General features: G+C 42.1%; 29 protein-coding genes and 1 non-coding gene across 33 annotated transcripts; 16 read left to right on the top strand and 14 right to left on the bottom strand.

The window, feature by feature from the left end:
• Window positions 1-3,312: 3,312 nt before the first annotated feature.
• Window positions 3,313-6,525, top strand: BDBG_03425 (DUF221 domain-containing protein; the record flags this gene model as incomplete). The annotated part of the gene is made up of 6 exons (XM_002626215.2): window positions 3,313-3,327; window positions 3,403-3,635; window positions 3,703-3,995; window positions 4,054-4,989; window positions 5,052-5,450; window positions 5,534-6,525. 6 exons carry the CDS (start codon window positions 3,313-3,315, stop codon window positions 6,469-6,471), a joined length of 2,814 nt encoding a protein of 937 aa, XP_002626261.2. The 3' UTR covers window positions 6,472-6,525.
• A 119-nt stretch (window positions 6,526-6,644) lies between these two features.
• Window positions 6,645-7,736, top strand: BDBG_16819 (uncharacterized protein; the record flags this gene model as incomplete). The annotated part of the gene is made up of 4 exons (XM_031724694.1): window positions 6,645-6,765; window positions 6,803-7,052; window positions 7,180-7,334; window positions 7,416-7,736. The coding sequence occupies exons 1-4, from the start codon at window positions 6,742-6,744 to the stop codon at window positions 7,734-7,736; spliced, it is 750 nt and encodes a 249-aa protein (XP_031577731.1). The 5' UTR covers window positions 6,645-6,741.
• Window positions 7,737-8,274: 538 nt separating this feature from the next.
• BDBG_03424 (C2H2 finger domain-containing protein) lies at window positions 8,275-10,891 on the top strand (the record flags this gene model as incomplete). The annotated part of the gene is made up of 3 exons (XM_002626214.2): window positions 8,275-8,814; window positions 8,907-9,145; window positions 9,220-10,891. The coding sequence occupies 3 exons, from the start codon at window positions 8,275-8,277 to the stop codon at window positions 10,889-10,891; spliced, it is 2,451 nt and encodes an 816-aa protein (XP_002626260.1).
• Window positions 10,892-11,279: 388 nt separating this feature from the next.
• Window positions 11,280-14,949, bottom strand: BDBG_03423 (DNA mismatch repair protein MSH4). Its single transcript, XM_031721245.1, has 7 exons — window positions 14,297-14,949; window positions 13,895-14,213; window positions 13,802-13,842; window positions 13,596-13,745; window positions 13,423-13,542; window positions 13,285-13,372; window positions 11,280-13,230 (listed from the first exon to the last, which is right to left on the bottom strand). Exons 1-7 carry the CDS (start codon window positions 14,816-14,818, stop codon window positions 11,792-11,794), a joined length of 2,679 nt encoding a protein of 892 aa, XP_031577730.1. The 5' UTR covers window positions 14,819-14,949; the 3' UTR covers window positions 11,280-11,791.
• BDBG_03422 (WD repeat protein) lies at window positions 14,184-18,246 on the top strand. The gene is made up of 4 exons (XM_002626212.2): window positions 14,184-14,205; window positions 14,450-15,390; window positions 15,467-16,545; window positions 16,648-18,246. Exons 2-4 carry the CDS (start codon window positions 15,166-15,168, stop codon window positions 16,889-16,891), a joined length of 1,548 nt encoding a protein of 515 aa, XP_002626258.1. The 5' UTR covers window positions 14,184-14,205; window positions 14,450-15,165; the 3' UTR covers window positions 16,892-18,246.
• Window positions 17,138-17,994, bottom strand: BDBG_03421 (extracellular SCP domain-containing protein Pry1; the record flags this gene model as incomplete). Its single annotated transcript, XM_002626211.1, has 2 exons — window positions 17,138-17,536; window positions 17,686-17,994. 2 exons carry the CDS (start codon window positions 17,992-17,994, stop codon window positions 17,138-17,140), a joined length of 708 nt encoding a protein of 235 aa, XP_002626257.1.
• A 656-nt stretch (window positions 18,247-18,902) lies between the features above and the next one.
• BDBG_03420 (F-box domain-containing protein) lies at window positions 18,903-21,778 on the bottom strand (the record flags this gene model as incomplete). Its single annotated transcript, XM_031721244.1, has 3 exons — window positions 18,903-19,173; window positions 19,264-21,574; window positions 21,670-21,778. 3 exons carry the CDS (start codon window positions 21,776-21,778, stop codon window positions 18,903-18,905), a joined length of 2,691 nt encoding a protein of 896 aa, XP_031577729.1.
• Window positions 21,779-22,255: 477 nt separating this feature from the next.
• BDBG_03419 (pachytene checkpoint component Pch2) lies at window positions 22,256-24,907 on the top strand. The gene is made up of 8 exons (XM_031721243.1): window positions 22,256-22,844; window positions 22,935-23,010; window positions 23,107-23,365; window positions 23,459-23,514; window positions 23,577-23,673; window positions 23,745-24,096; window positions 24,178-24,474; window positions 24,545-24,907. The coding sequence occupies exons 1-8, from the start codon at window positions 22,743-22,745 to the stop codon at window positions 24,731-24,733; spliced, it is 1,428 nt and encodes a 475-aa protein (XP_031577728.1). The 5' UTR covers window positions 22,256-22,742; the 3' UTR covers window positions 24,734-24,907.
• Window positions 24,908-24,963: 56 nt separating this feature from the next.
• BDBG_03418 (cytochrome c1, heme protein, mitochondrial) lies at window positions 24,964-27,449 on the top strand. The gene is made up of 5 exons (XM_002626208.2): window positions 24,964-25,206; window positions 25,332-25,486; window positions 25,615-25,677; window positions 25,791-26,188; window positions 26,253-27,449. The coding sequence occupies exons 1-5, from the start codon at window positions 25,120-25,122 to the stop codon at window positions 26,531-26,533; spliced, it is 984 nt and encodes a 327-aa protein (XP_002626254.1). The 5' UTR covers window positions 24,964-25,119; the 3' UTR covers window positions 26,534-27,449.
• A 2,486-nt stretch (window positions 27,450-29,935) lies between these two features.
• Window positions 29,936-34,380, top strand: BDBG_03417 (uncharacterized protein; the record flags this gene model as incomplete). The annotated part of the gene is made up of 4 exons (XM_031721242.1): window positions 29,936-30,038; window positions 30,102-30,341; window positions 30,409-33,994; window positions 34,063-34,380. Exons 1-4 carry the CDS (start codon window positions 29,980-29,982, stop codon window positions 34,378-34,380), a joined length of 4,203 nt encoding a protein of 1,400 aa, XP_031577727.1. The 5' UTR covers window positions 29,936-29,979.
• A 43-nt stretch (window positions 34,381-34,423) lies between these two features.
• Window positions 34,424-37,229, top strand: BDBG_03416 (phospho-2-dehydro-3-deoxyheptonate aldolase, phenylalanine-inhibited). Its single transcript, XM_002626206.2, has 4 exons — window positions 34,424-35,002; window positions 35,063-35,117; window positions 35,235-36,137; window positions 36,261-37,229. Exons 1-4 carry the CDS (start codon window positions 34,991-34,993, stop codon window positions 36,410-36,412), a joined length of 1,122 nt encoding a protein of 373 aa, XP_002626252.1. The 5' UTR covers window positions 34,424-34,990; the 3' UTR covers window positions 36,413-37,229.
• Window positions 36,440-40,604, bottom strand: BDBG_03415 (DUF221 domain-containing protein). Its single transcript, XM_031721241.1, has 4 exons — window positions 40,029-40,604; window positions 39,794-39,958; window positions 38,544-39,714; window positions 36,440-38,480 (listed from the first exon to the last, which is right to left on the bottom strand). The coding sequence occupies exons 1-4, from the start codon at window positions 40,227-40,229 to the stop codon at window positions 37,399-37,401; spliced, it is 2,619 nt and encodes an 872-aa protein (XP_031577726.1). The 5' UTR covers window positions 40,230-40,604; the 3' UTR covers window positions 36,440-37,398.
• A 338-nt stretch (window positions 40,605-40,942) lies between these two features.
• Window positions 40,943-45,885, bottom strand: BDBG_03414 (alpha amylase; the record flags this gene model as incomplete). Its single annotated transcript, XM_031721240.1, has 3 exons — window positions 40,943-41,038; window positions 41,143-45,562; window positions 45,665-45,885. The coding sequence occupies 3 exons, from the start codon at window positions 45,883-45,885 to the stop codon at window positions 40,943-40,945; spliced, it is 4,737 nt and encodes a 1,578-aa protein (XP_031577725.1).
• A 693-nt stretch (window positions 45,886-46,578) lies between these two features.
• BDBG_03413 (glycerol-3-phosphate dehydrogenase [NAD+]) lies at window positions 46,579-48,031 on the bottom strand (the record flags this gene model as incomplete). Its single annotated transcript, XM_002626203.2, has 3 exons — window positions 46,579-46,634; window positions 46,730-47,889; window positions 47,970-48,031. 3 exons carry the CDS (start codon window positions 48,029-48,031, stop codon window positions 46,579-46,581), a joined length of 1,278 nt encoding a protein of 425 aa, XP_002626249.1.
• A 544-nt stretch (window positions 48,032-48,575) lies between these two features.
• Window positions 48,576-50,607, top strand: BDBG_03412 (uncharacterized protein). The gene is made up of 2 exons (XM_031721239.1): window positions 48,576-49,394; window positions 49,451-50,607. The coding sequence occupies exons 1-2, from the start codon at window positions 49,392-49,394 to the stop codon at window positions 50,081-50,083; spliced, it is 636 nt and encodes a 211-aa protein (XP_031577724.1). The 5' UTR covers window positions 48,576-49,391; the 3' UTR covers window positions 50,084-50,607.
• An 18-nt stretch (window positions 50,608-50,625) lies between these two features.
• Window positions 50,626-52,950, top strand: BDBG_03411 (molybdenum cofactor biosynthetic protein). The gene is made up of 3 exons (XM_002626201.2): window positions 50,626-50,986; window positions 51,072-51,285; window positions 51,351-52,950. Exons 1-3 carry the CDS (start codon window positions 50,722-50,724, stop codon window positions 52,504-52,506), a joined length of 1,635 nt encoding a protein of 544 aa, XP_002626247.1. The 5' UTR covers window positions 50,626-50,721; the 3' UTR covers window positions 52,507-52,950.
• On the bottom strand, window positions 50,975-54,929 carry BDBG_03410 (riboflavin aldehyde-forming enzyme). Its single transcript, XM_002626200.2, has 2 exons — window positions 53,279-54,929; window positions 50,975-53,189 (listed from the first exon to the last, which is right to left on the bottom strand). The coding sequence occupies exons 1-2, from the start codon at window positions 54,153-54,155 to the stop codon at window positions 53,056-53,058; spliced, it is 1,011 nt and encodes a 336-aa protein (XP_002626246.1). The 5' UTR covers window positions 54,156-54,929; the 3' UTR covers window positions 50,975-53,055.
• Window positions 54,930-54,972: 43 nt separating this feature from the next.
• BDBG_03409 (succinate dehydrogenase [ubiquinone] iron-sulfur subunit, mitochondrial) lies at window positions 54,973-58,051 on the top strand. Its single transcript, XM_002626199.2, has 3 exons — window positions 54,973-55,658; window positions 55,728-55,879; window positions 55,956-58,051. Exons 1-3 carry the CDS (start codon window positions 55,286-55,288, stop codon window positions 56,277-56,279), a joined length of 849 nt encoding a protein of 282 aa, XP_002626245.1. The 5' UTR covers window positions 54,973-55,285; the 3' UTR covers window positions 56,280-58,051.
• On the bottom strand, window positions 56,588-57,996 carry BDBG_03408 (fructose-bisphosphate aldolase). Its single transcript, XM_002626198.2, has one exon. It carries the CDS (start codon window positions 57,640-57,642, stop codon window positions 56,773-56,775), a length of 870 nt encoding a protein of 289 aa, XP_002626244.1. The 5' UTR covers window positions 57,643-57,996; the 3' UTR covers window positions 56,588-56,772.
• A 245-nt stretch (window positions 58,052-58,296) lies between the features above and the next one.
• On the bottom strand, window positions 58,297-59,652 carry BDBG_03407 (uncharacterized protein). Its single transcript, XM_031721238.1, has 3 exons — window positions 59,264-59,652; window positions 58,961-59,197; window positions 58,297-58,866 (listed from the first exon to the last, which is right to left on the bottom strand). Exon 3 carries the CDS (start codon window positions 58,686-58,688, stop codon window positions 58,428-58,430), a length of 261 nt encoding a protein of 86 aa, XP_031577723.1. The 5' UTR covers window positions 58,689-58,866; window positions 58,961-59,197; window positions 59,264-59,652; the 3' UTR covers window positions 58,297-58,427.
• A 1,157-nt stretch (window positions 59,653-60,809) lies between these two features.
• Window positions 60,810-62,083, top strand: BDBG_03406 (uncharacterized protein). The gene is made up of 3 exons (XM_031721237.1): window positions 60,810-61,486; window positions 61,552-61,617; window positions 61,701-62,083. Exons 1-3 carry the CDS (start codon window positions 61,424-61,426, stop codon window positions 61,752-61,754), a joined length of 183 nt encoding a protein of 60 aa, XP_031577722.1. The 5' UTR covers window positions 60,810-61,423; the 3' UTR covers window positions 61,755-62,083.
• On the bottom strand, window positions 61,708-64,908 carry BDBG_03405. 2 transcript variants are annotated; one of them, XM_002626195.2, is made up of 5 exons: window positions 64,539-64,908; window positions 64,155-64,230; window positions 63,879-64,050; window positions 63,668-63,817; window positions 61,708-63,609 (listed from the first exon to the last, which is right to left on the bottom strand). In XM_002626195.2, exons 2-5 carry the CDS (start codon window positions 64,187-64,189, stop codon window positions 62,935-62,937), a joined length of 1,032 nt encoding a protein of 343 aa, XP_002626241.1. In that variant the 5' UTR covers window positions 64,190-64,230; window positions 64,539-64,908; the 3' UTR covers window positions 61,708-62,934. The 2 variants fall into 2 exon arrangements, with proteins under 2 accessions (XP_002626241.1, XP_031577721.1); XM_031721236.1 differs by having other exon boundaries at window positions 61,722-63,609; window positions 64,155-64,908.
• Window positions 64,909-65,048: 140 nt separating this feature from the next.
• On the bottom strand, window positions 65,049-68,405 carry BDBG_03404 (GABA permease). The gene is made up of 8 exons (XM_002626194.2): window positions 67,606-68,405; window positions 67,384-67,529; window positions 67,260-67,307; window positions 67,047-67,194; window positions 66,459-66,991; window positions 66,312-66,398; window positions 65,861-66,245; window positions 65,049-65,765 (listed from the first exon to the last, which is right to left on the bottom strand). Exons 1-8 carry the CDS (start codon window positions 67,730-67,732, stop codon window positions 65,650-65,652), a joined length of 1,590 nt encoding a protein of 529 aa, XP_002626240.1. The 5' UTR covers window positions 67,733-68,405; the 3' UTR covers window positions 65,049-65,649.
• Window positions 68,406-70,450: 2,045 nt separating this feature from the next.
• BDBG_03403 (ATPase) lies at window positions 70,451-76,775 on the bottom strand. Its single transcript, XM_002626193.2, has 5 exons — window positions 76,391-76,775; window positions 76,060-76,283; window positions 75,494-75,983; window positions 72,737-75,417; window positions 70,451-72,679 (listed from the first exon to the last, which is right to left on the bottom strand). The coding sequence occupies exons 2-5, from the start codon at window positions 76,179-76,181 to the stop codon at window positions 71,146-71,148; spliced, it is 4,827 nt and encodes a 1,608-aa protein (XP_002626239.1). The 5' UTR covers window positions 76,182-76,283; window positions 76,391-76,775; the 3' UTR covers window positions 70,451-71,145.
• BDBG_03402 lies at window positions 76,662-77,949 on the top strand. Of its 2 annotated transcripts, XM_031721234.1 has the most exons (3): window positions 76,662-76,999; window positions 77,067-77,362; window positions 77,460-77,949. In XM_031721234.1, exons 2-3 carry the CDS (start codon window positions 77,109-77,111, stop codon window positions 77,467-77,469), a joined length of 264 nt encoding a protein of 87 aa, XP_031577719.1. In that variant the 5' UTR covers window positions 76,662-76,999; window positions 77,067-77,108; the 3' UTR covers window positions 77,470-77,949. The 2 variants fall into 2 exon arrangements, with proteins under 2 accessions (XP_031577719.1, XP_031577720.1); XM_031721235.1 differs by having other exon boundaries at window positions 76,759-76,999; window positions 77,067-77,949.
• Window positions 77,950-79,470: 1,521 nt separating this feature from the next.
• Window positions 79,471-80,692, bottom strand: BDBG_03401 (CMGC/CDK/CDC2 protein kinase; the record flags this gene model as incomplete). The annotated part of the gene is made up of 4 exons (XM_002626191.1): window positions 79,471-79,732; window positions 79,833-80,018; window positions 80,047-80,557; window positions 80,656-80,692. The coding sequence occupies 4 exons, from the start codon at window positions 80,690-80,692 to the stop codon at window positions 79,471-79,473; spliced, it is 996 nt and encodes a 331-aa protein (XP_002626237.1).
• Window positions 80,693-81,222: 530 nt separating this feature from the next.
• On the top strand, window positions 81,223-82,354 carry BDBG_03400 (oxidoreductase; the record flags this gene model as incomplete). The annotated part of the gene is made up of 2 exons (XM_002626190.1): window positions 81,223-81,502; window positions 81,573-82,354. The coding sequence occupies 2 exons, from the start codon at window positions 81,223-81,225 to the stop codon at window positions 82,352-82,354; spliced, it is 1,062 nt and encodes a 353-aa protein (XP_002626236.1).
• Window positions 82,355-85,195: 2,841 nt separating this feature from the next.
• BDBG_03399 (general amidase) lies at window positions 85,196-87,218 on the top strand (the record flags this gene model as incomplete). Its single annotated transcript, XM_031721233.1, has 5 exons — window positions 85,196-85,474; window positions 85,569-86,402; window positions 86,473-86,520; window positions 86,593-87,016; window positions 87,100-87,218. 5 exons carry the CDS (start codon window positions 85,196-85,198, stop codon window positions 87,216-87,218), a joined length of 1,704 nt encoding a protein of 567 aa, XP_031577718.1.
• A 668-nt stretch (window positions 87,219-87,886) lies between these two features.
• BDBG_03398 lies at window positions 87,887-91,911 on the top strand. Of its 2 annotated transcripts, XM_031721232.1 has the most exons (3): window positions 87,887-88,267; window positions 88,474-89,111; window positions 89,218-91,911. In XM_031721232.1, exons 2-3 carry the CDS (start codon window positions 88,534-88,536, stop codon window positions 90,731-90,733), a joined length of 2,094 nt encoding a protein of 697 aa, XP_031577717.1. In that variant the 5' UTR covers window positions 87,887-88,267; window positions 88,474-88,533; the 3' UTR covers window positions 90,734-91,911. The 2 variants fall into 2 exon arrangements, with proteins under 2 accessions (XP_031577717.1, XP_031577716.1); XM_031721231.1 differs by having other exon boundaries at window positions 87,887-89,111.
• Window positions 91,912-125,033: 33,122 nt separating this feature from the next.
• Window positions 125,034-125,114, bottom strand: BDBG_16818. The gene has a single exon. It is a non-coding gene; the product is annotated as a tRNA-Leu (tRNA).
• Window positions 125,115-134,897: the final 9,783 nt, after the last annotated feature.

The raw sequence follows: 134,897 nt of genomic DNA, 5'->3' as shown, positions 1-134,897 counted from the left end.
AGAGTTCAACTTGCTGGCTCAGATGATGGATTCTCCATGCCTCTGTCGGATACTTCAGGTGCTTTAGGATATTCTCGATGTTTGGATATCCCACCACAGCAAGCATCGACGAAACGGACCGAAAAGCGCCCCCCAGACAGGCGCCCGAACTAGCCGTTGAAGAGGAGCAAAGGGAGTGCAAACTATGTATGTGCTCTGAGTACTGGACATTACCAACGCAGGCCGCAAGACCGGCTCCCGACGGAATGGGTGGTTTATGGATGGAGTACTCCGTAGAATGAAAGAAATCGAGGGCTGTACGATTTTCCTCTCGCCAATGATTGTCCAGAAGAGACAGTCACCGTTGCGCCAGATCGGAAACCCATGCACAGACTAATGCGAGGCCACATTCGGCACAATGGCACCCCGCAATGAGCGAAGAGTGCGAGCAGGATTGCTGGCACTCCGGCATTGGAACTGGACATCTGAATATCGAAAGTCTAAAAGGTAAGATGGCCGACCGAAAAGGAATGCATGCCTTCCGAAAATAATGTTATACTTTCTCATGATCTAGAATATGTAAAAGCTCTCTATCTGAAACATTCATTTAGACACAACTTGATGACTTAAATGTATAAGGAATTCAGTCACTTAGAAAGCTCTGAACTCATGAGTATACTTGAATCAAGAGTGTACTGATCAAGCATGACTGAGAACATGCAGATATATACTTACAGATGCCTGAATTGTCAGGTTATAAAGAAATCTAAGAGAGAATTAGAACATGAGAAAGCATAATATTAGATAAAATGTATGATACAACTGTTTAAATAATATAAGAATGAATCTCATAGACATACTACTACAAATATCAAATGAAAATTATTGAATAATCACTGCTATTAACTACACTACTGACTGATCAGTTGTGAAAGCAGTTTCAGAGATAATAGAGAAGATAGTGATAAAGTTTCTACACAATGAGATTTATATCAACTATGAAATATTACATGAGATTCTAACTGATAACAGTGCAAATCTCATAGAAGAAGTGATGAGATATTTCATAAGTCAGTTACAGATAAGATATTGTAGAACAATATCATACTATTTATGAATAAATAGAAAGATGAAATGCTTGAATAGAATTCTGAGCAACATGCTGATGAAATATCTAATGAGTAAGTCTATGAGATTATGAGATGAATATCTCAGTCAGGTGTTATTAGTCATGCGAATTTAACAGCATACAGTCTTCAAGCCTTCATCATTCTATCTGTTGTATGAATTGTATTCACGCATTCTGAAGAATGCTTCAGGAAAGATGAGAAAGAAAACAGCAGTTACAGATGCAGCAGTTGCAGATATAAAATCAAGATTGAAAGAAATCAGTCACACATGTGTAAAAGCTAATGAGTTACTTCTGAACTGAGCAATTCAATTAAAAAGAATACAAGACTCACTAGTTAAGAAATCAAGTTTCAAGATAAGAACATGAGTTCTCATACACAATGAGAGTTCTGAGAAGTTTCAACCTAGATGATTTGAGCTCTATAAAATACTCAAATCACATTCTCTGAGAATATACACATTAAAGAAATCAATTTTCGGGACCGGAATTTTTTCTTGAGTCGGTGTGACGCTGCACGATAAGCTTGCTCAAAACTTTGTGTCAAGTATACACACTTATCTCGCAGTTACATATATAGTTTCTCACCAGGTTGAGACCGTCCTGAAGAGGGTAGAATGAGCAAGGAATCAACCCCGGAAGCTCTCACGATTTGATGATTTATGACGGCACAGAAGGATACATAGTTGGAGCCTCCGAGCTGGAAGTTTAGAGAGCCCTTCCGACATTCATGATATGCGTTCTCGGTGGTCTTGATTGAGACATTTGTGGCTGATGGAATTGCCGATCATGGAGCATCTCCTCGAGTCCTGTTGATGCTGACAGTTGGAGAAGCTAGTCAAAGCCCTGTCAGCCCCAAGAAAAACCAGCTCTTGAGATGGAGCGAAGGGGGACTTTCAGCCAGCCCTCGCCGAGCTCCTGGGACGAACAGCCCCTATCCCGATGCAAGATCTCAATCGCTGACTGGTCAATGGCCCTGATATTCAAAATTATCGGCGCGCCAGATTGGAGCTAGCAGAAGCGCTGTTATTTTTCTCCATTCAAAACATCGACGGATGTTTTACGCAAATGTTAACGTTATTTTCATCTTCGACTTTTAAGTTGACAGAGAAACGGTTACGAACTGGGCTGGCGTTTCTTACTGCGTAATGGAAATAATGTTAGCAATGAGACGTCATCTATCTTCATGCAGCTAAGTTCTCCTGTCCCTTTGCGCCTTTTGCGGGGATCGGCAAAGCCGTGACTCGTGAGAACAAGCACAGACGTTTCCCAAACGTTTTCGACCAGAACCAGGAAGTATTTACGCAGTAGGTAGGTACATGATGCAAGGCCGTAATTCTTCGCATCCTTTCGCATCATGATGATGACTTTCCTCATCGGAGCAAAGTACGCAGTACACTATGGAAACAACTACCCCCCAGCTGATATTTTTGGTATGTCCTCAATTACAGACCGCGAGAATTCTCCGAACCCGATATGATATGTTACCCTCGCTAGCTCTCGGTGGGTAGCCAGAGATTTCCAATAGTCGCATATCGAGCTCAAAACTAATTGTGGAACTCCGAATCACGTCAACTTGTCTCGTCTTGCCAGCCCGTGCCAGATGACACCAGCTGCAGACAGCAAGTCGTGGGCCCGTCGCCTGTGGATAATATTCCACGCTGATTTGTAGATGGATCTCTTTTTCGCACCTTACAGTCGCGCCGACTAAAGTCTATCCGGCAGAGAACCTTGCGCCACTTGGGAATTAAGCTGGTGTGCCCCGCGCGCTGTCCGCTGGGAGAACGCGCCAATCAACCCCAAAGACGCTGGCAACAGCTCAAATTTTTGGAAATATGACGGCTCACATTCCTATTTGTCTCCCCCAGCTTCTATCACCCTTGCTGCCTTGCAGCAGCGGAGGGCGAGCAGTGTCCACTCCACACCCGGGCTACCGAGGGAGAACGAACGAGCCGGTTTTTCCTAAGCCCTGTCAGGGGAATATTCTTATTTTCCAAGAGCTCCGCTCTATTTTTCTCCAGTGGCAGAAAACTTTTTAACCATCATTGAATTCGAGGGGCTCTACGGAGTACGGAGTAACCAGCCCATTTTTGTGGGGCGAATGTTGTTATTTCTGCACGATTTCACTATCCATCGCCATCCTTGGATTTTAGCCAGACACTTGCCTCTTCCAAACCGAGGCTTGCTCCCAATGCGTAGGAACAATGTCAGAATTGCTGGTCAGTCTTATCTTTCGTTTAGAAAGACCTGTTGAGGGCGTTAGACCTTTCATAAAAGCTGATGAGTTCCTCTAGGATCCAAACAATGATCCAAATATCGGGTCGTCTCGCGGGGAAAACCAGTCAACTATAGACGTGACACTTGGCTCACTCGGCGTGGATACCTCTACCTCTGCCGCAGCTCTGCTGACGACTTTTGTTCCTGCGTTTGTGCTTTTTACCCTTTGGACTGCGGTTTTTATTATCTGTCGACGGAGTCAACAGCGCTTCTATGCCCCCAGATCATACTTGGGCAATATCCATGAACAGTAAGCATTTTCTTCCTTCCCGGGCTACTACTGCCTTTTTATGACCAACCTCATAACCTGTCCCCAGTGAACGGAGCCCGGAACTACCTTCAGGTTGGGTCAATTGGATCGGTGCCTTCTTCAACCTGTCAGACACCTATGTGCTTCAGCATTCATCTTTGGATGGATACTTTTTCCTACGGTTCCTCCGGCTTATGTCAGTGACATGTTTCGTGGGATGCCTTGTCGTTTGGCCCATTTTGTTTCCTATCCATGCCACCGGGGGAGCGGGAAATACTCAACTTGATGCATTGAGTTTCAGTAATGTGAAAGATCCTAATCGATATTATGCGCATGTTTTTGTCGCTTGGATGTTCTTCAGTGTGTCCCATCCTGTGCCTGGAAAGAAAATTTGATGTAGTGGACTAAGTTGTCACAGGTTTCATATTCTACATGGTAACCCGAGAAAGCATGTTCTATGCTACGCTTCGACAAGCATATTTTCTCTCGCCTCTATATGCTAGCCGTATCTCGTCGAGGACTGTCTTATTCATGGCAGTCCCCCAAACCCTTCTCACCAAGTCTAAGATGGCAAAGGTTTTTGGAAAGTCTATCAGGCGTATCTGGATTACGACAGACTGCAAAAAGCTAGATGAACGAGTCAAAGAGAGGGACGAGTTGGCTTTGAAGCTGGAGAGTCTGGAAACGGACTTGATCAAATCTGCGAATTCCGCAAGATCTAAAGCGATGAAAAAACAGAAAAGGGATGAAGAATGCGTAGTTGATACTGGACCTAACCCTGACGGCATGGCTTGCGATCTTGATTCTATCCCATGGGCGAAGAGAGTAAAACGACCGACTCATCGCCTACGTTATTTCACTGGCGAAAAAGTTGATACCATAGAATGGCTACGGTCCGAGCTTGAAAAGGTGCTTCCTAAAGTCGAGAAGCTGCAAAAGAAACATCGAGATGGAGACGCGAAGTCAATTCCAGCTGTGTTTATCGAATTCGATTCCCAAGCGGCCGCCCAAACCGCCTATCAAATGCTCTCACACCATCAACCGTTTCAAATGACACCCCGCTATATCGGAATTACGCCGCAGGAAATTATCTGGCCTGCCTTGCAATACAGCTGGTGGCAAAGAATTGTGCGGAAATTCTTGATCCAGGCGGCTATTACTGCCCTGATTATATTCTGGTCGATTCCTTCTGCCTTCGTCGGAATGATATCGAATGTGGCGTATCTGAGCAATCTCCTGCCATTCCTTGGGTTTATTAACGAACTTCCCGAAGTAATTAAGGGCGTTATCAGTGGTTTACTCCCCGCTGTAGGTCTTGCGTTGCTGATGGCATTGGTGCCGATTTTGTTGAGATGTACGTTTATTGTTCACCCCCTTTCCCGACATAAGACGCACCTAACTCTGATTTAACTGTAGTTCTCGCGCGGCAAACTGGACTTCCAACTACTGTTCATGTAGAATTGTTTACGCAGAACGCCCACTTCTGTTTCCAGGTGGTGCAGGTATTTCTTGTTACCACGTTGACCTCCGCAGCTTCAGCCGCAACAAGCCAAATTATCAAGGATCCCATGTCAGCCAAAGATTTACTCGCAAAGAATCTCCCGAAAGCTTCAAATTTCTATATTTCATACTTCCTTCTTCAGGGTCTAGTCCTGAGTGCTGGTGCGGTAGTGCAGGTGCTGGGATTCGTCATTTTCAAGATCTTCGTTGCGTTCTTTGACACCACTCCGCGCAAACTCTACGAACGATGGACATCAATGAATGGGTTGCGCTGGGCTACCGTCTTTCCGGTGTTCACAAACATGGTCGTGATCGGTAAGTGTATTCGAGCGACCTGCGAACCAAACCCCCTATGCATGACCACTATAAGTTTCGCCCATATATCTAATCAATTGTAGCCATTACCTACTCCTGCATCGCACCTCTTATTCTCGGATTCTCCTCGTTCGGCTTATACCTAGTCTACCAAGCCTACCGTTACAACTTGCTTTTCGTGTACGACTCTGATGTCGATACCAAGGGCCTGATCTACCCGCGTGCCCTGCAGCAAGTATTGACAGGTGTATATCTCTCCTCTGTGTGTATGATTGGCCTGTTCGCCATTAAGGGCGCTATAGGGCCAGTGATTATGATGGTCCTCTTCATCATTCTCACGATTCTAGCGCACATATCCCTGAATGATGCATTGCGCCCCCTACTCTCCGCACTTCCCCGGACCCTCGAGCAAGCTGAAATGCTAGGCGACAACGACGCCCATGACGATGACGATGGGAGTTTTGGTGAGCAGGATGACAGTTCAAGCAACTCCCACGACGGCACAACAGGTGAGAAACCACCTGTTAGCCCAGAAAGCGCCAGCAACGAAATCCCCAGCCCAATCTCCGCCTACAAACTAAAGAGCTCAACACAAACAACCATAACCCTCGCCGAGATCACCCGAGCAGGGACTTCGGCTGAAACGCCTGTTTTCCCACATCACAGGCCCAACGCCCTCCACGCCATCCTGCGGAAATTCTCCTACTTCATCCACTCAATCGTAGAGCCCCATATCTACATCGACTACGCGACGCTACGCAAGCGGATCCGGCAGGGTACGCCCGTTGAGTACACGGACGAAGTAGCGGACAATGCATATTACCCGCCGTCGGTGTGGAGTCCGACGCCGCTACTGTGGGTGCCGCGCGATGCGGGCGGGATTAGCCAGCGTGAAGTGGAGTTGACGAGTCGTGTGATACCGATGACGGATGAGGAGGCTCATTTGGATGAGAGGAATAAGGTGAAGTGGGATCAGGTGAAGAGCCAGCCGCCGATATGGCAGGAGAAGATATTTTACTAAGCTATGAGCAAGGGATATTTACTCGCGGGATAGGAGAATGTGATGACTTTTGAGTTTTTTGCTCTTTTTTGTCCATATATATATTATATACCACGGGATTATGTGATTCGGGGTTCTTGGTTTCTGTTTTAACTGAGCTTATTGGCTCGCTACCCGGGAATTCTTTCTTATTTTTATGTACATAAATAGATATATGCTATTTGTAGTCACTAATGATTTATACTTTATATAGGTCTAAGCTGACGCTGTGCATTCGGCAAGATAACGAAGATGAGTAGGGAAATGCCGTCAAGCGTTAGTCCAAAGCTATCTCCACTGACTACTTGGAAAGTACCCGGTCGACCTGAACCCGCGTCGTTCTGGTCATTCTGGGAGTCTGTTGATCCTCAATAAGTTCTCGGAATTAATAATCTGGACTTTGACAAAGCCCGAATCCAAGGCTGCTTACATCCGAAACCCCAGAGTATTAGTTCCCGGCACCTGCGAGATGAAATTACTAATAAAAGATGCGCGAAGCATAATCTACATGTCAAATCTCAGGCAGGCGGAACCCGATGCTGACCTTGATATCGCTTCGGAAAGTTCTGCGATGTATCAGGTTTAAAGATTACCCCGCCTTCACGGGCATCATATAAAGGTCTATTCGAAAGAAGCTGTTCTCTATCACGAACTTCTCTCCCTTAGAACATTAACCTCATCAATACATAGTTACTTATTGCACCTCATCCCATGTGCCCTACCTGATTACTACTCTATCCCGCGCATCATCATCATCGGCAGCAGCCACCATCGCCCCGCCATCCAAGCGTCTAGAAGCTGCTCAAAATTTCATTGCCAACTTCAACACACTTTCGGGCAGAAAGGTATGAAGTCATCCTGGCAGAAAACTTCGTCCACCAATTCGCGCCAGCGTCACTGAACCCACCTGGCCCTTCGACAAAAAGGGCATACTGGAACACGTTGCCCAACTCCATGCCGTCATGAGCAGCTTCCCATTGACGGTGAAGGAGTACATTGAGAGCGACAGCAGTAACCAAGTCACAGTGTGGGCGAGGAGCCGTGCGATGTTCCGCGACGAGGGGAAGGACGACGGGGTATCTGAGGCGGAGTGGGCATATGGGGGGGAGTATGTGTTTCTGCTGTGGATGGATGAGACGGGGGAAAAGCTTATCAAGTCTGTGGAGTTTCTGGATAGCCAGAGGACGGTGAAGTTGCTGGATTTGATGCAGAGGGCGGCGGCAAACAAGGCGAAGAAGGATGCGTGAGAGTGAGTGGCACTTGTTATTGTTCGTGACTCCAATTGTATGACGAAGGGCTGCCTGATGTACACGCCACCTCAATGACTCAGATGATTTAATGCCTTAAGATCACCGTCTCTTCTTTTGCATTTCCAAGGGTTGATATTGCTGAAGTGACTGTGTTGGAGCCTGAGTAATAATAATTCGGAGTTGTGGTATCGCAATACGGTAAATTATACTCTCATAGCCAGCGCCTCGGCTGTATATACGGAATAATGTATTATTACATAATCAGAATTGAGCCTCCATCCAGATATTTTTTACATAACTACTACAACCACCGACTGCACATAGTCCACTACATTCTGCTCTTTTATTGCTCTATTATATTCTTTTTCCTCTTCCGGTAACTCTTATTCGGGTTATACAGCAGGCATTCCTTTCTTCATAATTTAGCACATAGGCATAATCACCAGAAATCGGGTCCCCGCAGCGAAGTGTCTGCGTGCGGAAATTCTTCCCTTACTCCCAAGTGAATTGAACAACAATCACAGTCACAGTCAATATGGCTAATATATCCGCTAATACTCCACCTACCTCTGCTCCACAACGGGACCAAAATCCAACCCGAGGCAACCGAAGACGAGGTCGTGGCGGCGCGCTTCCGAACCCGCATACAGATGGCCAACAGCGCCGTGGAAGGGGCGGCGGCAGAGGCGGAGGAGGGAGAGGTGCACGGGGCGCACGAGGTGTTGTACCGGACGGAAGAGGGCAGACAAGACCACAAGTAGCAGGACATTCTACGATCCGACCAGGCCAACCCACCGATGGTGACTATGGAGGCGAACCACCCGACTCAGATCCTCGGAGCGGAGGCACCTCCGGTGATCGCCTGACCGGAGATGCCAAACGTGCTGAGGGCGAGGGAGCGGCTGTGACTGCAGCTGCCACGACGGGCGAGGACGCGGATACCGGCGAAGTGTGCTTTATCTGTGCGTCGAACATCGCTCATACTGCCGTCGCCCCTTGTAACCATCGAACATGTCATATTTGTGCTTTGCGATTGAGGGCCTTGTATAAAACTAAGGCGTGCGCACACTGTCGGGTATGTGTTTGAGAGGCCTCTTGTTCTCGGATTTTACAATCAAGTGAGAAACCCTAGGGTTGTCAAGTGTTAACGTGCTGCCTTTTGAGTAGACCGAGTGGCCCTCCGTAATTTTTACCGATGATCCAGTGAAAAAATTCGAGGATTTCAGAGACAGTGATTTCATACGTACAGATGATAACTTGGGAATTAAGTATGAGACGAACGATATTTTCGAAGATACGGTTTTGCTCCTGCGGTATAACTGCCCCGATAGCGAATGTGATGTCGCATGTCTGGGATGGCCGGATCTTCATCGCCATGTAAAGAGTCAGCATCAGAAGGTTATGTGGTACGTACAGACTTTATCCCGCTAAAAATTTTAAATATTCAATTTTCTTCGACCCCTCCGCTAACAGGAAATAGTGATTTATGTACTCGAAATAAGAAGGTGTTTACTCATGAGCACGAGCTCTTCTCAATGACCCAACTTCGGAAACATGAGAGATATGGAGATGATAACCCTGGCGCTGTTGATCAAAGCGGCTTCAAAGGCCACCCAGAATGCGGTTTTTGCCGACAGAGATTCTACGGGGACGATGAACTCTACACGCACTGTCGGGATAAGCACGAGCGATGCCATATATGTGACCGGCGTAATGGAAACCGGCAGCAACAGTATTTCATCAACTATAATTCCCTAGAGGAGCATTTCAACAAGGACCACTTCCTTTGCCTTGACAAGGAGTGCTTGGAGAAGAAGTTTGTAGTCTTCGAGTCACAAATGGATTTAAAAGCTCACCAGCTGGAGTGCCACCCAGCCGGCCTCTCCAAGGATGCAAGAAGAGATGCGAGAACAGTCGATTTATCTAGTTTCGATTACAGAACTCCCTACCAGCCACAGAGAGGCGGGAGAGAGGGGCGAGGTGCAGGAAGAGGGCGTGATCCTAACGCAGAACCTCTCCCTGCATCCAGCGCTCAACCTTTGAGACGAGACGAGTTGGCTTATCAAAGACAAATGGCCATCCAGAGCGCTCAGTCCGTCACGAGCAGGACATTTGGCGGTCAGCTCACGCCGAGCGGTGCCCAGACAGTTCGCGTACCGACTCAATCAACCGCTCCTCCTCCTCCTCCTCCTCCTCCCCCCACTCAAGCAGGTCTTCGTCCTGCTATGGAAAGCCTAAATCTTGGCCGCCCAAGTGCGCCCCCCTCAACTCCTCGAGAACACGCCCTCCAAATTGCACATGGCGCTGTAATGGACCGCGCCGTCTCCCTCCTACGCAACGACCCCGTAAAAGTCTCCGATTTCCGCGATAAAGTATCTTCCTACCGCACCGGTGCCATCAGCGCCGCATACCTAATAGAATCGTTCTTTTCACTCTTCGACACCTCATCCGGCGAGCTAGGCAAGCTCATAAAGGAGCTCGCCGAGCTCTACGATGATGAGTCAAAGCGCAGCGCCCTCCTCAAAGCCTGGAACGACTGGCGCGCCATCAATGAAGACTACCCCGCTCTACCCGGGCCCAACGGAGTACTATCAAGTACCGGTGCAAGTGCCAGCGGCGGTGGAAAGCGCGTGCTACGCCTAAAATCATCGACGGCACAATCTTCGCGCTCAGCGGTTGGACGCAGCGGAGGTCTCGGAGGAATATCAAACGGTAGCAGCAGCAACCCATTCCCGCCCCTTGGTGGACCTCCTGGCGGCAGGAAAGCACGCCCATCAGCGTCACCCTGGTCAACAGTGACACCCCCGTCACGTTCGGGAGGGAGTTCGCCAGCCCCTTCCCGCCCTTCTCCATCAGCGGGTCCCAAAACCGCAGCGATTGCAGCTCCCATCGCACGAGGCGCTAATGCGGACGCCTTTCCGGCGCTACCTGCTGCACCGAAGCCCAACACGCTCATGGCCGGTCTGACGCGCGGCACGGTGCGGTGGGGAGCACCATCGGCCGCTACGGGCCCATCGCCGTGGGGGAGGGGAGGGGTTAATCCTACACCCGCAGAGGCTGGGAACGAAGGAGAAGCAGGGGATGGCGGCGAAGGAGGGGGCAAGAAGGGGAAAGGGAAAAAAGGGAAGCAGGTGTTGTATCATTTTGGGTAGGAGAATGGGCAAGGTTGACGTGTAGCTGTGTGAGACGCCTGGGTCAATCAAATATTTTCACCGTTGACCACTTGCAAATTATTTTTCTGTTGCTACGAAATCCATTTGGGACGTGAGAGTGTATTTAACTCTAGTCGTCTGTCAGATTTATGCTATTTCACAATTTTCGAGGAAATCCTTGCTCGATGCCGTCCTTTGGCGGAGGAAATGCCAATGCCCATCCCTTGGTACTGTCCCTGTGGACCTGTGGTACTAGCTCCATGGGAAGTCTTGACTCTGCTACACCTGAATCCCTTGATTTTTACATACATCGCTATACTTGTGAGCTATATACAAGTTAAATATGTCTAGAGCACTACTCACCAGGCCATATAACTCATCAAGGTCGAAATTATTTGAGCTCGGTATTGAAAGCTTCGGCTAAATTCCAAGTGTACACTCAAGTGTCGAACAGCCGCCTCTACACCTCCATACTGCGGTGCGGTTCGAAGTTCACCCCTACTCGAGGAAGCTCAGGAGATTTTCATTTGGTCATTTCAGGCTATTTTTCCGGGAAGCTGCTGCGTAGTTACATACATGCAATCTAAAATATTTGTCGCCATACATGCTATATGATGATTATCAGAGAAATGCACAGATAAGTGAACATAAATTGGTAAGATGTAAGTATAGTGCATACTCTTTGTGAATTCAAATTAACAACCGATAATTGGGGGAAAGGTTCGTCAATACCTGATTACTGCACAATATATCTATCGAGGCTAATACGTGAAAATAGCATCCTATAAAGATACGCGCGTGGCCACATCATTAAAACTCGAGGGGAGTTCCATCCTCTTCAAACAGAAATTTTTGCGGATTTTTCAAAGCCGATGCTTCTGATTTCTCGGAGGCAACAGTCTAACATCCCACTACGGATGATGACCACGGAATTGATGGGGACTTCTCGGACTTCTCCAACTGCGAGGAAGGAGCGGAGAGGTGGGCGGATGGTGCTGTAAGATTTGTCATGGGCTCGGATTCTGTAGTAGGAACCGGCCCGGGATCAAGGTCAAGAGATACTGACGGCTGGATATCCCGACTTTCATCCACATCCATCTCGTCGTCGTCTGCTGTGTCGACTTCTGCATCAAGTGCCACCATTCGCAAAGTGAACTCTTGCTGCAATTTCTTCAGCCAGGTTCGGAGAGCCTCACCTTCCAACACGCCTTCTCGAGCTTGCAATAGCTGCTCTTTAAGGTCCAGAATGAGCTTTCTCCGCTTCGCAATAGCGAGAGTTTTCGAGCGTTTCCGTTGATTCTCGATCTTCAAACTCAGTGCTTCCGAAACTTCTTGAGCCTTACGCAGCATGGGTTGCGGGAACGGGAGAAGTCTGGCGAGGAAGAGACCATAGTGTTTGTCCTTGACGAATCCGTCCGCAATTTTATAGAGCATTGTCATTTTCGAAGTAGAGGGTGACATGTCGACGGCAAGGTGTAGATTGACAACGCCGTTCCTCTCTGCCATAATCTTGGCCAGGTCATGGAAATGGGTCGTGAACCAGACCAGTGCGTGACTTTCGATAAGCGCTTCAGCGATTGCGATAGCAATGGCGAGACCGTCAGTGGTGCTGGTACCGCGACCGAGCTCGTCGATAATTACCATGCTCTTTGGTTCTATATTGCGAAGAATAAAAGACATTTCACGCATCTCGGCAGAAAAGGTAGAAACGTTGGCCTCGACATTGTCGTCTGTCGACACTCGTGCGAATAACTGATGGACTATTGGGAACGACGCATATTGCGCAGGAACAAAGCAGCCGATCTGCGCCATTACAGTCATCAAGGCGAGGGATCTGATGTACGTGCTTTTGCCGCTCATGTTGCATCCCGTGACAATTTGAAACCGCGATTGCTGAGTGGCGTATGCATCATTCGGCACGTACTTGTCCGTATGAATCTTTTCTCGAATCGGGTGCCTGCCAGCTTTGATTGCTAAGGTATCCGTGAGTTCTGGCCGCACATAGTTTTGCATGGTTACAAGATGTGCGAAGTCTGCAAGCATGTCCAACAAGGCGATGCTTTCGCTTACACGGAAGAGCCCAGCTATGTGCGACCGAATATCTTCTATCAATTCTTGAATGCTTCGATCGCTCATATTAATCACCTCGTTATGAGCATCAGTGATTTTTCTATTTAACTTAACAAGATCCAGGGTTTGGAACTCGATATATGTTTTCTTCTTGAATATATTGATGAAAATGTCGGGTAGTGGGGTGTTGTCCAGAGCCGATACTAATAATCGGAAATAATAGTGTCGACCGGTTTCGAACCTCAGGTCAAAAGCCAGGTCGTATTCATCTAAAATTGAATTAGGGCTCGGTCACAAGAATTTGGGTATTTGGGGGAGCATACCTCCTAGCTGCGCCGCCAACGCAACTACGTCGTCATTTGCCTCCTTGTATGTCTGTCTTGCAACGTCGAGAAGGCTGTTAATTCCAGCCTGCAGAATTAGTATATGCTCTTTGAACTGGTTTAAAGGAGACTACTCACTTTCACTGCATATGTGCGCTGGTTTCGTAGGTCTAACGGCCGCGATTGATAAGTAACATCTTCGTTCAGCGTGGCGTTGATCATGTCTACGATCGTGTCGTACTCTTGGGGTGCACACAGCTAATTCAGGTCAACTGAGGCAATTCAAACAGCATTGACACAATGGAACGGACATTGCGGATTGCTAACAAAAGCGTGCTTTGTGCACCTGATAAAGCTTGGTATATAGGCTTAATCGCGTTAACATAGGTTTTGAGCATGATGACGTTATTGATTGATTGTTCGGCATGCTGAAAGGTCACTTTTGTCGGTACAACAATGAGCTAACATCCAGTTAGTTTCGAGAGGGAAAAAAAGAAGTATAACAGCAGTAACTAACAGAGGTGAGGACTTTGTCTGAATCAACAAATGACTTGAGAGCTAAAAGCGAGATATTAGCATTGTCCACCTTCGAGAACACTAGAGCACAAACCCTGCCGAACAGAGTAAAACATTTCCTCCTTTGTGCTCAGTTCCTCGACAGCTTCATATCTAGCTGAAAGCTTGGCCTGTTCTGTCGATGGTTGCAGAACGTTACTGCGGAGGAGCCTAGAGCCCATTGGGGTCAGAGTCTCATTGAGCACTCCGAAAAGGCAATCCCGAGACTTGGAATTCTGAAGATTTTGGATCAATTCTAGGGAAATGATTGTAGATAGATCAATTAACATGGATCCTTCAGACGGCTCATATTTGATACGGAGAGAATGGTGAGAAAATGTCTTGGAGAGCTCCGTCTCAATATAGGTGAGCGCCTAGAAAGTGTCATGTCAGAGCAGGTCAGGGCAGACAGCAGTGAGTCAGATTAATCATTCACTGTTGAGCACGTCAAACATACCGCAGCAAGGCAGCATGTCGCGAAATAGTTGCCTTCGAGAGACATCTTGATAGACTCAAGATCTTCTCTAAAGGCAAGCTGCTCGACATACTCATGGCCAGTTCTTTCAGCCCACATTCGTCTATCAACGGAACTAACGGTTAAATGAGGTAGGTTCTCCTCCACAATGGAGTAAAGCTTTGACCGCGGTTCTTTAGCAGTTTTCATGAAGAGGACTTCCGTTGGATCAAACACGGCCAGTTTATGAATGGTCCGGGCATAGGTTTGGCTGTCACATATTTGGCAAAAGACGGCCTCTGCAGTGGAGACGTTCACAAATGCCAGGCCAACACTCGGGGATATTCCACGGGATTCACTAATGGCACAGATAATCTCCTGAGACGCAACACTGGTTCCTGATGTTGTTGGTCTCACTGTCCGGGGGTATCCAGAGCTTGATTGGGCTGTTGTAGGCCGTCGAGTGGTGGCATTGCTGTAACTGGGGAAATATGAAGGATTGGTAGAGAACCGTGCTGAAGGCATCTTCAACAAATTAACACCCAGAGAGGGTTTAATGGCTGAACGCAGTTTACAAGCTCATAACATAAAAAGCTCAAGCCTCGCCAGTAGCCATTGCGATTCTATCGCAATTTGTACTACTATGCGTATACACGATGAAATCATCTTATGTTGTAAAGCAGAGGAGTGTCGGAGTTGATATAAGGGGGAAAGTTATACGCTATGCCGCTTTCATATTAGTTCACTTGGTTATCAGTGCTTACTCATCTATCAAAATTATCTCAAAAGGCCCGGCCCAGCTCTCAAAATAATTTCTTCGGGGTGTTCAAGTTCCACAGCGAGGATATCAGCAATACCTAACATCCTGTACTATGGCGACAGTACTCCCTCCTCCTAGCAAGCGGCAAAAGCGGGAAATTGCGGAAAAAGCACAGCAACAGCAGGAAATCCAAACAATCCCGACAGACCTAGGCAGTATACGAGTGCAATTTTTCGACCAGACTACAGGGAAAGCTACCGGCCCTCCAGTGTCTATTCCTATTGCAGATGGATCGGTTAAAAACCTTGAAACACTCGTAAACGCGCTACAAGGCAATGTAGGTACGCTCATGCCCCAAGAGATGCGAATTACAAAAGAAATGAGACTTGAACTAAACGTATCTTATCAAACAGGATGACAATGAAAAAGTCCCTTACCGATTTGCATATAAGCCAGAAGACGAAAATGGAGAAGCCGTCGACATACTCTCAGATCTGTATCATTCACTCCTCAAACCGGGGCTGAAAACATCTGAAGATACCGTTCACCTCTACTATACCCCGCAGGCTGTTTTCCGAGTAAAAGCCGTATCGAGGTGTTCCGCGGCGATATCAGGGCACGGAGAGGCAATCCTAGCGACTGCATTCTCCCCAGCTTCGTCATCACTCATGGTCACTGGAAGCGGAGACTCAACAGCTCGGATATGGGATTGCGATACAGGAACTCCATTGCACACCTTGAAGGGCCACAAGAGCTGGGTTCTTGCCGTGAGTTGGTCGCCGAACGAGCAGATGATAGCGACGGGGAGCATGGATAACACCGTTCGACTATGGAATCCAAAAACAGGCGAAGCTCTTGGTGGACCGCTGAAGGGGCATACGAAATGGATCATGAGTCTGGCGTGGGAGCCGTACCATTTGCAAAAGCCAGGGCTTCCAAGATTAGCATCCGCGTCGAAAGACAGCACCGTGAGGATATGGGACGTGGTGTCAAAGCGTATTGACACAGTACTCACAGGGCACAAGGGGTCCGTTACTTGTGTCCGATGGGGCGGGACGGGGCGCGTATACACCTCGTCCCACGACAAAACTATCAAAATCTGGAATCCGGTAGATGGCAGCTTGCTCCAAACTCTCTCCTCGCATTCCCATCGCGTGAACCATCTAGCATTATCGACCGACTTTGTCCTCCGAACTTCCTTTTTCGAGCACAACGAAAATGTCCCCGAGACGGAAGAGGGTAAAGTTGAAACCGCAAAGCGCCGGTTCGAAAAAGCAGCAACAATCAATAATAAAATCATTGAACGACTCGTCTCTGCCAGTGATGATTTTACAATGTTCCTGTGGGACCCTGCCTCGTCGAATAAGCCCGTTGCGCGCCTGTTGGGACACCAGAAAGAAGTAAACCATGTCACATTTTCTCCAGATGGAGCTTATATTGCCTCTGCAAGCTTCGATAACCATGTTAAGCTATGGAATGCTCGAGATGGAAAGTAGGTTCAGCAATCTTGTTCATTTTAAACCTCTCCCACACAAACCAACGCTAGCACTATAGTGTTTATTTAATATTTTATCTAACCAACCAACAACGACAGATTCATATCCTCACTTCGCGGACACGTAGGAGCTGTATATCAGTGCTGCTTCTCAGCTGATTCGCGCCTCCTTGTTTCGTCTTCCAAAGATACTACGCTGAAGGTCTGGGATGTGCGGACCGGGAAGCTGTTCATGGATCTACCAGGTCATTTAGATGAAGTTTATGCTGTTGATTGGAGCCCTGATGGAGAGAAGGTGGGCAGTGGTGGGAGGGATAAGGCTGTTCGTATCTGGAGGCATTGAATTATATATCTCCTGGTACATATGTCGAAGTTTATAGACCCTTGTTAGGGTCATTGAAGGGCGAAGCAGTTGGTGTTGCGCATTTGAATTTTGATGGAGGAATTAAAAAAAAAGGGATACCTGGGGTACATACATAGAAATGAATGTGAGTCGAGGGCTTCAACTCGACGATATAATGCATATTTTGACAGGAACAGAGCGGAGCTGCCAGAGCAAATTAACCCAATGCAAATAACCAGCATCCCTCTAGCCCACCCCAAAGGCCGCAACAAGGGCCGCAAGTAACATCACCCCCAACGCCCACACCTCATACACTTGAGACTCCGTTTTCCCAGCAACACCACTCACCTTAGCCTGAACATTCTCCTCAAAAAACTTTCCCCCTATAATATTCCCCACCGGAAAATACTGGCACACAACATACCAACCATACGCATCATCATCCTTCCCACGATCCGCATAATCCCCACAATAGAACCTCGCACACCCAACCGTCCTGGTTCCCTTCCAGACAAGCTGCGAAAAATGGCCCGTCTCATGCGTGAAGCTGGGTCTATTGAAGTTGAAAAGAGCTCGTTCATCACCCCACGCCTGGACGGCGGTGGTGACGTTTGCATAGCCCATGGCGAGGTTTTCACCACTGGTCTGCGTGTCGGGGTTTGTTAGTGAGGTTCACAATACTTGTAGCTGTATATTTATGCAGAGTATATTTGGATATATACATAAATGCCAAAATTTAATATATGGCAAGGGCTGTGTATCTTATTATATTTATCTCAAAAATATATACATACAGAATGGGCCCAGCGGCATTGACGTGCCCAACGCCGCGAGCTAGATTCGAGAGTCAAGTTCCATGTGAGAGCTGTGGCGTTATGATCCCATCTGTATTTATTTGTGACGGCGAGGATAGTGTTTTGGAATACTCTGTCGGGAGCATATGAGGGCGGGATGGTGGGTGATGTTTTGGGTGGTGTGGGTAATAGGCCTGGGCCAGGGACAGTTACCGTAACCGTTAATATGACCAGGCCAGGGATTGCATAGGTATATGAAAAAGGTAGGAGAAAGAGGACGATGCTGGCGACGTGGGATGGCTTTGGCATATTGGGGGGAGGAAGGGGTCGAGGAGGATATGATTAGAGTGATGGAGGCATAGTTTTGCATAAATCATGAAGGAAGACGAGAAGATGAAACGAGAGGTTTAGGGCATGCCAGGGAAAGTAATATGGACGATAATAAATGCTATATACGAATGGATATATATTATGTAGAGACGCTCAAGTGAAACAAAATAAAAAATATCAGATAAGCATGAAAGTATATAGTTGGACAGGCCAAGAAAGAACACACTTTTCTTGCCCGGCTTTCTCACTGGTTGGAGAAAAAAAAAAAAAAAGCACTGTATATAATGATAGAAGGAGATATATAAAAGGTATTCATACAAACCTTCATATTTCGGATTCAACAGCACTATCACTGTTCAAGGAGCTCTGAGCTCATGGGAGGCCACAGATGCGACTGACAACACAAACTTCCGACTAGCGGGAACTACCATGATCCAAGAGATTCAAACACTTGGAGGGAACATGAAGCGTGCCCCATCGGCAGTTAGTACCAGGGCCTGGGTCATGTCATTTTTTGACTGGCCATCAAGTTTGGCGTGAAACAGTATCAAGTCTGCTAGCGCTTGCAGGAAACATCGACTAGCGTGCCAAGCTTTCCTACCCTTTGTTCGCTTAATTATATAAGCGGCAAGGTGAAGACTTGGCATCTGTTGGTTTGACCCGGGAGGGAAGAGAGCAATATTGCGAGCAGCGGAAGAAGATGTAGAGGATTAGATGACAGAGTATGAACAGTAAGGCCATATTCCGCTGTGCGCCGTATCCAACTAGACATTCGTGTATCAAAAGGCGGGATCGCTTCACCTCAGCTGGAGCGTAGTAGATTGGAGACATTGTGTCGTGACTGAAATCAAACACCACACCAGAGTTCGTAGAAGAAAACGCCCCATTCACATCACAGAGCATCCAATGCCGAACATGGCTCTTTCCACGCTCTTCTTAACCTGATACCAATCCGCGCGCCTAGTGGCAAATTCATAGACCTCTTCGGCGCGAAAAATGCCGTGAAACCGATCGCCATCGGCGATGATCGTAGCCATCTCCTTAGAATCAGACGGGTCAATAAGGTAAACCTGCGACAATTCCCTGAGAGCAATAAAGTATTGGAGTAGCTGGTCATTTTTCATCGTTTTTATGAGGTTGAAGTAATGGTTCATATCGCTATTTTGCAGGTTATGGAGTAAGCAATCAATATCGTAATGGATGTAAAAAATCGCACGAACCGTTTCACGTTTGAGACAGAAACCATACCTGATAAGTTTAATCGACCCTTCGACCGTAACACGCTGCATTTTCAGGTGCTTGCACAGCGACGCAAAAAGCCGCAAGCCAATCTCCTGATTAAAGACCTCAAGGGTACTCTTATCAGTGCTCCCTATGAGCATTCGAGTATGTGCCGAAATGACATCCACAACCGCTTTCGCCGCTTCACTTGGCCCAACATCAGCCGCATTCCGCCGTGAAAGATCCGCCTCTGGGTTAAAATCAGTCGCAGGCTGCTTCGTCGCCAGCAGGTAATCGACCTCATCCATAAGCACGTCTATGCCCTTGTTAAGACCCGCCGCAACCCGTTCATCCAGCATCTGCTCGAATTTCTTCTTCTCCTTCGCCGCCGGGTCGAGGAAGTCGCTCCGGTCCGTCAGTTTCGCTGCAATTAGCTCTTGTTCGTAGAAGACGTCCATCATCTGGAGAATCAGGTCGCCCACATTGACCAGCTCAAGGAACGTAACCAACGGCTCCACGCCCTTGCCGTCGTGCTTCTCTTCGTATCGGGGTTGATACTGGGAAAGGTGACCGACGGCTTTATCGAAGCCGGCAATGACATGTCGATGGCCAAGGATGTGCAAGAGAGAGACAAAAATGGCCTCGCACTGTAATTTTGCATCTTTCGCGGATTTACCACCCAGTTTCAAGAATTGGGCGGCTCGCTCTAGACTAGCTTTGGCAGCGTGAACCAAGTCGAGGGCTACCTCGATACTGAACAAGGAGCGAATACCTTCGAGTCTCGAGTTCATGATTGCAACTTTGGCAGCAAGTTCTGTTGTGGGAAGGTCATTTGGCGGCGTTGACGGGGTGGAAGGAATCGACACGGGCGTTGCAAACTTAGGGTTCGGAATATAGGTTGGGTCTTGAATTTGAGCATCTTTCTCAGTGTCCTCCGCCTTTGCACCATTTGACATCATAGAAGAGAAATTAGGTAGAATGTTCACAGGCGCCATAAGCACCTTTTTAAAGGAGGTGAGGAAATCTTTCTTATCAGCCTGCCGGTTGACATTGGACATGTAGAAGGATTCCGTGGATGCTGCTTGCTCAGAGAGCTGCCTATCCCATTCTGACACGACGATGTCACAGTGCTTACGGAAATGGTTGAGTTCGTCTGTGAGGTATTGGTCGAGATATGGTTCAAATATGCTTTCCGCAATCCTATCTGCTGCCTCGGCAAAGTCATCGCCAGAACTATTTATGGGCTTCCGTAAATCCCGAGTAAAATGCAAAGTCTGCGCAAACGTTCCCGAAACAGCCCTAAGGTACGATTCAACGTTCCGGGAGCGTAGGTCGGTGAAAAGGGCGGTGAAATAAGGAGACAATACCTCTGTCTCGATCTTGTCTAGAAATAACGTCGATACCTTCGTAGGCGTATGGAAGCAGAGATCTATGATATCCACTTCCTCGTTATATGCCACGCTCAGGCGGGTAAGAAATGCCTGAGAGTGGCTTAACCTCACTGCATTAGTGTCACTATCGACACAATCCGACGGGCTTCCAAAATCGCGCTTCCGCGCGAATAGGTGGTTATGGTCAATGAAATGAGCAATAGCAGCACTGCCGCCATTAAGTGTGGTCAATACACCGGTATATTTCCGCATTTGACCTTCGATATCTCCATGCTCATACCCACTTCTAAACTCCTGCAGCGCGGCCATTTCAAAAAGAGATACGGCACGAAGAACTTTTTCCCTCCTCGACTTCCCTCCAAGGACATTATCGCATTTTGCGAACGCTTGGAGTTGTGACAGCATCTGAGCTTGGTCTTCGGGCGTATGGTACACTTTAAATACTATACTGTCCATCGACCCACCCGTTCTGTCAATATCTCTATAGAATGGGTAGATCGCCGCATGGACCTTGCCGTATTCCTCCCTTGCCCTTCCACGTATAGAGCGAACACGGGAGAGGACAGATAAAGCGGCCTTAGCATTCAAAGCAATAGATTTGTTCGACCCTATTCCCGTAGAGAACTCAACGACTTCAAAGGCGTTCGATTTACCCGTCGTACCATTGGCGATTGCAGTTCCCCCCACGATGTTTCCACCGGGAGGCTTATCAGGTGGGTGGGTTTGAACGTGTATAGTTGGCACAGGCACACTCATCTGTCTATGGAGAACTGGGTTGGACTGTTCCGCCACTTTTCTTGCCTCGACATCATCCCAACAGCCAATCCGTTTCAGTCTTTGTACCCATCTTGAATCCTCGTAGACCATCTCTCTCATTAACCTCGAAGCCCCCGCGACTCTAATCAAGTCGGCCGGTGGAAGGTAATCTAGGATGGAGGATAATATTTCTAAAGCCGGTAAACATCAGCAAAACAGCATTCCCCCCCGGACGTCTAATATATATGAATGGGTGAGTATATAATCTGCCACTCTCCGTACTCACCAGCAGGCAGGGCTGGCTTGGAAATCTCCAGCTGTGCCAGTTTCAACGAGGCGAGGATATCCTTGCCCGGCCTCCCGCCGGAGACCTGGGCCTTTGCAAAACCCGACATCTTGACTCTAGGAGTGCTCTGAGCCCTTGACTCAAAGAACCCCCGGAATCAATGGAGCGGGTTGTTAAGGTAGCGGGGTCAGCGGAGGATTCATTCCTAGCGGACGGTATCTGTATCGCTCAGTGTGGGGAAAGCGGGAAGTTGGGACGCTGAATAGTCGCAAGTATTTATTATTGGATCTTTGCAGATCGGGTTGGATGGCGATACAGCGGCGGAAACCCCATAGTAAAATATTTATCTGCCCCAGGAAGGGATCACCCGTTGAACTCGAAGATATGTGAGGTTGTCAGTGTGAGGGCAAGTTGGCTGAGAGAACAGTTGCATGATTTGTTTTTGCTGTCACCCACCCCACAGCTGACGTCGAGCTAAATATTTAAATAAAGTTAACTATTTTATTATTAAAGTTAACTAACTATTATTTTAATATTTAAGTTAACTATCTTTCCCAAGTCAACATACGATAGGAATCCACTTATGCTCGAATATTTATTTACTTGGAGCTCTAACTACCTCTGCACCCCGTTCTAAGAACTTGCATGATGAGACAAGGCTAGTTCCTACGTTGTATACTGTAACTATATAACTGCGGGATGTCTTGTCCTAAATATAGCGAGTTTCTCTAACTCATTTTCTCTCTTTTTTTTTTTTTTCTCTCTCTGCTAGTACCTCTCTGTATTTCTTCTATGCTAGACTGGAATCCGAAGTCTCCTCTGTTTAGCAAATCAATGCATGGCTGTGTTGGAGCCCGAGTTCTTTCTTTCCGCGCTGGGATGAAGGGGAAGACAATCCAGTCGTTCTCTTCTCCCGCTGAATCCCTTATCCCCTTAACCTCACTCTATCAACCTCCCAGCTACACTATCAACACGGTCGCCGGGGAGACTCATTTCCACACGTATTGTGTTTTCTAGAACTTATACCTATCGTGGTCCATTCTGCCACTTATCTATCTGCATCAAAAATCACAATGGGATCCCCGGTCAACGGAACAGAGACCATCACTAGGCCTACCTTGCACATCGAGGCCCGCGTCAGGAACGAGGGAAACATCATCGTCCGGACAGATCTCGTGGGTTTCCAATTCTTATTGATCACATCGCTCTCATTTCCTTCGTTTATTAGTTAGTCTAAAACTTGGGAAACTCCTCTTTACGAATAGGTCCGCGATGAAGTTACAAAATGGCTCTTAGAAACCTTCGCCGTTCTAACTCTAGGACAAGAGATAACCTCCTTCTGTGAGACAACGGACTCGACCTGCAAACATCATTATAACTCAAATTGAAACTCCCACAACAGTCGAGACTGACCTGATACTAAAAAACCAAATACAGCTGACCTAACCGATACCCAATGCCAATTCCTGGACGTGGTCAAAGTGATGGAATGCGCAGGCCCGCAGCAAGAGAGCGGCGCATATCGCCTAGAGGATGTCGAGCTGGACGTGCAGGCATACCAGCTACGTGGATGTGAGAGTATGGACGACTCGTCCCAGCAAGCCTATGCTACTGCCAACGGGAAGAGCGATGAGGACGGCCCGCAGGCGCGCATGATAAGTTTGCCAAGTAAAGAGTTGGATGGTGTGTGGGAATCGTAGGTTATCAGTATTACTTGCTATGGTTATTCTGGTTATTGTAACGGATTGATGGCAGTGAGATTAATCAGGAACCACCGCTTTGAACACAGGCTTCTATTTGATGTGTCGATACCCTCCACGCTGCTTCGGGCAGTGAGCAGGATGCGTATGCTGTTCTATTATTGGTATCAGATTGCATGGTGTCCGTCCGTTGGCTAATACGAATAGTTATGTTTGCCACGAGGAAACTCAACATCTGGACAATCAATTGGAACAGGCTTATCCTGCTCTACGGTCCACCGGGAACAGGGAAGACGAGTCTTTGGTAAACATATTCCCAATTCGTGTTATACCTCTATCCCTCTCAGTAAGAAGATTATTAACGCATAGACTCAGCCGTGGATTAGCACAAAAACTATCAATACGCTTGGGAAAACAATTCCCCCAGAGCAAGTTGGTGGAAATCAACGCACACTTGCTAGGGAGTAAATTTTTCGGCGAGAGCGGCAAGCTTGTGGCAAGGATGTTCGATAACATCGAGAACATGCTTGAGGAAGAACCGGATACTTTTGTGTGCGTGTTCATCGATGAGGTGGAGACATTAACGGCCAAACGGGAACAGAGCGTGCATGGGAACGAGCCTTTCGATGCGATGCGGGCTGTGAATGCGCTCCTGACGGCGCTGGATCGACTCAGACACAGGCCTAATGTGGTGGTGCTCTGCACAAGTAACCTGATCACAGCGCTGGTATGGCATTTTTGCTCCTCATTACAACGCAGAGAATGCATTATCGTTTTAACGTACTCCCCTGCCTATGCAAAATGACAGGATTCCGCATTCCTTGACCGAGTCGACATCAAGCAGTACATGCCTAACCCGTCCAGCCGAATAATCTACGAGATATACCGAAGCTGCCTGGAGAACCTCAGTCAATGTGGATTGATACACGGTGCAACCTTCGACGTAATCCGTGTTGAGCAGGACAATCCCGCCACGGAGTTGAAATACGTATCATCGCCGGCAGAAACACTTGTTCTTCCCAGTCATACGGAGATGGTCCTCTGGTACCAGCTGTTTCCTGAATCCATACCGAAACGGCTGGCAGACGTAGCTGATGCGAGTGTTGTAGGTGATCTTTGTGATCTTGACAGGAATTGATGTTGCATTATTTGTTAACAGACATGTTTATCATTAGGGATTGAGTGGCCGTAGCCTACGCAGGCTGCCTGCCCTCTCGTTGGTGCTGCACCTGGACTCTGCAAAGTGTACCATCGAGCAAGCGGTGGGGGCTTTGATACAGGGAGTGGAAGAAGAGAAACGGGCGGTAATTGAGGCAGCAGCAGGAGCGGGAGGGAGATGTGCTGGTAGTGTATCAGTCAACTAGGCAATACTTCCCATATCAAGGATCAACCTACGTTCATAGTAGAAGCAGCAAGCACCAGATAGAGAGAGATAACTGCAGTATTATTATGACCATTTCTCGCGGCTTTCGCCGAGATCCCGTGACCAACCATTTTCCCAGCCAATCAGACCATTTCCGTTGTCACCAGCGCCAAGCCCCATACAGAGCAGAGCTGCGCTAACCCGATGCAGCCAAACAAACCTCGCTCTTTGCAACTTTGCTGAGCTGCAACCCGATCCCGACCTCAACTTCCACTCAATAATCACATATCAGACTCACAACGACGAGCGCTCCCTCTCCTCTTCCCGCCTCAGTACCCCCTCCCTCCCCCCCCACTGGCGGGATTCCACTCTCTGAATTGTAGAAAAATGTTCACCAGATCTGTCGCGCGCAATGTGCCCACCAAGGCCATCTTCGCTCGACAGACTTTCCGCCAAACAACCGCAACAACAACGGTATGCCTATCCACCCGCACAATCAAACATATCCCCCGCTCCAATTGAGCCGTCTAGATCACCGTCATCCTACCAATGGCGCTTTCACGTTGTTGATTGTACCACTGACATCCCGTCTCCCCTAGCGAGCCTCTTCCACATCTTCCGGCGCCCGCCCTGAATCGCCCTTCTACCTGACCCTCGCCGCCTCGGCTGCCACCGCAACCGCCGTCGGTGCCGTGGCATGGTACTATCACTTCTATGGCCAGGAGGCCTTTGCTATGACACCAGCTGAAGAAGGGTAAGACTTCTCTCCGAGGGATAATTGGGGAGGAATCAAACGACTTACATATACATATCCACATATAATGATGGCCATATATTCTTGATATTATTTTCATCAAATATTGACGTATGTCTTCCCAACAGGTTACATCCGACACCATACCCATGGGAACACACTAAATGGACAAAAACATTCGACCACCAAGCGTAAGTCCACCCATTGACTCCTCTACGGTCCTTCAATTGCGTCCCAGTTAAATTCCCCCACAAAAGGCAAAACAAAGAAAAAAAAATTAATCATGTCAAACGACGGTATACAGACTCCGCCGTGGCTTCCAGGTTTACCGAGAGGTATGCATGGCCTGCCACTCCCTCAGCCGTGTACCATGGCGCGCATTCGTCGGCACCATACACACCGTCGACGAGATGAAAGCCATGGCCGAGGAATACGAGTACGATACCGAACCCAATGATCAGGGCGAAATCGAGAAGCGACCTGGTAAACTGTCTGACTACATCCCCGCACCCTACAAGAACGATGAGGCCGCTCGTGCCGCTAACAATAGCGCTCTACCACCGGATTTGAGTTTGATCGTCAAGGCCCGCCATGGTGGCTGTGATTATATCTTCAACTTGCTCACTGGGTATCCCGATGAGCCACCTGCGGGTGCATCCGTGCAGGAGGGTTTGAGCTTTAACCCTTACTTCCCCGGAACAGGTAAGAGATGTTGATACTGAACCATGCGTTAATGTACATCCTAACCGAAGAAAATTAATATTAGGCATCGCAATGGCCCGCGTCCTCTTCGACGGCTTGGTCGAATATGAAGACGGCACACCCGCCACCACCTCGCAAATGGCCAAGGACGTAACCGAATTCCTAAATTGGGCGGCAGAACCTGAGATGGACGAGCGAAAAAAGATGGGTCTCAAGACCCTCGCCATCACCGCTATGCTTACAGCCATCAGCATCTGGATTAAGAGATACAAATGGGCCCCTATCAAGTCGCGGAAGATCGTGTATAACCCTCCTGTGGGGAGACCGCCTATTGGCAAGCGCTAGTTGCTTGTCTGGGATTTTCGTTCGTTAGTTTCTGGATTTCTGCTCTTTTCCTTTTGTTGTACTTCTTTACTCTGTACTTTGTATAGAAGGTGGTAGTGGTAGATGTTGTCGAGTGAGGCAGGGGGGATATGAGGGTGTATGGATGGGGATACCTACTTGTACCAAAACGCTAAACCAGCTCCCGCCCCTTTTTTATTCGTTACAAGAAAAAAAAAAAAAAAAAATATCAGGAATGCACATAGAAAGAAAAGAGAGAAATGAAGAGGGAAGGGATACAACCGCATCACCCATCATACAACAAAACACACGAACCAAAACACAAAATATCATTGGAACAGATGGCTTTTCATCTTATATTCATCTTATTATTTATACATACTCATGTTTCTCTTTCTTGTTTCTCTTTTTCACTTTCACTTTCCTCCTACTTCTCCTCTTGTGCTGAACAGGTCCGTTAAAACTATACGCAGACCCCAGTCTTTGCCTTCCTCCCCCCACTCTCTCCCCCCCCCCCTTGGCTATCCCCTCATTTCTAGAATGAGAATCTCCATTTCTTTCTTCATCGCCATTTGCCAATCCGCGTTTATCCGTCTACATACCTCGTCTCCCTTACTTTTATATCTGTCTGTAACATTAGCTCTGTTTATCTATTTCACTCCGTTAGGTAACAAAAATATGTCCACTCAGCCAGTCGCCCCCTCCAGCGCACTCTTGCATTTTTTGGCTCATATTTCCTGTGAATGTTTGTATTAATTAATTCTTCGCTGCGGTATTTATCTCCCACGAGGGCCTAGGGGGACGAATGCGATGTGGCACGTTAGGCAAAAGGTGGGCAGATGCAGGTAAGTATATATTATATATATATATATATATATATATCCTTGGCTATCAATGGCCGATCTGATATTTAAATGTAAGGAACTTTGTGAAACTGAATTGATCCAACAGCTCATCTTACCTCAGCGTGCGAAACGCGAGCTCTAGAGATCCTCCGCTTCTTCTTCTTCTCCAACTTTTCTCGAAGAATAATTTCCTTATTCTATATGCTTCCCCAGCCAAACCACCCTTATATATACATAACTTGATTATATATGAAGGGACCTTAATGAGTGCCTATACCAGACAAAGCTGAACCCAAGAATCGGAGGGTCACCAGATCTTCCCAAAAAACCTCTTTTTTCTATTTTTTCTATTTTTTTTTGTTTTTTCCCCCCTCTTCTTACTCTGGTAGAAGGCCAGACTGTATCCTTTCCTACAACCTCCCACCAATCCTGAACGTCGTTGGAAGTTGATCACTAGATCTCTATCTAACGTTAGACATTCCATGTTTTACAATAACTTCACGATCCTAGGTCCATACCCATCGGGCTATCCGGAGTAAGATAAGCAGTAGATTATTAGGCATGCATGTAATGTACACACAAGGAACCGAGAGTGAACCGGGAAGCTGGCACCTGAGATATTAACATTTAAAGTTGATTGTAATTGATTTACAAAGGTGAGCGTTGGGTGGTTGATTACGTTAGTTACATGTAATGTACAAGTAAAATTTAAGCGGTTCGGTATCAATGAGGATAGGTAGGAGTTCCATTTTATTTTATTTTACTTTATTAAATAAGAGCGTTGATTTGTAGGGCCCGAAGTTGAGACCGGCCAAGGAACATGCCCTTGTCCACGAAATAAATAACACCGTTGTATTAAATAAGGACATGGCGGATTTTGCGAGGACTCTCCGGGCTGAGGGACTGGACTTTGGGAATGGACTTCATAGACGATAGAGATGGCCCTTTCTTAGAGTGCACACCGGGAAATTGGCATTGATTATTCGTAGTTATTTACCCATGAGAAGAAAGTGATGTGGAGAGCGGATGCCTTTACGTTCGTTCACGTTCGCGCTCAAGTCCAATCAATCGGAGCCACCTCGGACTAATATTCATAGCAACTTGCATGGTTCCGGCCATGTGTCATAATTCGGGCGATTAATATCCCAGCCGCACAATCGGGGTGTGGGTTTGATTCAAGCAGAAAGATTGCCCCTTTTTCCCGTCCAGGCAACCAAGCTACTTAATCTGGCATGGTTGATATCGGATTAAAATGGGGGTGCTCTGGGAGGATCAAACATTTTCCTAAATGGAAGATGGAACTTTAGCAAATCTACTCTTGAGGGAGCGGAAGAAGTGACTAGCCGTGAAGCTAGCCATTTGCATGTTACCAGTCTGGAGAACAGAGGGATCCAGCGTGTGTTGCCTGTTGTTCAGGACGAAGGTTTTGGCTTGCCAATGTATTTATCACCACAAGTATAACTGTGAGAATGTTTGGGATGCTTATCACAAGTAACTAGTAGTTAGTGCTAAGACAACTAGTTACAGCTCAGCTTGTAGCTTCAATATTTCTTCTGTTTCATTGCCCCGGGAGATTGGTGGGATGTTGTTGTCTGCTCTTGTCTTGATGCGCGTTGTCGTTGTTCTGTCCCGCGAAGGTCGTCTCCTTCCACCCAGACAGACATCACCTCTTCTTCTTCGATCTTCGCTTCTCTCATAACTCGCTCTGCACTTCATTTGAAGGGTTTGTCTCTTCTGCTACTCTGTGCTTTCGTTACTATATCTTTCTGAACTGGCTATGTAACGCTATATAATTCGCAGTACGATACATATACTTGCGCAATGCTATTCATTTGATATACCCTCTGCTGTTTCGTTCTATCTTTTCCCGTTTCGAAGCCTGTCTCAAAAATGGCCGTCCCCAATGAGACAGCTGATGCCACTGGACGCAAATCCTCTCTGGGCAGCTTGGTAGTATATCTACAGGGAGCTATCGGCAAGCTCAAAGGCAACGATCTGCTAATGTCAGTCCACTCAACTCCCAGGGTTGTAGCTCGTGCAAAAAGCATGACCGTGGTCACTAACACTGCAATTCCCTATACAGCATCCCCCTAGACACGGTTAATGGGTTTCTAGCATCATTCGATCGTCTTGACGAAGCTGGTTTTCCAGATCTGATCGCCTTATTCGATGGAGAAAATAGAGGGAATTGCTCAAGACTCGATCTCGTGTCTTTCCATTGCGTTCTCCATATTCTCCTGCGAGCCCCTCCATGTCGGGCTCGAGACAGGGGTTTCTATCTTTTCCTGGTTTGCATCCTCCTGAAACATCTACTTGATATATATACTGAGTTATTATGTGGGTATCTAACCATTCTGTGAAAGAAATCTCTGAGATGTCTCACGGACAGTATCCAGAACTCTCAGCAGTATACTATGGTTGTCGCTTCTCGTCAGCGCAAATCACTCATGGGTCAAAAGGCCTTCAAGCACCTATTACACACATTTGTCAGTGGTGACGTCGACGCACCAAGACAATGGGTATGTTGCTGGCGTTTTCTCCACGCTACTGGCTCGCGGAATGCTAACTCGTGCGTGCGGGTAGACTGGTCAACTTATACTGGAGATGATCCGGAAATCAAAGGACAACGGGGGAATGTTAGCATTGGGCGGCGAAGAGAATATGTGAGGGCTTCATGTTTACACACCCAGTACCTACTCTGTGGGCTAACATTAACATGCCCTTAGGCGAAAACTTGGTGCGACCGTTCTGAGCGAACCGGACTACGTTTTGCGATTGCTGGCCAGTGTAATTATCCAGACTATCGTTGCTTCACATGTCGATCCCGGGATCTTTTGGCCTCCGAGCACGCCGCAGCCAGTCCTGGGCATGTTTTCCTCAGGAGACCCGATCGCCTCCCACTGGATAGAGAAATTCAATGTCTTTGTATCTAGTCAAGACACGCAGCAAAAGGCAGAGCCTCAAAGGTGCGCTTAATAATAATGAGATTGTCTATTATCCTTAGTCTATTACGACACTAATTACGACATTTAGGATGCATACCCTCCAAACTATCAATATTGGAGCATTAGATATCGGCCACAGTAACTGCTTAATCGGAGTATTGGTATCTAGTCTCCTCAGGGTTATGATAACTGAAGACAACCGTTTTCAGTTTATGGAAATTCGTGTAGGCCACATTGACAAGCTTGTACTGCACGAGAGAACGGCAACGCTAGATGTGTACCTCTGCGGCAATGGTTTTTATATGACGAATGGTCTGATGGAAAAGGCAGACAAGGTTTCCATGGTATTTGAAAATCAGAACCAAGGGATCGAGGTTCGGGACGCCCTTGAACAACAGTGTCGGCTCGCCGAAGGAGCCAATGGGGGATTCAGGGCTAGCAACGGGTTCTCCAACCCTGCGAGATCCCGCTCGCACGAAAAACAAGGCAGCTCACTTGAATCATTTTTGTGCAAGACGGGGGTTGTAAAGGATTTAACCACTCTACCCCTCGATTTTGGTAAATCTACACCCCAGAATCCGAGAAGAAAGGCATCCTTCGCCGCCATGGTGCTCTCCTTTGACGAGGAAGCTATAAATGGCTCCAGTGCCCATCTCGATTTGAGCGTGTCCTGCAACGTGAACGAAGGAGATCAGGATAAATCACATCCAGGAGGTGAGCAGTGGATAATTAATAATAAGGATTGTTCTGGCACCGTAGGGAGCGAATATTGTGACTCGTACCCGCCTAGGGTTAGCGAGACACCAGAGCCTGGAAATCCGCCTGAAAGTCGTTCGCCCAGACACGAACGAATCCCAAGTCCCCGAATAGCCCCCAACGCTGTAATTCCGTCCAAAACGCAGGATAATATATCCTGCAATGGCGAGGGTGTTGTTGAGCCGCATATTAGTCAGGGGCAGGGTGACTGCCAAATTGGGCTGCCAAGCCTCGCCCGACAAGCACTTCAACTTCAACCTCAACCTCACGACTCTAGTTCATTTGCAAATGTTCTAGGACAGGAGGATCAAGTTGTGGGAAACAGTCTGGATTCGGGTGGTTTGGACGTTCAAGAGGCGCCTCTCGCTGCTAACAACCCTGCCACTGACTCTGAACAATTAGCTGACATCCTGGTCGAGGACTCCCCGCCAAATGATACAAACCCTGGCTCATTCAATAATAATCCGACGAATATGGGCCAGCAAATCAATGTTACGGTCAAACACCCATCTGAAAAGCAGAATGGAGATAAGGTTCCCGATCAGACTGCCAGCAGCTCGAAACTCAAACGACCCCATAACCGGATCAGCGAATCCAGAGCTAACCAACTAACCATTGACTGGGACCAGGACCTTCGTGTAGAGAATGATGTTGTAGGCCGACCAGCAAGCTCTTCTAAGAAACAGAAAAGAACGTCACCCCAACTCAAGGGTCCCACGAAAACCTCCAAACCAAAAAGCATCTCACGATCATCGAAAAAGCATAAGAAGCCGGAACAAACCCTTGTCTTGACCCCGCATATTGCTCCAACGTCAGCTAAAAGCAAGACAAAGAAAACGGGTCGTCAAGTTACAAAAACATTGACATCTGCTCGTCAGCGCCGAGCTGCGGCTGAAAAAGCAAACCAGAAGCTTGCGTTGGCCAACGAATTTGAAAATGCAGCATACGACGTTGATGATCCTATCGAATCAAGTCCGCCAGAGGAGTCTATATTGGCTGCCAACCAGGGCAATTGGACAGGGGGCACAGTTGTAATCTCCCCTGTTGTAATCTCTGAAGATGCCCAGGTGCAGGAGGTACGCTCCATCGAGGGTGTCGTCAACCCTAGCACAAGTCGTCCAGCCCCAGAATTCTCTAATCTAGTCACATCTCCTGAAGTTCTTGGGCCTAACCAGGCCACAGCAAATGAGGAGAATAGACGACCTGTCTACCTCCCTGGAGAGGAAGATGCCGATCAAAATCTGGATTTGCAGGGAAGAAATATAGCTGCAAGTGGATCTAGTCCCTCTGCTGGGTCAGTCGAAGTGCGCAATTCCGAAGCCCCTTCCAATATGGACAACGCGCTCCAGAAAACGGCTGTTGAATGCAGGGAGAACAGCTGGGGAAAGAGGCTTTCCGATGCCTTGGCCAAAGCAGGCATTCTATCATCAAACTCTTTGATAGCAGTTAATAATGTTAACGGCACGGATTGTCAAGCGCGAAAGGACGTATCTGAAATTTCCAAAAACGTTTCCCAGTTCATCGCACGGCAGGCGGTTGTTAGTCAACGACCTTCCCTGGATGAGCATGACAAGCTAGACCACTCAAAGATCCAGCTTGTGGAAAATGCCGGAGCGCCTGTGAAAGTCGCCAGGCCAAACGATGGAGCTTACCAGAGTGTACCAGAAGGAGATCAGCATAAAACACAGTCCACAGAGACAAAAATACAGGGTCAACCGACAGCTACCACTGAAATCCGCAGTATTTTAATGTCCGAGAGTAACGGTCCAAACAATGTTGAAGGAAACAAGAGTGACGCTCTCCCAGAGACAGCAATAGCCCTTAGAAAAGTACAGATTGTCGGTTTCGACTCAAACGGGCCCAAAAACCAGTGCACCATATCTAGTGGCACATCCGGCCGAAATTTGACGAAAGCTGATACCAGTACACATGAGAATCATAATAATGAAGACGCCCGTCCTACCAAGGATGGTTTAGAAAATTGTTCAGACGATAGAATTGACGAAATCGACGAGATGGATGAGGTGTCCCTGATTCCAACGTCCGAATGTCGTAGGTTGGATATTGGTAGTCAAAACGGCGGCTCCCACATCCATTCTAGCTCAGTTTGCGAAGTTACTGAAGTTGAGTTTCGATCGCAACGCCGGGCTGTGCAGCCTATCCCAAGCCAGAGCCAAAGGGTTGATGAGAATGGCAGCCCTCAGCCTATCCGCAGAAAGTTCCGTGCAAAGGGACCCACAAGTAATATATCACCTGACGCCGAACTTCCAATTGATAGTACTTCAGCGACATCGCACCCATCAGAGCTTTCGGTTTCTTTGTCAGGAGAGGATGTTGCCGTTAACAATCGTATATCGACAAGTTCCGAATCTGAAAGCACCCACGTAGATCTCAAACACCAGGGCCTTGCAACGAACGACGAGAGTCATGATAGTTCCAATTCCGAAAACCCGCCCCAGCGCAGGGACGCACCTTTAAAGCAACAGGGTGAGAATACAAGAAGTTTTGCAGCTCGCAATCGATCCAATCTAATGGACAATTCATTTTGGAGACGGAGCGCTCCGAGCGCATTCGCTGGACGTCTCAGAGGACAGCGAAAGGAAAAACAAAACAAGCAATCGCAGAGGAACAAAAAAGGACATAAACACGTGCGGACGATGAAAAAAACCTCCCGGAAGTCGAATATCATGCCATTTATAGAATCTAGTAGTGAACTCGATCATGATATCAATAGCTCCGAGGCTGAGGTATACGACGGGGAGAGTAGATACTGGGACACATCTGAGGTTTCTTCTGGCTCAAGTTCAAACCTCTCGTATACCCTGGTGGAAGAGTATAGAGATGTGGAATCTGAGTGGCAGAATGCGTTGCGAGCGACCCAAAAGACCAGCCTAGACATACTGCTAGATACTAGTAGCGTAAGTACAAGTTAATATTGGAAACACTCTACCCTCTTAATCTCTGCTAACCCTCCTACCTCTGAAAGCGGCTCATTCGACACCTGTTAGATGAGGAGCAAGCCATCACCAAGGTCGTCGACACCTACAGACAAGGCGGGAGTCGATTAGTAGAGCAACTGAAACAGCGATACGATGAGGAGCTTGAGGAGTGCGAAAACCGGCTGCTACCCATCAAGGAAGAGCTGATTGAGCGTTGCGAGATGATAATGGCTCGTCTCATCAGTGATAGACAGAGCTTCTTAAAGCAACCGGCCATGAAGGATCTTTCTGCAGCGGTCCATAAGCGAAAGAAGTTGCTAGGGCGAATTGATGTTGTGATGAAAGAATACGGGGCGGATGATTAGCGTACCCCGATTAGAGCTTCTTCTCGATGGAGTTAGTGACCAGGTTACCGCTCTCATTATTATTAAAGATGCGTGGTTTGGTTGCTTCCGTGCCTAACTGCTCTGGACAAAATGGGCAGCGGACGAACACAAAGTTTCAATACCGAGGGGAAATGGGAGTTTTCTGTTTGTCGGCTGTATAATTTACTCAATCCATGGATTTATATTATTATCTTACGGAAAAAGCGAAGGCAACATAATGGGGATTAAATGTAACAATGTGACAATATTGCTGGTTGCGTCTGCCAACGGAGAAATATGTTTATATTCATTTATCTTTATAACGTGCATCACATGTTAGAACTTTGTGACTGCAAACTCAAATTTCCAAAATAAAATTTAAAAGCCAAAAAAAAATAAAAGGCGCCGGTGCCGGAGAGAAATTCGATCACCGCCAGTTCAGTTCATACAGAAGTATTTAATAGAGAAACAACACAATAATAAAACTAATAACTCTCTTCTAGACAACACTTCCTCCTTTTCACTTTTACCTTGCCATGATTGCCAGTTGCAATTGACCTATCTCCTCACCATTGATTGTTTAACTGTTGAACTGTCAAACTGCCCCGCCATGGCTACCCAGGTGAGAACGATGACTCAACGCAGCGCCCAGGACGCAATTATCCCAACTAACCGGACATAGTGGTATATCGAGAATAAAGATGTCGGGAACACAGAGCATGCGGAAGACTGGCGGAGTATGTCAATATTCATAACTACTCTTGATTACTGCTTGGTTCAATATCTCGAAGCACCAGCTCTCCCCCGCCATTCCATATGACAGAGCTCAGCTAACGAACAACACACACATACAGTTCGGGGCTACAATCCTCTTACCCCGCCAAACCTCCTACAGCATGAGATCTCTCAGACTCCTGCCTCCAAGCAGACGGTCATAAACTCGCGCAAAGAAGCCGCCGCCGTCGTCAATGGCAAAGACCCGCTCAACCGCCTCCTCGTCATCATCGGGCCCTGCTCCATCCATGACCCAGAGGCAGCCATGGACTACTGCAACCGCCTACTCCAACAAAAGGAGAAACACAAAGACGAGCTCCTCATCGTCATGCGCTCCTATCTCGAGAAGCCCCGCACAACCGTCGGCTGGAAGGGCCTCATCAACGACCCGGACATCGACAACTCGTTCAAGATCAACAAGGGACTGCGCGTCTCGCGCCAGCTCTTTGTTGACCTGACAGACAAGGGCATGCCTATCGCTAGCGAGATGCTCGACACCATCTCCCCCCAGTTCCTCGCTGACCTCCTCTCCGTCGGCGCCATCGGCGCCCGCACCACAGAGTCCCAGCTGCACCGTGAGTTAGCAAGCGGCCTCTCCTTCCCCGTCGGCTTCAAGAATGGCACCGACGGCTCTCTGGACGTGGCCGTCGACGCCATCGGTTCCGTCAAGCACCCGCACCATTTCCTCTCCGTGACGAAACCGGGCGTCGTGGCGATTGTGGGCACGGATGGCAATGACGACTGCTTTGCGATCCTGCGCGGTGGGAAGAAGGGAACCAACTACGATGCAGCAAGCATCGCGGAGGCCAAGGCGAAGTTGGCGGATAAGGGCTTGAATGCCCGCTTGATGGTTGATTGCAGCCATGGCAACTCGCTGAAGGATCACCGCAACCAGCCCAAGGTGGCGGCTGTGCTGGCGGAGCAGATTGCGGGCGGTGAAGAGGCGATCATGGGGGTGATGATTGAGAGTAATATTAACGAAGGTGGGTTCTATATATATTTGTTCCTTTTCTTTCTTTTACCCTTTTTTTTTTTTTCTGGTTCTTTGGCAGCTTATGATCTGAACGAACCCTTTTCTAATTTCTGTGGGTTTTAATCCGCAATAGGAAACCAAAAAGTCAGCCCCCAGGGCAAACCAGGTCTGAAATACGGAGTCAGCATCACGGATGCCTGCATTGGCTGGGAAGATACGGAGAGCGTATTACAAACCCTCGCGGATGCGGTGCGGCAACGGCGGGAACGCGGACAAGCCGCATGAGCATAATAATAGAAAACTACTCAAAACGTCTATGAAAAGGTCGTTTATTCCCTTGGCTACTTTCGTCCATTTTGAAAACGCCTTTATATATTCCCTTGAGTTAATTTGTTGTGATTTTCGCTGTCTTTTTCAGGGGGTTTGGTCAAATGGCTTAAGGAAAATAAGATAAAATATAAATTGGGGATATGCCCGGTTGAAACGGTGGGAAGACAAAAAATATTTTGAATTTCTCGTACCTTATTTTACCTCTGTTACTTGCATGATCCGTTTCTCTCTGAAGGTCCCGGCGACTTTTGAGTACAACTGGAACATAATGATAACACAAACTACTCCGTACTACTTACGACAATCAACACAAATCTTGTCTCCTATCTCGCTTCACTGAAGTTGGACAAGTAGGCCGATGTTTGGAATTTGAAAGTGTAACACTTTTGTGTGTAGGAGATGAAAACTGATCCATGCGTAGAGAATAGAGAATGGAAGTGCAATCGAAGTTGGAATTAGGAAAATGTAGGAAAATGGCGAGCGGCTTAAGAGTGGTATCATCATGGATGCAGAGAAAAATAAAAATAGAAGTACGTTTGAAAGCAAAACAAAGAAGAACCAATGGAGAAAACAGGAGCAGGGATATCTAGAAAAAGGAAACCCAACAATGCCCAGTCAGCTCTGGAAGTCTCCCAAACCCGAAATATTAATAATAGGAATACAGAAAACCACATATGTAGAAAAATGTATATACAAAGAAGCGATTATCTAGGGGAAGGCTGGGAGGCGCACCCTGTGCCAATCGCAATCACCACCAGTCCAATCAATAAACAAAAAAAAAAAAAAAAAAAAAAAGAAAAAGGATGATCTAATCCGATTCAGATTTATTCGATCCATCAGCATCACTTCCGTTTATCATAACCCAACCCATCACGATCCCAAGTCCAATTCTGTACATTTGTACCTGGGTGCGAATATATATAAAATTCCTGCCCCAAAATCTAGCAAGGTAGGTGTTGTCCCCTATTTCTCCAATTCCTATTCCCATTGAACCGGGCACCATTATTATCATTCCCATTGTGACTACCATCCGTAATTCCCATAAAGTCCCCACCCGCATCAAGAGCATTAGTAGCCCCAAGCGTGGGCGCACGTCCCGGAATCCAAGGCTCGTCAAGTGGCACGATCAAATTCGGATTGACATACTTCTTCAGCTTGGACGCAAGGTCCCGACCGCGGAAGCGGAGGTGGACAGCATCGCGATCCCACTGGGAAGGCGGGGACATTGTAGAAGTAGGCGTAGGCGTTTCGTCCTGATCGACTGCGGCGCGGGAGCGGTCGATGGAGCGTAACGCGATGAATTTCATGAGCGGGTCGTAGGTGCGGGAGAAGAAGTAGAAGAACCAGACGGTTCCGGCGAGCAGGGGGACGACAAGGATGGAGCGGGTGACGGCAGTACGGAGAGCGAGGGTACCGATGATGGCGAGCTGGAAGACGATAAAACCTAGAATGACGCGGGAGCAGATCATGGGCCATGCGCGGCCGGTGCTGTGTTGCTGATGGTCCATGGCGTAGAGAAGCTGGTATTTGTAGATGAAGCGGCCGATGGAGAAGTAGATGAGGCCAAAGAGGCAGACGATATATGAGCTAGGAAAGACGCTGTAGACGACGGTGATTATGAATATGAGGATTGTTTGTGGCAGGGCGAGGCCGTAGCTGAATGTTGGAGGTTTGCCCAGGTCAGCGTAGTCGCGGGGAGTGTACGCGCTGAGGCGTTGGAAGGGGTAGAGGAACACGCTGCCAAATTCGAGGAGGCGGAAGGGGAAGAGGCCCAGGCCCTGGAGGACGATTAAGTTGGTGTAGAACGGGGCAAGGGTTTCGAGGGAACGAGCGAGGGCCAAGGCAATAGTCGTTGTGTCTCTAAAGACGTCGCGGAGGTTTTCAAAGAGGCGGTAGAAATTGGAGGCTGTTGCGAAGACGGTGAAGACGAGGAAGAGATTGAAGAAGGTGAAGAAGAAATTCTTTGAGATAAGAGACAATTCGACGTCGCCTTGAGATGTCATGCCTTGAAGGTTGCCCAGCCCTGAATAATTGCTATTAGCGGGAGTTCTGCGGATATCAAAAGAGTAGGTGTAGCAGAACTTACAATTATAAAGAAACGGAACGGCAACTGTCAATAGAGAGAGAATAAGAGTAGGTAGACCAGTTTGTACCAACGATTTGGCTATGGCATGGCGAGAAAGAAAGTCCGCAAGAGTCGGAAGGACTTTCTCAATGGTTTCCAGGTTGAGCAGGTAAGCGAGGGGAATGAGGAGAACAGACCAGAACACGGTGAGAACCCCTATGAGCAACGTGATGGACCATCCCCGGAGCATCCGACTGCCCCGCGACAAATAGGTGTTCTGCCAAACCACGTCTGCAGGAGCGGGTGCTAGGTTCGCCACGAGCTGCATGGGCCAAGGGTCGAGAATAGCCTGAACAGCCATCTGGCAGGCAGCGATGGACTCCATAGTGACGAAGGCGAGCGGTGTTGGTTCACACTCCTTGCTGCGAATCTCCTCAATTTTCTCATCTAGTCGCCGCAGCTTTTCCTCGTAGAAGTCAATTGCGTCGATTTTTTTGTACCGCATGTTTAGCGGGCCGTACCAAATGCGTATCGTGGGTCGCTTGAGGGAATAGCTCGAGACATGCGCTCGTGCAGAGTCTTCGGTCGAAAGTAGGCGGGAACGCTCGTTCTCCTCTCTCGACTCGAAACTTGCTTCCACCGGGTCCGTTCGAACAAGCGGTAATGCGTTTGCTCTGCTGTCAGGCCTCTTCCATTGATAGCCAACATGTTTAGTCCATGCCTCCTCTAATTTTTGGAGAATATTTTTCCTCGCCTCCATCAGGCCATCCAGTTCTCTCCAGTCCTGGCATAGCATGACCTGATCCACCTTTCCAATCTGAAGTTGTTCGATGAAGTCCCTTATCTTTTCCTCGGAGCGTAACTCGGGCGGTATCCCCGACAAACGAATTGTCCTATCCGTCATAGTTGTTTGAGCACCCAGATACTGCTGGCGGATCTGGATGATTTTGTTCGTCTGGTCGATAAGAAATTTTATGCCAATACTAGTAAAAACATAGGCGAAAACAACATGCATCCATAGGTATGTCGGGTCGGCTTTCGTTTTTTGTGAATCATCCTTATGATCCTCTGGTATGTCCCAGGGATAGCCATATTTATTCGTATAGATATAGTGGATCGGGAGAATAACCGCAAGCGTGAAAAAGAACACAACTGTCAGGAACTTAAGGGCGTACGAGTAAAATGATAAAAACTGCGCGGAAAACACATATAATTAGCATCGTTTTTGTATTTCCAAAATATAGTACCCCGCGTAAAGAAATAAAACCAACCACAAACGCATCCAGCCCGGCAGATGCTAGCACCTCATCGTCAGAAATCTTATGCACGATTGGGATCCAGCCAAACAACGTATCTGGCAGCTCAGGCAATCTCGACGCAGCCGTTCTCAGCCTTCTTCGAGCAGCGTAGAGCGATCTCCACTTCGTTCGAAGTATCTACGCCAAGATTAAAATCAGTAAACACTAAAAGGAGGAGGGCAGAAGGAACGGAAACCTCAAAACGTACACAAAAGCCCATAAACGCTAGAAACCCAACGGTAGAGCTGACGATAACCTGTGTTAGCAGGTCGCGCTGACCCTTCGTCTGATCCTGGTATTTATGCTCGCCATCTCCGCCACCATCGCCGGTATCGTTTTTACCCGTCGCAACGGCTAAGATCGAAGAGGCTGTGGCAGACGCGGTGGCGGATAGTAGCGAGGATAACATCGGAGTAAGTGGGTGGAGAGATCTCGTCGCCGTCGTCGGGGATAGAGACGTGATACGACCTGCGGCTTTCCGTTCTTAACCCCGCGTCCTTATTCGTGTGCGGGCTTTCCGATCGCGAGATTAAGCAGTAAAGCTCTTTTTGAATATACTGCTTGCTTATTTCTCCCCTTCGCTACTTTATCGTCGTGCGGATAGAAGTGAATTATACCAAAAAGAGCAAATAAAGGGACAAGTTAACCGCGGCCGTTCACATCATCGGAAATAGAGGGATTATCGACGCGACCCATCCAGCTGCCTGGCTGTTATTATCGTGGGCGCGGTGAAGAGGTTGTCGATCTTGAGAATGGTTAGCTTTTGGATCGTTGGAAGTTGGAAGTTGCGCTTCGGGATGATTAGCATCTTACCAGATTCGGTTAGCTTACGTTGCCTAATAATATCATTAATATGACGTCATTGTCTATTCTTTAGCATGTTGAGCAGAACTACACAGTAGTTAGATGGAGTACTAAAAAAGGATAGCTAACCATATACGATTCAATTATTCAACTATCACTATATGTGTTATGATACACATAACCCTCATTGCTAGCCTCACAATTCTAAATCCAAACTCCCATCTTTTATATTTCTACTGTATTTATCAAACAATGAAAATTGAGATCCGAGGGCACCCGTCATCTGTCAATTCCCGAGGCATCAATTTCTACCATTCCTCATCCTTCGTCGTCAAATCCCGTTCCTTTCTGATACTGTGTTGCATCATAATAAAGATCCAATAAGCACGCCGAAGACCACGCTTGGGTCGGACACTAGAAAACCCGGAAAATCAGCACCACAAAGCCTACCCACATACTACCATCCAACATCGAACGAAAATCTGGCACAAATGAGGGAAAAGAAATATATATCTCACCGAATCCGCACAAAACCCCCCACCCCCATGCGTCAGCTCAGTCAACCCCTTCCATCCACTCTCAACAATCATTCTCTTACACCCTTCCAACCTACTCGACACAAGCTGAAACGTCTCTTCCATCTCCCTACCCTTCCCCTTCTCCCCACCCTCTCCATCGCTAGACCTCTGGCCCAAGATCTTAAACCTCAATAGCGCCCTTAAGAAATAACCCAGTGGCCACACCCACTCGGGCCCCTGGTGATAATTCCTCCCCTTCGCCGTGGCAAAATCCGTCGAATCCTCCGCATTGTTATAATACGGGCGATAATTCAGATCAGCGGGGTCGAGCGTAGCCATCCCAACTTTACCCCGGAGGACAGTGTCCGCAGTGGTGAGTGCGTGTATGGCATTCTCCAGTGGGAAAAGACTTGGAGCGACGACCATGGCGACGGTAAAGTTGGGACGGAGTTGGTAGTCCTGGTAGGGGCTGGAGGATTTGTAGAGGTCCTTGTAGATGCCACGACGGTGGACAATGGATGGGTCGATATCGTGCTCTGAATCGTCTGCTGGGTGGAGGGGAATGTAGTATGCACGGTTGAAATTTTCGTAGATACGGCCAGCCCAGTCTGAGAAGGTTATTGTCTCCGTCGTCGCAGTAGAGCTCGAGCTAATTTTAACGCCGTCATGCATATACCGCCCCTCACGGTGTAGCTTTTCCACCCACCGTAGTGCACTGTATAGAAGCCCCGTAATCTCAACCGCAGCACCATCCCTTGGTGTCCCCGGATACCCTTTGTTCTCAGCCCTCTCGCTCTCGCCCATCTTATCCATCCACGTCCCACAGTTCCACCGATTGCCACCAAAAATAAATCCCGTATTCCAGTCGACATGAATATCAATCTGGAACCCTTCAGGTCTCATCTGCCTATCCAACTCCGGGCCGGCATTATACTCCCGAAACGACATACCGGATGCATGTCGCTGGAATACCTCCTGGATAATCTCCGCAATGGTCGAGAACTGGCTATGAGCCCTTTCATCATCAAAGGGGAACCAAGTATCATCATACGGCAAGAAACGACGGGACACTTTCTCATCCAGCAACGAAATACCATCGGGAACGATGGTGGTATAGTCCTGGATAGCCTGGAGGAAGAACCAGACAGAGTCACGCGAGTTATAGCGGGATAATTTACCGCTCCCGAGTAGATTGGGGATCATGCCATGCTTAAGCACGCTCGCGAAGGCGAGGATGTGTTCTTTCGCGACGTCGAATCGGCCGGTGACAAGCAGGAGACCACGAAGGGAGATGAAAACGTCACGCCCCCAGCACCGCGCCCAATCGGTAGCGAAATGTGGTAAACCGGCGGCGAGAGAAGGAACCTGTTTGGTGGGAAACAGGGAGGCTGATTTCACATAGCCGACCATCTGGGTGGAAACCATTGCGAGCGAGTGGATGAATTCCGTGCCATGCCTGACGTTGCTAAATAAATGGATGCCACGTCTCCATGAGGCGTAATAGGCCGTTTGGACAATCATAGCAAAATATCTCGGTAGGAGGAAATTTGGAACACCACGAATCGCATCGAAGCGTTCTTGTAGCCATGTTGCGGGAGCCCGAAGACGGTCATACCCATATGCCGTCACTGCGTTATTCATGCGTCCAACTATATAATCAAACGCCCACTGGCCGCTGCGAATATGATCGCATAGCGGGTGGCCGAGGTCATCCGATTTGACAATAGGTTCAAGCACGCTCCACCACCCCTGCAAACCAGCATAGTCAAGCGGAGAGAAGTTGGGGATGTTATAAACGCCATCTTTGCCGCTGCTGGAATCCCTTTCCTCCACATCACACCTGTAAAGGACAAAGTTAAGATCGATAAGGTCAAGATTACCAAATGCTTCGTCGGCACCAGAGGTGATAAAAGCACGTAGATTCTCCGACAGATCGGCACCAGGGATACACGTCTCGAACAAGGCAATCGAACCAGGGGGGAATTCCCTCGGAATCGTAATATCCGTCTCATTCCCTATCTCCTCAACCTGCACACCATCCAGGCTCAGAACCCGACTTGGTAGGCCTCTGAGATACATCTTATCAGAGAGAACACACTTTTTCGACTCATTTGAATCATCGACCTCCAACTTCCATGCACCAAGAAGCTTGGCCTTAGTTCCCACCAGCCGCACAGGGCCCAGAGTGACACCCGAATCCCCGCCTCCCGGAAACGCCGTATGGGCGATGAGGAAAACACCCTTTCGTGTATTCGGCTGCACGCGATGGACGGTAATATACTCTCCCTCATGATGAATATGGGTTTCGTCATATCCATCCACAGCCATCCTCGTATGTAGCTGATTCAACAACTTCTTCGCTCCACCAATACCCCCCTCCCCAACAACGGACAACATATCGCTTTGCCCTTCTTTCCCCTCTCCCTTCCCCTTCCTGTCCGAGGATCCGGAAGAATATACACGTGTCTCAGCCACCAAATCCAAATGATTCGGATAGATCTCATCATAGCCCATAACACTCCCAGACGCAGACGCACACATTGCGACTAGCGCGCCATTAGGCAACGTATCCCTTGCCTGCCGCTTCTCCGCAGGTACCTCATTGTCATGCGTGCAATCCATAAACAGTGCCGGGATAGACGCCTCACGGATATGTTTGACAATTTCATCTCTACTGCCACTTTCAGGAGAGTCTTCTCGCGGGCAATTATCCGTCGGCAGATCGATATCAAAGCTCCCAATAGGCCGCCCACCATGCCGATGGACAAGCCGGCTAAGCTCTGCCGTATTCCACGCCTGCATAGCCTCGCGAATCAGTGCGCCAACGCCCAGCCGCTTCGCAAAGAGATAGTCCGTCTCCTCTGAGCCAGTAAACAATTCCGCGAAGACCGTGAGATCCGGCCGAACGTGCCTAGCTTCATCCAGGAGGTATTCCGCCACAGCAAGAGGGGTCGAGTGGCAGTTGTCTATACGGAAGCCGGTGAAGTATTTCGCCATCAGTCGTGTATATCGGGCCATATAATCCCATAGAAACGGATTGTCATCTGGGCATGTGCCATAGCGAAGCTTGACACAGTCACCCCAGACAATGACCTCGCGTCGTAGATAGGCACGAGAGTCTGGACCCGCGTTGTCCCGCATGGCATTTGCGTTCCATACCCACCCGTTATTAACCAGCGCCAGCGAATTGGGAGAGTGTTTCTTCGTAACTTCATTGATTGGGAGGTGAGTGAAATATGTTTCAACGAGCGGATTCCCTTTGGTAATTGGCCCCAGCTTAGGCCCATTGTCATCGAGCCGTTGGTACTTGACACGATTAAACACTTGGTCAAAGATCTCCTGGACGTCCTTATCATACTCCAAAAATAGCGGGAGATTGACCTCGTCCAGAATTTCCTTGAGCGCTTCTCGAATGCGTGGAACATCCGACGAATCCTTGTCATACCGGCCATACAGAGCCCGGAGCAAGGCCGCACCCACCGTGGCATCGACAGTCCGGCCGTACCGACCCAGGATCCGATCTTTATTCATCAACCCTTTCTCCCGAATAAAAAGTGCCTTTTCCTTTAAGCTCCATTCCCTAATCTCCTTCAAAGAGCCAACAGTGCCTACCCCAAATCCACCCTTGGGGATGTGATCGTCGCCACTCAGATACAACTCAATCGTCTTCTCTACATCCCTCTTCACATCCACGGCATAAAACTCCCACAACCGTATCTTATCAATAACATTCGCTTTCATCCCATGTACAACTTCCACCACGTCCTTCTCCGTTTTAAACTCTACGGGTAACCCTAGCTCGCCTAGTTGCTCGGAATAGCGAGTCAATGCCGTATCAAGCTCCAACGCCGCCTCCAACCATGGCGCCGTGGCAACACTATAACCAGCCTCCGGATGCTCCAGCAGCCAGCTAGCATTATTAGCCGTGTGATTCCACACGACATCCGTCAATGCCAGCAGGTTATAGGTGCCTTCCATACGTTTGACCAACGCCGCTACATCAGCTTCGCCATTGGGGAAAAGGGCCGTGTCAAACGTTAGCGGGTCAAATATGCTGTACGGCGAATTCGACTCGCCACGTTCCATCAGCGGGGTGAAGTGGACCATGTTATAACCGCGCCGGGAGATGCTGGTTAGGTGGTTGTCCCAGTCTGCCGGATACTGACCCATGAACTTTGAGAGGACAGTGATTATTGAAAGGGATGTTAAGGGGAGGTTGACATTGTTAAGAGTTACGCGGGGCGAGATGGTTAGGTAGTGTGTTTTGGAGCGGACCTGGTCTTGATTCTTCTCCTGCGGGATTGAAGAGGGGCTGATTGAGAGCGACGGGGGAGGGCTGTAGGTTGAGTAAAAGGCGAAAGCTCCGGGAGCCGTAATGGGTATGTCGATTTTAGCTGCATCGGTTAAGGAAGGGGTCAATCTAATATTGTTGTTATTATCATTCTTCGAATCTACTGCCAAATTCCAGCCTCTCTGGTTGTATAGAGATGTAGTAGGCATAAATAGAAAAGAAATTGCCTACCTATACTCCGTAAATACATCTCTCTCAAACCGTTTCCCTTCCTTCGGGATATTAACCCATAGACTCCCTCGGTTGCAAATGGGGCTGCTCCCATCAGTGACGAAGCGGAGGATATATGGCGGGTCGGAGGGTGGAGGTAGCTCGATAAACTCCCGCAGGACATCTGGGGCGCCACTGTCCGTCAGGGGCAGAAGGTAAACGACTCGCCTTTGGGAAGACATGTTTGCAAGTCGCGTATAGGGTATCTAGGTTACTTGAGTCTGCTATTTTTATTGTTTATCTGTTTGCTCTATGTATCTTCCAGAGGGAATGCTGATAGGAGGGGTATCTGGAGTAGGAAAGAGAGCGATGACTGCCGCATGGTATAGGGAGATGGAAGTGGCATCCAGGGCGAGGGATTCTTTTTATATCTATTATAAAACTCCAGGCCAGGAATGACCTGCTGGACGATTGAGTTTGTCGCTGACATCATCATCTGTCAGGCGGCGGCTTCCACGTCGGCTGATCCCTAACAAATAGTTATACATGATCCATTCAGTTATTTGCAATTCAAATATACTATTTATGCCGTATACTATATACCCGCCACCACTTTCATGCCATTAACTATTGCTAGAAAACTAGATACCATAATTGAAATTTAAAGGAAAGAAAAACAACCTGTCCCTCACAAAACACCAACCACCATTTTAAGCGAACCGCCCGTATGTAACACGTAAACTGAGAGTCGTCAATTTTCGAGTATACTTGTGTGTATATGTCGACCTCCTCGGAAGGCAAAGCGGGGGGTATTTACCCAATATGCATCAAAACAAATAAATAATAATGATAATGATAATAAGCTATAAACGCATATAACTGGGTATCGCGAGTACTACTTCCCTTTACTCCATGCTTAAAGAATTTCCTTCCATTTACCGCTCAATCAGACTGGGCAAATCCTCCACCCGCACCTCTCCGTTCAGAATCCCTGTAACATTGTTAGTTTCCGTAGTATGCAAAGTGAGCATGTCATCCTCTCCGAAAGAAAAGAAGCAAGGCAGAAGGAAAAGAAAAAATACATACGGTGAACCGCCGTGAAAAGCGGAAACTCCCCTTCCAACCCCTTGTTCTTCAAAAACATGTTAACCTCTTTGGAGGTCAACGTCCCCTGCAACATCTGCCCATTAAGTTCTTGCTTCTCCACTTCGTCAACACTCAGCCCCCTTTCGATACTCAACTTCGCGCACCGATGATTCCTTCCGCCATTGCAGCTCGTAATCAGATCCGCAACTCCGCAGCTCTCCTCGGTAAACGTCTGCGAGTTCACCGATGCTCCAAAGAACATCGTGCCAAACTTCACCATCTCCAGTAGCCCGACGCGCATTACAGCTGCTTTCGCATTATCACCCCATCCCTTCCCGTCGACGAAGCCGGCAGCTAGGGCGACGATATTCTTCAGCGCACCGCCTAGAGACACGCCTGCGACATCACTGATGACACGCACATGGAAGTAAGGGCGGTGGAATAGGGTTTTGATCAGCCCGTGATCGATGGGCGGGTATTCGACGGGCAGTGCCTGGAGTTTTACTTTGGAGAACCGGCCAGACGAGTCCTTGTGTTCGAAGTGCACGACGTGCGGGAGGGGAACATTGATGTTGGCAATGGACGGGGCGGGGGAGAGGGTTTTGGGAGTGGGAGCTTTGGAGTCCATATGGGGCGGGTCGTAGGCGATCGTGGTTTCGGAGTAGAGCTCCTTGGCGATTTCGCTGGCGATGTTGGCTCCCGAGAGGGCCCCGCAGTAGATACCCAGCTTACTGCCGATGGATTCGGAGAAGAGGCTTACGCCATCATCAGCAGTCACGTTGACACCCTTGATACATGATATGCCGCGAGCGTAGGGGACGATGTGGCCCTTGAGTCTGTCGCAGATGTTATTGATAAACTGGTGGGGCAGGTTGAAGACAAGGATGGTGGAATTCTTGACAGCGTCTTCGAGGGATGGGTTTGCTTGGAGGTTTTTTGGTAGGGTGATGTTGGGCAGGTATTTGACGTTCTCGTGCAGCTGGTTGATGATATCGGTGAGGTTTTGGAGCCCATTGCAGATGGGCAATTCCTTGTTGTAGTGTTTCGAGGACTGGGGAACTTCGACTTTTTCCTCATATACCCACATCTGCACCGTTGGCTCGAAGATGTCCGGGTTAGCTGCTGTGTTTTCAGCGACCATTTTAGAAATTGAAGAGCCCCTATAACATATATGCGTTATGTTAGATTAGAAAACTATATCTATATCACTTCAAGAATGAGACGCGGGGAGAAAGCCTACCAATTTCCGGACCCTATTACGGTCACCTTATGTCTCCTCAGGTGTGGTGTAAGGCAAGTCATGGTGTATGAGCGCGCGGGTAACTTGGGACCAAAGGGGCTATATCGAAAAGTTGAGCGAAGAGGAGGAGGAGGAGGAAGTGAGCAGGTAGTATTTAAATAAGAGCGGTGACGGATGGCTTTGCTGGCAGCGGAGAAGCGTTGGGGCAAGCGGCGGAGGGGCGGCGAAGTTGGCCGACAGAATGCGAATGCAGTAGAGGAAGTGAGACGAATTGGCCGTGGAGAGGTGCAGGACATTCACGAGAAGTAGACAGCAATAGAGGCAGAGGCTAAGAGATATATATAGCGTTGGAAATCGAGATGAGAAGGGTTACAAAACGGAAGAGAACAGATGTAAAGAAAACCTGATCAAGGTATCCGAATTGCCCCAAACAGTCTCAATGCCCTTTGATTGGGCTGCGGCTGAAAGTCGGCCCGTGATTGGCTGCAGGCTGCCCAACAAGGGAAAAGGTGGGGCAGAGCTCTCGGGGGCGGCAGTCGCCAGCGACAGATCTAGACTTTGGCACTTGATAGGCATATATTATTATTGTATATTGTTGAATGATGAGAATTTGTTGTTACTCCTCTCTATTCGATTCTACGTTTGTTATTTGATATACATGTTAATAAGAGTAAACAACGCGTATCATATGTTAACGATTATTCCCCCCAATGATCTAGATCACAACAGTTTATCCGTGTCTTGGCTTACGTACATGCTTCCGGAGGAAACGGCCAGAGCCGGGATGAGAAAACATCGGAGGCGATACGAACATTATGAACTCACACTCATATGAACTCACACTCTCTCTGAATGTGCCACTGGGCAATCAGTGAAGTTCCTATCCATTCTCCCCAACCCACTGGCCGAAAGCTTGTTCCCATTGCCAGCCCCTCTGGCTGGTGGTTGTTCCCAGGCCTCCAGATCACAAGCCAGTGGCTGCTATCCGTAGGGATAAATCTGCTGAATTAGACACTCTACGTTTCTCTGAAACAGCGCATGTTATGTCTTCCTTATCTGCAAACAACATTTGAGATTTTATGGTCCATAAAACGCTTTTTGGACACTAGCATGATGCTGATTCAATGGTCAGATATGGATGGAGGTTCCGAGACTGCTTTCTTTAAGTGAAAAATTAGGGTGCTGCAATGAATTCAGCATATCGCGATTGACTTTTTAAATTTCTTTATGTCATTTGGTCTCTCTTCCATATGTTATTCCAGATAAAACGAGCGCCAAGACAACGGAGATGCAGACGCGCGCTTATTTATCGGCAACAAGTTCTAATTTCGATCCCGCGCGCTAAAATTTTTGAGGCTCACTCGAATAGGCTTATCACATCGATACAAGACAACCACCAACACCCTTCATAGCTCCAGCATTATGGTAAGCTCAGCGCTTAATCACTCCGCTTGTTTCTATTTCTAACAAGACTCTGATAGGCTCCAATCGCCCTCAAAAAGCGCACAACAACCCGGGCAAAAATCGCCCGGAAACCAACCACCTCCTCCACTCCATCCCAAGGCCCCTTCTCCGACACATCAACCTTGCGCACAAACAAAAAAGACAAACGCCAAATAAAGCACTCTATCTTCCTCTCTAAGATCGAAAAGCCACGCACCAAGACCCTAAAAAGGCGGCGCCCCTCGAAGAAACTAGTCGCTAACCTCGATTCACTGGTTGATGCTCTGCCTGACACTGGCAACGATAATAATACCCCTAATGATACTATTGACAAACAAAGAGAGATGATGGCGAGCCAAATGAACATCATCCGACAAAGGAGTTTGAAACATAAACCCGGCGCGATGAAGAGGAAGGAGACTCTGGATCGGAGGGAGAGGGAGCGGTTTGCGAAGAATCTGGCACAGATGGCGGCAGCTTCACCTTCGACGGCAGGTGGCCCGGGTTCCTTGAATAATAATAATACACCAGTCCATATGGCACAGTCACCATCACAACCACAGGTTGAGGATGCCTCGACGTCGAATCGCTGGGCAGCGTTGCGTAGTTTTATTTCGCAGACTATTGATCAGAATCCGGAGTTTAATAAGGCTGCTGACAGGCCCACGTGAAGGAGTATATTATGTCATTTTATTTAGGCGATTTATCCCGCGGGAGGATGATAGATGGTGGAATGCTTTATATTTATGAGCGCAAATTGTTGCTCTAAGATGTCTTGTTATCTCTTCGACTGGAGCATATACCGGCACGAGGGTGTCGGTGCTGTTCGGGCAGTTAACTGGGCGGTTTCCGGTCCTACAGGTCTAAGAAGGTTCATATGTGGTAGCGATAGATTGCAAACATAGGTGAATAGTGTGGATACGCATAGCTCAAGGGACGTCCATAGGATGAATGAACCGGTGTATGGAGTTTCTTCTATAGAGTTTCAAGTTCTAGGGCAATTTGAATATTGTATATATCATTTCTTCCGTGAAAGGACACCATGGAAAAGAATAAAAAGCATCGTAAAAACAGTGCGAAATGATTGAGAGGCCACATATATACTATTTTCAATTATTACATAGTGAATCGTTTCACCGCTCCCCTATAACAAGATATTGGAATAAAGTTAAGCTCCGGCCATCAATTTTCACCCCGCCCAACCAACCCCACCCTCTAATCTTCATTTCTCACCACAACTACCAACCAGCCAACTCCCTTGAGCAGGCATCAAGGAGACAAAGCATGATAAAGAACAGAAGGGGGGGAAATGAAGAATCTTTTACAATCCCGCGAACTCCTCCAGCAGCAAATCGCCACCACCGAAGCTCAGCTCTCCCAACTCAAAGCAGAACTCGAGCTAACGGAAAGGCAGATTGCCGCGGAGACGACTGCAACATCAGAGGCTACAAGTCGTTCCGAAGTTGTGAACGGGGGGACAAAGCCTACTGAAGGAATACGGAGATACCCGCTCGAGCAGGATGAGTATCGACGCTATGGGCGGCAGATGATTGTTGAGCAGATCGGGCTGGAGGGTAAGTTCCTCCTAGTCTATATAACAACTATTCCTAAAATGAAATGAGAGTTACGGTGCTAATTTGTGAACTGTTTCTGTTACAGGGCAGTTAAAACTGCGTGGATCGTCGGTTCTTATCGTTGGCGCCGGTGGCCTGGGATGCCCCGCTGCGATGTACCTGGCTGGAGCTGGGGTTGGGACGATCGGCATTATAGATGGGGATACGGTTGAAGGATCGAACTTGCATCGACAAGTGCTACATCGGACGAAGAATGTCGGGAAGTTCAAGGTTGATAGCGCGATTGAATATTTGAAAGAGTACGTTCTTGTTGTTTTCTGTGCTGGACACATCCAACTGTCCCACTGACATATAAAACCTTCAGATTAAACCCACACCCCAAATACATACCCTACCACACCCACCTTACGCCCGCCGAGGCCCCCTCAATCTTCAGCCCCTACGGCCTCATTCTCGACTGCACCGACAACCCTGCAACCCGCTACCTGATCTCCGATACCGCCGTCTTACTGGGGAAACCGCTCGTCTCCGCCTCCGCCCTCCGCACCGAAGGCCAGCTAATGGTCCTCAACTACCCGCCCCAAAAGCCAGCAGAAAAGCCATCCGCCTCGTCAACTAACAATTCTCCGTCTACCACCACCATCGGAGGACCATGCTATCGCTGCGTCTTCCCTAAACCCCCTCCCGCCGCTAGCGTTACTAGCTGCGCCGACGGCGGCATCATCGGCCCCGTCGTCGGGCTCATGGGCGTCCTCCAAGCACTCGAGACGATCCGCATCCTCACACAAACAACAACAACAACCGCAACCCCAACAACCCCACCAACCCTCCATCTCTTCTCCGCCTTCTCCAACCCACCCTTCCGCAGCATACGCCTGCGCCCGCGCCGGCGGAACTGCGCGGCATGTTCGCCAACGGCGGGGACGATTACACTGGACTCACTGCGCAGTGGGTTGATGGATTATGTGCAGTTCTGTGGCGGGGTGGTGGGTCCACAGGCACTGTTGGGGGTTGAGGAGCGGATATCGGCTCGGGAGTATTGGAGGCGGTATCGAGAGCAGTTGCAGGCGGAGGCGGAGGCGGAGGAGGAGGTGAAGGTGGAGCGGGAGGAGCCGATCTTAATTGATGTCCGGGAGGCAGTGCAGTTTGGCCTGGGCGCGTTGGAGGGGAGCGTTAATATCCCCATGTCGCTGATCTTGTCGTCGTCCTCGTCTTCTTCCTCTTCCTCCACGGTGCAATCGAACTCGAACTCCACGGCTGAATCAGCGGCTAATGGCACACACCCAACTTCAAACAAAGCGACAACAACTCTCCCATCCTGGTACCCTTCATCTCTCCTCGACGCGAACCCCACCAGGCCGATCCATGTCGTGTGCAGATTGGGGAATGATTCCCAGGTGGCGGTGCGAAAGCTGAAAGAGCTGGGTGTTGATAGGGGAGGTGAGAGGTGGGTGGGCGATATCCGGGGTGGACTTAGGGCGTGGAGGGATGAGGTTGAGGCGGAATTCCCCGATTATTGATTTGGCATATGGGATCTAATATTGTGAGTAGTGGGGGAAGGGAAATGAATATTATTTCATTCACGTCATATCATGGCAAGATAATATTTTTGGAGGTTAACAGACCCTTTTCTCTGGAAGTGGGCATTGCATAAAAGAAAATAAATAGAGATATATGAAGTGCACGTAAATGGCGTATCGTTCAATTTAAATGGATTCGATATCGACAAGATAGAAGAATATTCCCAAATTACCCGTCAAGGGCTGGAAACTCTGAGGAGTTCAAGAAAAGATTGGGTTGAGTGCAAGGGGGGTAAATAAACACCAAAAACAATATAGCAAGGAACCGTAATCCGTTCAATCACCCAAATCAAACGAAACGAAACGAAACGATGAAACATGAAACACCAGTTTCATAAATCAAAATCAAGAAATAAAATCAAAATCAAAATCAAAATCAAAATCAAAATCAAAATCAAAATCAAAATCAAAATTCCAGTTCGCATTTCCAAAATCCAGAAGGGAGGGAGTATACCACCTCCCATGACGGAGATGGACTTAGCTACCAACCTATCCCCGCAGATGTTGGAGAGGTGTCTCCTCCAACCACGCCCACTGCACATCGACACGCCCCTGCTCCTCCAAGGCCAGCTGCGTGAAAACGCTCAGCGAGACGTCGATATCATTCGGCTGGCATCCAACGCCTACGGCAAAAATATCGTATAGTCAGCACATATCACCATACAACGTAACGAACAACCCTGGCTCGTAAGACAACATAATAAATACTTACATCGATCCACAACAGTAACATCCACACTCCTCCCCGCCCTCCTCAACCGCACCCTCTTCCCACACAGTGGATTCGCATTCGGATTCGTCCCCACAGCCACCGCATCATACAAATACTGCGACACAGCGCACACCGGCTCCCCAGCCGCACTCTCAATCCCACACGCACCCAGCCCTGGGTCGTAATAGGTTAAATCACCAGTATACGGCCCGCCATGGGCGCTGGGTAGCGGCAGGTCGCCGTACCCCTGGCCCTTGTTCTTCCGTGCGGAAAGCCCTGCTGCAAGTCCGATTACGAGGATAAGATGGAGCAGGATTATGCCGCCGATTGCGAAGAGGAAGATGCGCTGTTTCTTTTTATTGGACTGGAAGGGGAGCTTTGCTTTTATGTTGTCGAGATGTGATGCTGCCGCTGCTGACGTTGATGTTGACGTTGCTGCTGACTTTGCTGCTGACTTTGTCGCTGCGGGTGCTGTTGCGGGTTCTGATGCTGGCTGCCGTGTCGGCCATGCTGCGGTTGGCGTTAGTTTAGGGAATGGACGTTTCAGTTTGGCGATGAAGGACAGCCAGGGTGGGTTCGTGGAGGCCGCGCCGGCGCCGTTCTCCGCGGATGGGGAGTCTTGGTATGGTATTGCTGTTACAGTTGTCGTCGTGGTAGTGGCGGGGAAGGCGACAGGCTTCCGTTTGGGGATTTCGGAGACGGAGATTTGCGCGGAACCGGATTTGACGTGTTTTATCGCGGTGTGTTCGGGTTGTGGGCCCGTGGGCGAGGAACGGAGAGGGTGAGGGCGGGCGGGTTCTTCATCCTTAAGGCTGTGGATGCTCGTGGAGGAGATTGTGCGGGTGAGGGAGGAGATAGTGCTGATTGATGGGGGCATTATAGATATATACCTATATGTATATACTTTTCCGAAGCGATTTCTTCTGAGCTTTTTTCCTTCGGATATGTAGTTAAACGAGTGTGTCAGGAACGGCAATTGAAATTTTTTTCTTATTCATGATAACCCGTCGTGCGCAAAGGATTAAGTAGGCCAAATGAGGCGGGGGTGGTGGCCATATATCAGATTCCAGGGTATCTAAATGTCAACGCGAGCAGCACAGGGCTATCTGGCCCGATTCCTGCTGGTAGGCGGTGATACTTCGGATAGAATATCTCCCTCTGCGCCGAGAGTCAGGGGCTGAATGAAGACACTGGAGTTAAGCAGGATGTTCCCGCGATCTGTCTAGAAGGAGTGTATGGATGGATGGGCTGCCGCGTTAAGTTTAGTGAGTGACAGGAGAATGAAATGAATCAATTCTCAGGATGAAGCCGGGTGTCAGGCCATGGTCCACACCGTGGTGAGAGGGGTAGAGACGGCAGCGTCTCGATCTGACACGGCCTGCAAAGATATAAATGTATCTGGTTAGTCCGTCCTGTTATCCCCTGGCGGCTCGTATAAAGCCAACATGGATGACAGTAAGGAGGTTGGCACGCTGAGCGTGGCCGGAATAGGAAATTAGGGCTTGTTGGTGGGCGTTATATCACGTGACTTTCATATTGGGAGTTGGAGCTGCGGATAATAGATATCTTTTGAGGACTACTCTATGGGATGCTAGGAATAAGCAGAGTAGTGATAGCCAGTTAGGGCAGTCAGCGGTCTAACCAACTTATATTAATTAGCATACGCAGCATAAACATAAATATCAATAAGAATTTCAAGATGAAGTTCGATGTGGTAATCACTGTCCCATGATTGGCTAGTTCCTTCTGCTGACATAACCGGGCCCGCCCGCTTCCCGAGGTCGGCGAAGAAGAGAAAGACACCGCGCGAGAATCATCCTCCAAACACCACGGAGCATCACCGACGACGTCTCAATTAATCTCGCACACAGCACAGCAACCAGCTGGAGGAAGACTGGGAATAAGGATAAGACGACGACTACAACACCGTTTTACGCATATTATCCCATCTGCAACACTCTTCTCTCTCGTTTCAATTGGAGGGCATCCCCAAAGACATCCGTCAAAATGGCCTCCCTACGCCCGACCTCCCGCCTGATCGCTGCCTCTCGTCCTCTCTTCCGCCCCTCTGTAGCCTCGAGATCTTATGCCACCGTCGAGTCTGGCTCCAAGATCGCAGATCAGACCCCGGCGACATCGGAATCCCCCAGACTCAAGACTTTCAAGGTCTACAGATGGAACCCGGACAAGCCCACCGAGAAGCCCTACATGCAAGACTACACCCTCGACCTGAATAAGACCGGCCCCATGGTACTGGATGCCTTAATCAGAATAAAGAACGAGCAGGATCCGACCTTGACCTTCCGGAGAAGTTGCAGAGAGGGTATCTGTGGTAGCTGTGCCATGAACATTGACGGCGTTAATACGTTGGCTTGCTTATGTATGTCCAACTTTTCATTTCCACACATCACGTACCACCTTGATTTATACTGAACTATGAACTATACAGGCCGTATCCCTACTGAGACTGCCAAAGAGTCGAGAATCTATCCCCTCCCCCACACCTACGTAGTCAAAGATCTAGTCCCCGATTTGACCTATTTCTACAAACAATACAAATCAATCAAACCCTACCTCCAGCGGGACACCCCATCTCCAGACGTATGTGCTTCACTATCTCTGTTACTCTCACAATATAACTATCTATAAAGTAAACCATCTCACAATTTCATTCTAGGGCCGTGAACACCGCCAATCACCCGCTGACCGCAAGAAACTTGACGGACTCTACGAGTGTATTCTGTGCGCCTGCTGCTCAACCTCCTGCCCATCCTACTGGTGGAACTCGGAAGAATACCTCGGCCCTGCTCTGCTGCTGCAATCTTACCGGTGGCTGATCGACTCCCGCGATGAGAAGACCGAGGAGCGCAAGGCTGATCTCGACAACAGCATGAGCGTGTACAGATGCCATACCATCCTCAACTGCTCGAGAACCTGCCCCAAGGGATTGAACCCCGGTTTGGCCATTGCGGAGATTAAGAAAATGATGGCCTTTGCATAGATATAGGATCGCACAGCTCTCTCTGTTTCTGTTCAAATTTTGTCATTTGTGTTTGTATCCTCCAATTGCTAGCGCCGGACTTGATGGCACCATCTGCTATCTTTGGTGCTACAGCTCTTTCATTCTCGTTTACAGTTCGCTGTACCGTGGCATTCCGACGACTTCCATGATGGGCCTAACCCTAATAAAAAAAGAGCGGAAAAAAGCCCTGGGTTCGCTGTCTCGCGCATTGAGGGTGCAGGGATACTGAAAAATTCTCGCCCGTTCTTTTTTTGTTTATTTTCCTTTTTCGTCAGGTTTTTAGCTCTCTTTTGTCGACATATTTTCAATTTGTTGGTTGTTTTGTTTTCTTTGTTTCTGTTCCATTCTTTACCTCTGTACATATATGGAGAATCATCAATTTGTAAAAATGCAGTGTCATAACCATATATTCAATACCTATGGAGTAGAAAAAAAAATATATATATATATATATTAATGGAAAAACCGCTAACTACGCCTTCCCGGTCGACTCCAACATATCCATCACCCCTTCCACCGCCTTCTGCATCGCCGCCGTTACCTCCTCGTGCAAGACAGTAATAGGAACCTTTCCCGCCTTCTCGCTCTGCACCCGCACATACTCCCTATTAACCACCTTATTGACATTAACCTTCGACACCCCGCACTCAATACACTTGTTAAAAATCTCTTTCGTAAACGGATCCGCGCCATGCAACACAAGCCTGACCTTATCCCCCACCGCATCCCTAATGCTCCTTAACCGGTCGTACTCCAACCGGATCCCCCGCGGGCCATACTCGCCATGCACATTCCCAAATGCAGGCGCGAGCCAATCAATCCCCGTCTCCACAAACTCCCCACTCTCCTCCGGCGTCGTCAGCAGCCCCTCCAACCCGCCCTCCACCGTATCCGCCACCCCGTCTTCCCCGCCCTCAATCCGCCCCGGCTCCGCCTCCGTCGCAATCCCCCGCGCGTTGCAGTACGCCACCAGCTCCGCCGTCCGCACCACGTTCTCCGCCTTCTCGTAGTGACTCATGTCGACCATGATGCTGTCGAAGGTCAGCGGCTGCATGTCTGCCGCGCGCTTGATGATCTCGGCGCTCTGCGCGTGGTCCAGGTGGAGCGTTATGGGCACGGAGGCGGCGCGGGCGGCGCTGGCGGCGGCATGCACGAGGAGGCCACCGGCGTACTCGATGGCCCAGGGGAAGAGGAGGATCATGGCTGGGGACCGTTTGGCTTCGGCGGCACGGACGGTGGCCAGGATGCCTTCGAGGTTGTAGCAGCAGATTCCGGGGACGGCGTAGTTGCCGGCGACGGCGGCGTTGAGGAGGGGGAGGGCGCGGTTGGATTTTAGGGACATCTTGGGGATGTTTTTATATTGGGTGCTTTTTTTAAACTAGAATTGTATATTTGGTACGGTACTTTTTAAATGATTTTAAAAACAAATTTGAATGTTGTAGAAGAAAGTAAACTCTTTCCAATGTAAAAGTTGAAAGGAGGTTATCCCGAATTTATATACGTATAGGAGCATCAGCGGGGTAGGAAGTGAGGGGTTATATATAACTACCAGAACTGCTCTCTGATATCATCCCATCTTCATCCCCGAATGAAGCTCCGCTATTTATCAACACCCCACCTAGTGTTCACGTCGAGGAAAACAAAGGACTTAACTCCTGGGACTCGTCAGGGTCTACTAGAGTCCGGCAACTTAACTAGGGCTTCGCCAATAACCCCTTGGAACCGTGGTTAAATAAGCATTTCGATGGGAAGCTTAAAATAACTGCAACTAATTCGATATGGGGTTTGGGATGCTTGAATATTGTCTTGTCCTTCCAGAGCAGGCATAATGGATTGCCATCAAATAATCAAGGGGTGCATGTAACCTCCTTAGCTGATATCATAAATACCGCAAATAACCAATCCCATGAGTTTGCGAATCCTAGTGAGTGAGAGCTGGGCTTCCTGCTTGGGATCTGGATATGCTGTACTGATTATAGGAACAAGGTGGAAAGGGTGTATAATAATTCTTTTCTTTGCACGCCGTGGAATTTCCACACAATCTATATGATAGTTACGTTACATTACTGTATCTACTTTCACCTTTCCTATCCCCCCTCAATAAACCTCAACAGAGCCTCATTGATCTCATCCCTCGCCTCCAACTATGTCCAATGCCCCTTCGTGCCCACACTCCTTGACACTCATCATATCGGCGGCGCCCGGTAGATTCAGCGGTCCCGGTTGCGAGGTCAGCAACAACACGGGCTGGTTGAGCTTCGGGTCCTGCGCCTGTGTCTGGTCATCGACATTGAGATTACCGACCATGGTGCGATACCACGTCAGGGAGGATTTGCAGTGACCGCGCATGATTTTGAAGGCTGGGTAAGGTAGTGAGCAGGGAGGCATTATCCAGTTTTACCTTCTTCCAGCTACAATATCCCGAAGGCAAAACTCAAGCGCATCGGATTTGCTAGCAGCGTGACGTTTTGAAAATATCGTTTAGATATTTCGTCACATTGATGTCAGCTCCTAGGTCTCCCCATGGGGGTTGCCGATCGATATTCAGGAAAACACGATTAAGGTGCTAAACCTCCGATGTCAATATGATGAAACTCACCAGGGATGGGAGGAATTATCAAATATCTTGAATTTGGAAAAGTGTAATCCAAATGATTCACCATAAAACAGTGGCACAGAAGGCGCCGAATAACAGCCTGCCAAATATCAAGTCAATCGAATTAAATAGGTTCTAAGAGAAAACTGGCAAAACTTTGATTTCATTGAAGCTGGGGCGTGGATGAATAGGGACTGCCTTGGAAAACGGAGGAGTTAGCGGAAAGTCTACCAACCAGCTCGAGACCTACCCTTCCAACCAACCTAGGTAGATTCGCGATCTGTCAACAGGTCGAATCTATCTGCAAACAATTCCACTGAGTATTGACAGAAGGCCACAACCGCTCGGGTCTGAGATGTTTACTTACCCCCCCGTCCCCTGAATGCACAATTAATTCTTCCTCTCGGCTGGTGACGTGGAGTGTTCGGCTATGGGGTTGGAAGAGCCCCCCACCTACATACAGTGGCACTACCGAGTTTACGGCGACTGGGTTGCGGGACAGGGACCCTCGACTCAAGAACTCTGGGGGCGTTGCGGTACCAGCATCATGACATTAAAGAGTCACGGCAAGCAGTGGGAGGGGGTTTTCTTTCCATCTTTGGGTTCAATTCTATCTTCTTCCGTCATCGGATGAGAAGAGGCTAGAGATAGGATAGCAAGACGGGGTCTAGGCTGCGCAGGAAAGCGTGTCAGTGCACCGAGAGATACGCTCGTGATTCTTCGGGGCAGTGTGGTCTTTTGATGATCTTGCGATAGAAAGAAATCACTACCATACTTAAGATGTGGGCGCTCCAGGGGGAGGGGGGAAAGGGTAGACCTTCAATATCGCCGTGCTGAGACACTGTGTTACAGTCCGGGTTGGCAGTTAAATTTTGGTGAAGCAGGGTCACAAAAGACACTCAGATACAGATTAACTTCTGTGTTTATGGCCTCGCATCCGCAGCTATACTTATATTTCCCAACAGAGGATGATGGGGAGCATGAATGCTCTTCACGAGTTGGTAGGTGCAATCAGCGATTGCTGTGTGCATGGTCGAAGGCTATATACGAGCAACAGAGGCCTTGAGACATACTAGCTGGAGTCATCTAACACACACCGTGTCCGATTACAATTCCTAGTTAACGTTATTTCCCTGGAGAACTCCGTACACAGCAGGACACAAAGGGACTGTGTCACCAGCTGCGAGTCTGCGACACCGCGTTAGTTTCCACGCAACTGGAGATACAAGCCATGACTGCCACGCATCAGATCATCAAAACACACCAATACCAAAGCTGGTTTTTGAGAGCAAAGTGTAGTTACGGATTATCGTATTCTGTGTCCATCCCTGACGGTCAGGAACCACACAAATTGATAGCTTTGATGTCCTCAACAAACAACAAACCTTCTCTCCCGCATCTCAAGGGCCTGCAACCCGCTCTTTTCATTTCGAGCGAACTCATTCGCAAATTAGAAGGAGTTAACTAAGGCATCCTTCTCTTTTCGCTGTGGCCCCGAAGGTCTTAATCTCTTTGTTGCTTGCTCCAGTGCTTGCGCCATAAATTTGTATCCTTTTTGACATATGACCAGCATACACTAGCCTGACTGTGGTTGAGACTATACGCAGTTTATTGATGAATAACTCAAAGAGTCTAGTTGACAGATTCATTCTTTGCTTCAATTCATTATAAAATGATAGGATTGAAAGTATAGTTGATTAAAAAACAGTACTTATTCTTCATCTCCCGTGTAACTACTAATGTATTGAAGAAAGGACAATGTTTAGTGTATTCTGGTTAGTTAAGTTAGTTACATGCTCACAAAGGAAACAAAATTTATAGCGCAGCTTATTAATATAGTTACAGCACAAAATGGACAACAACAGCTTCATTTTCACTGTTTTTATTAGCAACAAAATTTTTTGAATTTACTACGGATCTCCCAGCATGCTCACCCCCCCTTGGTCTAAAATCGATAGTTTTTTCTATCCTGGAGAGCTTTTGTAGAGACAAGCTTCGCGCGAAGCTTGCATAATGATGCGCCAGATTTATTTGTGACACCGTGTTGACGAGATACACATGCAGCGGAATGAAACAGGATGACCAAGTCAATATCTGACTGTTGGGAAATATATTTAGACCGTTGAACAAAGGCGGTTGGCTATAAATATGCCTATAGCAAACCCAAGCGGTCGCGTTTCAAGGACCCAAGTCGCGGGAAGGAAACAACACCTTTGGCCAAAAAGAGGACTGCTTTTGATGCAGTGCAATTCAATGAAAATACCATTGATCATGATCAACGCACTCTATTATTACCTCGCTCATGCGAAATGCGGATGATTTGCACTACTATGCCCGCATGCACGAAGCAACAGTAATAAATAGCTGCCTCCGCAGCTGCTGCGCTCTGCTCATATAAATATCTACGTCGCCAGCACCCTTTCACCCCCCCCCCCCCAGGAGCTGACGAAAACCATCTTTCAATTCAATATCTACCTCGCCGCACAGTTATATCATCCTTCTCCATTTCCAATTCCTCTCAGTACCCATGAAGTTCACTCTCCTTGCTACTCTTGCCCTTATCGGCACTACTATCAGTGCACAGACTTTGGTATGAATATTATACCCGTCCATGCTTATTATTACAACCAACAGCGCGAGCTAACCTCATTCAAGCTCCCTAATGGAAAGGACTGCAAGGAAGATGGGAGTATGGGGATCTGCGAGAGCGGGTACTGCGAGGTTCGTTTGTTCCATACCCCCCGTGCCCTTCAAGCTTTTGGGGAAAGCTTTTGAACAACCTGACTCCTTTACGAAACTGCTAGCAACTCCCAAAGGAGAAAACTGGAACGTGCAAGGATCTGAAGAAGGACGACTAGAAATGTCGGCTGTGGATGTGTTCTGTTAGCTACCTATCTAAGTAGCTATGTTCTGGAAAAATAATGTCGTCGTTGTTTGAACTTATTATTGTTATTGTTGTTAGCACTTCGCAACATCTACTCCGTACTGGGTCCCCCCTATTCAATTTTGTTGCCTTCCCATTTCTGATTTTACTTTAATGAACGGGATACTTCTTGGAGAGCAGTTGTAAACTCCAAACCTACCTTATAGAATACAGAACATTCAAAAAAAAGTCCTCCTAGGTAGCTGCTGCAGAACCAAACAAAAATAACCTAAATACTTCTACTACGCTACGTCTACAACCTCACAAAAAGAAAAACCTAGCAAAAATGACCTCCGAAACCATACCCAGGCAACTTTGCCAACCGTCCCCAGGAGGAGGTCGAGGAAGTCGCCAAAAGGGCTGCCAGTCCACCCATGCCAACGGCTTCGCCAACATGGATCCAGCTATGCAAGTTTCGTCTTCTTTTTCCCCCCCTTTCCCCCAACTATACCTACCCACATATTAGATTGCTCATACAATAATGGCTAATATAATACGCTATCCTCCACTGAACACCATGAGATCTCTCCTCCATGGGCGGCCAGGAATCCGGCGGCAAATTAGAGGGGGGTGAGCGGACACGCGAGGCTGCGCACCGCAGCGGAGAGGCTTCGTGCGCAAGTTCGAGCCTGGCATGGGAGGGTGAAGGAGCCGGGGGGAGGGGGGATGGCCGTGATTATGAGGAGTGATTGATTTGTATTTAGTGGGGTTATTTATTATGGTTAGGGGGGGTGGGGCAGGTTGTGTTGTCGGTTTGGATATATGTTGAATCATGTGTGACGCGTGTATGATGTATGATATTATGTATGGATATGTTTGGTAATGCATGGAAACCACCGTTGCTCAATGAAAGGTCGGACAATATTTGATTTTCATACTAAGTCTTTTTCTTGTGTAAAAGAGTGTCATTTAGTTGGGGAGCATTTCTGGCTTGTGGTAAATTAACAAACTGCTTCGGAGCCATTCAATCAACTTTGTCCTAATGGAATTTTTTGTGTGCAGGAACGCAACGCCTGCGCAAGTAACGATGCCACCACAATTGGATTGTATAAAACATATTCGGCGGACAGGGATCCCTAATAACCCATGTTGATCGAGAGGGTCTGAAGTGAGCTTCAAGCCTTGACCGCAGCGGCCTCAAGCCGTCGGAACCCACCCTCAGCAGCAACCTTACGCTGCAAGTCTGCCATCCGACACTGGTCGCCCGTCGGATCGCCAGACTCAGGCTCAAGTTCCCAACTCAAGAACTTATTCGTGTAGTTTGGTTCGAAGCTGGCATCCAGGATATCGAGCCGTTTGCCGTAGTTGGTCACTTTGACCCAGTCTCGCTGGACGTTCTTCAAATCCTTACTGAAGTAGGCGAAGGAGCGTTCGAAAATCTTGCGGTTGACTGGCGTGCCCATGATGGGTTTGACGTCCACGTACTCTTCATAGGCCTCCTTCGGGTTCGCGAGGACGTAATCCGTGGCCTTTTTGACGGCCTTGAGGAACTTGGAGACTTTCTCCGGGTTCTGAGAAATAAAAGTCTCGTTGCCGATGTACAGGATGGAGCAGAAGCAGCAACAACCGAGCTCGGCGAGCTGGTCGATGCGGAGCATCTGGACGTCGGAACGGGGGCGATTCTGCTCAGCCAGCCATTCCTCCAACTCGACCATTTGTACATTCTCGAGGCCGATGCCCGCGTCGATCTCGCCGCGCTTGATGGCCTTGCTGATGTTCATGCCGCAGCGGACGGCGGTGTAGTCAGATGCGGACATGTTGTAGTATTTGGTAAGTTCATCGATTTGGATCTGGAAAATTTCAGGTGAGCGACCTATCACTACACTGTTAGACAGGGGGAGGCCGGACCTTTCCGAATTCGCCAACGTATCCAATCCGCTTCCCTTTGAGGGTGCGGAAGTCAGTGGTAATACCGCTGTCCTTCAAGTAGACAATACCGGTAAAAGGCTCGTCCAGCAGCGATCCGACGGAAACAACTGGGAAGTTGCGAGCTTTCGCCTAGATGAATCCATGAGCATCTCTGTTTTCATTACATGTAGTAAAATGAGTGTGCACTAACAGCGAGGGTATGGATCATGGCTTTGAAGCCCATGTCAACCTTTCCACTCCCAATGATCTCGGTCACGTCAGACGGGTCATTAGGCTCAAGAAGGGCCACTTTGATGCCCTCATCCTTGAAATAGCCCTTGGATTGCGCGAGGTAAAGGGGGATATGATACGGCGTCGCATGCCTTCACATCATTCAATTAAACTATTCTCAGAAAACTGGAGTTCGATGTAGCTGGATGTAGCTGGATATATTAAGCATGCCCATCATCGAGCTCAAAAAACATACCAATTGGTCAAGAAAGTAATCTTATCGGTAGACATGATGGCAACAGGAACGATGTAAGTTCAACAATTGAGTGTCACTGCCAGAGTCAGCATATCAACAACACCAACACAAATAGGGAGCCTTGGATATTAAGCGTAACATGTCCTTTCGCTGGAATTACCCAGATCAAGTTCAGACAGTATAATCTCAGAACGACCAGCTCCATGCCCCACCAGCGTGTAAAGCCCAGTCCAATTCAAAAAAAAGTGTGGCCAGATATGCATATATTATATCCACAAGGGCACAAGCTTTTAGAGAAGAGAATATAAATGATAACCGGGCGCTGAGTGGAACATGGAACTGGTCGAACACCTGCCATGTGCACGCATGTTTTTTCAACAATACCTTGACCATATGGCAACTCCATTGCAAGAGAGGACGATGTCGCTATCCATGCTGAGCCGTACCCAGATGAAAAGCTGTTCGGAAGCTAGAGGTGAGAAGGGAGAATTGATTGAAAGAGAAGTATAGCTATCTCGGAAGATGGCTGAGCTGGAATTGAGGTTTGTCAGACGTCTGACGGGGGAAGAAGATACATGCAAGTACTCGGCTTGAGGTTGGAGGGGTTGATTATATAGCCGGGAGCACGTGGTCAGCGGTGCCCTAATTCGATCCTTCGGTGAGCCGAGCGGCTAGAAAACTATAGTTAGTGATTAATGAATGACCCGGTCATTATAGCGGAAGAGCGAGCGAAGCAATGGAAGAGAAAGGCAAAAAGTTTGATCAATCACTGCTCTCCGATTGATCAGAACCGAAGTAAGTTAGTTCCCTTATTCAAACTACAGAACATGAGTCATCGTAAAGAGTAACTGTAGTTAGGCAACTTCAGCTTCAAATCTGCCCCTCTCATCCAAGTTGGCTTTGAATATTTATTAGTAGTATTAATAAAAGAGATAACTACAGTGAATAACTTTAGAAGAAATCTAGCAAAGTCTATAAATATTAAAAAGATGTATAGAACACTGTTAAGAGAACTATATACACAAATAAATATCAATTAAATAAACCATACGCCCCAATATTTCTAATACCTTTGCTGCAAAGCGCCTATAAATCAAAATCTAATTCAGCGGCCCGAAATCTCCACTTCTTTTAAGTAGAGATTCAGTGGGTGCCCGCACCCGATAAGACAAACCATTTCTACCAAAGCCCCTCACTACCGCCAGCAGACATGACTCCATTCTTGTGGGTTGGGATGTGTCAACAAACTGTAGCTGTTATGTAGCCTGTATTCAACAACACGGTGGTAGTTCCGCGACGTTTCGCAGAAAATCAATCTTCTCATAGGTGGTGTGTTGAGAGGACCTTAACCCTCTCTGTCTAGCTGTCCGGCAACTGACTCTGTAGTGGGCAGATTCGATTGGGAAAACAATATGTGTTATGTCAACTCCCGAGCATCGCAGGGGGCGTCAGGTTTCCCGTTCATTTTCTTTTTGTGGAGGACATAATCCTGCATTTAATTCAAAGTCGTCTTGGGTCCATTGAACCATTTTCTTGCGAAGAGGAAATAATATAACAGAGCACCTCCCCAAATAGTTACGTTGACCACCACAGTGTAGTTCATGGTTTCCGCTGTTAATTATTTCTTAGGTTAGCCTCGGATCACCAAATAAGGAAATTGAGAAATCAACATTTGAGGTGTATTAGAAACCATTGGGATCGCGTACCTGTTGGGTGTGGCCCTTGTGTGGGGAACATGCAGAGCGAGATGGCGAATGCCAGATAGATCAGCGCGGCGATAGCAATCGGTGTGCTCAGTCGGCCAGTGTAAAATGGGCCTGGTGTGAATTTCTTTCGACCCCAAGCAACACGGCAAAAAATCGCTATGGCCCAGGCTAGGTCATTTGCGGCGACACCAAGAGAAAAGAGGGCTTTTGCAGCGGTGGGATGGATCAAGCAGAGGAGACCAACGGCGATCGCGGATCCCGCACACCCCCAGACAGTTCGCACAGGTTGAAAATGAATTCTCGTACTAACGACGCGGAAAAAAGTGGAGAAGGGGAGTGCGCCATCTCGAGCGAATGCCCAACTTTGTCGGGATGCAGCCAGGAGCTACATTATTGTCCAATTAGTAACGTAATTGTTTATTTCGTTGGGCTACAGCTCTAGAAGCCTTACCAGACTCAATCCCATGAAATACTGCAGGCATGCCATAAGCACCATAAAAGCAATCGCGCCGCTTTTTCCGAGAGCATCATAATAAATCTAGTATAGTTAGCGAGAGAGCACATAGAAGTCTGTCCAACTATCAATAGAAGCACATACCTGGGCCATTGGTTGTCCAAAAGGACTCTGTAATAGACTTCCAATGTCTGGATTCATACATGCTGCAATTACACAGATGGAGATAAACCCAAGAACCCAGCACGCTGCAATAGATCCTAAGATACCGCGAGGAACTGCCTTTGGTGCATCCATTGCCTCTTCACTCATATAGACACAGGAATCAACACCTCCAATTGACCAGATAGGAGACAACCAAGCAAGCATGAATGTCCAGCCAGAGGGCCAAGTGGTAAAATTATCCTGATGGAAAAACACATAATCCTTAGAGTTCAGACCTTGCCCAGTTCTGGATTTACCAATTGGTAATAAAATCACAGTGGCCATAACCAGCAACACATTAGCCACAATAAAGGCAGTCTGAATCTTGTGCATGTTCTTGGCAGCAAATGTTGCCAGAATTGCATGGGTGATTACACACCCTACAAAGACTCCAAATACAACAGGAGAGGACGCAGTCCATTCACCGTTTGAAGCAATGGATGGAATTGATAAGATCATCAAAGCAAATCCATCTGTGAAAAAGTCAATAGAAGAGCAAGAGATTGAGGGTTCTGAAAATATACATACAGTCAACTGAACATGTTCCTCCAACAAGCCCAATTGTACCGCTATATCCGACAAGAAAGCTTAGAGGGTTTTTAAACTTCTCTTTTGCAAAATAATGTGTCCACCAGTACAACCCGCCAGATGTAGGGAGTGAAGATGCGAGATCAGCCTGGAAGAAAATGTTATTAGAGAGTCATAAAAGAGAGTCATATTATGATATCATATTAAACCTACTATTGCGAGACCAACGATAAAAATAAAGCCGCTTGCAGTAAGCCAACCCTAGAAATTCCAGGAAATCTAGTCAGTTGGCGCATTTCACACTTCACCATCGGTTTAAATGCGACAGTAAACATACCCAAACCATACCAGCAGGCCCCGCGGGCATTGAGAAAGTCAAGGATGCTGCAATTGATGGTAAAAGGCCCATAACGCTAAAAGCAATGGCAAACATATGAATTGAGGAATATTGACGTCGAAGTTCCTGTTTATAACCCATTGTCGCTAAATAGTAGTCGACGGAGTAGTTGTCAGTATGATAACTACAAAAAAAAATCAAAAGAAGTCAGGAATCACTGACCGAGAAGTTCGACATCCCCTTCGTCAGCGAGTTCAGAGTTGTTAAAACTTAGAATACTCATGTTTCCGTCAATTCCCTGGTCTCCAATTGCTGGAACCAGCTTGTCATTCGTAATGGTGGCGCCCATTTCTGTGGGGGAAATAATTCGCCGCTCAGAAGCGAAAGAAGTGTTAAGGAAAGAAGGCTAAGAAGATAAGGAAAATTAATGAGTGTCGAAATTCGAAAGAAATCACTGCTCTATGCTGTACTCCGTAGTAGCAGTCAAATGGTACAATATAAAGAACATAAGTAAAGAGTGCATTGTGGGGAGAAAGAAGTCGCTGTTCGGTGATACAGCAGTCAAATAGTTTAATATATAAGCTAGAGAAAGCTGAAAGCAACCATAGCTCTTCATGCTTTCAGTCATTCATTATATTAACCCAGACACGCAGAATCAACTTGACAAACAGTGGGAGGAGCTATACATAGTAAGCTCCATTGAAAAGGGGCGACAGCAAGGGTTTTAGCTAGCGGATTGCTAGCCCCCGTCGGGGAATTATATTGTAGTAGAGCATCTGTCAGAGTGTTCTACTCGAAGAACTTGTTTGGTAACAACACGCAATTGGGGCTGGCAGCATTGTTTCATCGCTCCACTGAAAGCGGTGATAGATTATTCTCCGCAGTCAGCAAGGGAAAAGGTGCCGTAGCCTCGCGGGTTCCGGGCTATAAGGTGCGGAGTTCCATCTGGATGCGGAAAATCATCGCTATCAAAGCTCAAAGCTAGCATTCCCAGTAACAAGATCTCACCGCGCAGGTCAAACATATCTTGAAGAATGATGAGTTTTAGTTTTCTTCAGGAGAAAGCTTCATAGAACCCTTGGCATATCCACGTGATGTGATCAAGCCCTAATTCCCGGAGCTAGAAGGGAATTTTCAACTTCCCGAAGTCACCAGTATTTTTCTTCGCATTTTCATGCCAAAATAAATATACAAATATATACAAATATATACAAATTTAGATGCACATATGAGCATGATTCATTCTCTGCTAGGATAATTTAGTGTATGTAGATATTTGGCGGAAATAAACAAATATAGAGGGCAAGCATTTAAATCTGGAGCTTTAAGTACGGAGTAAGCTAAGTTAGATGAAACCTTTCTTATATAGCCGCGGCCTTATCCCAGTATTATAGTTCATATAAAGCTCACCTGCTGACAAGTTCATTAACGGACATTTCAACTACTATGTAGATGGATCCTAGGTTTGTAAATGCTCTTAATTAGAATAGGGCCTGTCTGTGCACTAAATACGCCTCCAACGCCAATTTTTAAACTAGGCCGTTCTGCCAGAGGCGTTTGCGGATCCATCTACTACTAACTTACGCGTAGATATGTCTCACACATCTTCAGGACAGCTTTCGGAGAGATGATTTTTATCCATATTCCCCAGGCTCTTTCTCTATGTGGGTGATGTGTTGAAGTTAAAATATAGAACTGAATCTACATAGATGTTGAGAAACTGTGGCGATGTATATATATATCCCATACATAAATGTACGGAGAACTCCATACAAATTACTGCATGATATTTGATTAGTTAGTCATAGCTGTGGCATTGAAATACGCAGAAGAGCTAACGAAAACTTCCAAAGGCCATTTGTATCATGCACAGCGTAGAAAATTATGAAAATCTCTATCAAAGAGTTCGAGTTAATTCGTCCGGCACATCCTCATTACTGGGGAAAATGCACCACCAGACATCCCGAAGCTACCTGTAATCCACTGTCCTGGAACCTGGCCTCGTGGCGGCCTCCGGACCCTTGGCCAAGCCATCGGAGAGATAATTAACGTGGGAAGTTCCCTGGTTAAAAAGGGGAAACATTACTGGGGCAATGGATCGAGAATTGCTCAAGCTTCAGAGGTAACTATTCTTAACGTAGTAGCTCTAACATACGCATAGTATTATTAGTTCACCACGAACTCACACCCCTATCCATTGGATATATGCAGTTTAGGGAACACCAATTCAAATTTTCTCTTCTCTCATATTTTCCCTGGTAATCAATCTTATGAAACAAATGGTTTAGGTTAAATAACAGTCGTCAACTTCTGACACTCATACTCCAGGGGTTATTAAATAGAGTTTTATACCATGTGGCTCTGCGCGCGAGTTCGTGGTGAAATCTGTTCGTTATCTCCAGCTGAGGGGAGCTTCATCCAACCTGGCCGTAATCAAGACATATGCCGAAGAGCCAGGGTCGGAGCAAACACCACGAACTGCATAAGCCGCGTGCACTACTTTAGACAGATAGGATGTTCTGTATGCCGGACAATAGTTCCCGTCTCCCTCTCCATGCTCAGGGGTGGGTGTGCATGTATTTATACGCTTGTGAAGGATCTTACATAGCAATAGTTGGGTGTCTAGAGCCAACTCATCTGTAAGATGCGGATAACATACGCGGGGAATTCACCGCCCCCTAAATATGTACAAAGTCAACTTTACGGCTGGGGAGAGAGAATCAAGAGTAGCTACTTACATTATCCTTTCCATTCTGTTGCCTGGAGCCTTAACTAGAGTAGCCTTGCTCATTCTCGGGTGTCATGAGTGAGAGCTTACATTCTTGCTGTGAAGGTGTAAGTTGGTGGAAGTACGGAGTAGAGAGCTAGTAAAGAATCTAAGGACTTAAAGCATTCTAGCCATTCATATAGCTGGTCCCGCCACCGCCTCAGCACTAGATACTGAACTGTGAGAGGCCCCGTCCGAGCTTAAATGAGTGGGAGCTGAAACGGGATGATAGACACGGGGATATTTCCTGGTAACTAACAATCTCTTGCTTAGTTAATGTAGTTACTGGCAAATCAACCCGCTTTTCTCTGCCGATTCCCCCTAGTTATGGAAAAGGATGTTTGTTGCCTTTGAGCAGTCAGCCTCCTGAATCTTGTGACACTCTGACAGCCAAAATCCTTCAGCTTTTCTGATCGCACACTGCATAATAATGAAAAATGATACGATACGTTTGGTTCATAGGAGCAGAAGAAAATCCTGATACTGATATTGAATTCTAACACGGAGGGAAAAGGTGGCAATAGGCAAAAAAGAAAATAAATAGATAAAGATAAAAGAAGAAAGAAGAAAAGAAGTTAGGAAAGGAGTGGTAGTGTTATGTGCGGGTTTTGGATGGGAACCACAGGATATGCAAAGAAGTAGATTATATACAAGGAATACGGCGTGGAAGATATAGACAGCCATGAGAAGTTGGACATATATAAAATATCCCGCGACGAAATGGATCACACCACGAGCTGGATCACTTTGTACTGTGCCACTGCGCGAATTTAGTATGAGAAGGTACCTTGCCGTGTTCGACTTGTTCGCCTTTGACTACTCTCTCATAGTTAACAACTAAAATTAGTGTATTGGTACAAAGTGATCTAGGTCATGGTGTGATCCATTTCGTAAAGGAACATTTTATATATATATATATATATAGTTTAGATAAAGAAAAGGTGAGGCAAGCAATGAAAGAATCGCTCATGCACATCCCACACCACCACCTATTTTTACTCGCCTTCTTCCGCAATATTGTGTTTGCCAACGATAGATAGGAAGACCTGGTCAAGGGTCGTTTGGCTGACAGAATAGTACTCGAAGCCAAGCGTATCCTTGTTGCGCTCAAGAAGGGTGAAGAGCTTGCTAACATTGATGCCAGCGCCAGTAGCAGCAAGTAGGCCAGGGGAAGATGGATTTGGTGGCGAGAAGGACGCAGCAGTGTCGGCAGGACCCTTCTCGCCAAAATTGTACGAGATTTGGTGATCAGCATTGTTCTGAGACGAGATCCAGTTCTTTGAATCCGAACCCCGCGTGGCCACAGATGATAAGCCAGGGACGCTAAACCGTAGTTGGCCGTGGTAGGTCTTTTGCTCGATCGATGCACTAGGAAGGGTGGTCGAAACCCAATTGCGCATTCGCTCCATATCGGCTTCTGGAGTGTGAGGCGCGGATTTGTGCACGATATGTACATAGTAAACGTTACCATGGCGGCGGCGGAGGTCGTCTGTGGTGCCGAGAGCAAGCATCGTTTTAGCCATGATACCGGCCCGATTAGCGAGAGCGTCTGCCTCCTCCATTGAGTGTGTTGTCAAGACCAATGAGCGCCCGGGAACGATGGACGCAAGTGTTCTCCACATAACACGCTTGGAGGCTGCATCCATTCCGGATGAGGGCTCATCAAGCAGTAAAACTGTTGGGTTGCCCATCAATGCAATCCCCAGTGACAGTTTTCGTTTATTACCGCCAGATAGGTTGGAAGCCATTCGATCGCCATAGGGCGTAAGGCCAACAGCACGGATGACCTCTCTGACGTTATGTTCGACGTCAGGGACGCCACGGATACGGGCATAAAATCTCAGATGCTCGAGGACGGTCATCTGATCTATGGCGTCAAATTGAGGGCATACTCCCAGATGGGCGCGTGCGGCGGCGCGTTGTTTGGAAACCGGGATATTCTCGACGAAGATTTCACCGCCATTTCGCGATGGTTGGATGTCTCCTCTGATAAGTGTAATGGTGGTGGATTTTCCGGCACCATTGGGTCCAAGAAGCGCGAATACTTCACCACGGGCAACGCCAAAAGTAATGTCCTGAACAGCCACGAACTGTCCAAATGATTTAGTTAGATGTACCACTTTGAGGCCATCATTGAAGGCGGACATCCGAGCAAGTTCATTGCCAAGATCTCCGTCGTTGGCGACATCAATCTCGGGATCTTCTCCTTTGACATCTTTTCTAAACCTTTTGAGTAGTGGGCCGCTGTCCTGCCACAGCAATACACCAAACAGAAGCAACGATTGTAGAGAAAGGTATAATATAGGCCCACCATAGAGGGTGATTTCCCCAGGATACGTAGCAACCTCTTTATCCCGACACAGGATGGAGAAAAGGTTGAGAGACACAAACAAAGCTCGAACTACATTGCCAATGGGCACAAAGGCAGCGATGACGAAGTGCACAACGTTGAGCACGCGGTCGATCTTGTCAAACGGGATGTAAGTCAGAACTGACAAGTACGCGATAAGATAAAGCAAGAAGCCAACCCTAATTCATGTCAATATGGCAACAACCGTTTTCTGGGATCCAAGGAAGATCACTCACGCTTGTCCGCCGGCCGCAAAGGCAAATGCGGCGAGCTGAGATTTTGCAAAACTCGATATGACATACGCAAGTAACGTCGATGCCAAACCATAGAGGAACAGGACAACAAATAAATACCCAATATGGTACCACTCCCTTGACACAGCAACGCAAATCACGATGGTTAAAACAGTGCTAGCTATGACGATTAAAAAATCGAAAGAGACATATGCTAGCCAAAGCGGAAGACTCCGAACGCCATTGCTATAGTGCAAGGCTCGAATGTTGCGCAACCGTTCTATAGTCATATAAAGTGAGAAGAAAGCCGGGTAGGCAGCCAAGGCCAGACCAAAGTAGGTGATTAGTATTAGGGAGTCTGCCGAGTTGTTTGCCCAGGGGATTTCAAATCTTTGGTATTGAGTATCGATTTGTATGCCTGTCAGCAGACTATCCATTGAATTTTGTATGATCACCGCAAATGAGACGTCACCGTCACCCCTCCAAGCAAAAGTAGGGGGCGAAGAATCATCCCCAAGGAAAAAACCGCCTGGCGTGACATTGCGGAAATTCGTATCGATGTAATTATTGAACTCTGGGAGGGTGTTGACAAAATGGGTTCTGTTATGCAAATATGAAAGATCCAGGCCACCAGGTCCGCCTTCACTGGGAGCTAGTGAGAGTGAGGAGAACTTGTTCGACGGTCCAACAACCAAATTGAGGTTAAGCTGCGATAGTATCGACTTGATATCACCTTGAAGCACCGTCTCTGGCCCCATACATCCTGGTCGCTTAGAGCCCTTGAGGGAGAGCGTGACAAGGCTAGCTGCAATCACGGGTATAAGGAAGGCTGCAGTATAAGGAAGCCAATTCCGACGCAGAATTATTGCTCTCTTGCAAAACAGAATCCAGGCTTGACGTGCCATGCCTATCTGGCCACCAGTAAGCAAGTCGGGTGCCTGGTATTCAGTTTTGCCTTCTTTGGGTTCGTCATCGCCATGCACATATGATCGACCCATCTCCTCTGCCACTTTCAGGAACACATCCTCAATGGTTGGGCCGCTGACACGGTACTCTGTGATACCGAGCTCTTCTAAACGAGAGACAAATGCCGCCGCTTGCGCAGAATCGGGAACGTTGTAGACGGTTTCGTCATAATTGTCTTCGCGCGGAATACCATGAAACTGTGGGATTGCCGCACTCTCAGATCCAGGGACATTGTAAACGTGAATCCGATACCCAGAGCCGAGGTTATGCTTCAGTTCAACGCTCGAGCCTTGAGCTTTTAATACTCCTTTTGATAAGATCCCAATGTGATCAGCTAGGAGATCAGCCTCGTCCAAGAAGTGTGTTGTTAACACAATTGTTCGTTTACCCCGTTCTGCGAGTAGAATATCCCAGATTCTCCTTCGAGAGATTGGATCTAGGCCGGAAGACACTTCATCAACGCAGCATATTGACGAACCGCCAGTGAACATCATAGCCAACTGCAGTTTTCGCTTTTGTCCTCCGGAAAGTGATCTAGACCACGCATTGACCTTTTTCCCCAAGTCGCAGGCCTCGATCAGCTGGGTTAAATGCTCATTTGTATCCACAGTCCCCTCAGCTTTGAGCTTATTAAACACCTTTATGTGCTCCATAACCGTGAGTCGATCCCAGAGAACATTCTTCTGCGGACATAATCCAAATCCACCCTCTCCATCTGAATAGTTGACTGTGACCTCCCCGGACGTTACTTTGGAGAGCCCAGAGATTGCATCTAACGTTGTAGATTTGCCGCTGCCATTCGCACCCAGCAGAACCATTATCTCACCCTTTGTGACATTCAGGGTAAGGTTATTGACAGCCACAACTGGTTGCCGACGACTGCCAAAAAAAAGCCCGATATTCCTATACAACCAGTTCACAGGATATATCTTGGTAAAGTTGGTTAAGGATACAGCAGCAGAGGTGGTACCAGATTTCGTGATGGTTCTGCCCCTGGATTGGGTACCGTAGAGCAGGCGTTCCATCACACCAGCTAAGACTGGATACACCACAATCTGGACTATTAGAAATACGCAAAGGGCGATACCGGGAATTGTCCAAGGAGACTCAGGCGCGGCTTTGACGAGATTAGTTGGCAGGTTCTGGCGCTCCCATCGTGCCATTAAAATGATAAAGTAAACATAATTCATAGGTGGGAAGAGGAAAGTGAGAATCCCAACGCCCGCGTTGGACTCGGGGCCAATTACTTGGGCGATAACACCAAGCAAAAGACAGACTATCACAGCCGTAATGCCACTGAGCTGAGCCCGTTTGAAAAAAGACGCCCCGAACAGGGAGAAAGATGAGAGGGCCAAGCCAGCAAGGAGATGGTATATGATCAAAATGGCATGAGACGACTTGCTATAGACTCCGAAGTTTAGGATTATAGCCATGACAATCCAGCCCGGGGCGTAAATCATGTCAAGAGCAAGATGAGCTGAGAGAAATCGCACCGCCTGAGGTATCCACGGAGAACGACTTGGAATCATACAATCGATAAGTTGACTCATGCCCAACTCGCGTTCAGCGGCGACTAAGCCGGTCAGTTGGTAGGTGACACCAACCATACCGATGAAAATGGCAACGCCAAGGAAGTTCATGATAGACCCTGTATACCTTACTCGGATCTCATCTGCTCGTTCGTCGGCCGTTTTCGAGGTAAACGGGTATTCCATTATCTATACAACGAGAGGAAAATAGAAATGAATTAGTGCCGTAATGGAGAGATCCGATGTGAGGCGGGAAACCACAAACCTCTTGGTCGAGCACAGAATCCTTTACTGTATCGTTGAGAGACGCAATCGCCGCGTCCATTGCATGTTGAAAAGGAAGAACGTATATCTCCGCGTCATTGTCCGTCCTGTCCGTACGGATTTTGAAACCTCCCAAAGAACCGTCGGCTTTGATTGTATAGTTCCATCGCTCGCCCGGTCCTTCGTTGGGCGACGAATAAAAAACAGCAGCGACGATACACGGACTTGTTCCCCGCAGAGTGCTCCGACACGAATCTGATAGGTTGTCGGGCGAAGATAAAATTTCGACGATCCTCCCGCTTTCTCTGAAGGGTGAGGCTACCCGCAGTATCACACGCTCTATATCGCCACCGGTCAAGCCATTATTTACGAAAACAACTTTATTCCTACCACCAGAGACGCCGCTGAGGGCTTCGGGGATAGAACGGACTGGAGTTGCATCGCCAATGCCATACACAGCAGGGGGGACGAAGAGGTTACGAGCATAGGACCTGACGGCAGGTAGATATGCTGTTAGCCACAAGGAGAGAGAGCCATGGCGCGGACGGACAGGACAGGAAACCGTACAGAAATGCTATGAAAATCACGGGTAACAAGAAAGCCCGCAATGGTGTCGTCAAGTAAGGCCGCACGAGAGTGAGCAAGAGGTTCTTCACCGTCAGCGTCCATACCTGGCGCGCGAACCTCATGGCTAACTATGGCACTCTTGAGTCGGCCTCCAGCTTTCAAGGCAGAAGCGAATCTCTAGACTCAGTCACCCAGCCGTATAGTTATATCAATTGTTATGTACACTGCGGTTTGCGATGGGAAGAATAACTCGAAGATTAGTGCTTATTTATAGAAATATCAAGGATACACTGGAGCCTCCTCGATAGTCAGTATATTTAATAAGACTCACTTGATCATGTTGCGAATTCACGACAATACAATGTTGTGTCTTGGCCGGATATCTCATCCATGAAGTGTCTTCATAATTTTCACAAAAAAATCCCCCGGCCAGGCGGCAGGGAGTTACTAATTATATAACTAATAAATAGTTCGCAAGCAGGACGACTCGCCCCCGGCTATCCCCTCCAGGCCTAGGCAACAGCCTCCGCGTTGCAACATGCCCCGCTGGCGAGTATAACAGAGTATAGTAACTACACCATCCCACCACTGGCATGGATCAGGAACTGTTGAAGAATCCGACATGCTAGCATCTTGACTACCAACTTACACAGTAACTAACTTACCAAGTGCACCGCCCTCAAAAGATGCGCCTGTCAGGCTGTCACTGCTGTCAGACTGCTGTCACAGCGATCCGGTTCGAGCCGCTTGCTACATACAGATTTAAGGCTGAGCCCGAAACTTTCTCAGAACCGCTCAAAAGGAACCAAAATGCTCATCAAGCTTAACTATATCGTGTTCCTGAGCTTGAACCACTGCAATATGCGGAGGACTTGTTTCTTCAGATTACGCCTCTTTCTCTCATCAAGCTGGCATCAACCAACAAGAATGGTTCCAATCTGTAACTGCCACAGTCAAGACCGGATACGCTCAATGTCATATTTAACTAACTACTGAATGCTCTATAGCAATTCCCATTTTTCAACCCGGCCCGGGGACGAGAATCTCTCATGGCTCTGCGGTTCCTCCAAGGTGCTGACTCTCCTTTCTCCATTCAATCTTCCAATCCCCTACCCCCCTCTACAATAGAGTTATCCCCATCCCCGCACTCGCTAGGTTCCTCACTGCGATTTGCAAGTCTACAAGCTACCAGTTACTCCGCCACGGGCATTGAGGATAGCTTCGCATCGCACCTGTGCCGTGCGGAGCTTATTACTGGCTCCTCCTATGTTCTCGGCCCTTTGCTTCTCGACGCTTCTAAGGAGTGAGTTGCTCCCATTTTTTACCTTGCTGGTAACAGAGCGTTCCTCTCAAAGCACTGCACATCGCTTCATTGATACTGAAATGCATTCTGCATTAAGTTCGATCTAGATACTGGCACACAGGAGGTGGGGTACAAAGACGCCGACATGGGCGCAGGTTGGTTGGTATATTTATGTAGCCTCAGTACCGGAAAAAGAAGTCGATATTGGTGGATTTGCGTTTAATATTTCCCTTACAAGATTCTCACCCTGATGCTATGCTGGACAAAAGCATATATATGTATGGTGCCGCTGCCAGTGTGGAAAACTTGTAACATGTTCTGCGGTTTGATTAGAGCTCTGTGTTTAGGTGGTTGAGCCCTGCTTGGCCGTTATTATCATCTCCTGGCCTCCCTCTGGGCCTGCGTTCAAAAATTCCAGAGTATAGATTTTTCCAGACAGCAGTGTCATCGCTTCCTACCTACCCCCCGCCCAACCAGCTTCTGTTTAGGTTTTCTCTGTTTGTGCTTTGTGGCCCATGATTCCTATGAGAGGGGGGTTTCTTCTACACAATCCTCTGATCCTCAAGTAGAGATGCTCCCCTGATTAAGTTACTTAACGAAGATGGTAAAACTTATTACTAATAACATATTTCAATAAATGGAACACCGCTGAAATGCTACATAACAGATGAACAGAGGTAAAAAGACGAAGCCACCATTATTTGACGACGTCGAGCAGGCATACATAGACTGAAATGTGTTGCCAGCAAGTCAGCTTTGGCAGAACTTGTGGTCCGAAGGAGTTCGATGGTAGGAATTGCCACAATCTGCCGAATTGATATCAACGCCAATCCTTGCCAACAAGAGCTGTACTATAGCTGCATGGCCATTTTTTGTAGCATGGGACAATGGGCGGCGATTAAATATCTTTCTTGGGACATGGTTGATGCCTTTAGTGGCGCCCTTTATTGCAGCCCAAGACAGTGCATATAATCTAAATTTCAAGTGCGTGCAATTGGGGTTTGCTCTCGTAATGAGTATTTGCCGAGCTTCAGAGAGATTACCAAACATATGTTGTCAAAGGGGAAGACAATTTCATATCCTCCTACCTATCAGATATCCAAATCAGAGAATGGTGATTCTCGAAAGCAATGGCGGTCGAGGCAGGAGCTGTTTAGGGCAACATCAAAGCCCACGGTAAAACACCAGCACTCGCGCCTAGCCTTAATAGCATTATCTAGACCATCCCATCCCTACGGGAACGGCAGTCTAAAGAGAGATATTGCTCTCAAATTCGCCGTTTCAGTTCATGACAGAGGCGTGCAGCAGACCAATACATCGTTACTCTCGCGACAGAGATGTTATACGAGGTTATGTGAACAATGGGAGGATCCGTATATCAAGATTCCTCCGGTAGGTAGGTATTCGACCTAGGAATGCGGTTCTATACTCGTTAGCTGTCAACGAGTCGAAAAGTAGCCGAAAAGTAGCCGTCGAACGCCTTAGTTCTCACTTCACCGATGAAGTCTAAGGTCCTAAAATACTCCCGTGGTTCGCAATTCACCGAAGTGCCTCTCTCTATTCCTTAGTATCCAGTTCACCAGCGGAGGAACTCCTAATAATGCAAGATATATATATATGTATATATCAAGCTTTTAATAAAGGGGACCTGAGAACCGGTGGAAATATTTTCTCATCACATAAGCATAGTTCCTATAAATTGCAAAGATAAGCGAAGGTATCATGCTGACGGGAAGAAAGGGGAAAGAAAATGGAAGGAAAAGAGACAGAAGAAAATTTATCACAATAACATTAAAAAATTGATCTAAGCAAGAACAGTTATTTGCTAGACAAAAGAAAAAGCCTCAGCCTCATTGCTCCCGCTATAAAAAGAAACAAGGGTGAAAATGAAAGTAGATAACCCGCGCCTCGTGATTCTGAATAGAGTTACCCATTGTAAAAGGAAAAGCAAAAGGACAAAGTCTCCAAGGTCGGAGAATGGCAACGGCAAGTAAAGGGGAAATTAAAGAGAGAAAACAAAGGAAACGAGGAAGAGAGAGCGTGTGGGTGAGAGCGATAAACGGATGAAGAAGAAGGGAAACACAGGACGTGGATAGGGACATCATTACTCATGGACATGGAGGCAATCTTTCGCGTCCCGAATATGCCGAGCTGCCAGCTTGGAAATACGGGTGCATACAGGCTTGCTTCGCGGATATACGTCGTGCAGGGTCATATTCGAGCATTGCATCTAAAAGGTCGAGACCGTTCCGTTCCAGGCCGGGAACCAGCTTTCGCGTCTCCTCACGCTTCCATTTAGGAAATGAGACTTTGAAGTCGGGGAATGAAGTGACACCGGGCCAGGAATTCTCGTCCGGGGTTCCGAGGAGTCTAAATTTTCGTGCGAGTTAGTTTGAAATAGCGAATGGTACAAAAAGAGTATAAAGCAAAGAAACGACGCTCCGGGATAGGTAGAATAACGGAGACTTACTTAAAGATCTTGAAAATTTCATCAATTTCAGAATCTCCTGGGAATAACGGCTTGCGCGTGCACATTTCAGCAAAAATAGCACCGACGGACCACATGTCGACACCAGTGGAGTATTGACGACCACCTAGTAGGATTTCCGGCGCACGATACCAGAGGGTAACAACCTGGAAGAAAGTTAGCGCACGTCTTGTGTCTGGGTACTAAGAGTACTTACCTCGTGGTGTAAGTACGCAAGGGAACACCGAAAGCTCTGGCCAGGCCGAAATCCGCCAACTTGAGATTACCTTCGCGATCAATTAAAAGATTTTGGGGCTTCAGATCACGATGAAGCACTCGACGGCTGTGGCAGTACCGTATGCCTTCGACGAGCTGGGCCATGAACTTTTTGACCATGGCCTCTCCCAGCCCCAGTCTATTCATATCAAGTGCCGACCCGTCGGGCAGCGCCTTGCCACGACCACCTTCGCTAACGGGAAGTGCCTCCATATACTTCTTTAGGTCGAGGTCCAGGAATTCGAAGACCAGATACAGCTTGTGGCCGTCAGCGTGGACGATGTTGAAGAGTCGAACAATGTTGGGGTCATTCATTTCTTTCAGCAATGAGATCTCGCGGATGGCAGTGCTCGGCACGCCTTCATCCTCAGCCTCTAGTCGAATCTTCTTCAATGCAACAATTCGATTGGGATGTGTGAGATCTCGAGCTTTATAGACCACGCCGTAGGTGCCTAGATATATGACATCGCCCATTAGCAAACAAGTCATCACCACTACTCCCAAATGGGGATTGGCTGCGGTCCGAGATAACTGCGAGACTCGAGCTTACCCTCTCCAATCTTCTCGATTTTCTGATAATTCTCCATGATTGCAGATTGATGTCCTTTTCGCAAGTCTTACACAAACGCTGTTCGTATAGTCCTTGCTGTCCGGCAAGGCTTAGAGTGGGCCGGTCGAGCGGGGAGCAGTGGAGCGAGCGTACCGGGGCTGTAATGATAAAAAACAGTGTGCTGAATATGTGTGCTGGAGTGGTTAGTACAAATCCTCTCTGGAAAACGCCAGAAGTATCCTTGGTGCTATGTCATTGTCGAGGAGGCAGCCCTGTCAGAATGCTTTTCCCAGAGGTTGTTGGCGTTGGTGGTGCCGGCGGTGCTGGTGGGAGGGGGGAGGGGACGTTTTTTTTGCGGTTTCTCTGGTTTCTGGAGTTTACTTTTTTTTTCCATTTTACCAAACAAACACAACACGCGCCTCACCGCCCAGCCAGCCACGGCCACTCACAGAGCGATATCAGACGGCAGAATATGCAGTGCCGAATATTTTTATTCCAACGACACCTCTTTTGAAGGAAGAAAGTAGACTTCAAAACTAGCTCGTTCAGCAGTTACAACAGCTCGCAATGGTGGAGATCATGCGGCGTAATGCCCATGAAAGGCCGCCCGCTGCCATTCGCCAGTTGTACAAACATTATCGGAGCCTCAAACCTTTAGAGATCGACTCACATCCGCTCATTCTCGACCCCCAGCGTCAAGCTAACAATGCCCTTGATAACGGACTACAGAGGGACGGATATGTGTCTAGTCGGTCTATTTTGTCGGCGCTAGAGCAGTCGCTTCAATGTCGGGTATCTAAGGAGGAATTGAGAGACGTTCCTATTTTCACACATCAGGCAATGCCCGGTGAGATGCTCTCCAACCCACGACAAGATGACTGATTACTGACATAGTAAAATTCGTAACTTTTATCCAGGCCTACGTATTATACCATCCCTTTTGCCTCCTGCTGTACAGATTGAATTGCTATCTCGCATCTTCCACCGTGATCTATCAAACGACAACCACAAGACCAATATCCACCTCCATTACCACATGTCATACCCCGATCTACAAGAAACCTCCCCCGACGACAATACTGGAACATGCCGGGAGGGTCATAATTCCTCCCTGCAAAAAAGAGGCTCCTTTTTTCAGGATAAGCCAGCTCGAGAACTAGCCCCGAAGGATCCCTCAGTCCACCCACCGCTGTCAATAAAATCATTCCTTGATAAAAAACTGCGCTGGATAACACTTGGCGGACAGTACAATTGGACGGACAAGGTATATCCTGCTGAAATACCACCGCAGTTCCCGGAAGATATAGCCAGCCTGCTGCGCAATATATTTCCTGACACGAAACCGGAGGCTGCCATTGTTAACCTTTATTCTCCTGGTGATACTCTCAGTGTCCACAGGGATGTAAGCGAAGAATGCGACACAGGCTTAATTAGTATCAGTTTTGGGTGTGATGGACTTTTTTTGGTGGGCCACGAAGACGGTACTGGTTGTGAGGTTATCCGACTGCGCTCTGGCGATGCTGTCTACATGACTGGTCGGTCAAGGTTTGCCTGGCATGCAGTACCCAAGATCATTCCCTCAACATGTCCGGAATGGTTGGCAGACTGGCCCGGCGCTTCTGCTCAGTTCGAGAAATGGCGGGGTTGGATGTCGAACAAAAGAATCAATCTCAACGTGAGACAGATGAAGCCAGCTTGAGACTTTGGCTAACTCGCACTCTGGCCGGCCATTATCTCGATCACGTGATTCTGGACTCGACGTCATGTCAAGCCATCTGCTCAGGAGTAGGAACGACCTGGCAACGTATTCTTTGATCCAAACCTTCTACCCAGAACTGCAAGCCAGCCTGCAAGGCATTACAAATATTTTTCGCTCACAACAATAGTGAACCTCTTTGCATGGTTTGATTCAGCGCGAAATCCTCGGACCCTGCGGTTTAGGCGGTTACTGCCCGCTTTCGGGGCATCACTCCCCGTTCGCTTAGTTACTAGTTTCCTTTTACTAGTATACCTTTTGTAGGCTACTGGGGCAAAAGAGCTCAATCACCACCAGCGCCTGGGCCGTTCTATTCTTTGTTTTCGTTACTTAGCGGTGCTGGCGTCCTAACCCGACGTGGTTCACTATTTCTGGCATCGGAGGACGGGATATCTCCACACTTGATCCGCGCTTTGCCACGGCTGTTGATCAGGTGGACCAGGTCTTTCAACATTAAGTCACAGGGGCGGGTCGATTTCATGCCTGAGCTCAGAGACACAACTCAACAAGATATTGTGAGAGCTTCACTGTGAGCCTGTTTGCAAGTGTACGATGGTTCGAAGTGACGAAAAATAACGGGGGTGTCACGGTTCTTTTGAACTGGACCGGCAGAATCGATGGCAGAAATATTCAAGGCACTCTTCCAACTCACCATGACTTCATATATAACTATCTTAACATGGTACATTTCTAAGTTATGGCGCTTCCATCGGACACAAGGCATGTTTTCACTACAGCTGTTCCGTGCTCGACAATCCTAGGGACTTCTCAATGTTACTGGCGGTTCAGACCATCCCATGAGCTTTTTGAGTCTGTCAAGGTCCTGGAATCTTACAGCTCATCCTGGGGACTCTTCAAGTAGCCGGCATGATACCCGCAATTCGCCCCGAAACAACGGGCACTGCACCACAGATGAACAAATCTGGCCCTACCTTTATTCTTTCAAACTACCAACCATAACACACACCCTGTCCCGGGTATATAAATGCTTGAGATGCATTGGCACTTTCAGCGAATTAACTTAATCTCAGTGTGCTACCGAAATTTATGACGAGGGAGAGAGCGACGATGATTACCATAGTCTGGGATGCTGGTATCCTCGACAACGCTTTCTCCGACAACCTTCCCTTAGTGTCTCCCGCCCTCCCACGCGAATACTAAGTTTATAATAAAACCTCGCTACAAGGGAAATGTATCCACACGATGCTGAGTCAAATTTCTTTGGAAAAGCATTTTTCATACTTTTATTTTCCCACCCCTTCATAGAGGGCAACAAACTCCTCAGCTCCATAACTCCATACTAGCAGATATATTGTTAAACGGCCTTTCAAACAACAATAATTTGCAGTTACCCTGTGCTTTGTCCCCTGCTTTTCAATCCTGTTGACACAACCCATCTCCTATTACTATGTTGCTTCATCTTCAGCATTTCAACTTATTGTACCATAACTCATGGCCAGGATTATTCCATATGGTAAGAGGGAATATCGCAAACAATAACCTTGAAACCTTATCAGTCTTCAGCACCTCAGTTGCTTCTCCAGTTCCACAGCCATCCTACTGTTTGCGTGCTTTATGTTCTCCTGCACCTCCCTAGGTACCTCCTTGAGACCAAATTTTAAGGGTGCTTCCCTGTCTCGAGGGCTCGCTTCCACCGAGCTAGTTTATTCTTTAAAAACCAAACTTGGGACGTTTCGCTGTGTCTTCTCAAGCCCAGAACACAACAGACATGCGCCCTGATTTGAAATCGTTTTTCTTCTCCCCAAATAAGCATAGAAGAAGAAAGAGCCTATGTAGAAACATAGTCATTTTTCATCGTCTTGCTGTCACATCGCGATCTTCAAAGTCCTCATCCAGTATTGAATAGCCGATGCGAGGTGTCTTTCCAATGGGTGTTAGTAGCATTAACATTTTCTTGCGACAAGGGCGTCATCAAGCGGGGGAGAGCTGTGCCCTTCTAAACGGCGCGGTCATAGAAACGCCGTGGTGTGGAGCTATTGAAAGCGGGGGATGCGGCAATCCGAAGCCGGCTATTCTGAGATGAGTCAGCACGCTAGTGAGTTAGTAAAGTAAAACCGAAACTCACAGTGTTGTTTGAAGCACTCCAAACAGTATATGTATCTCAAAATCATACTCAACGTCTTGGAAAAATGCTGTGGACAGAATCTAGAACATCGAACATAGTTTTTAATCTGATGTGAGGCCCACTCAAGTTCACAAGGACACGAGATGGATGGTCCTGAAAGATAATCTAGTGGCATATATGGGCGTGAATCGTTTGTTTAGCCTCAATCGGGTGTTCAAAAAGGGCTTAAAACAGATAAAAAAGGCACTTTGATCGGGCCGGCCCCCATGTTACAAGCTACAAGTTATGGGCGGGTGAATTGTCACTCATGCCACACTCACCCCCAAGGGTTTTTGGCGTTGAGGCACCCACTCCTGCTTCCGTTGCAGCTTGAGCGGCAATATTCAATCTTCCGGCAATCTTATGGCGCCTGTGCGAGGATTCAAATGATTTACCCCACACTTCCCTGTATGACTCTGGCTCTGTTGACTACAACATTAAAAGCCAGTCATATATAACCTCTAGTCATACCCATTCCGATCAGTGGTTTTCATCTCAGCTACATAACTACGGAGTACAGCACAAAGATTTGTATCGACTCCGATCCCTCGCTGTCTTTTTCCAAGCTGATACACACCCTTGTCTCGGCTGTATACTTCTCAATTACCCCCGCCTTGGTATCCAGTACATCCTTTGACTACCATACTTATCCGGTTAACATGATGGCGACAGGAACATCATGGGAAACTGCTGCCAAAGCAAAACGTGAATCTATTCTCAATCTCATCCCCGAGAAATGGCGAATTCCGACCCCACTTCCCCCGGCTAGTGAGTTACGGGATGTGACCACGTATATCCAGCAGTTCCTTTCCCCCCGAGAGATTCAAATCACGGAATTGGATATCGTCAGTCTGGCGCGGCGCACCACCACTGGGCAATGGACTGCTGTGGAGGTGACGGAAGCGTTTTGCCACAGAGCAGCTCTTGCACATCAATTTGTGTGTATCCTTCAAATCTTCAAATCCCCGTTAGCATGTTTAGATGCTAAAAGAAAAAAAAAGTCCACCGTTTTGTTAACGCACAATATCCCAGGTCAACTGTTTGCATGAGATATACTTCGCTGCTGCCCTGAAGGACGCACAGAAGCTCGACGCGTACTTCGCAGAGCACAAAAAGCCGCTAGGACCCCTTCACGGTATCCCTATCAGTTTAAAAGACCAGTTCCATGTAAAGGGAGTTGACACCACCATGGGCTATGTTGGTTGGATTGGCACTTTCCAGGGCCAGCCAGGGGATCCTCGACGACTCGTCTTTGAAAGTGAACTGGTCAGAGAACTCCGCTCTGTTGGTGCCGTGCTTCACTGCAAGACAAGCGTTCCTGCAACTCTAATGTGCGGTGAAACAGTCAACAATATCATTGACTACACTTGGAATCCAATGAATCGCCATCTATCTGCTGGCGGGAGCTCTGGAGGCGAAGGTTCCTTAATCTTACTGAGAGGATCTGCGGGCGGGTTTGGCACTGATATTGGCGGCAGCGTGAGAATCCCAGCTGCTTTTAACGGCATTTATGGCATCAGGCCGTCAGCAGGCAGAATCCCCTACGAAGGCGCGGCTAATTCTATGGATGGCCAAAACTCCTTAAACTCCGTTGTCGGTCCCCTTGCCGCCACTGCAGGCGGGTTGAAGCTCTTGTTCCAGTCTATACTCAGCCAGAAGCCATGGCTTCAGGATCCATTGGCAGTTGAGCTACCATGGCGGGATGAGGTAGAGCAGGAAGTGTTAAGTCTTATTAAGAATTCCGCTGCGGGACAAGGCCAGCTTTCGTTCGGCCTCATGAGTTCAGATGGTTACGTTCAGCCGCTTCCTCCCGTTGCTAGAGCGTTGCGAATCATGACAGCTACCCTAATGAAACTTGGACATAAGGCAAGCAAACCGGCCATTATTTCGTTCAATGCTCGCTGGCGCCGTGACGGCTAACTGACTACCTTCATAGGTCATTGAATGGAAGCCACCCTCACACAAAAGGGCCGAGGAATTAGCAGTATGTCTAACCTAGCCCATGATGCCGTCATTTAGGATGTAGTTAACTCTCTTTTTTTTAACGCAACTGTAGATCACCATATATACCCTCGACGGCGGTACCGATGCACATTATCAATTTAGTCTATCAGGCGAAGCCCCCATACCCGAACTATCCGTCTTTTTCAGCGGTGTCCCAAATCCGCAAAAGACCGCCCACCAAATCGCAGCAATCAACGTCACCAAACGTGAATATCAGAAAGAGTACATGGAATACTGGAATAGTACCGCAGAGTTGACGGGAACAGGCCGGCCCGTTGATGGCCTTTTATGCCCCGTAGCCGTATTCCCCGCAGCACGAAGAGGCAAAACCAACTACCTCAACTATACCATGTTTGTGAATGTGCTAGATTACAGCTCTATCGTTATCCCAGTGACAACAGCTGATAAAGCGGTGGACATCCTGGATGCTGGCTATACGCCGTTGAATGATACGGATAAGGCGATTCATGATGAATGTAAGTTGGATTTTGACCACCATTGGATTCTTCCCCTCGTCTTCAGCATTGTGCAGAGTTTAATTTATGGGTGTTGCATACAGATGACGCGGAGATTTATGATTGTGCCCCTGTGGGCCTACAGCTTGTTGGGAGGAGGTTCCAGGAAGAGAAATTGATTGCGCTTGCGGAATATTTGGGAGAGGAAGTCAAAAGAATATAAGTAAGATTCGGAAGTTGTCACAAGCAGACAACGGGGCATACCTCCCCACAACGAGTTAGCTGACGAGATTCTAACAAGTGAACGGTTCAATTTTTTTTATCTGATGTTTATCCTAACTTTTTAATCTTCTTTCTTTCCTCCCTCGGTCTCCGTCTCCTTGTCCCCTCTCATGTCTAATGTCACTCTTGTTTATCGAAGAACAACTGGAATCTGTTTTGTATATAAGTGATTCCGTTATGGCGTAGTTACGGAGTAGAGAAACAGAGGACAATCAACCATGATCTATCCGTGGATTCGCCCAGCCACTCCCACCCGTGTGTGGGGCTGTAATAAATTCATGTTGCACTTGCGGTTTGCCAACCCATCCCATCCTGTAAACTGGACGAGTTGAAAAAGAAAGAAAAAGGACAACCCCGCCCTATGAGATGCGAGGTTGATAATTTCGTGCATTGTCCTCGCGATTCAGTTGCAAGATCACTCTTCCAATGATAAAATGCATTCAAATTTAAGACGTGTCTGTTCAGAGCCATTAATTATTGGAATGGTTGCAGATATAAATAGTTGGCTATTTTGCAGAATTGGCGGCGGCGGCTAACTGTTAGTTAGTTACCTAGTTAAATAATAGGCAAAATAAAATATAACCAGCTGTTGCTTGTTGCCACAGTTTGGTGATCCTGAAACGCGTGTTAAATATGCAATTAAAAGTACAGATTGGGGAATACGGATACGATACCGAAGACCTCGACGCGGCACGCAGTTTATCTAGCTTGTAACTTTACCATCTCCTCATCAATCAGCCCGATCATATGTTGCTCTTATTGTGATGAGTGGCTTGCTTGATGTTCCCATCGTTCGTTCGACGGCGACCAAAGCACAGCCCCTAGCGAACTGGCTGAGGTAGATCTGCTTTGCGGGACGTATTTACCGCGCCCTCCAATGAAGGCAGCCGCCTATTTATCTAAATATTTATCTCGACTTTTTTTCATCCGACCAACCTCCCTCAACGGCCATAGAGGGAAGAAGAGTGCACGCGAGGATGCCCTCTGTCTGTCAGTCTGTTTACCGCTCCTTGAAATTAATTACTTGCCCTCACTTTCGTTTGGTTGACCAGTATTCTTCCTGTCGCTCTCTCTCTCTCTCTCTCTCTCTCGCACTCTCTCTCTCTCTCGCACTCTCTTTTCCGTTTTCTTTTCTCGTTTCCTGCAGCTTCCAACCCATTAAAACCTCCCCTATACTCATTCCAACCCAAAAACAGAGAATCAAGTAATTGGACCCTAGTGGTACATAACAGTGCGGAAACATCGCGCCGCCAGCTATGAACGAATCCGTCTCCGCTCCGACAGGTACCCCCGAAGGGTCCACCGTCGGTGAAGAAGGCCACAGCCAAGCTGGCTCAAAACCCCCCGCCCTCAAGGACAAGCAGTGCCAGTACTGCCATCAACCCTTCACCTCCTCCTCTCTCGGCCGCCATCTTGACCAGTACCTGTTCAAAAAGAAGCCAGATGGTGTACATGATGTGGAGGAGATACGACGTCTGCGCAGCAGCATCACGCGGCGAACGGCGCGTAACTCGAGCGCGAAACGGGAGAGTCCCGATGTCGCTTCCCCATCAACGACGCCCAAAGCTTCTGGCACTGAATCCAAGAGCGAGAGTGGCCCGCGACTGAATGGCAAACCAGGTAGGACTGGGTTCCAGGTGCTACTTAATCAACCCACGTGGCACTCTACGGGTGTAATCAATGATATCCCGAATACCTCGCAGGCCTCGCAGCTGCGAGTGCCCGCCACGGGTATTGACTATTCGGCACGACCGTCAGATAAGAATGGCCCTGAGACGACGAGAGCTTTGGAGCTGGCGCTGAGGGAAGTATTGGACAATGTGAAAGCGGCAGTGTGAGTTATAAAGTCCTTGCGCGTTGCTCTCTGGTTCATTCTCATCCTACGCTCCTGTATATCTGTAGCTTACACTGCATGAATAATTCGTTACATATTATTAAAGTTCAAGGACCGAATCACGGATGAATCCCTTTGACTTCGATCTTCAACGTCAAACGTTTCCGGCCCTTTGTCTCCATATACTCTCCCCTCCTCCCAGCCTATTTTCGACCCATCCATTTCCAACCCCGACCTCCTTCCCCCTAGAACCTCCAGGCATCGACAAACGCGACATCATAAAACAGGCGATGCTGGTGCAGATACAGCAGTGGAAGTCTAATCAGTTGGCAGCTGTAGCTTCATCTGCTTACCAAGGAACCGGAGGCTCGAATGCGGGTAGCCCACGAGCATGGGACCAAGGAATGATTGAAAGGTCCGCACAGCAGCATGAAGAAATGGCCATCAGACACCTTGAACTCTCGTTCAACCATTGGATATCTTTGCCACAAGATGCTCGAACTGATATCTGGCGAATGGAGATTACCCGTGCGTTTGCACGAGAAAAGGAGAGGCGTGAGGAAGTCGAAAACCAGCTAGCGCGGACGCAGCAAGAGGTGAATCAGCTACAAGCACAGATTGAGAGGCTAGAGAATTGCCAGTGGCCTCGGGAATTCGCCATATTTCCCCCAGAGATGCTACCCATCCCACGGATGGTGTCCAGAGCGCTAGCTGAAGACAGCAAATTGAACAGGATAGATTCTTCGCGGTGGGACTACGACAATTTAGTCGCGAAGTGGAAACGGGTGGTTATGCATGATAAGAGCATGGGCAGGGCTGGTTCAGGGGCGGTCCCAAGCATATTCCCGGACTCTAGTAACTCCCCTCGCAACAATAGCTCCAACACCAATAGTGATTACCATAGGAGCGGGTCCAACAGCGCAACTGTCCACTACTCCCAACACCACTATAACGCGAAACCCTCCTCCCCTCGGCGAAATTTGCCAGTCACTCCCGACCCTTCCTCCAACCAAAGCTTCGCCGCAACCAATACGCACCCAACTCCCTACCAAACGCGCGATCCAAACAGGACTGACGAGCCCTTCCGGCCTCCCAAACGACAACGTACAAGTCACAGCAGTCGCCCCCAACACCCCACTCAACAAGTTGATGAAAAGGCAGACACTACCTACCGTAACTTGAACCCACCATTACCACCACCATCCTCAACGGAATATAACTCACAACAGACCCACCTATCCCGCTCCACATACCCATCAACCCCTTCAACAGTAGCAGACACATCTCCAGCGCTGAAATCCAAATCCAGCCCCCTTGGACTGAACAATGACAAACCCTATCTTCCTCCCTATCGTGCTTATCATAATAACAAACATGAGCCCGCCCACAGCACAGCTACGATGGCCCCGATATCCCGAATAGGTGCTGGCCTAGAGGAACAGAAATACTCATATATCAATCATAACAATAACACTAACAGCACACACGTTGCGGCGAGCAACAACAATGTTAACAATAATATTACCGCGACTACTCGCAACGGCCATACTAATGGGCTGGAGATGTTGATGGGGGCTTGTTCGCAGCAACAACGGCAGCCGCAGGCAAATAAGTCAACCTAAGCGAAAGAGCCCTTGTTTCAATTGTAGTATTTAATAGATTTTCTCCTTCCATATTTCCCGAATCTACCCTTCCCTCTTAAATGATTCTAACATGATGGTGTCCCAGATATTGCTTCATGATCTTTGGCTAGTGATGCATTTTTAACTTTTCTATATGTCTTTTTCTCTTTTCTTTTTGATTATCTGCATCGTTTACGCATGGAAAAGGGGGGAAGTGAATCTAACAAAGAAGGAAAGCAAGCGAGCATTTATTGTCATTATTACCTAGTCATTTGCTATTTTGTCATATATTTCTTTCTCTACCAGTCTAACATTATATATAAACACTGGGGACATACGGTTGGATTCATGTAGGCCTTTTCTTTCCCATTTTTTATATATATTTGTATGTCTTTTTTATTCCGGGCCTCTTAACTTCATTTTTTACCCCAACCTCGGTGCACATATTCCCTTCCCTACCTTTCTTAAAGTTAACCCCTTCCCTTTTTAAAGGGCCTCTGGGAGTGAGAGGTTTCCGCCCCCCCCCCACCCCCCCCCCCCCGGGCCCTAAACTAACCTGCTAGGGGGTGTTATAAGCTGAACACCGTGGCAGTGCAAAGAGAAGTACATGAAGGGCTGAGCTTCTCCAGCAGCAGACATCTACGATGTATATTTCATTTTCCTCACATCTTGACAGTCCGACAGCGATCCCTTCCAGCTGTGTCCAGTATTTTTTGTATTTTACTCCTGTTGATATTTGTGTACTCACTATTTCGTTCATTTTTCTCACACTACTACATACGCATATACTGTACGGAGTACAAAAGAGAGAGATATAACTTTATGTGCAGAGACCAAAACTGTTTATATCCCTGATCGGGGTGGTGAGAAGCGAAGCTCCGCTGTTTGTTCTGCGAGGAGATGCAAATCCCTTACGCGTTCAATCCCACGCAGCATTGCTTCTGCTCTGATACCCACACTTCATCCCTGAATCTGCACTCTTTCTGCGGATTCCATATATTTTGAATGAGCGCCCATTCACTCAGGTTCGTGCAGAAATGAACGTAAACACGTAAACAGTAGACAAGTTACTGGTATATATATGTCTCAAAATTATTTTAAAAAGATGGAGAAATATAACCAAACGAACACCAAAAAACCCATACATATGCATTACCAATGAAACGCCTCCGGAGCTCCAGTGACCGTCATTCTATATGGTCGTTTTCTTCATCTCAAGTGCTTGCGGGGAAATCATAAAATCTAATCCAAAACTGAAACCCGTTACCGTAATCATGAAAACAGCATCCAGCAACAAATTCCTCCTTGCGGGTATAAATATCTAAGAGGTTTGAGGAGGGTACAGGTATCGTGTAATATCGTGTATTGCGTGAAAATGCAAGGTATAAACAATAAAACATGACATCAATATCCGATTAAAAGGCTGAGCCGCTTCGTTTCAATTCATTCGCTTTGTTTCTTTTTCGTCGACGGGCCTTTATTTCGGGACGAATAGGCAAGGGTGTAACTGGTATGGATATAGGCAGGAGCATATATATCATATTCAGATCAACCTCGACGATCCAATCCAGGTGGGGGCGGTATATATAGCGACGTAGGGGCCGTGATTTGAACCCCATGGCACCTGGTCGATTAATGGGGGCACTTGGAGAAGGGTCGGACGATCATTAATGATAACTCGTCACTCCATTCAACTCTCCGCAAGTTATCAGTGGAGTGTATAACTGAAAATCGTAAATAACCCAGAATCTTTGCGCTCATGCCCCGACGGAAAAAAGAAAAGAAAAGAAAAGAAAAGAAACGAGAAAAAATTCCGCAGTGGAAAGGGAAGGCACGCAGTCGAGTCTCCCCTTATGGAGACGTCAGCTTGCGCAATATTTTTTTCCTTCAACAATCTTTAGATTTGGCACTCAAAGGGGGGATATAAATATATAGGCTGATCCAGTGATCACTCTCCGTCCTCTTCGTCGAGTGCCCTCTGCCGGCCGAAAAAGAGAATACGGTTCTTAATGGCGTAGATTACGAAGCAGACTAGCCCGACAAGTATAAAGAAAATTATCAAGATAATAGCGATGGCTATATTTTTCTTAACCATTGTTTTGGCGCTTTCGTCGTTGCTTCTTCGAGTCGATGTGCGGCGAACACAGAGGTGGTACGACAGGGTGGAGGGTGAGCTCTTTATCCTCTTTGGAGACTTATGGAGCGGAGAACTTGATGGTCGGTTTTCGAGGTCCAATAAATAATGCTCTGATATGGATTAAAAGTTTTTGGAAGGCGGGAGTAGCAAAGATTGGTACTGAGATATGGGATAGCTGTTATCGTCTCCGGGAGACTATATGCGAAGGAAAGTTTTCTGCGGGAGTTATCTGTCAGCTAACATAATTTGCTTCCATTGTCAGGCTGTTACAATGTCGCGCATGTAATACATGTTTGGCATGTTCATCGTGCGCACCCGGAGCAAGCAACTGATTAGATCATACAATCAAAAAATAGACCGATGAAAGTTCGACTTACTTCAAGATTACAATTGGCGTGTAAATTTTCTATTAGCAAATAGAAGAAAAGGTTGCGAAAAGTAATAATGTATCGAAAGAGAGAAAAGCAAAATCACAACAGTCCTCAAATCGATATGCAAGCAGCTGGTAAAAGAGTATGGCAACTATGTATATACTGAACGAAATGCAGCAAACACTATGTCCAGGAAGTGGAGGCAGGTATGAAGAGAAAGATAGAGTAAAAGAGTAAAGCGAGAAAAAATGTGAGAAAGACCTCCCCTCCAGCATAATATATCACCCTCCGACTCTCTTCCCCCAGCCCCTGCCATTAATTCCTTGACGGAAAGTCCGACAATCTAGGAAGTAAATCAGTGGCTGGTTCCAACAATATTTCTGATGTCAAGGGGGCGCTAGGCCGTTCACGGTTAAGTAGAGTAAAAGTGGGGCACGGTCCGGCTGATGTAATGTGGAGGCGCGTGCATTTAGAGTTTTAGGCTTTTCGGGTCTGTTGCGGCTCTTCGATAAGGTTCTCTGGTAGCCCATGAAACTCAGCCAAAATGCAGACATATATCTTGATTTTACGGCGGCACGCTTCTGTCGTCTTTTGCAATGAGCTCGGGGTGCTACATACACATGCTGCCGAATATTTCGGCTCATGTAAAAGGAATTCACGCTGCATATTAGTACTAGTATTTTTGTTCCTTCAATACAGGTTATCTCAGAAGCTCAGCTGCTGCCTAGAGAGACTACACGTCAGCTGACCCCTCGCGTAGGTCAGCTAACCGCGCTAGCCGAGGTCAGCTGACCTCACACAAATTGTTAAGAGTCCCGGGTTGATCGACCCTTCTATCAGCAGTGCGCTGGTGGTAATTGAGCTCTTTTACCTCAGTAGTCTACAGATTACGAGACTGTTTAGTGTGAGCTCTGCTGTGAATTTGTGATCAACATACATGAGTTTGATCTCAGAATGAACTTAAGAATAAAAATCTCAAACAATATTTCAGACATTAAAAAGTGTTAAGAAACATGTTAAAAGTGTTCTTTAAAAATAAACTCTTGAAATAAGCTTTAAAAGTAAGTTCAAAAAAAATATTGAAAAAAGTTACTGAAAAAAATAATACTCTGTAATAACTAATTTAAGAAAGAGTGTTAAAAATTCTGAATTCAACTAACTATATAACTATATCTAAAATTAGAATTTAACTTTATAATTATTATATTATTTAAAAGTATTACTAGACTGATTATATAACTATATCTAAGATTAGAATTAAACTTTACAGTTATTATATATAAGAGGCCTACACTGAATAGATTGATATGATATTTATAAATCTTATATAACAAAGAGAAAAACATTAAAGAAGAAAAAGAAAGAGAAAGTATAAGAATCAGTGATTAAAGTGAATATTTATACATATATATAATGATGTATGTAGACTGGCCGGTGAGATCATGAATTTCACATTTAATTTCATTTAATCTGATCTTATACATTTCTTGATGTGAGTCTCATCAGAACCAAGCCTTAAAAAAATCTGAAAATGAATTATTTCTGAGAGAAATGATGTGAAAAATGACCAGATTTAATTCAAGAACAGTGAAATAAGAGTAATTTCTCAGAATAAACTGTGAAAGATAATCATTCTTTTAAAATCAGAATGAGACTGAGACTGAAGATTAAAATCAGTCTTATTCAGTTCATTCAGTGATTACTTATATAATCAGAATTTGATAATAATTATTAATAATACTTATGAAATAACTAAATACATTCTTATATAAGTTTATTCTTTACTTTCTTATAAAAACTACACTTCTCTGATATACTGTGATCAGAGATATTAAACTGTCTGATAATTTTATATTTTATAATTATGAGTTTCTTGATTATTTCTTCTTATAATTGTCTCTGATAATAATGATAAATATCTTGACTTAAGTTGAACTTTCACTTCATTCTCATTTCTGTTAATGAAATTGTCAGAATATCATATATTATCAGTGTAACAGTTGAATATATACTCTCAACAATTTATTATAACTCTAGAATTGATTTAATGTGTAAATTTATTGAATTATCTTAAAGATAGTAATCAAATTCAGTTTTATAAGTATGTAGTTTTGTCTGATTTTCAGTTATAATTAATATATACAAGTTCTGTTTCAAAGTTAGTATTATAGTTCTATGAGATATGAAGTATTATCAAAGATTATTACTTATTAAAGAATTATATTTCACTGTCTTTATATCTTGAATATCTGCTTATTCAAATCTCTGATAATTAGTATTATAGTAGTCTCAGACTAATTTAATATATAAGTCTCATTTCTTCTCTATTCAATCTTGAGAAGTGTAGATATTAACTTGATAAGAGAGATCTAGTAGAGCTGCTATAGTATAATACTCTGTAAAAGATTATTCAGTTTTACTGTAATAATATACTAGTTTATTTCTTATAGTAATAATAGCCTGCACTATAATATTATCTCAGACTGAATTTCTTTTTAAGTGATTCAACTGCTTCTTAAGATGAGTAAATAAACTATTATATATTTATCAGACTGACTGCAGTATTAATATATAAGTGATTAAGACTATCTTTATTATCTTATAAAACTGAATAGTAAACTAATTATATATTTCAACTGAGTTCACTTTATATCAGAAAGTTTCAATATCTGAATCTTTTCTTAATCAGAGTATTACACTTAATAATTAATTATCTGATATAATTAAAGAGTCTGAATAGCTATTTTATATATTAAACTTCACTGTATTTTAATATTCTGTATCATATTCAGTAATGTGACTGATTTATTTATTTATTAAATATCATGAAATCATTATTATTATTTAGAGAAGATACAAATCATATTAATAATATTTTGAATCTATAATATTTAAATTATTAATCAATCTATTCAAAATTAACAGTAGTATTATTAAAAAGTATTATTAAAAAGCAATATTAAAAAGTATTATTAAAAAACATTATCTTTTATAAAGTAAATATAAAAGTTACTTAAGTAATCACTTTCATCTCATTCTCATCTCAAGAATCAGTCATCTCATTATTCTTTATCTTGATGTTAAGATTCTTTATCAGTGTTTATATTACAAGTTGAATCATATAAGCAATGCAGAGAATATGATCTTATTTATCACTTCAGAAATACAAAGTCAATTTTTACTTTAAGCTCTTTATTATAGTGTAGTTATTTACAGCATTATCAGTTATAATTATAAGAAGACTGAAACTAATATCTTAATAGTTATTTTTAATCACAGTTATTAATATCTTTATTATATAATTCTCAGTATAACTACTGATCAATGATTTAAATTTAATTAATATCTCTTAATAAGTTCAGTTCTCATTAATATAATAACATATAACTCTCATAAATGTAAGATTATTTATACTAGTTTATACATTCACTGTGAGAGACACTCTTTGATGATTCTTCAACTCTGATTCTAGATATTGTATATTAACTTTGTAATGTATCTTAAGATTGAACTGAAGATAGAATTAATATGAAATATAAAGATTTAAATTAAGTATTTGAAGAAGTGTTTGAAATTTGAGGTTTTCAATTAATTAAAGAGAAAGATTCAGAGATATATATATATAAAGTAATTATTTATAAAAGTTATTAGATAAGAGTTATAAAATCAGAGTACTGATATATAATTATTTTCACATAATTTTCTTTAAATTAGAAAGTTAGTGTTATTAAAAATTATTATCTGATAGAGTAACTTATCAGCTCAGTAGTAATTTTCTGATTATTTTTCTTTTATTATCTACATTCTGATGACTTTAAATATTAGAAAATTTCTTCAGAGTTATAATCAGTCTATAATGAATATTTCTGAATGAAGTTGTAGTAATTATAGTAAAGAGATAATTCTTCAGTAATCTGTAATATAATCTGTTGATAATTATTTTATAGTTCATCTCAGTATTTATATTGAGTTTTTCATAAATTTTATAACCTAGAATCAGATGTGAAGAATGAAGTGATTATTTATTATAATTGAAAGAGAGTATTCTGTATTGAATTGTAAATAATATAGACTTTGTAATTCACAGTGATTTCTTGAAAAGTTTGTGAATCTTCAATAGAAGTAAAAGAAGTAAAAGAAGTGAATTCAGAAAATATGATAATAATTTGAGAAAGATAATAATTTATTTTCAATAACTGATCACTGATATATGTAAGAAGAATTAATATAAGAGAAAATAATCTTATTTCTTAGCTTAGTTATAATTTTAGTACTAACTCAGATTGAATATCATTGATATATAAAAGTAAATAAATAATCTTGATTAATCTCTGTTATATTTCTTAAAATATATTAATATTATGAAAGAGAGTATTATTAAATTATGTTATTAAATGATATCATTAAAAATATATTAATATTATGAATATCAATATTGAAAAAATGTTGATACTTATACATTATAGTGATTTATGAATCATGATAGTTAAATATATATATATATATATATCATTTCTGACTTGATTATAACTTGTACAATAATTTTTGAAAACTTAAAATCAATTTTAATTATTAATAATTAAAAACTTAAACTTATAACTAATTAATATAAAAAGAAAAAAATCTACTTCTTCTCTTTCTCATTCTTCTTATCATTCTTTATAATTCACTTCTTATTCTTCTTCTTCTTCTTCTTCTTCTTCTTATCTGAGATGATAATTATCTTAAAATCTCTCTTCACTATCTTTTCAGAGAAGAGTTCTCACTGCTTCTCTTCAGTCAGATCAATCTATATCTCAAAATCCTGCATTTTCTGATCTGCTGTCTCAGGTTTCATCTCAGCAGTAAGTAGATTGACATGCTCAGAGAGCAGAGCTGTCTTCTTAATATTCTGAATCATGAAGTGTATTCAAGATCTGAATAAGGCTTTAATTCTCTTCTTCTCTGTCAGCTTCTGCTAATCAATTAGAGAACAGAAGTATTATTAAAAATCATTATCTCTTAATAAATAAAAAACTTATCAGTTTTGACTTCTTTATCTCTTACTTTAACACTCTTTTAATCTTCTTCTGTTATTACTTATTTATAGTAACACTCTTCTTCTCTCTCTCTCTCTCTATCTTAAACTCAAATCATTCTCAGAACTTCTTCTGATCTTACTACTACTGTATAAGACTCTTTACTATCTTCTTCTTCAATCTCTCACAGACAGCATTATCTGCATTATTTCTATACTTAGTTCAGTCTAAATCTATCAGAAGTATTACTTAAAATTATTATTATTCTGCTCTCTTACAGAGTCTCTTCAAGATATTATAATATGTCTTATAATCTGTCTTCTCTTACTTAAACATCTTCTTCTTCTCTCTCTTCAATCTGTGACAGTACTCATATGTCTTGATAGTTCACAGAACTGCAGAATATTTGAAGAGAAATAATATAATTGATTTTAATAAGTGTTAAAGAGAGATGAAGGCAGAAGAGATAGTCAGAAATAATATAATAATAATAATAATAATGATGATAATGATGATGATAATAATAATAATAATAGTGATAATATTAATGATAATGATGATAATAATGATGATAATGATAATAATGATAATAATAATGATAATAATAATAAAAGAAGAAGTGTATTGAAATATATTACTGACTTATTAAATATAAAGAGATAAAGAAAATATTAATAGCTTTCAGAGATATACAGAAACAGCTACAGTGTTATATAGTAATATTATCTTTATTTAATATATACAGTGTTGATATTCTTTGTATACAGTTATTATATAATCTATATCAGAGATACATGCAGAAAACAGATCTTTATTACTAGAGAGAATAATTACAGTAATTCTCTGTTTTTATATTATAAAGATAAGTTATTCTCATTTCTTTCTTCTCTCTTTTCTCTTCTTCTTCAACTCATCACTAAGTTCAAGCTAATATGAAAACTATTAAAACACTCTTAGAAACTCTTAAATTAAAGAGTATAGACTAATCAAATTTTAAATATAGAAGAATTAAATTATATTTAATATTACTAACTATTCATTCTCTCTTAATAAAATCACAGTTGTATTTTCTCTCTCTTCTCTCTTAAATAAAACATAGTCTGTGAAAAGTAAGTATCACATCAGATTATAATGATTAACACAGTCTCAGTATGCAGAGCTGTATATATACAGTGCATACTGAACTGAGAGACTGTGTGAGTTATAAATTAACATCAGCATCTCAGAGAGAGCTGTGCAGTGTGAGAAAGCTATAACTCTCAGCTATATACACAGAGAGTGAATTATCACAGTAAGTGTATATACATTGTATGAAAGTAATACTTTTTAATAACACTCAGTCTCTGATATTATGAAAATAAAGTCTCTCTGTGAGATCTGTTTTTATCAGAAGTCAGAGAATCTTATATTTCTCAAGATTATCTTCACTCATCTTATCTGTGAAATTGATGAGAAAAATCATTGATTTTAGTGTTCTGTTCTTGATGTTATTTAAGTAACAGCAGAGTTCACTCTGATCATACTTTTTAAGTGTATATTTTCTAAATATTCACATTTATACAGATATATACTGATTATTTGTTAGATAATATTAAGATAATAACTTATTATAACTGTGTTACTCTTACTGTGAGAAATACACAGTTAATAATGAATATTATAAAGACTCTGAGAAGTGAGTATTTTAAAAGTGCTATGACTCTGTGATCTTGATTTTTTTTATTTTTATTTTTTATTTTTTTCATTTTCTTTTATTTTTTTTTTTCTTTCTCTTTTTTTTTTTTTTTTTTTTTTTTTTTTTTTTTTTTATTCATTCTGATTTTTTCTTATTTTTGTTTTATTTTTTGTTTTTTATTTTTTTTTTATATTTTATATTTTTTTCATAATTAAAATTATATGAATTATGATCTGTGTTTAGAAAAGTAATAATATTTAGTAACACTCTCTATTGAATTTTCAACAAATGAGTACTATATTATGATATTATGTAAGTGAGAAGTGATTTCATAATCTTATTTAATATTATTCTCAATAATGAGATCAGAATGAAAATATAACTAAGAATTCAAACATATTCTTTATCTGAGACTAGATTTTTATTTGAAAAGTGAATCTGAAATCTTTAATATTTGAAATAATGTGATTTGGAATCAATATAATGAATATAAATCATGATCAGAAGTAATGCTTTTAGACAATGTGATAACTATAAAGTTTGATTCTGATCTCAGACATGATCACACGGTCAGTCTAGATGTATGTAATGAAACTTTAAGATGAAAGAATTTATATATGTTTATAGCAGCTGAGAATTGATGATTAAGAATGACTGAGAATTGAAGCTTTTAGCAGAATCTATGAAGTATAAATGAAATAGTCTATATAATTGATTAAATGTAGTCTGTTATATTAGTCTCTCTCTTTTCTAATTATATATAACTCTCATCAGTCAAGAACTGTAATCTCAGATAATATAAAACTCAGAGTTCAGATCAGATAATTATAACTAACTCATTTTACAAGATATTATTAACTGTGACTATAAAATCTCTTATTAAAAATATTCTTAATCTCTCACTCAAGTTCATTATTCTCTTATATAATCTCTGTCAGCTATCAGTTGAAAGTTAGTTGAGAAGAGAATAGATCAGTGACAGTATAGCAGAGCAAGCTCATGTAAAATATATTATAAATCTCTGATAAAGTATTAAGATAGTAGTTATAGCTGTCTAGAACTTCTGTCACTATATATTTCATATAATAATAATTTAATATGTAGAATGAGTGTGTAATCTATATATTTTTAAAATTTAATTATATAAGATCTTCTATCTTATACTGTTCTGTGAAATCTTATTAAATATTAACTTGATCTTCTTAATCTTGTTTTATAGTTGTTATAAAGGCCTCTGCTCAGTCACAGATATCTTAAAGCTTTATTACTATATTATCAGTAATCTGAATTAAACTGTAAGAGTTCAGTGTAAAATGTATAATCTCTAGAAGATTCAATACTTTCATGGGAAATTTATGTATAAGAAAGAATGAGCTTATATCTGTTAAAATAGTATCTTAGCTGTTAATAGCAATCTCTATATATAGAAGAAGATTATATTAATCATCTTATAAGTGATTATAGAATTTATAAAGATAATTCTTTACAGTCTGAATTATCTATTCTGATGTATTATCAGTCTTAAAATAATAGACAGTTAATAAATAGTGTATAATCTTGAGAATTTGACAGATTCTTGTGCAGAAAGTACTTATAAATTAACAGTCTTAATTCAATACTATAGATCTTAACAATTTATATATTTAATAGAATAAGCTTTGTAGAAAAGCTTCAGTAACTTATTCAGTATTCATCTTATTATAAGATTTCAATATTACATCTTTACTTAATCAGTTCATAATAATCAGAATATTTCTATAACTCTTACTCTCAGAGAGATTAATAGTGAAGTTAATTATTATATCTTATTAGATTCTATTAGAGATATTAAGTGATTTCAGCAGATCTTTTCTATAATTTTTTTATAAAATAATAGAAGAATAATAATTACAGTTTCAGATAAACTATCTAATACTGTTTAATATCCCAGATCAGTAGAATTCTTGAGAGAATATTTAATACAGTAATTCACAGTCTGAATAATTAGTTATATATAAATTATACATCTCTTACATTATCTGAGTGTATAAGGGTTCAGAGTGAGAGACTCAGTGTTATTCACAGAATTATAGAGTGTTATTATTATTAATTAAATATTCTGAGATGTCAGTTCTTATACATAGTTCTGAGAGAAATCAGAGTACTTCTTAATATACTACTTCAGTGAGTATTTAAAGAAGTTCATCAGTTTAAGCTGCTGTATGTTATAGTTTATCTAGTATAGATTTAAGAGAAGTTAAGATATCAGTGACAGTTCTAATCAGAGAAGTGTGTATAGTGTTATAAGCTATTTCATCTTAATTAACTAATATCTTCAGATTCAAGAGTCAGTGCTCTCAGTTTATTCAGTGAGTATCTGTTACATCAGATAGCATATCTTATTCTTATTATAAGAGAGTATCTGTCATTGAGTTCTAACTGCTGAGATAATAGTGTATTATAAAATGAAAACAGCTTAATAGCTCAGATCATTGCATTTATTATTCTGTAAGCTTGTAAGTGATGATGAAGTGTTTGAGATTCTTATAATCTGTGATTATCTCAAATTTGAAGATACTTTGAAGTTCAGAGTCTCATTCTTCTAAACAGTGTACAATTATAAGAAGTTTCTTATCATAGATCTCATAGTTATATTCAGTGAGACTCAGTTTCTTAGATATAAAGATGTATAATTATAAGATATCTTTATTATTATATTACAATATCACTCTCTCTGTAACATAGTCAGAGAAGTCAGCTTAATAACTGTTTTATAATCAGAGTTAAATATTATTAGTAGAGAGATATTGATGAATATCTTCTTTATTTATATAAATACAGCTTCAGTGTCTGCTGATCACTGAAATACTGAGTTCTTCTTAATAAGTTCTGTAAGTGATCTCATAATATCTGAGAAGTTTCATATAAATCACTGATAGAAGTTAGTAAATATGATAAAGCTTTATACATCTTTCACAGTACACAGAGCTTCTCATTCAAGAATAATAAAGACTTTCTCAGAATTCATTTGAATTCTCTTATCAGCTTCTATGATAAAACTTAGATATTTGATACTCTTGACTTCAAAATCATACTTATTAATATCTATTGATAGTTCTGCTTCTTGTAATTATTGTAATACTTTTCACACATATTCTTGATATTCTTTTCTGAACTCATCAGTGAAGATGAGAATGTCATTAAGATATACAGATATGAATTTATCAAGGAAATCTCAGAGTGCTCAGTTGATATACTTCTGAAATGTACTGAGAGTGTTAGTCAGTTCAAAGAGAGTAACTACTTATTCAAAGAGATTATAACATGTTCAGAATGCTGTAAGTTATTCATCTTCTTCAGTGATACAGATCTTATGAAATATGATGATGATATCTAGTTTTGTAAATCATTGAGCTTGTTCAATATGAGCTAGAGTTTCATTAATCAGAGATAGGAAATAGTGATTCTTCTTGATTAATCTGTTCAATTCTTAATAGTTCACACAGAATCAGAGTTCTCTGTCTGATTTCTTTGCAAAGAGAATAGATGCTGTGACAGAGAAACTACTAATATATATGAATTCTTTATTCAACAGATCATTGAGTGTCTTTTGAAGAAGAAGAAAGTCATCTCAGAACATGTTATAAAGAGAGTCTCATGATAATTCAGAGTCTTTATCATTGTTCTTTTTTAACTTGATACTGTGATTCACTTCTGAATCTTATAAGAGAGAAAGATTTGTAACATTATTATCTTATCAGAAGATATCTAGATATTCATGATATTATTAAAAGAGTTTTGTATAAGAATCTGTTATTATAACACAGAATAATTTTTCTAGAGTCTTTTTAATATTGATCAGACTAACAGAGTAGATTGTTATATAATTCTACTATCTATAATCTTATCAGTGATTCTGTCAGTAACCTCTCTTTCAGAGCATTTTATATACATTGACAGAGATCTGTGTCAGATTCATGATTTTATAAATATCATCTTTACGAATTCTATCATTGTTAGGAAATATCAAGCTTCTGTTTTAAGCATTTAACAAGATGTCTTGTTCAGATAGCTAGGCAAGTTCTAATATAAAATTATAATCAAGATTATTAACTTCATATGCATAGACATCTTCACATTAATGTTTTCTAACATCTATGATCAACTTCACTATGTAATGAGTACAAATGTCTTTTGAGTCATTAAATTCTGTGAGAACTCAGAGTCTTGATAAGAGAATACACTGAAGATTGTAATATCTTATAACTGAAGATTTAATTATTGTATAGTAATATAAATCACTATCTATTATAATCTTTATATTATATATGTTATTCATCACAGTAGATACAAGAATTGTATTCATTATTATCTTTTCTTTAAATCATTATCATCTAATCTCTTTGAGCTTCTGTTTATAAATTTGAATAGAAGCTAATCTTTTCTCTGTTTTATTAAGATGTTCTTATAGTTATCTTCTGAATTCTTCTTCAATGCAATGTAATTGATGTGAACAGATGCTGATTCATTCTTTAAGTGAGAAGACACTGATCTTTCTCTGAAGTGAAGAGATACATAGATTAATCAGCAGTTGAAAGTAATGTGTTCTGATTAATTACAGTTAATACATACTTCATATTAACATCAGTTAATGACTTCTTCAGAAGCGATTTCAGAAACTTGAAAGCCTATTTAAATGATGAAGATTCTTGCTTATATATAGATATTTAAGTGTACTCAGTTCATAGCATCTGTATTATTGTTATTCTTCAGTGCAGATATATAAGTGACTGAGATGTAATATCTTCTATTACTGTTCTGTATACTCTTGAGCTTGACAAGATAATTATTCAATATTCAGAGTTGTGTGCAGAAGTCTTTATAAGTCAGGTCTTTATTTACACTTGTAAGAGTCTGTAAGAGTTTGAAAGTTAATATCTTCTTAAGCATGCTAATCTTCATTTAATTCTCTTAAGATTGATTATCTGCTTCTAGAATCTTAGTGTCAAAGTCAGAGATAAATGTTATGAGAGAAGTGTTTCTCTGTCAGATACTCTGTAATTAATCTAATACTTTCTGTTGTATAACAGTGTCTTAAAACAGAATATCAAGATATTTGATAATATTGTCAGACATTTACAACACTGATTCACATGCTTTTATTCATGAATAAAACTTCTGTTTCATGTAATTCTTTAATTGTTCATTAACATATCAATCTTAATTAGTTAGTAAACTGATAGCATCTTCATCTATACTTAGTTTCATAAGCATTTCCAATCTTCATGATGAGTAGAGAGTGAGATCAGAAGTATTAAAATATACAGAAGTATCTAAGTATTCTTTCAGTACTTGCATTATATTTGATTCTGTTAATATTGAAATTGCATGAGTTTCTTATTAAATTAATCATTGAATTTTCTCATATTGAAGTTATTGAGTTACATACATATCAGCTATTTATTGTTATTATAATTTTAATATTACTCAGAGTCACTGTGATATTATGTCTATACTCACATTTAAAAGTTCTCTTATATTGTTATTAGACATGTTGTTTATTGAATGTATAATAACTATGAAATCTGAAGAAGTGTAATTGTATGAATATCTTATATATTTAGAGTGTTAAAACTCTCAGGTCTTTCACTGATATTCTCTTTAAAAGATCTTATTACAGAGTCAGAGTGACTGATGAGTAAGCTTCTATCTAAGAACTCAGTATCTGCTTAACTATTTAATTATTTTTCTATTTCTTATATGTTGTTATATGTTTGAATATCTTCTCAATGAATAATTATTTCTAATAAGAATAATCGTTTCTAATAAGAAGATAATAAATGTTTTTCTAGTATAAGAAGTCTACACTGAATAGATTGATATGATATTTATAGATCTTATATAACAAAGAGAAAAACATTAAAGAAGAAAAAGAAAGAGAAAGTATGAGAATCAGCAATTGAAGTGAATATTTATACGCGTATATAATGGCATACACAGTGGAGCTTCAGAGTGGGAGAATTTATATGTATTTATAACAGCTGAGAATCAGTGATTAAGAATGACTGAGAATCGAAGCTTTCAGTGAAATCTATGAAGTGTAAATGAAATAGTCTTGTGATGAGCTGTGCCTGATCAATCATATAGACTATTCTGTTACACTTTATAGATTCTTCCGCTCCATTCTCGATCGCCGATCCTCGGCCGCCACAAACGCGTATAGATTCTTCCGCCCTGAAGCTCCACTGCATATGTCACTACATATGTGTATAAATATTCACTCTGATTACTGATTTCTACACTTTCTCTTTCTTTCCTTCTCTAATGTTTTTATCTTTGTTATATAAGACCTATCAATATTATATCAATCTATTCAGCATAGGCCTCTTACACTATAAAAATGTTGATTGTCTTCTTATTAGAAAACAATTATTCACATATTATCTCCTCATTAGAAATGATTATTCATTGAGAGATATCTGAATGTGTAACAACATGTAAGAAATAGAGAAACAGTCAAATAGTTAAGCAGACACTGAGTTCTCAGATAGAAGCTTGCTTACCAGTCACTCTGACCCTGTAACAAGATCTTATAAGAGAATATCAGTGAAAGACCTGAGAGTTCTGATACTCAGATGTATGAGAATACAATTACACTTCTTCAGATTTCACAGATATTACACATCTGACAATCAAGATAATCATGGCTAATGATAATATGAAACTCTTGAATACAAGCATAGACACAATATCACAGTGACTCTAAGCAATATTGAAATTACAACAGTAACAGATAGCAGACATGCATATGACTCAACAACTTCAATATGAAGAGATTCAACAATTAATTCATGCAATTTCAACATCTACAGAATCAAATACAAAAGTGCTGAAAGAACACTTAGATGCTCTTATATATTTCAATACTTTCAATCTCACTCTCTACTCATCATGAAGAATGAAAATGCTCATGAAACTGAGTGTAGATGAAGATTTCATCAGTTTATTAATCAATCAAGATTGATATATCAATGAATGATTGAAAGATCACATGAAACAGAAGTTTCATTCATGAATAAAAGCATGTGAATCAGTGTTGCAAATGTCTGACAATATCATGAAATATTTTGATATTCTGTTCTGAGACACTGCCATGCAACAGAAAGCATTAGATTGATTACAGAGTATTTAACAGAGAAACACTTCTCTTATAACATTCATCTCTGACTTCAATATCAAGATTCTAGAAGCAGGTGATCAATTTTGAGAGAATCAAATGAAGATTAGCATGCTCAAGAAGATATTAACTTTCAAACTCTTACAGACTCTTGTAAGTGTAGACAAAGACCAGACTTATGAAGACTGCTACACACAGCTTCAGACATTGAATGACTGTCTTATCAAGCTCAAGAGTATATAGAATAGTGACAGAAGATGTTACATCTCAGTCACTTATACACTCACACTGAAGAGGAGTAACAGCAATGATACAGATGCTATGAACTGAATAGATTCAAATATCTATACATAAGCAAGAGTTTCTGTTATCTGAACAGGCTTCTGAGTCTCTGGAATCACTTCTGAAGAAGTCACTGATTGATGTCAATGTAAAGTGTGCATTAACTGTAACTGATCAGAACACATTACTTTCAACTGCTGATTAATCTATATATCTTCTCATTCAAAGAATGAATCAGTGTCTGTTCACATCAATCACATTACATTAGAGAAAGATTCAGAAGATAATTATAAGAATGTCTCAGTGAAACAGAGAAAAGATTAGCTTCTATTCAAATTCATAAACAGAAGCTTGAAGAGGTCAGATGATAATGATTTGAAGAGAAGATAATAATGAATATGATTCTTGTATCTACTGTGATTGATCACATGTATAATATGAAAGCTATGATAGACAGTGATCTATGTCACTATACAATGATAAAATCTTCAGTTGTAAGATATCATAATCTTCAGTGTATCTCTTTATCAAAACCTCAACTCCTCGCAGGATTTGATGATTCAAAAGACATTTGTACTCATTACATAGTGAAGCTGATTATAGATGTGAGAGGACATTAACATGAAGATGTCTATGCATATGAAGTTGATAATCTTGATTATAATCTTATGTTAGAACTTGTCTGACTATCTGAATAAGGCATCTTATTGAACACTTGAAACAGAAGCTTGATATTCTCTAACAATGATAGAATTCATGAAGATGATATTCACAAGACTATGAATCTTACACAGATTTCTGTCAATACTTATAAAATACTTCAAAAAAGAAGTTATCATCAAAATTATCAACAGAGTCACTGACAAGTTCACTTATAGCAGAACTATGTATCAATCTATTTCATCAGTCTGACTGATATCAAAAAGACTCTAGAAAAGTTATTATGTATTATAATAACAGATTCTTGTATGAAACTTTCTCAACAATATCATGAATATCTAGATGTCTTTCAACAAGATAATATTATAAACATATCTCTCTTACAAGGTTCTGAAATAGATCATGGTATTAAGTTAGAGAAAAAGAATGATAAGAATTCTGAACTGTTATGAGACTCTTTTTATAACATGTTCTGAGATGAACTTCTTCTTCTTTGAAAGACACTCAATGATCTGTTGAATAAGAGATTCATATATATTAGCAACTCTTTCATCACAGCCTCTATTCTCTTTGCAAAGAAAGCAGGTGAAGAACTTCAATTCTGTGTGAATTATTAAGAATTGAATAGATTAATAAAGAAAGACTGTTATTCTTTATCTCTTATCAATGAAACTCTAGCTTGTATTGAACAAGCTCAATGATTTACAAAGTTAAATATCATCACTGTGTTTCATAAGATCTGCATTGCTGAAGAAGATGAGTGACTTACAGCATTCTGAACACAATATGATCTCTTTAAATAAGTAGTCACACTTTTTGAACTGATCAATGCTCTTAGTACATTTCAGAAGTATATTAACTGAGTACTCTGAGACTTTCTTAATGAATTTGTATCTATCTATCTAGATAACATTCTCATCTTCACTGATGAATTCAGAAAGAAACATCAAGAGCATGTGCAAAGAGTATTACAATGACTATGAGAAGTGAGACTATTAATTGATATTGACAAGTGTGATTTCAAAGTCAAGAGTACTAAATACTTAGATTTCATCATAGAAGCTGATAAGAGAATCTGAATGAATTCTGAGAAGGTCTCTGCTATTCTTGAATAGAAGGCCCTGCACACTGTGAAAAATGTATGAAGCTTCATCAGATTTGCTAACTTCTATCAGTGATTTATATGAAACTTCTCAGATATCATGAGATCACTTACAGAACTCACTAGAAAAGACTCAGTATTTCAATGATCAGCAGATGCTGAAGCTGCATTTACATAGATAAAGAAGATATTTATTAATATCTCTCTGCTAATAACATTCAATTCTGATTATAAAACAGTTATTGAAGCTGATTTCTCTGACTATGTAATAGAAGAAGTGATATTGTAATATGATAATGAAGATATTCTATAACTATGTATCTTCATATCTAAGAAACTGAGTTCTGCTGAATGCAACTATGAGATCTATGATAAGAAACTTCTCACAATTATACACTGTTTAGAAGAATGAGACTCTGAACTCTGAAGTATCTCTGAATTTGAGATAGTCACAGATTATAAGAATCTCAAATACTTCACAACTATCTGTAAACTCACTGAATAATAGATGTGATGATCTGAGTTCTTAAGCTGCTTTCATTTTATAATACACTACTGTTCTGACAGTCAGAACTCGATGACAGACATTCTCTTATAATGAGAACAAGATATACTGCTTGATGTGATAGATACATACTGAATGAACTGAGAACACCAGCTCTTAGACCTGAAGATATTGATTGATCAAGATAGAACAACTCATAACACTATACATGTTTCTCTGATTAGAACACTTTCTCTTCAAACTGACACTGATATTGATATCTTCACTTTTTCTACACTGAATGAACTGTGATATACAGCAGCTCAGACTGATGAACTTCTTCAGACTCTCACTGAAGCAGTATATCAAGAAGTATTCTGATTCTTCTCAGAACTATATATAAGAACTGATATCTCAGAATATTCAATTGATGATAATAACACTCTGCAGTTCTGTGAATGATGTTGAGTCCTCTACTCTGAACTCTTACACACTCAGATAATGCAAGAGATGCATGATTTATATATAATCAGTCACTCAGGTTGTGAACAATTGTATTAAATAATCTCTCAAGAGTTCTACTGATCTGAGATATCAAATAGCATCAGATATTTCATTTGAAACTGCAACTGTTATTCTTTCATCATCTCATGAAAGAACTGTAGAAAAGACTTACTGAAATCACTCAATATTTCTGATAGAATCTAGTAAGATATGATAATTGACTTCACAGTTAATCTCTCTGAGAGTAAGAGTTATAGAAACATCCTGATCATTATAAATCAATTGAGCAAAGATATAATATTGAAACCTTGTAATAAGATGAATACTAAACAAGTCACTGAAGCTTTTCTACAGAGCTCATTCTATTGAATGTATGAATTACTGAGATTCATAGTATTGAATCAGAGCTGTTAATTTGTGAGCACTCTCTGAACAAGAATCTGTCAAGTTCTCAAGATTATATATTATCTGTCAACTGTCTATCACTCTGAGACTGATGATGCATCAGAACAGACAATTCAGATTATAAAGAATTATCTTCATAAGTTCTGTAATCACTTACAAGATGATTGACATGACCTGCTTCTACACACAGAGGTCACTATCAATGAATGAGATGCTGTTTCAACAGGTGTAAGCTCATTCTTCCTTACACACAGTTATTATATGAAAGTGTTGAATCTTCTAGAGATCACACAGTTCACACTGAATCTTCACAGTCTGATTCAGATCACTGATAATATAGTAATAAAGCTCTGAGATATCTGTGATTAAGCAGAGGCCTTCATGACAACTGTGAAACAAGATCAAGAGAACTAAATCAATGTTTATCAAGACTCTGCTGAACAATATAAGATAGAAGATCTAGTATAATTGAATCTTAAGAACATATAAATCACATATCCATCTCATACACTAGATTACCGCCATGCCAGGTATAAAGTGATAGAAGTTCTAGGTAGTCACAACTATCATCTTGACACATCATCAGAGATTCATGATGTATTTCACATAAGCTTATTACATCACACTGTCACTGATTCATTCCCTTCTCAACTGACTTCTGACTGGCAGTCACCAGACATCATAGAAGAAGATAATGAGCTTGAGTGAGAGATTGAGAATATTCTCAATGAGAGACTTCACAGCTGCAGTTAGTAATATCTTGTGAAATGAGTCAGCTACAATCAATTAATCTGAACTCTGAGTTTCATGTTATCTGAAACAGCAGCTCTTGACTGATGAGAACTGCTTCTGAAAGAAGAAGGCTAATGTGATGAGCTGTGCCTGATCAATCATATAGACTATTCTGTTACACTTCATAGATTCTTTCACTTCATTCTCAATCACCAATTCTCAGCTGTTATAAATGCGTATAGATTCTTTCACTCTGAAGCTTCATCACATACATCATTATATACATGTATAAATATTCACTCTGATCACTGATTTCTACACTTTCTCTTTCTTTTCTTCTCTAATGTTTTTATCTTTGTTATATAAGACCTATCAATATTATACTGATCTATTCAGCGTAGGCCTCTTACAAGTCTATATAATTGATCAGATGCAGTCTGTTATATTATATTATTTAAAAGTATTACTTCTGATTATAGTTTGTATTCATTATATTAATCTCAAATTACATTATTTTAAATATTAAAGATCTCAGATTCACTTTTCAAATAAAAATCTAGTCTTAGATAAAGAATATATTTAAATTCTTAGTTATATTTTCATTCTGATTTTATTATTGAGAATGATATTAAATAAATTATTTCTCACTTACATAATATCATAATATAGTACTTATTTATTGAAAATTTAACAGAGAGTATTATTAAATATTGTTACTTTTCTAAATACAGATTATAATTCAATATAATTTTAATTATAAAAAAATATAAAATACAAAAAAAAACAAAAAATAAAAAATAAAATAAAAATAAGCAAAAATCACAATGAAAAAAAAGAGAAAGAAAAAAAATAAAAGAAAAGAAAAAGAAAAAAATAAAAAATAAAAATAAAAAAAATCAAGATTACAGAGCTATAGTAGTTTTAAAATACTTACTTCTTAGATGTCGGATTTCCCTCTCTACAGGCCGACTGCTTCCGCCTAAGTGAGATGTACACTGATTGTGAAGCAAATACCTACACATATAAAAGACTGCACAATAGATAGATCTCAATAATATAATTAATGTAAGAGGCCTACGCTGAATAGATCAGTATTATATTGATAGGTCTTATATAACAAAGAGAAAAATGTTAGAGAAGGAAAAGAAAGAGAAAGTGTGAGAATCAGTAATTAAAGTGAATATTTATACATGTATGTGATAATGTATGCAGTGAAGCTCTGAGACAGAAGAATCTATATGCATTAGTAGCAGCTGAGAATTGATGATTGAGAATGACTGAGAATCAGAGTATATGTGTTTGTAGCAGCTGAGAATCAGTGATTGAGAATAGTCAAGAATCAGAGTGTACATATTCAAGAATGAAGTGATTGAAATCTGTGAAGTGTAATGAAATAGTCTATATAATTGATTAAGTGCAGCTAGACTGGCTGCCGGGATCATGAATTTCACATTTGATCTCATTTGGTCTGATCTCATACATTTCTTGGCGTGAATCCCGCTGGGACTGGCTATCAAAACAACATGTAAAGTGACTATATATCAGATCTTAAAATGAAACCATGACTTGAAAAAAATGAGAAAGTGATCTCATTTGGTCCCATTTAGTCTCATTCTTGGCATAAAGTTACTATTTTTAGACATTTTAAGGTTTTTTTTAGACTATTTTTAATTTTTTAAAAAGTAACGCTTTTTGATAATGCTCAAATGAGATTTAAAGTCATTTAAAGCAATAAAAATAATTTAAATTGAGAAGTGGAAATCATGGTCTCATTTGAAAAATGTGACAAGAGTAGACAGTAAGTCTCACTGAGACAGTATGAAACTACTATCTAATGTTAAAACTGTGTAATGGGATCAGTCGAATTGATAATGAGACTATCAAAAAATCTGGTCCTGGTCTCAGACACGGTCACACAGTCAGTCTAACTGTGACATCATGTCTATGCTCACATTCAAGGGTTTTATATTATTGTTAGACATGATTGTATCAATCATCAGATATGTAATTGTATGAATATCTCATATGTCTGAGTGTCAGAACTCTCAGATCTTTTACTGATATTCTTCTTATAAGATCTTACTCTCTTCATAAGATCTTGTTACAGAGTCAGAGTGACTGATGAGTAAGCTTCTATCTGAGAACTTGATATCTGCTTAACTGTTGACTGTTTCTCTATTTCTTACATGTCATTACATGTTTGAATATCTCTCAATGAATGATTGTTTCTAATGAGAAGATAATGTGTGAATAATTATTCCTAATAAGAAGATAATGAATGTTTTTCTAGTGTAAGAGATCTATGTCAAATAGATTGATATTATATTGATAGATCTTATATAACAAAGAGAAAAACATTAGAGAAGGAAAAGAAAGAGAAAGTGTGAGAATCAGTGATTGAAGTGAATATTTATACACATATGTGATGATGTATATGATGAAGCTTTGAGGCGGAAGAATCTATACACATTAGTAGCGGCTGAGGATCGGTGATTAAGAATGACTGAGAATTGAAGTGTACGCGTTTGTGGCAGCTGAGGATCAGCAATCAAGAATGGCCGAGAATCAGGGCGTACGCATTCGAGAATGAAGCGGTTGGACTCTGTGGAGTGTAACAGAATAGTCTATATAATTGATCAGGCGCAGCCCGCCACAATTAACTACTCTATTATATCACCTTCATCAGATTATGTCTCTTTTATGCATAAGAATTCACTCTAATTTGTTATATTCTTACACTTCATACTCTTAAAAAATTAAAAAAGACCTAATTACATTCTGAAATGCTGTATTAGTGGTTCTGCAGCTGCTTATCACAGATTGAAAAGAATTATTAATTTCAAAATCAATCAATCTGCTACAGACTTCCACAACAAGTCTGCAAGCAATCTCTGTGTTCTCACATGAATAGAAGATATTTAACACAGTCAATATGTATACACAATATCTCTGAACAAGAGCTGCTTGAGCTGCAATTATCACCTCAAACAGCTCAGAAAGTTCAAACTGAAATAAATACAGAATATAACATAAGTTCAAGAGAGAGAGAAGATCTCCTCTCAACAGAACACTCTATACTCACTTAAGATAGCTCTGCTGATGAGATTGGTGAAATGTTGACTTGTTTCACTCATCTATAAGAGACAGAATTCTCAGAAGCAGATGCAGTAAAAATCACTCATGAACAATAATTACAGAAGCAGGGAATAAATCTCAACCTCATCACAGCTACAAACCCAGTCATCAGAACAGATAAGTTCTGTGAATTCAAGAATAATTACAGTTATATTGAAATGAAGATTATCACAAAGCTCTCAGAGATGAAAGACTACAACATCTGGTGCTGTGAAATTAAATCAAAAGCAGTTTTGATTGATATATCTCATATTCTTGTGAACAAAGAGCTTTCTCTGAATACTCAGCTTATGAATGATGATTTAAAAATCTGGTGATATAAAGAAAGCTAATTATAAGAGTGTATGTGAAACTCAATGAAGACTGAGCTGCAAACACTTACTCAATTCAAACTCAACCAGGCTGATAATAATGATATCATCAGAATGAGACAGATCACTGCACTATAACAAGCAGTTGAATTGAAATATCAAATGCACTGAGCAGATCTTCAATTCAAATTATACAACAATATCATCACTATGTTAATTACTGATTATAAAAATGATGTTACACTGTATGTGAAGCACTGACAGATAACAATAAATAATATTAATGCACATAACTAATCAATATTCAAAGACTTTCTCACTCAACAATTCATACATGATCTGAAGACTCGTGCACAATCATTCATTCAAACCTATATTAAGAATCTTTGTCAAGGAATTTCAAAGACATCTGTCTCTGAGATTAATCTTGATAATCTCATTGATGATCTCATCTGCTACAAGACAGTTGTCAGATCAAATGACAACAAAAAGAAAATGTCAGTGAAAGAAGCTGAAAAGAAAAAGAAAAAAGAGAAGAACAAGAATGATGATGATAAAGCAGAACTCACTGAGACAATCAAGCTCAGATCACAGCAAATCAATTATAATAGAGGAAGAAATACATCTAATCTTCATCACAAAAACACATTTGATATAGTAATAAAGTGTAAGTATTGCACTCACTGCAGATATGATAAGACTGGTTGCTTTCTTAAGAACTGAAAAGATAAATTGCCAGAATATCAAAGAATCAATCATTTCATAATTGAATACTATGCTGAAAAGAACTCAACATTCTCTATCAGTGAAAAGAACTCCAGCTTTACATCTACTATAAAAGCTCTATCTGTTACTACAGTTTATAGAGCTTCTCTATAATACTTGAACACTGCAGCTTTGTACACTATGATATCTGATAGAAGTGTCTTCAAATACATACACACTTCAGATGACAGAGAAGAACTTGACTTCACAGAAGAAATCAATGATGAGTTAATTACATCTACTAGCATTGATGAGATCTGTATTCATATAAATGAAATAAAATTGAATCTGTAGAATGTTCACTACTTATCAGCAGTCTTCTACAATCTCTTAAGCTTCAGTTAACTTGTTAATAAAGAATTTAACTTTGAACTTCTCTGAGATAAGAATGATCACATCATTGATTTTGAGATAATTGATGAATATAATTAATACTTCTACACTGTGAAAACAAATTATCATATCTATTCTATTCACAGCATCTGTGAAGCTGTTCTAGCTGCAGTTGCATGAGTGTCTCTGAATTATAACAATACACTCTTTGCATGACATGTTTATCTAGAACATCTGAATATCACTGACATTCAACAACTGATGAAAGATCTTATCTCTGGTATTAAAATCAAGAAGGACTCTGAAATGCCATTCTGTGAGACCTGCAAACTCACAAAAGCTAAGAAGAAGATCTCACAGACCTCTATGATAAGAAAAAACACTCATGACATCTGCCTGCACTTTCATATTATGAGAGACAGTGAATTCTTCAGCATTCTTGATGATTTTTCTCCATCTCTTCAAGACTACAGATACCTACTTCTTATAGTAGATAATATCACACATTATAAGACTGCTTATTTTCTCAAGAACAAAGACTAGCTGCTGAATATTATTGACTTTCATCTTAAACATCTCTGAAATCTGAATATAAAAGTTGCATTTGTATGTTCTGACAGAGCTGCTGAAATAAGTGATCAATAGATACAAGCAGTTCTCACTGAATTCAGTGTTAAATGAGAGTCAACAGAACTCTATATTCTCAATCAAGATAATGTTGCAGAACAGTTCATTTAAACTGTTATCTCAAAAGCTTATATTATAATAATACAAGCAGGTCTATCAGTCAAGCTATGAACAGAGACTGTGTTTACAGTGATACTGTATATCAATATAACCTTAACAAGCATCTCCTTATTCTCAGATGCAATTCAACTGAAGAACTGAATCTCACTAACTCTCTATGAAGTATGAAAAGACAGATTATTCCTGCACAGCAGTGGCTTGCAGACTGTTGAATCATCAGTTTACATTCTCAAAGAAGATCTCTGAAAAGATAATAACAAGTTTACTGAATGCAGTAAATAAATGATTCTGATTGAATATTACAGTGAGATGATATACAGAATATGAAACTCTGTGAAGAATGAAGTCATTATATTCAGCAGTGTGAAATTCAATGAGAATGTCACACTATTATAACTAGTGAGCTCAGCACTTGATAATGATAACACAATTGATATATCTTATATACTGACTACAGAAATACTTATCTGTAATAATCATCTTCATGCTGATCTGATACTGATCTCTACATCTCTGCAGAAAGAGTTTCTCTCTGTATAGATATCAGTCAAGAACCTCTCTCTCTCATCTACTGCTACAGTCACAGGCTGCAAAGTTAAACACTTCTAAAAGAAAGTTAGTGAGGAGTCACCTGCAACCTCAAAAAGATGCAGAAGATCTCAGAAAAATAATATAACTTTCAACTCTATTATTCTGAAGACATTCAGTGTCATTGAATTTCAGCTCTATTATATGTTCAGGATCTGTGCTGCACACTGAGGCTCTGAGACTGTTGCAGGGATTAAAGTTTTATAAATATATAAGAAGATAATTACATCTCTGCAAAAGAATGCTTGAACAGCTGTTATAAAGAAAGAGCTTGACTCTGTAGCTGAGTATAAAATTTTTGAGATTGTAAATAAGTCAACTGTCAAAACCTGAATCCTTGATGATCACTGAGTTTATCATGTGAAAACTGATGTAAATAGCAGTATATAATTCTACAAGGCAAGATAAGTTGTTCAGAGTTTTCACTAATAAAAGAGTATTAATTTCAATGATATCTATGTCTCTGTCATCTCTGCTTCTGTCATTCATGCTATACTTGCAGTAGCGGCAGCAAAAAGTTGACATGTTTATCAAGTTGATTTCATCACAGCATTTCTGAATGCAGGCCTGTCATCTAATGAGCAGCTCTACATGAGACAACTGACTGAATTTGATGATAATACTAGTCATGTATGCCTACTTCTGCAGTCTCTCTACAGCCTTAAACAGGCTCTCTATCTGTGGTTCAACCTACTTACAAGTCATCTCAAGAATATCAGCTTTGAATCCTCTCACTATGATGAGAGTCTCTGATTCAAAAGAGACTCTCAGATATTTCTCACTCTCTATGTAAATAATGTCAAGTTAATAGGTCTCAATACAGATGTCATTGAATAGATGTTTCATCAAATTACTGATTGATTCACAGTGAAAGACCTGGAATCTGTAAATCACTACTTAAACATGAAGATTAAGAAGAATGACAGTGACATCAAGCTGTCATAAGTCACCTATATTGAATCAATATTGAAGGAATTCAGAATGATCAATTCCTGAGCTGTAAGAACTCTTATAAAACCTGTCTTTATTATTATTATTATTATTATTATTCTTCAATTATAGATGTATGCAGTCAGAGACTATGACATCTACCTGAGAACTTTTAGTTCTCAGGGTTTTTCCTATATCTGTAAAGTTAACTATTATACATTCATCAATTTCAGATATGCAAAATCAGAAAATTCCAGCCCAGAATACAAAAACTGTTGACAAATTGCAGTGTTTTAACATCTTCTGATACTTTGAAATCATTTGACAATCCCATGACAAAGGAAAAGAGAACACAGTCTTAAAGATAGACACATTAAATAGATAGATAGAAAGGAATTGAAAGAAAAAGATAAAGTAAAGAGAGACTGTAACAAAACAAATTATTAAAAGATAGTATATAGCTGTTTTAACAGACTATAGCTGATTGATTTCCTCCTCTTCATATTCAGATATTTCTGAATTTAGTCATTTTCTTATAGCTGCTTGAGTTTCTGATAGAAAGTCTATTAAGTATTTAATTCCTGTCTCAGTTGAGAATAAGAATCTCATATTTAATTGATTTAAATCATACTTCTCTTTCAATCTGGCTCTGAGACTATTATATAATGCACAGTGCATTACAATATACTCAGGATTCTCATTTGTATTGCAGAATGAGCATTCTATTGAGTCAAATCTATCATCAAATCTTTGTATATAAGATTTGAAATAGCCATGTCCTAGTTTCAGCTGTATTATAGATGAGAATATTTTCTTTTTACATTTAATTGAACAAGATTTCCACTTGGGTTTTGTTTCAAATCTTGAATAATGTATACTCTTCTTTTGTTTCTGCCAGCTTTCATTTCACTTATCTAAACAAGATTCTTTTATTTTTCTCTTTATAAAAGATTAGAACATAATTTTTTGAATAGATCTGCTTAATTCTGCACTCTTTTTTGCAGCTGAATCAGTCAATTCATTGCTATGAATATTCATATGAACAGGAACTCAGTGCAGATGAATTATCAGCTTTGATATTCTTCTCTTTTGAATTTTCAAAACAGAGTTTAAGATCAGTTCAAGATTCATTTGATCATTATGAATCTGACTATTTCTAAGTCTTTTTAAAGCAGCTTGACTATCAGAGAATATTCATGTCTCTTTCAAACTATTTCCTCTTTTATAAGATTTTATTTCAATGAGTTTGAAAGTGTTCACTATTGCAAATAGTTCAGCATCAAAGACTTCAGATTCACAGCCTAAATTTCAGAAATCTGAGATAAAATTGATATTATCTTTAGTATAAGCAATGTCTGCATCTAATCTATTCAAATTCTCATTTTTTGAGTCATCTGAATAAATCAGAATAGAGTCTTTTATATTGATTGTAGAAATTCTCTTTAAATGCTGTTTATATTCTTTCTCTTTAGATAGTTCACTTATTTACAAGTCTATAAGAGATTCAAGCTTTTCTCTTCAGAGAGATAACTTCTCATGATCAACTTTTTCAACATTTAAAGAAGAAAATTGATTTTTACTCAGAGAGCATAGTCTGTACAGTTGAGAAGATATCTTCTTTAAAGAATTATTTTCATTTCAATCAAGAAATCTATTTTAATTCAGTTCATTTCCAGAGTTAATTGATGGAAATGAAGAAGACACTCTTTCTCTGATTATATGATTTGAGCTCATCTTTATAACTCTCAGATTATAGTTCATACAGGCCTTTTCAAATCTAATAGCAGGAGAAGGAATTGAAGCTTCAATTTTCATTGCTTTAATAGAAGATGATTTAAATACTCTCAGAATTCTTCTCAAGGCTCTGTTTTACAGACTTTGAAAGAGTTCAGTGAAATTCTCTTGATTATTTCATCAAACTTGAACTTCATAATCAGCTACTGATGTAATACAGGCTATATATAACTGTCTCATAGCCTGGAAGAATAGACCTCTCTCTGTATTTGATAGTCTGATTATATTGTTCAATAGTCTTTCTGCCTTGACAGTTCTTTGTTGAATGTGATATTTAAAATTCAACTTAGAGTTTAATCATACTTCTAATCATTTGATATTAACACTGGGTTTAATCTCTCTATTTAAAAGAGTTAGAGATAGTTCTTTCTCATTGAATCTAGAAAAGAAATGAATTAACTCAGTTTTATTCATATTAAATTGAATTTGATTGATATCTACTCTAACAAAGATTTCCTTTGCTGCTTCTTTAATCACTTTTAAATTCTCTTTAATAGTTTTTGAGCTGTAGACTAGATCAATATCATTCATATAACTCAGAAATTGCACTATTCTCATATTTCTATTTTTACATAGATATGCAGTGTATATTACAAATAAAATGAGTGAGATTAGAGATTCTTGCAGTACTTCTATTTTTATCTCAGTCTTATCTTATTTCATTTCATCAAAGAAAAGTTGTATAATTCTTTTAAATATAAAACAGTTAACTCATTTTATTAGAAAAAGTGACAGTTTTAACATCTTCAAAGTCTGAATTAACTTTGACTTTGAAACATAATCAAATGCTTCTTTTATATCAATAAAAACTGCAGTTGAGACCAGATCTTCATGCTTTGCTATCTGAATATCATGAACAACTGAGAGAACAGTGTCAATTGCAGAACACTGTTTTCTATCTCTTATTTATTCACTGAATAATAGAGAATTACTGATAGAGTGTATAAAAGATAGTTAAGTAGCTATTATCTTTTCTAAAATCTTTTCTAGACAGTTCAATAGAGATATTACTTTATATAACTTGAGAATTGAAGTTTTTCTATTAGATTTTATAAGAATCACTTCAGTGACTTCTCTTCAGCATTCAGAATAATATTCATTTTTTAAGAGATTGAAAAAGAGCTCAAAATATTCATTCTTTAAGTAGAAGTATGTATTTTGAATGATTAAGTGATTAATTGAATCAGGACCTGCAGCAGTTTTAACTGAACTTGAGAAGATAGCTGACTCTAATTCATCTTGAGTAAGATCAGGTCATTCTCAGTCATTTTCATCAATATAGTTAAGAAGTGATATATTCTCTTCCTCTGAATCTGAATCTGATGAGTTTTGAAAGAGAGTTCTTATAAAAGCTTGACATTTTTTCTCAAAAGAGTTTGCTGTATATGATTCATTCTGAAACTCATATTCTAAGATTGAAAGTTTTGCTACACTTCTTGTTTTAGTATAGTTAAAAGCTTTAAAAACTTTCTTTTCTTATACTTCTTCAAGAAACTTATTTCAGCAGTCTGTTTTAACTCTTTTAATATCTGAAAAATATTCATTTCTGACAGCTTTGAACTCTTTATCAGAAATTATATCATTCTTTCAATCTCTTCTAGCAGTAGTCAATTATTTCCTTTTAGATGTGATATTCTCATTTCATCAAGATTTTGAATACTCAGAAGACTTTCTCTTTAAAATATTGTCTTTAACACTTACTAGAATAATAGATGTAATGAGCTTCACTCTATTCTCAAGCATTTCATTTGAGATATCTTGATCAGAATTTCAATATAACTCACTCTGTCTTTCAGATTTTAACAGTTTTATACTTTCTTCAACTGTCTTTCAGTCAGCCTTTTCAAAGTTAAACTGATTAGAGAGAAGAGGATTTTCACTCATTTATTTCTCACTCAGTTCAATATCAAATTGAATAATCTCATGATCTGATTCTGATATCACATTTGAATCAATAAATCAGTTTACAAGTCTTTTTTTCACTAGATTTTGTAATATAAATATTAGATCTATAATAGATTTCTGTTTCATATCTTTTCTAAAGAATGTTTATTAATCAGACTTGTTAACTAAATCTATTAAATACTTAAAGATTCATTCAATCAGATTATCAGCTCTTACTGCTCTTTTATATTCTGAATTTCATCAGAGATGATGTGCATTGAAATCTCCTGTAATTATAGAGTTTCTTGATAAAGTTATGTTCAGAAACTCTCTATTAATTGTTCAGATGTTATTATTTTTCTTCAATGATTTTTCATTATAGATGTTTATAAGCTGTATAGTATTAAACTCATTCTCTTTATCTATAATATCACTCACCAGAATATCAGGGTCAGACATGATATCAAATCTTAGATTAAATTGATATCTTGATCTCTTTCTTTCATAGATTACTACTCTTGACTTTATCTCAGACTTTTGAGATATAAAGCAGTAGTAGCTTGAATAAGAAATAATATATTTTTACTCAGTATCAAAATTCGGCTTCTGAAGAAGTATAAAATCAACTTTTTATTCAAATATAATTTGAAGATAAGAATAAATACAATTTGAGTTTCTATTCACATTATTTTGAATAAATATAATTTTTGAAGAGTTTTTAAACTTTTTTCATTGTTTTTATTGTATATTCATATTATAAGAGAGTAGAGTAGAATCTAATCACTATTATCAGATAGAAGATTATAACTATTCTGAAAAGTAGGAATCTCAACTGCTTATATTATATCTAGTTTATTATCAGAGTCATTTCTCAATTCTCTAATCTTAACAGAAGTTTGAGAATTCAAATTCTGTTTACATTTAGCTGAAGAATTGAAGTTTGAAGATTTAGCTAGTTGAGAGTTTCTTCTTTTTAAGCTTACAGTTGTGAGTTTACTGACTTGACTATTCTCTTCAGTTCTAGATTTGCTTTGAGCTTCATTTTTTCTTCAGTTCTTTTGAGTTCTTGAAGCAAATATACATTCTTTTGAGCTAGATGCATGTTTTTCTTTACAATTAGAGTATTTAAGCAGAGTGTATTGACATATTTCATCTCTTTTTGAGCATGTTTCACATTTATACTCACTAGTTTTATAATCTCTGGCACAGAATACACATTTTGAGTCTCTGAAATAGAAGATTATAAAGTGTTCATATCTTTGACAGTTTGAACACTGTGTTTGAGCTTTGAGATTCATTCTTGAGTCTTTGTATTCATGAACTCTCATTTTCAAATCTACTACTCTTACTTCAGAGATTTTTGACTGTTCAAGTGTCTTTATATATACTAGAACAGAGGCATTTCTTCTGCTTTGTCTGAACTCAATTGAATTTAGTTATACAGACTCTTTTCTCAGTTGAATAGAGTTGTATTCTTCTAATTCATTTTTGAGAAGTAGTATTTCTTCTTCACAGTCAAAAATTTCAACTGGAATATTATGAAGAATGAATTTGTCTCACTTTTCATCTCTCTTAGATAGAATTATTATGTTTAATAAAGATTCTACTGCTGATTTTCAGAGATTCTTATTCTGAATAAGAAATTCTGCACTGAATTCAGACATTGTAGTCAGAATAATAGAGTTTTCAAAGAAGAATGACTCAATTGAAGCTATAACTGGTTTTTGAGCTTCAATATCAGTTATTAACTGAGAAAAGAACTGCTGATTAATTTCATTTCTAATTCTGAAAATGAGATTTGAGTTTAGCTTATTTCTTTGCAAGATATCCTGATTTAAGACTTTGAGAATAAGTCTTCTATTTATGAAGATTTGAAGATTTTTCTTCTTTTGTATTTTTTTCTTCACTTTTCTATGAATAGAAGTATGAGCATTATTCTTCTCAGTTTTCTCAGGATTTTGAGCATGTTTTGAGATAGCAGATTTTGAGATAGCAGATTCAGCTGCTTGAGCATATGTTTTCTTCTGATTCAAAGAAGAAGAAGAAGTAGAAAAAGAGAAAGAAGAATAAGATAAGAAGTCAGTGATTGTACTAGAAATTTTCAATGTTTTTTAAACTGTGTTTAAAATTCCAAGTTTGAACTTAATCATCTTCTGTAGTTATCTAGCCTGAGCATGAAGAATTAACAGAACTTCTTCATTTATCTCACTCAGACACTGCTTTTCAAGAATCTTGCTTACTTTTTCAAGTTTCTGTATTTCAAGAACTTGTTATTTCTCTATTTCTTCTTTCTTTCTTCTCTTCAGAATTTCAAGCTCAGGAATAGCATTTGAGAAAGCATCTTTTTTCACATCAACAGAGTGTATTTTTGAACTCATTATTCTCACTCAATGAAAAGTTGATCAGACTGTTTTAATTGAGATATGTATTAAACTCTTTTGAAAAGTTAGTCAGACTGTTTCAATTAAGAGATTTCTAAGTCTGTTTTCAAATGAAAAGTTGATTAGACTGTTTCAAAAGAAGAATAAAAGACTTTTGTATATAAAACATCTGATTTTTTTCACACTAGTTCAGTAACTAGGTTAGATTTTTGAAGAGAATCTAATAAACTAAAATTGACTACAGGCGCTAGCCACCCGCAGGATGCACCTTAAGCTAATTACATTTAACCCTCTATAATTAACCAACCACCGTGTCTGTCCTCTCAGGCCAGCCACTAATTTCCAGGGGCATTAGTTAGTGGCTGCCACCGCTCACTTGATGATGTACACATCAAGCTTCCGGTTGCTGATCTCGGCCTCATTAGATGCCCATAGGCCTATCAATCAGCTGTCATGACCTTGTCCTGTGTTAGAGACTAATCATAGGCTTGATGACTGCAGTCCTCCCTGCCAGTATTAGGGCTTGGCAGGGAGCTTACAGACTCTAGCCTATCAGAGTGCTCTGCCTAGGGCCTAGATGCGCATCTAGGCCTGCTAGTCAGGTGATTTTCAAAATCATTCCCTGTATTTGAGAGGGAGCTAGGCTCCGATGATGGCCCTAGTTAGAGACTCACTTAAGTAGTGTATAACCACTATATTAGGCTTGGCTCTATATCATTAGAACCTTGACAGGTGCACAGTAGAATAGTGGGACATTGGCATCTCATGCCAGCCCTGGTGAGTGTTTGCAGGATCTTGCTTAACTAGTGGCTTGGCTTGCAGTAGAGAGTTCTACCCCGCACCAAGCCTTACTAATTAGGCTCAGCCCCTATTACATGGGGGCTTTCATGGGTAAGAAGTGGCAGGTGCCAGCGGTGGGATTCGAACCCACGCACCTCTAATGTGTGCGGCCTTGGTTATCAGTCTTACCAACTGGGCCACGCTGGCATAAAACCTGTCTTTGACTCACTCTTCAACTCTGAATCTTTTGATAAGTTCAAATATCAGTAAGTCATTGAATCACTTTAATATCTTGTTACATATACTTATTCTGATATATCTTTTACAACTGTCAAACTCATCTATTGATTAAGTAAGTCTACATAAGCATGCTGAGCTGCAGTTAAACAGCTCTTTTACTACATTCATGATACAACTGATCACTATATTCACTACATCACTGAAGTGAAAAAGCTTAACTTTGAAGTCTTTACAGATTCTGATTAAGCAGGTGACATCAGTAACTGTAAATCTACATTGAGTCTTCTTATTCATCTCACTGACAGGTCAATTATGTGAAAATTCATTAAGTAAATGATTATGATGCTGAGTATTATAGAAGTAGAGTATATATCTGTCTCTAAGAGTCTCAAAACTGTAATCTGGCTACACAGACTACTTATAAAGCTTGAATTTCTATTTTCTGATTTTACAGTTTCTCTATACATTGATAATAACAGAGTAATCACTGTAGTAAATGATGAAAAGATCACCTGCAATATATATTATAATGATATTAAACATCATCACATCTGCGATACTGCAGCTACAGGTGTTGTTAAAATTATATAAATAGACATTATCAGTATAACTGCAGATACTCTAACAAAAGCTCTAATAGCTGAAGTTTATAAAGATGCTCTGATTAATATGAGAATCTGAACATCTACAGTCAGAAAAGCTCTGAAGACATTCTGACAGATACAGAGTCTTATCAGTCTATTACCTCTATAGTAGTTCATACATTTATTTATTTATCTCACTGTTTTCTCTACTTTCTTATCCTCTGAATTCTTGTTAGTTCTCTGTGAAACCTTTGATAGAAGACACTACTATCTTTTATATATAATATTCTTTCTTCAGTTATAGAACTGCTCTGCTGAGTTGCAAATATCTACTCAGCAGAGTGATAGTTAAGAGAGGTGTCAGATTTCCCTCTCTACAGACTGACTGCTTTCATCTAAGTGAGGTGTACACTGATCACTTGGCAAACGCCTACACATATAAAAGACCGCACAATAGATAGATCTCAATAATATAACTAACTACTCTATTATATCATCTTCATTATCAGAGTTTTTACAATATTTATTATTAACTGTGTATCTTTTATAGTAAGAGTAATACAGCTGTAATAAGTTATTATATTAATATTATCTAATAAATATTCAGTATATATCTGTATAAATATAAATAATTAGAAAATATACACTTAAAAAGTGTGATCAGAGTGAACTCTGCTATCACTTGAATAGTATTAAGAGTAGAACACTGAAATTAATAATTTCTTTCATTAATTTCATGAATAAGATATATGAAAATAATCTTGAGAAATATAGAATTCTTTAACTTCTAATAAAAACAGATCTCACAGAGAGACTCTATTTTCATAATATTAAAGACTGAGTGTTATTAAAAAGCATTACTTTTATACAATGTATATATACTTACTGCAGTGATTCACTCTCTGTATATGTAAGAATAAGTGCTTGCTGTAAGAGGCCTACACTGAATAGATTGGTATGATGTTTATAGATCTTATATAACAAAGTGAAAAACATTAAAGAAGGAAAGAAAAGAGAAAGTGCAGAAATCAGTGATTGAAGTGAATATTTATACATATGGGCGGTGATGTACACTGGTGTACACAGTGAAGCTCTGAGACAGAAGAATAGAAATTCTGTAGATTTTTAGCTGAGAATTGATGACTGAGAATCAGAGTGATAGAAATCTGTGAAGTGTGTAATGAAATAGTCTATATAATTGATCAGGCACAGTCTGTCACATTAGTACCTCTCTTCTCTGATTGTGTGTAGCTTCTATCAGTTAAGGGCTGTGATCTCAGATAATGTGAAACTCAGAGTTCAGGTCAGACAATCATACTCAACTTATTTTACAAGATATTATCAGCTGCAGCTGTGAGATCTCTTATCAAGAATATTCTCAATCTCTCATTCAAGTTTGTTATCTTCTTCTATGATCCCTGGCGGCTGTCAGTTGAAAGTCAGTTGAGAAGAGAATGAATCAGTGATAATATAATGAAACAAGCTTGTGTGAAACACATTATAAATTTCTGATGAAGTATCAAGACAGTAGTTATAACTGTCTAGAATCTCTATCACTGTGTATTTCATATAATGATAATTCAATGTACAGAATGAGTATGTGATCTGTATATTCTTAAGATTCAATTATACAAGATCTTCTATCTTATACTGCTCTGCAGAATCTTGTTAAATATTGACTTAATCTTCTTAATCTTATTTAGTACTTGTCATGAAGACTTCTGCTCAGTTGTGAGTATCTCAGAGCTTTATTACTATATTATCAGTGATTTGAATTGAACTGCAGAGATTCAGTGTGAACTGTATAATCTCTAGAAGATTTAACATGTTCATATAATAACTGTATGTAAGAAAGAACAGACTTATATCTGTTAAAACAGCATCTTGATCATTAATAATAATCTCTGTGTATAGAAGAAGATTATATCAATTATTCTGTAAATAATTACAGAAGTTATAAAGATAGTTCTTTACAGTCTGAATTATTTATTCTGATATATCACCAGTCTCAGAGTAATAGACAGTTAATAAATAATATATAATCTTAAGAAGTTGATAGATTCTTGTTCAGAGAGTACTTACAAATTGATAGTCTCAGTCTGATATAATAGATCTCAGTAACTTATACATTTAATAGAATAAACTCTGTAAGAAGGCTTTAGTAACTTGTTCAGTATTCATCTTATTATAAGATTTTAATATTATATCTTTACTTAATCAGTTAATAATGATCAGAATATTCTTATAACTCTTACTCTCAGATAGATTAATAATCAAGTCAATTATTACATCTCACTAGATTCTATCAGAGATATTAAGTGATTATAGTAAATCTTTTCTACAGTTCTTTATAAGATAATAGAAGAACAGTGATTATAGTTTCAGACAAAGAGTCTGATGCTGTTTAATATCTCAGATCAGTAGCACTCTCAGAAGATTATTTTATATAGTTATTCATAGTCTGAATAATTAGGTATATATAAATCATGTATCTCTTGTATTATCTGAGTGTATAAGAGTTCAGAGTGAGAGACTCAGCATTATTTACAGAATTATAGAGTGTTATTATCATTGATTAAACATACTGAGATATTGATTCTTATATGTAGTTCGGAGAGAAATCAGAGTACTTCTTGACATACTGCTTTAATAAGTGTTTAAAGAAGTTCATCAGTTTGAACTGTTATATACTATAATTTATTCAGTGTAGATCTGAAGAGTGTTCTGACTGATAAAGTATATATAGTGCTATAAGTGATCTCATTGTAATCAACTAATATCTTCAGGTTCAAGAGTCAGTGTTCTTGATTTATTCAGTGTGTGTCTGTCACATCAGACAGCATATCTTGTTCTCATTGTAAGAGAATATCTGTCATTGAGTTCTGACTGCTGAGGCAGTAGTGTATTGTAAAATGAAAGCAGCTTAGAAACTCAGATCATTACATCTATTATTCAGTGAGTTTATAAGTAGTTGTAAAGTACTTGAGATTCTTATAATCTGTGATTATCTCAAATTCAGAGATACTTTAGAGTTTGAAGTCTCATTCTTCTAGACAGTGTATAATTGTGAGAAGTTTCTTATCATAGATCTTATAATTGTATTCAGCAGGACTCAGTTTCTTAGATATGAAAGCATATAATTGTAAGACATCTTTATCATTATATTGCAAAATAGCTTCTTCTGTAATATAGTCAGAGAAATCAGCTTCAATAACTGTCTTATGATCAGAATTAAATATTATTAGCAGAGAGATATTAATGAATATCTTCTTCATCTCTGTAAATACACCTTCAGCATCTGCTGATCATTGAAATACTGACTTCTTCTTAGTAAGTTCTGAAAGTGATCTCATAATATCTGAGAAGTTTTGTATAAATTGCTGATAGAAGTTAGCAAATTCAATGAAGCTTTATACATCTTTCACAGTGTATGAAGCTTCTCATTCAAGAATAGCAGAGATCTTCTTAGAATTCATTCAAATTCTCTCATCAGCTTCTATGATGAAATCTAGATATTTAGTACTCTTAACTTCAAAATCACACTTGTCAATATTAATTGATAGTTCTGCTTCTTGTAATTGTTATAATACTCTTTATACATGCTCTTGATATTTCTTTCTGAATTCATCAGTGAAGATGAGAATGTTATCTAGATACACAGATATAAATTTGTTAAGAAAGTTTTAAAGAACTTAGTTAATATACTCCTGAAATGTACTGAGAGTATTGACTAGTTCAAAGAGTGTGACTACTCATTCAAACAGATCATAATATGTTTAAAATACTGTAAGTCATTCATCTTCTTCAGTGATACAAATCTTATGAAATATAATGATAACATCTAACTTTGTGTAAGAAATCCCGCTCCTCGCAGATTCTTTACCTCTATTTCTCTCTCTTGTGTAATCAATAGAGTTAGCGGCTCTTGGCTACACATAACTATATAGACTGAAGTTCATGAATACTATTCATAACTCAGCTTGAATGCTATTATACATTTAATCTCTACATTTTATCTTTCTACTGTGAATACTTCTAGTAGTTAACAGTATATATCATATCAAGCTGTAAATATTTGAATAATCATCTGTAAGCTCTTATTCTTACATTTCAAGCTCAGTCAGTTAGTAACTGCTTATTATAACTGAAAGACCTAGAAACTCACATACTTCAATCTCTGTGAACTCTACTGTAGATACTCAGAAGTAGTCATCTGAATCATGAATAACTCTTATGAAAGAAGTCTCAGAGAACTTATTAATCACTCACAGAATATCATTCTCTATATCTGTGACAGAGAAATTCTCTGAACTTATGAATGAATCAATCTCAGTGAAGAACATTCTTGAGCATCTCTTATGAGATCAAGCTATTTTTCTATAAGAAATACTTACTGTCTGTAAACACTCTTGAACTGAGTCTCTAAACATGATCTTCAGAGACATCTGTCAACTGAAAAGAAACTTTCTTAAGCTGTGATTACTTAAGGTCACTTACTGAATCACAATCTATAAAAGCTTTTATAAGTTTGTATTTAAAATTGACTCACAAGCTCAGCTGTGTGATATGAAAGATGAAGAAGCTGATATCTATACAATGACAGATCTCTACTACACTGAAGTTAAGAACTGACTGAATTATCTAGAGAATAATTATAAGAGATTCTGCTGATCTATTCTCAAGATCTATTTAGAGAATAAGTTGAGAGACTCTGTGAGTCAGACAGAGAACATCTGAACTGTGATCATTAATATTAGAAAAAGAGATGAGAAATCTGATGAAGACTACTTACAGTGCTTTATAAAATTATGATATAAGTTAAGATCTGTGAAAACAGGGCTCTGAAACAAGATCTGAATAATGATGTTTATAAAAAAGCTGAATAAAAATATACAGAACAAGCTCATTGAGTAAGACTCTAAGCTCTTGACTCTGAAGAAACTGATAACTCTCATTCACTGCTTACAGATCACTGTAAGAGTCACAGATCTATAGAGAGTGAATCATTGATCAGCTCTGCAAGAGTCAGAATAACAGAGAACAGATTTATCAGAGAAAGGTGATAAGATATAGAGAGATTCATATCTGACTGCTGAGTAGAAAGAGAGAGCTTTATAAGCTTCTGTAAACAGAGTATATAATAGAGAGACTAAGAAAAAGAGTCTCTGCTTCATCTATTCTAAATCAGAACATCTCTGTACAAACTGTTCAGACAAACTCAAATAGAAATTTAAGAAGTTATAGACAGAGTCAGTAACAGTCTTCTTAGGAGTCTTAAAGCTGACATCTGAATCTATTACTCTCTTAATGAAAATACTTACTTATGAGAAGAGACTGTACTATAATACTACTACTCTGCAAGTATGAGAAGTATTGATGAACTCAGGATCTCAGATCACTGTAGTGTCTCTAAAGCTCACAGAGTAAATGAGCTGAGTGATGAAAACTGAGAATCTACTCTTGTAATAAGCAGGATGTGAGAACTCAGATCTGAGAGCTGAGAGACTTATAAGAGTTATCTTTGAATTGTAAGATCTCTTCAGAATCTGAAGAAGATTTATAGAAACTGTGATTATCACAGATATCACAGATGACATGTACTTAAGACTTGTATAACTTTAAAGACATAATTCACACATAGCTGTTCATGAGTCAGGTTTATACTTCTGATCAGTGTTGATAGACTTACTTACAGAGATAGAATCAGTTGATACTGTAGAGTTAATTAGAGAAGACAAGCTTATCTATATAATAACTTTATAAATGTCTGAGAACTTTATAATTATGAAAACTGAGCTTCAGATATCAGAGAAATACTGAGATCTTATAGAGATGTTCAGCCTAGTAAAGATAGCTGAGCTTTCTTCTTACTGTGAGAAGAATCTGATAATAGATTTGATAAAAGAGTAGAAACTCTTCTGAGAATCAATCTATAAGCTCTCTCATTATAAGACAGAGGTCTTATAAGTCTATGTGAAGAAGAATTTAAAGAATGACTTTATCTGATCTTCACAGGCCTCTGTGAAAGTCTCTATGATATTTATAAAGAACAAGAATGAAGATCTCAGATTATATATAGACTACTGTAATCTGAACTTCAAGATAATAAAGAGTTACTACTCTCTATCTCTGATTGAGAATGTGATTAACTGTCTTACAGAAGCTGTTATATTCATACAACTGAATATGATTAATATATATACACAGCTGTAAATATAGTCTGAGAATGAATAAAAGACTGTCTTTAGAACTGTACTGAGATTATTTGAATATCTAGTAATATCTTTTGATTTGACTAATATCTTCATAGCATTTCAGTCTTTCATTAATAAAACACTTCATATATATTTGAATGTCTTCATGATAATATATCTGAATGATGTGATGATGTACTTTATAAAGAAGAAAGAACACACTGAGTATATACAAAGTGTATTGAAGATCTTAGATGAGATAGAACTGTATATTAAGCTTACAAAGTACAACTTCAGTGCTTATCAGATTAATTTCCTAGAATATATAATCACTGTAGATAATATTCAGATGAAATCTTTACAGATTGAGACTATTCTATTATAACTAAAGCTAACTAGTATTTATAAGATTCAGATCTTTCTGAGCTTTGTGAATTTCTATAGATGATTTATCTTTATATTCATAAGAATCTTCTTAACTCTTACAGACATACTGAAGAGTGAAAATAAGAAGAAGTTATTCTATGAATAAAGAATGAAATAATTGTTAAGAAGAGAGAACTATAAGAACTTTCTTATCTCAGAAGCTTATAGACTCTTTATAAGATTGAAACAGATATTTATAAATACAGTGATACTATTTCACTTTAATCTCTTACTCTTAATTAGATTGAAGACAGATGTCTTCTTCTTTACAATTTCAGAAATAGTCTTATAACTATAGTTAAATGAGAACTGAGTTTCAGTGATCTTTTTCTTATAAAAGATACAACTCACAGAGATTAACTATAATATTTATAATTAGAAGCTTTTTATAATAGTGAAATTCTTTCATCACTGATATCACTACTTTAAGAACCTTATAATAGTGATTACTGTTAGAACTGATCATAACAGCTTATAATAGTTTACTTTAATTGAGAAACTCTCACAGCAGCAGGTCTGCTGAGCTCAGAGACTGAGTGAGTTCTGATTCAAGATAGAGTATATTAAGAAAACTAAGAACTCAGCAGATGAACTCTCTCATAGATCAGACTATGTTAAGAAGATCAGAATAACAGACACAGAGAGACTAGAGAAGATAGAAAAGTGTCACAGAATACTCAGACTGAGTGTTGTAAAGAGATTAACTGAAGAGTCTCTCAATTTTCTATAAGAGAAGAGAGAAGAGAAAGAGAAGAAGCCTGTATAACTACTCTCTATAACACTGAGAGTCAATACTCTGAAGATCTCTGTAAGAATTCTTGAAGAGAGTATTCATAATCTGAAGAATTTACAGACTTTGAGAAGCACTGTGAAAGATCTGATATAAGAGAAAACAGAGTATAAGTCTTTGTAAGATCTTCTATTCAGATTATCTGAACTGCAACTGAAGAATAAATATACTCAGTATATTTAAAAACTGCTCACAGCAGAAATCAATCCTGCAGAAATAAAGAATTGAAGAGACTTAAATAGTCTCTTGTGAAGAGAGAGCTGAATTTATATACTTATAAATGAGTTTCTATGCATAGAACTTATTAAAAGATAATATGACTCTTCTCTAGTGAGTTATTTTACAGATACTAGAACTCATGAGTTACTTATAAGAAAATACTTCTGACTGAATATATGAGAACTTATAAAGAAGATAGTGAATTCTTATACTATTTATCAGAATTTGTAGATAGTATAGTTCAGATTATATAAAGAACTTATTTCTCTACTCATTCTGCAGAAATCTTGAAAATAGCTAGAAATGAACACTCTTATAAGTCTCTCTAAAAGTAAGAACATATATAATACCTGCTTTAACAGTGTGCTGATGATAGTAGATCACTTTATCAAGATAACACACTTTATACTCACTTATAAAAACTTAAAGTTAAAGAATTTAACTTATATCTTCATCTGTGATATGATCTGATTATATGAATTGTCTGTGAACATTGTCTCAGATAGAGAATTAATCTTTGTAGAGAATTTCTGATCTAATCTGATAACTATACTGAAGATCTTATAAGATCTAAGCATAGCTTTTCATTAATAAATAGATGATTAGATAGAATATCTGATAAGTATATTGAAACAGTATCTACAGTGCTTTATCAATTACAATTAGAATGACTGAGTGTATTAATTATTACTTACAGAGTTTATATACAACAACTTAAAACATGTCAGCACAGATAAAACTCTCTTTAAGATACTCACTAAGACTTATCTGTGAATGATCTTGATAAATCTGCAAGAGTATACTATAGAGTGTGATAATATCTGTGAATGAGCTGAGAGAATTTAGAATATTCAGAAGAAAGCCTGTGAATTCTTGAGAAAGACTTAAGAGTATCAGAAGAGATACTATAACTTTAAGTATATTATAAAGAGTGTCAAGAAAGATGATAGAGTCTGACTAAGTCTAGAAAATATTATAACATGAAGAGTTAGTAAGAAGCTGAATCTCTTATAAACAGAGTCTTATAAGATTATAAAGAAAGTTAGTTTACAGTTCTATAGATTGAAACTGTTATCTGAGTTATAAATATATAATATTTTTCATGTCTCTTTACTCTGTGAATATAAGAAATTCTTAGAAGAGGATTCTGTGACTCATCACTCTGTTTATAAAGCACTAGAGAGTGAAAGAGAATATCAGATTAAAGAAATTATTAACTCAGAGAAGTGAGATTATAAGCTCTGATTCAAGATTTAATAATAAGAGTATTCTGATAAGATGAATAAGTTCACTTAGAAATCATCTGAACAGATAAGATATCTATGAAAGCTGAGACATGACTTTTATACTGTAAATTCTGATAAGCTAGAATAATATAATCTTTACTAAGAACCTGATTATAACAAAGATATTAACACTATTATTTATAAATTCTAGTTTATAAAATAATGAGTTTCTACTGAGATGAACAGTCTACAGTGTATAAAAAGAAAAGAAGAAATCATATTCTTATTAAAGCTAAAAAATAAGAAAATAA

This window comes from Blastomyces gilchristii (genome assembly GCF_000003855.2).
Source record: "Blastomyces gilchristii SLH14081 genomic scaffold supercont1.5, whole genome shotgun sequence".
Classification (NCBI taxonomy): Eukaryota; Fungi; Ascomycota; class Eurotiomycetes; order Onygenales; family Ajellomycetaceae; genus Blastomyces; species Blastomyces gilchristii.
Note: the sequence above shows the minus strand (reverse complement) of the source record. Positions and strands in the feature narration are given on the sequence as shown.

Excerpts from the sequence above, each read along its gene's own strand:
- BDBG_03423 (XM_031721245.1), bottom strand. The coding sequence starts at position 14,818 with ATGCCTTCAGCACGGTTCTCTACCAATCCTTCATATTTCCCCAGTTAC. Across the intron at positions 13,746-13,801 it reads CAGACAAAGTCCTCACCTCT|CTCATTGTTGTACCGACAAA; the intron begins GTTAGTTACTGC and ends ACTGGATGTTAG. Across the intron at positions 13,373-13,422 it reads AGCGCACATATGCAGTGAAA|GCTGGAATTAACAGCCTTCT; the intron begins GTGAGTAGTCTC and ends CTAATTCTGCAG.
- BDBG_03422 (XM_002626212.2), top strand. The coding sequence starts at position 15,166 with ATGGCGACAGTACTCCCTCCTCCTAGCAAGCGGCAAAAGCGGGAAATT. Across the intron at positions 15,391-15,466 it reads TAAACGCGCTACAAGGCAAT|GATGACAATGAAAAAGTCCC; the intron begins GTAGGTACGCTC and ends CTTATCAAACAG. Across the intron at positions 16,546-16,647 it reads TGGAATGCTCGAGATGGAAA|ATTCATATCCTCACTTCGCG; the intron begins GTAGGTTCAGCA and ends CAACAACGACAG.
- BDBG_03419 (XM_031721243.1), top strand. The coding sequence starts at position 22,743 with ATGGGATCCCCGGTCAACGGAACAGAGACCATCACTAGGCCTACCTTG. Across the intron at positions 23,011-23,106 it reads ACAAGAGATAACCTCCTTCT|CTGACCTAACCGATACCCAA; the intron begins GTGAGACAACGG and ends AACCAAATACAG. Across the intron at positions 23,366-23,458 it reads TTGGATGGTGTGTGGGAATC|GCTTCTATTTGATGTGTCGA; the intron begins GTAGGTTATCAG and ends CTTTGAACACAG.
- BDBG_03418 (XM_002626208.2), top strand. The coding sequence starts at position 25,120 with ATGTTCACCAGATCTGTCGCGCGCAATGTGCCCACCAAGGCCATCTTC. Across the intron at positions 25,678-25,790 it reads AAAACATTCGACCACCAAGC|ACTCCGCCGTGGCTTCCAGG; the intron begins GTAAGTCCACCC and ends GACGGTATACAG. Across the intron at positions 26,189-26,252 it reads CCCTTACTTCCCCGGAACAG|GCATCGCAATGGCCCGCGTC; the intron begins GTAAGAGATGTT and ends AATTAATATTAG.
- BDBG_03416 (XM_002626206.2), top strand. Across the intron at positions 35,118-35,234 it reads GCATGCGGAAGACTGGCGGA|TTCGGGGCTACAATCCTCTT; the intron begins GTATGTCAATAT and ends ACACACATACAG. Across the intron at positions 36,138-36,260 it reads TGAGAGTAATATTAACGAAG|GAAACCAAAAAGTCAGCCCC; the intron begins GTGGGTTCTATA and ends AATCCGCAATAG.
- BDBG_03415 (XM_031721241.1), bottom strand. The coding sequence starts at position 40,229 with ATGTTATCCTCGCTACTATCCGCCACCGCGTCTGCCACAGCCTCTTCG. Across the intron at positions 39,959-40,028 it reads TAGCGTTTATGGGCTTTTGT|ATACTTCGAACGAAGTGGAG; the intron begins GTACGTTTTGAG and ends ATCTTGGCGTAG. Across the intron at positions 39,715-39,793 it reads CCGGGCTGGATGCGTTTGTG|TTTTTATCATTTTACTCGTA; the intron begins GTTGGTTTTATT and ends TTTTCCGCGCAG.
- BDBG_03411 (XM_002626201.2), top strand. The coding sequence starts at position 50,722 with ATGAAGAATCTTTTACAATCCCGCGAACTCCTCCAGCAGCAAATCGCC. Across the intron at positions 50,987-51,071 it reads TGAGCAGATCGGGCTGGAGG|GGCAGTTAAAACTGCGTGGA; the intron begins GTAAGTTCCTCC and ends TTTCTGTTACAG. Across the intron at positions 51,286-51,350 it reads GCGATTGAATATTTGAAAGA|ATTAAACCCACACCCCAAAT; the intron begins GTACGTTCTTGT and ends TAAAACCTTCAG.
- BDBG_03410 (XM_002626200.2), bottom strand. The coding sequence starts at position 54,155 with ATGCCCCCATCAATCAGCACTATCTCCTCCCTCACCCGCACAATCTCC. Across the intron at positions 53,190-53,278 it reads TGTTACTGTTGTGGATCGAT|GCGTTGGATGCCAGCCGAAT; the intron begins GTAAGTATTTAT and ends TTTTTGCCGTAG.
- BDBG_03409 (XM_002626199.2), top strand. The coding sequence starts at position 55,286 with ATGGCCTCCCTACGCCCGACCTCCCGCCTGATCGCTGCCTCTCGTCCT. Across the intron at positions 55,659-55,727 it reads TAATACGTTGGCTTGCTTAT|GCCGTATCCCTACTGAGACT; the intron begins GTATGTCCAACT and ends TGAACTATACAG. Across the intron at positions 55,880-55,955 it reads GGGACACCCCATCTCCAGAC|GGCCGTGAACACCGCCAATC; the intron begins GTATGTGCTTCA and ends ATTTCATTCTAG.
- BDBG_03408 (XM_002626198.2), bottom strand. The coding sequence starts at position 57,642 with ATGTCCCTAAAATCCAACCGCGCCCTCCCCCTCCTCAACGCCGCCGTC.
- BDBG_03407 (XM_031721238.1), bottom strand. The coding sequence starts at position 58,688 with ATGCCTCCCTGCTCACTACCTTACCCAGCCTTCAAAATCATGCGCGGT.
- BDBG_03406 (XM_031721237.1), top strand. The coding sequence starts at position 61,424 with ATGAAGTTCACTCTCCTTGCTACTCTTGCCCTTATCGGCACTACTATC. Across the intron at positions 61,487-61,551 it reads CTATCAGTGCACAGACTTTG|CTCCCTAATGGAAAGGACTG; the intron begins GTATGAATATTA and ends ACCTCATTCAAG. Across the intron at positions 61,618-61,700 it reads GCGAGAGCGGGTACTGCGAG|CAACTCCCAAAGGAGAAAAC; the intron begins GTTCGTTTGTTC and ends CGAAACTGCTAG.
- BDBG_03405 (XM_002626195.2), bottom strand. The coding sequence starts at position 64,189 with ATGTCTACCGATAAGATTACTTTCTTGACCAATTG. Across the intron at positions 64,051-64,154 it reads ATTACTTTCTTGACCAATTG|GCATGCGACGCCGTATCATA; the intron begins GTATGTTTTTTG and ends AATGATGTGAAG. Across the intron at positions 63,818-63,878 it reads CCATGATCCATACCCTCGCT|GCGAAAGCTCGCAACTTCCC; the intron begins GTTAGTGCACAC and ends GGATTCATCTAG.
- BDBG_03404 (XM_002626194.2), bottom strand. The coding sequence starts at position 67,732 with ATGGGCGCCACCATTACGAATGACAAGCTGGTTCCAGCAATTGGAGAC. Across the intron at positions 67,308-67,383 it reads GGCCTGCTGGTATGGTTTGG|GGTTGGCTTACTGCAAGCGG; the intron begins GTATGTTTACTG and ends TGGAATTTCTAG. Across the intron at positions 65,766-65,860 it reads ACAAGGGCCACACCCAACAG|CGGAAACCATGAACTACACT; the intron begins GTACGCGATCCC and ends AATAATTAACAG.
- BDBG_03403 (XM_002626193.2), bottom strand. The coding sequence starts at position 76,181 with ATGAGGTTCGCGCGCCAGGTATGGACGCTGACGGTGAAGAACCTCTTG. Across the intron at positions 75,418-75,493 it reads ATTCTGTGCTCGACCAAGAG|ATAATGGAATACCCGTTTAC; the intron begins GTTTGTGGTTTC and ends CTCGTTGTATAG. Across the intron at positions 72,680-72,736 it reads TTTGCGGCCGGCGGACAAGC|GGTTGGCTTCTTGCTTTATC; the intron begins GTGAGTGATCTT and ends GACATGAATTAG.
- BDBG_03402 (XM_031721234.1), top strand. The coding sequence starts at position 77,109 with ATGGCTCTGCGGTTCCTCCAAGGTGCTGACTCTCCTTTCTCCATTCAA.
- BDBG_03398 (XM_031721232.1), top strand. The coding sequence starts at position 88,534 with ATGAACGAATCCGTCTCCGCTCCGACAGGTACCCCCGAAGGGTCCACC. Across the intron at positions 89,112-89,217 it reads GACAATGTGAAAGCGGCAGT|TTCAAGGACCGAATCACGGA; the intron begins GTGAGTTATAAA and ends ATATTATTAAAG.